This window comes from Vulpes lagopus, chromosome 2 (assembly GCF_018345385.1).
Source record: "Vulpes lagopus strain Blue_001 chromosome 2, ASM1834538v1, whole genome shotgun sequence".
Lineage (NCBI taxonomy): Eukaryota > Metazoa > Chordata > Mammalia > Carnivora > Canidae > Vulpes > Vulpes lagopus.
The window spans coordinates 98,959,814-99,083,153 of NC_054825.1; the positions used below are offsets into that span (position 1 = coordinate 98,959,814).

Consider the following 123,340-nt stretch of genomic DNA (forward strand, 5'->3'; position numbering starts at 1 on the left):
TATTTTACGGAGGGGCTTGTCTTAGCAACAAGGACTCCAAGGATAATACTTAGAGGATATTATCCTAAATGAAATGAGTCAGACTGAGAAAGACAAACACCATAGAGATCACTCATATGTGGAAGCTAAAAGACAAAACAGGGCAGCCCGGGTGGCTTGGCAGTTTAGCGCCGCCTTCAGTCCAGGGCGTGATCCTGGAGTCCCGGGATCGAGTCCCATGTCAGGCTCCCTGCATGGAGCCTGCTTCTCCCTCTGCCTGTGTCTCTGCCTCTCTCTCTCTCTCTCTCTCTCTCTCTCTCTCTCTCTCTCTTTCTCTTTGTGTCTCTCATGAATAAATAAAATATTTAAAAAAGTAAAAGACAAAACAAATGAGTAAACAAACAACAAAAAGCAGAATCAGACTTATAAATGCAGAGAACAGACTGACGATGCCAGAAGGAAGAGTGGAGGTGGGATGGGCAAAGTGGGTGAAGGGGAGTAGAAGGTACAGGCTTCCAGTTCTGCAATGAATAAGCCATAGGAATAGAAGGCATAGTATAGGGGGAAAGTAAGGTTGAAGAAGAGACTAAGACAGAATAGAATGGTCAGTGAAAGCCCTGTGAGCAGATCAGATCTGACCAGAGACCTGAATGAAATACATCAGTGAACCACGCAGCCATCCGGGGAGTTAGAGTTGCAGGCATAGGGAAAGTCAAGTGTAAGGTCCCTAGGCTGGGACCACCCTTGCCATGTTTGAGCAAAAATAAAGAGGTGTAGATGGTACCAGGGGAGTGGAGATGAGGCCAGGTCATGTAGAGTCTTGAGGGCTATTAAAAAGCATTTGGATTTTTATTCTTCGAAGTGTGATGGGCAGCCAGTGGAAGGTTTCAAGCAAGAGTGAGCTGCTCAGATTTATATTCCATAAAGTCTACTCCTGTTGCTGGACAGAGAATAGACTCTCAAGAGAATGTGTGCAGGGGTTCCTGGATGGTATAGTGTTGGACTCTTGGTTTTGGTTCAGGTTGTGATCTTAGGGTCCTGAGATTGAGTCCTGAAATGGGTTCTGTGCTCAATGCAGAATCTGCTTAAGTTTCCCTCTCACTCTTCCTGCTCTATGCTCCCTAAAATAAAAAAATAAAGCTTTAAAAAGAGAGAGAGAGAGAGAATTGTGCAGGATGGATTGGAAGATTTGGAAGAAACTGAGACAAAGCAGTTCAGGGCCTGAGCTAGGCTGATGCTAGCAAAAACTGGAAGAAAGATGAATGTAAAAAAATTATTTTAAAGGAAAATAGAGTTTATTGTGTAAGATGTTACACAGGTTGGAAATTTAAATGATTTCCAAAAGTGCAGATAAGCTGGTAGATGACAAGGCAATCATTATAAGAGAAACTAAGGATGTTTAGCATGATGTTTAGCATGACTGTACCTGTTATTGGTGATTGAATTAATATAAATTGTGGCTTTTAAATTATGCTCTTAAGTGCCCCCTGGGGTTTTGTAAAGTTGTTTCCAGGGATGCCTGGAACAGTTTGGGGATGGAGCCACATTTTCAACCCCACTTCAACCAGAGCAGTGCCAGGATGATCTGTTTTATATGTTTGCTTTCCTATAAAATTTCACTGGAATAAAGTGTTACACAGAAAAAAAAAAAAAAAGGAGGAAGGGTTACTCTGTGGGAAACCATACACTGAAAACCTCCTTATTCAATGAACGAAGAGCCCCCCCACCACCCGGCCCTCCAAACACTCTTCTGGCGCACAGCATAGGGGGCAGGTGGGCAGAGTGGATTGAGTGGGAAGGGCACAGCTACTTATATTGCAGATCTGTTTTAAAAAAATTCCCCTTCAATAATTTTATCTCTCCATGTTGTTTTCTAATGGTATCTATACTTACAGATTTGGTTTTACTCACTATTCAAATGCTTTACATTTTACTTTAAAAATTCTAAACATTCTCCAACAAAAATTCTCCAAAAATTCTAACATTCTCCAACGAAATTCAGCAGGATCACATGTCTTTTTGCTTTAGTTTTCAGTGTTTTAAAAATGACACGTCATATGTGCTAGTTGTTATACTAGGTAAACACCCAAAGCTCAGCAGTTTAACAGAATAGAATGTACTCTTGGAAGTCCAGTTGCTTGGTATGGGTGTGTGGGAAGTAATGGCATTATTTGCTCTATGCAGACATTCAGGGGTTCAGGCTGTTCAATCTGTGGAGGTCATCCTGGAATCAGAATCCTGCCAGAAGATAGGAGAAGAGAGAGCATACCAAATCACACAAGAGGTTTTTAGGGGCCACACCTGGAAGCCACGGACCTTACTACCAAAGGCCAGAATTCAAGGTCACATCTAACCAGGCTTAGTGAACAGCTAACCAGTCTCTGCCACATTACAAGATTGTGATGTCAAAATCGGAAAACAAGCCTGGGTCCTGGATTTGGTTTTGCTGTGGGGCAAGTCAAGCTGCATCGCTGTTTGAGGTTTTTGTGACTATGTGTGAGCACTGCACCATATAACAATGGATTCAGTGCGTTTTGTTCACATACGTGTTATAAAATGGTGGCTCCTGAAGCATGTTGTGCTGAGTTAGGGAAGTTCTTACTTTTTTCATTGTCTCTTTGCAGTATGGTAAGAGTCAGCTCCTCAGTGAAGTCTTTCCCTGGGTATTATCAGGTGCTTTTACTCCAGCTATAACTTACCATGTTTGCAGTATTGCTCAGTGACTGATTTTGTGTGTGATTGTGTTCTATGGTTTTCCTCTTTTCCAGGCCTCATGGTTCCTCATTAATCTGAAAGTCCTTGAGGTTAGACTAAAATACATTTTCCTCTCTTTTTAACTCACCGTACATTCTGATCACAGCTCTGTATGGGGCAGGTATTAAGTAATTGTGGCTAATTTATCCAATGAAATAAAGGCAGTTTACCCTCATAAATCAGTGTTTTATATCAAGGATGAAACTTTGAGAAACAACCTCAAGAGACATCTGTCTTTGGGAAGGCTAAGGCATTCATAAAAAAAAAAAAAAAAGATTATCTGAGGCTCAGCTTTCTGTATTTTGCATTCTTCTCTTTCTCTTTTATTAGAGGAAGCTTTGTTGATCAAGGACATTTATAACTAGTAATGTAAGTTTATAAAGAGGTTATTTTAATTCAGGCCAAATCTCTGAATCAGGAGAAGATAAAAATCTCTTTCAAAAATTAGGCTAATTTACTTTTATGATATTGTTGAGAAGAGTAGAGGAGGATCGCTTTATTTATATATATCAGTTTTAATATATATTATATGTAATATAGTTGTTTAAACCTCAGTTGGTAGTAAAATCTAGCCTGGTCTGAATCAGAAAAATCATCAAAATGTTTTTGATTACTTTTGTGAAAACCTCAGCAGGAAGCCAGGACCAATCCTGAGAAGCCAGAGCAGTGCATATGAGAAACTCTTCACTCTCAACTTTTATAAACGTTTTATTAACAAGAATTATTTGTTGCTTTTTGAAAGAAAGTTGGCGTTATTTTAAAAGAAATTTAAAGCATGTCTAAAATGAGGTCAGGAAAATCCCACACTCCCCCACCCAAAGCTGTAAGATTTTCCAAAATAATAAAGACATTTTAAAGATCCAGAAGAGGCTGGGATTTTGCTTAATTTAGAAACCATATTTGCTCTTGAAAGTTGATTTAATGGAATGCTTGGCAAATTATCATATTTTTTGGTGGAATTTTTAACATTGGGCCTGCAAGCCCAATTGTTCCAACTTGTGGGAGCAAAAAGAACCTGAAAAACTGCATTCATTTTCTTTCATTGCTGTTTTAGAGTATGCTGTGACATTAGGGTCCTGTTCTTGGAACATTCCTGACACATCCTATGAATGAATGGGGAGACTAGCCACAGGTTTGCAGGCTTTGAGGGTGGAATCTGGATCTTCTAAAATCTCCAAAGCCTATTTATTAATTTTGATGAGAAATAAAGTAACACGTGGACAAAACATTAACATTTGAGTTCCAGGGTCTTTCCCGTGAGTTCCTATTATAGAATAATCTCTATTGTGATTATCACATTCCCTTTTTATGTGTGGTAAGGTACTCAAGTTACAGTCCTATCTCGGCTGGAGAAATGGCTCTTTATAAAGTATCTTGCATCTCTCTGTTTTGGTTTAATCAAAAGAGCCCAATTGGTTGCTAAATTTTTGGAGATAAGACACTTCTGTTGCTTCCAGGTGCCACCTACAAACCCTTTCTAATATCCTTATTTTTCAAAGTAAAGAAAGTACTTTAAGAATTTGTTCATATATACTGAGTAGTTAAAAAAAAATTTTTAAGACTATGATTTTCTTTTTTTTTTTTAAACTTTTTTTTTTTAATTCTTATTTATTTATTTATGATAGTCACAGAGAGAGCTCAGAGAGAGAGAGAGAGGCAGAGACACAGGCAGAGGGAGAAGCAGGCTCCATGCACCGGGAGCCCGATGTGGGATTCGATCCCGGGTCTCCAGGATCACACCCTGGGCCAAAGGCAGGCGCCAAACCGCTGCACCACCCAGGGATCCCAAGACTATGATTTTCTAAGATGCCTGGGTGTCTCAGGGGGTTAAGCATCCAACTCTGGATTTTGGCTCAGGTCAGATCTCAGGGTTATGAGATTGAGCCCCGCAAAAGGTTCTGCTTTGGGCTGGGTGTGGAATCTGCTTGAACTTCTCTTTCTCCTCCACTTAAAAAAAAAAAAGACTATGATATTCCAGAGTTCTAGGTAATTTAGAATAAGAATTGGAGTAAACAGGGGATCCCTGGGTGGCTCAGCAGTTTAGTGCTTGCCTTTGGTCCGGGGCGTGATCCTAGGGCCCCAAAATCCAGTCCTACAACGGGCTCCCTGCATGGAGCCTGCTTCTCCTTCTGCCTGTGTCTCTGCCCCCTGCCCCATCATGAATAAATAAATAAAATCTTAAAAAAAAAAGAATTAGAGTAAACAATTTTGCCTTTCTAGTCCTTTTTGCAGTGTTTTGTGAAGGAGCTTTCTGTGTTTTAAAATTACAGTGCTAACAGCTAACACTTACTCTGTACTTTGTTCCAGGTTCTGTACTAGGTACCTGAGATGCATTTACTCATGTAATCCTTACAACAACCCCATGGGTTAAGTACCATTATTATCTTGATAGTACAGACCAGGAAATAGGCCCAAGGAGGCAGAGAAATATACCTAAGATCTAAGGCTAGGCAATGGCAAAGCCAGGATTTCATCCCACACAGCCTGACTCCAGGGTCCATCCACTTGACCTCTATTTGAGGGCCTTAAAGTCCAGGGATAAACCCAAGGAATTTTACTATCTTTAAAAAACAAAAAGATCTCTCACACAATCTTATACTTTACTGGTACTTTTTCTTCCCATATATATATGAAAAGAACTAGATCTCATTTATAATCTGATTTCAATTAAGAGTGAATCTACTGATTGCCAATTTTGTTACAGCAGGGGAAATGCTTGACCCTACAACATTTTCACTTGGTAGTCTATTTTTCCAGCTCCCAAGGAGGGCTGGCTTTTGTCTTGGAAAAATCTGCCAACTACATGGATCAAGTTTTAATTTTTCAGTAATATATCTACTGAAATAATATGGCAGCAATAGTCTTTCAATACTGTAAACCTCTCTTTTAAAGAGTATATCATTGTACAACAGACAAAATATTTTTCTAAGCATTATTGCTTCATTTTTCTTCAGAGACTTTCACAATTTCATAATACGATGCTTTCAACTACACAGTTGTTTGCAGCCTTTGGCCAACGTTTCATTCCATTGTTTAGAGAAATATTTAAATCAAATATAGTCTTTTAAAACAATCTTTAGACAACTAAAATGTCATAGGGGTGGTTTCAGCGACAGGTTTCTAAATATAAGTCAAAAGCCCCCAAAGTTATTATTGTATTACAAATTTTCCTATGAGAAATATATTTGCAAGACAAGCAAACTAACAAAAGGAGAAACCAGAGCAATAAATTTGAGACTTTATAAGAAAGCCTGTTTATTTAACATATACCTCAGTAATGCCAGGTTTATAAACACAATTCAGGATAAAAATTTAACATTATAGTAGAATGAGCTGGAAATTCTGGTTTAAGCTGGATGTGCCCAGGACTTCCTGTTCCCAAATTGCAGAACATTTGCCTTTTTCCTATCAGCACCTCAGACTAAATTTGTCCCAAGCTGAACTCTTTTCTCTCCTCCTTCCTCTGCTTTATCTCCTTGCTGCTTCTCAGGCCTTCCTACTGGGGCTGGAAGCTCGGAGTCCACATCCTCCCCCCTCCTCCTCATCTCCATCCCCAGGACACAAGTGCCAGCTCTCAGGGGCTCCAGGACAGCTCCTCTGGAAGACCTCCTCGCTCCACCTCCAGCTCCTCCGACATCTTCTGCCTCCTGTTGCTCTGTTGACTTTCTTTGCAGCTTCCCAATGCTGCTCTTCCAAAACTTGAGCAGCAGAAGAGTGCCTAGACACCATGGCCCAAACTCAGCCTGGCATCTTATGCTGAAGGAGCAGTTATATGAGGTGTACTCAGCTGGTAGCTTTCTTTCTCATTACAAAGAAGTCTGTATGGAGGTATGATGGATCCTAATATATTGTCCATGCGTGCAGTTTTGTGAGAAATCTGGACCTGGAACTTGCTTTGTGCATTTTTGCCTCCCTCCCTTGCTTAAACTGTCATCATGTCCAGCACTCCCCACCGCACCCACTGCCAGCCTGCATATTCTATCATCATGCCAACTAGTCCCTTCCAGGGTCCAGCTCAGACCTAAATCCAGACTCTGTCCTCCTTCTCAACCCTCAAAGACACATCATCAGATGCTGTCTTGAAGACTCACTTGGCTCATGCTTTGACATCCCAGAAAGTTCAAAGGCAGCTGGGCAGAGGCCAGCCAAGCACTTTGCTCCCACTTAGACACAAGTGCATTGCTATCACTTAGAGAAAAGTTTGTTTTAACACTGATTAAATTTTTTTATTGTGCATATTTGTTTTTCTTCAGCTTTACTGAGTTACAATTGATAAGTAAAGTTGTAAGATATGTAAAGTGTGCACAGTAGGGATCTATGTATGCATTGTGAAAGGATTCCTCCCATCCAGTTAATTAATGCATCCATCACCAACACTGATTTTTCTTTTTTTAAAGTTGGCTCCATGCCCAGTGTGGAGTTCAATCCAGGGCTTGAACTCATAACTGTGAGATCAAGATTTGAGCTGAAATCAAGAGTTGGATGCCTAACTGACTGAGCCAACCAGGTGCCCCTGACTTTTATTTTTTCTTAAAGATCTTTATTTTTGAGTAACCTCTACACCCAGCATGGGGCTCAAACCCACAACCCTGAAAGATCAAGAGTTGCATGCTCTACCAAGTGAGCCAGCCAGGCACCCCAACCAATGCTGACTTTTAAAAAGACTGTGGGAATTCATATCTTGTGTTGTCAGGAGGAAGAATTACAAGGTTGACCACAGTGACCAGAATTAGACTTCATAAAATCGAGTTCTGAAATAACTAGATGCAGAGTTAATAGAGAAGGGACTTTCTCAGCTTGGTTCTCTGCCAGATGTCTTGGGGTTTCATCAATTTATGTTTCCCCCCTGTGGTGTCTTTTCCCTGAAAATTTAAAAAGTGTGTAGTAATTCCACTGCAAGGAAAAACTGCAACTCGAAAACATGGGTTACTAAAAACTATACTATGCTAAAAATTTTTTTTAATAAAAATTATACCATTAACAGGAGAATTCTGAATGCCTTAGTTTCCCTCAAGGATTCTTTTTTTTTTTTTTAATGGTGCTCCAAGTGAAAATCTTTGAGATGATTATGGATTGGATATGTGGCAATATTGACTGTAAAAATAGAAGCCATTGTCAAGGCCAAGATATCCTCAGCCAACAGTGGATGCATGTAGGATACCTGGATGGAATCCAAGGAGAGCTGCTATCTCTCTGATTTTGTTTAATTTCGGTATAGCACACAGGCCCACCATGCCTACAAGTGAGGTGAGTGGGGCTCCACTTTTACGTTCTGCTACAAAGAGTGGAACCTTGGCAGGATACTTACCTTCTCTGTGCTTTAGTCTTGTGGTCTGGGGTATGATCCTCATTCTGCCCCTGACCAGCTGTATACTCATCAATTTATTTCATTTCCTTGTGATTGTTTTCTCACCTTAAAAATGGATTATTCTAGGGATATCTGGGTGGCTCAGTGGTTGAGCATCTCCCTTTGGCTCAGGTCATGATCCAGAGGTCCTGGGATCCAGTCCTGCATCAGACTCCCCCATGGGGAGCCTGCTTCTCCCTCTGCCTAGGTCTCTGCCTCTCTCTCTCTGTGTCTCTTATGAATAAATAAGTAAAAAATTTAAAAGCATGGATTATTCTAATGTCCACTTCATAATCTTGTTTTATTCAATAAGATCACACCTGAAAGCACTTAGAATAGCTCTTGTAAGAACACAGAAGTATTTCATAACGAGAAGCTATGGCTGTTGCTAACACTAGTATTACTATTACTTATATTTTCCTGCAGGTTGTTGAGAAGCTTAAAAGCAAGAACGCTCACCAGGACAGGCTACTTAATTTGCAGAGCCCAGTACGAAATGAAAACGTAGGGTCCCGTGTTCACACATCATTAAGCATGTCAAGGCTGGTACAGCCGAACATTAAACCAAGCGCGGGACTCCCCGGAGCACAGAGCCTGTGCCGTGGCTCGGCGCGCGCGCCCTGGAAGCCCGCCCCCCGCCCCAGAGCTAGAAGGACTGCAACATTTGCACACAGTAGGTGCTAAATAAATGCTCTTGACCTTTGTGTCAGCACGCTCCTACCGCTCAAGCGCGCCAGCACGGCAACGTTGACCTTAGCACTGGCCACTCGCTGTCCCCTGTGCCTGCCTGGCAGGACACGACCTGGAGCCGTGCTCGCGGGGGGGTCCCACGGCGAAGACCGGCCTCTCACACCGGGGACCAGCCTCGGCCTGGCCGGACCGGGCCGCCTGCGCCGCCCAGGACCCCGTCGGGAGGACCCGGGTCTGTCCGCCGCGCGCGGCGCATCTCAGACGCTCAAGGGTGCGGGGCTCCGCGGGTCCTGCGAGCGTCGCCAGCGTCCGGGGTGAGCCGCCGGGCCCTGTTTACTGGCTGCCCGAGGAGACGCGCCCCGCGCCCCGCCCCGCCCGCCCCGGCCCCCGCGCTCCGCCCCGCCCCGCCCCGCGTCCCGAGCCCCGCCCCCAGCCGAGCCCCGCCCCCAGCCCCGCCCCAGCCTAGCCCCGCCCTGAGCCCCGCCTCCAGCCGAGCCCCGCCCCCAGCCGAGCCCCGCCCCACCCCGCCCCGAGCCCCGCCCCCAGCCGAGCCCCGTCCCGCCTCGCCCCGCGCCCCGAGGCTCGAGCCCCGCCCCGCCCCGAGCGCGCCGTCGGGTCCGCCGCGGCCGCTCCTCCCGCTGCAGGCGTCGCGACCCGGCCAGCGAGGCCGCCCGCAGCACCTGCCGCCCGCAGCGCCTGCCGCCCGCGCCCGAGGTACGTCCCAGCCGGCCCGCCCGCCCGGGCCCCGAGGCCTCCCGGAACGCCGCGGAGCACCCGCGGAGGGACCGCCGCCGAGCGCCTGGGCGCCGGGTCCTTGCAGACTTCTCCTTCCCAGGGCGTGGGTGCCTCGTGGGCATGGCTCCGCCTTGGAAGCGGCCTGAGGCTGCCGGCGGCCGGTTCCCGCGAGCACGTTACGGGCCGGCTGTGAGTCTGTGAAGTGCCGCTCAGTTGTGGTTGGTACCAGTTTGCTTCTCTGAGCATTTAAACGGGTGGAATTCGAGAGACAGCGCCTGTAGCCCCTCCGCGACCCCCGCCCCCCCCCCTTTCATTGCACTTACACTACCTGCCTGCTGAGAAGTGATTCAGAGCAATGTCTTCAAAATCTGGTGTGGCTGGGTTAATGACGCTCCAGCCAAGTCGCTGGCCTTCGTTGCTGGTGACCCTAGAGACGTTCGGTTGTCCTTGGATCCGTTTACTCAGTTACTCTCAGGAGGTGCTTAGGCATTGAGGACTTTGGGCCTCAGGCTCTAAGACAAACACATGAACTTAGGGCTGGCTTGTACCCCCTTTTGGACCTGGCATCAGGGTCCCACCACGCATAGTTTGTTAGGGGTGTTGCCAGAGCCAGGGGAGGAATTGGGTTGGGCAAAGCTGCTAACCTAGGAGTTGTCCTCAGCCTAACCATACTGACCTCAGAAATCTCTGGGGGACACTCTCAGAGTCAAGCATAGGGTGGATTCTCCAACATGTTAGAGGAATTCTAGTATTTAGAAACTTTGATTGGTGCCTTATATGGGACCTATGTTTAGATTTCTCTGTTTCCTGGCTTATTGTGGAAAATTAGTAATATATTGTACAAATAAAAGTGATTTTGTTTCCATTTGACATCTGCAAATTTTATCCCAATATGGTATCCTCTGTGAATTAAGAATGTTAGCTCAGCGGTGCCTCAGTGGCTCAGTCCACTGAGTGGCCCACTCTTGATTTCCCCAGGGAATGATCTCAGGGTCCTAGGATGGAGCCACCACAGCTCCCTGCTCAGCTAGAGTCTGCTTGAGGATTCTCTTCTCCCTCTGCCCCTCCACTGCTTGTGCTCTCTCTCTTTGAAATAAATAAATAAATAAATAAATAAATAAATAAATAAATAAATAAATAAATCTGGGAAAAAGATGTTAGTCTGTGCATAAGTATATAGTGTTTTTTTTTAATTTTTATTTATTTATGATAGGAGCACAGTGAGAGAGAGAGGCAGAGACACAGGCAGAGGGAGAAGCAGGCTCCATGCACCGGGAGCCCGACGTGGGACTCGATCCCGGATCTCCAGGATCGCGCCCTGGGCCAAAGGCAGGCGCCAAACCGCTGCGCCACCCAGGGATCCCAGTATATAGTGTTTTTATATTATTTATATTTGTTTGGAAGAACAATTAAAAGTGAACTGTAGACATCATGGGTCTTCATTCCCAAATATTCTACTAGGTATCTCCTAAGAGTAAGGGCATTCTCCAACCAAAATGCAATGATCACATCCAGGGTGTTTGACATTGTTGCAGTAACTTTATCTAATGTACACTATCCACAAAAATTTTGCCAGTTGTCCCAATAATACTACTTGCTGCAGAATATTTTTCATTTCAGGATCATGCATTGTATTTAGTTATGTATCTTTAGTCTATAAATGTGGAAGAGTTCCTCAGTCTTTCTTTGTCTTTGGTGATACTGATAGTTTTAGAGCCTAGGTCATTTGTCTTGCAGAGTAAGTTTGTCTTATTGGTTTTCATTAGATTTTTGGTAGAGGGATCCCTGGGTGGCTCAGTGGTTTAGCACCGCCTTTGGCCCAGGGCGCGATCCTGGAGTCCCGGGATCGAGTCCTGCCTTGGGCTCCTGGCATGGAGTCTGCTTCTCCCTCTGTCTCTCTCTGTCTCTGTCTCTGTCTCTCTCTATCATGAATAAATAAATAAAATCTTAAAAAAAAAGATTTTTGGTAGAAATACTAAAAAGTGATGTGCCTTAGTGTATCACACCAGGAGGTGCATGATGTCACTTGGTCCCACTTTTGGTGATCCTGATGGGGGTGGTATTTGCCAGAGTTTTCCACTGTAAAAGAGGGGAAAATAAGCTTTAGCAATAAATAAGTGATCATATTGATTAATCTTATTGATTCATGTTGAGATTTTTAGGATAAATTTTACTACCCACATAAAGGAAATTATTCAGGGTGCCTGAGTGGCTCAGTTAAGTGTCCAACTCTTGATTTTTGGCTCAGGTCATGATCTCAGCATCATGGGATTGAGCCCCGTCTGGGGCTCTATGCTCAGGATGAGTCAGTTTGAGATAACTCACACCCTCTCCTTCTGTCCTTCCCTCTACCTGTACTCACACACATGCACTCTCTCTAAATAAATAAATAAATAAAATCTTAAAAAAAAAAAAGGAAAATACTCATCAAGCCCAAGATTTTAATTGACCCAAAAGACCTAAATTTTACTGAGACAAAAAGTAGAAGCTGAAAGAGCAGCATTTATCATAGTTCATTTTTCAGTTTGCTAAATACTTATATCTGAGATAATCTTATAACTCAGGTAGGCAAGGCAAGAATTTCCCATTATATAGATGTTAAAATGGCTTACCCAATTAGCAGCTGATGTAGCTGGGACTTAAACATCTTTCTTTCTTTCTTTCTTTCTTTCTTTCTTTCTTTCTTTCTTTCTTTCTTTCTTTCTTTCTTTCTTTCTTTCTTTTTAAAGATTTACTTATTTATTTATTCATGATAGACATAGAGAGAGAGAGGCAGAGACACAGGCAGAGGCAGAAGCAGGCTCCACGCCAGGAGCCTGATGCGGGACTCGATCCCGGGACTCCAGGATCGCGCCCTGGGCCAAAGGCAGATGCCAAACCGCTGAGCCACCCAGGGATCCCTCTTAAACATCTTGTCAAAGTTTAGTACTTTTCTGACCACAGTATCATGCACTGAAAAGCAGACTAAAATATAATAGCATGCAGCTATACGAGGAAGTAAAATACTGCAGAGACCAAAGGTGCTAGTTTGGGGTTCAAGCAGTCCTGATTATATCCCTTATCTGTGATGACATGGGCAAAGAAATTACGTATATCTCTGAGTTTTAGTTTCTTCATCTGAATCTTGGGATCAGAGCACTTACCACAGAGCGTAGTTTTGGGACTTCACGGTTAATATAGATAATGCATCCAAGAAAGAGAGTAAGTGCTTATTAATATTAGCTATCTCTCTGTAACTTTTGGAATATGCCTCAGCATTTACTCCACAACTGCCAACTCAACAATCAGTAATTGAGGATTTGTACAAGGTACTGCAGGTAAAAAATGAATTTGACATAGTTTCTGCTCTCAGTGAAGAATCAAGAGTTCATAATCAAGAGAAACAGACACATAAACAGATGGCTTTTGTTGGTATCATCCATGAACCAAATTTAATGCTGCATTTTTCTCAAGGTGGGTTTACCTCTAATCAAGTCATCAGCAGAGTTGTACTAGACTAGAAAATGTTGTGAATACTGTGAGTGGTATTATGTGACTTGAAGTCTAACAGCTCAAGCATGGAGGGCAGAAACACCCTTTGGGGAAATTTACAAATATAGCTTTGAGCGGAACAGGTTAACTTTGTTGTGGTGTTTGAAATAAGGTATTGTGTGTGTGGGGGGGAGAAATAAGGAATGGAAGCTGAAAAATGTTACCAAATTATTAAAATAATACCAGTTAGCAAAAAGGTTTATCAGCCATTTGGTAAAAAGTGATTGGATTTGGTATCATAGGTCACAAATATATGGTGGCTCTGCTCTGTTAGTGTTTTCACATACCTAAAAGACCTGAACCAAGTTGAGGCTCTCGTATGTAGCACCTTTGAGACTTTGAACAACTTTCTTCTCTGTAAAACAGGTTTGCTAACTGTCTTATGTGGTTGTTATGAGAAGAAGATGTAAATAGCAACACAGATTATCAACAGCTATAGCTCCTCAAAGCAAAGGCCCTGGAGCTGGTCAGGTATAATTATGAAGGAAGTACAGTCAGTTTTCCCTTTATTTCCCCACTGTTTCCAACTTTAAAAAATTATGAAAAAATACACCTAACATAAACTTTACCATCTTAACCATATTTACGTGTACAGTGCAGTGGCAGTCAGTACATTTATATTATCCTGCAACCATTGCCACCATCCATTTCTAGAACTCTTTTTTTTTTAGAACCGTTTTCATCTTACAAAACAGACTCTGTACCCACTAAACAATAACTTCCCATTCTCCTCTTTTCCTTGGCCCTGGAAACCCGCATTCTATTTTCTGTTTCTGAATTTGACTATACAAGGTACCTCATATAAGTGGAATCATTCAGTGTGTCATTTTGTGACTGCTTTATTAAAATAATGTCCTCAAGACTCATCCATATTGTAGCATGCAGAATTTCCTTTCTTTTTGAGGCCAAGTAATATTCTATTGTATGTATATATCACATTTTCTTTATCCTTTCATCTGTCCGTGGACACTTGGGTTGTTTCCACCTTTTGGCTCTAGTGAGTAATTCTGCTTGATCATGGGTGCACAAATATCTCTTCAAGACTTTGCTTTCAATTCTTTTGGGATTGCTGGATGATATGATGTTTCTATTTTGAATTTTTTGAGGAACCACCATACTGCTTTCCATAGTAGCTTAAACCATTTTACATTGCCATCAACAGTGTGCAAAGACTCCATTTCTCTATATCCTCATCCACGCTTATATTTTTCTTTCCTGCCTCCTTTTTTCTTTTCATAGTATCCATCCTAATAGGTGTAAGGCAGTATCCATTTGTACTTTTTTAAAATAGTATTTTTATTTGAGAGAGAGCAAGAGAGAGGGAGCATGAGCAGGGGGAGGGGCAGAGGGAGATAGAGAAGCAGGCTCCAGGCTGAGCAGGGAGCCTGACATGGGGCTTAATCCCAGGATCCTGGGCCCAAGACAGCTGCTTAACTGACTAAGCCACCAGGCGCTCCTCCATTTCTACTTTTTAAAGAATCATTTCTTCCCTCTCTGGTTTGCTTTTTTTGTTTCCTCTCTTTTTAATCAAACTCAAGTTTAAGAAAAGACATGACTCTAATCACCTGTCTTTGTGATTAGAAGACATCTAATCTTCTTCGTGATTAGAATATTAATTAGAAACATCCCTATTGAAAAAAGCTTATATCCCCCAAAAAAGGCAAGAAAGAAAAAAGAAACAGAAAAAGCAGAGAAAAAAAAAAAACCCAGAATGATGGTGGAAATAAATATATTAGTAATTACAATGAAGGTGAAAGGACGAAATGCTCAGTCAACTGACAAAATTGTCAGATTGAATTTTTTTGATCTAGGCATGTGATATTTGTGAAAGACATGTAAACAAAAGTACATGGAGAAGTTGAAAGCAAAGTGTATAAAAAGATTCATCAGGCATGAGGTGCCTGGGTGGCACAGTTTGTTAAGTCTCTGACTCTTGGTTTCCCTTCAGGTTTTCAGGGTTGTGAGATGGAGCCCTATGTGGGCTTCTGGTTCAGCTCAGAGTCTGCTTATGTCTTTCTCTCCCTCTGCCTGCCCCTGCCACGTCTTTCTTTCTAAAATAAATAAATAAATTTTAAAAATTCATCAGGTAAAAAAATAAAAGAAAACTGATTAGAAATACTTTTAAGGAAAAATGCATTACTGATGTAAAAAGTCACTATACAGATTATATCACTACCGCATAATAATAAAAATTTTCATTCAGCAGGAAGGTGTAAGAATTCTAAATATATATATATATATATATGCAATAACATGGCATCTAAACTTGGTATTCAAATATGCAAAATAAAAATTGTCAGAAGCAAAAATCTGTAAGGACATATAGACAATCAAACTAGAGTAGAACTTTTTCAGTATTCCTCTGTTATTATCTGAAATAGCAACCAGGGAAAAATTTGGTAAGAGAGCTACTTACTAAAGATACAAACTTGGTTAAGTAGAACTAAAATGTATAAGATTTTGGGATGTGGCTGTGAAAGTTAACAGGATTACTTTTTCTTTTTGTCCAAGGGAGAAAAACACCATTAAACTAGGAATCAACTGGACAAAATCCTAGAAAATATACTCTATTGGTAGGGAGAGGGAGAAGCAGGTTCCCTGCTAAGGAGGGATCCTGATCCAGAACTCTATCCCAGGACCCCAGGATCATGACCTGAGCCAAAGGCAGATGCTGAACTGACTGAGCCACCAAAGTGCCCCCCAGTGTTGATATCTTATGAATGTTTGATGTAAGCAAAAAATGAGATGTTGAGAGGAAATCTGAATCAGAAATATTTTGCTTAGTGAATTATACATCGAGTTAGTCACCTATTTGGCAATCTCCCATTGAATCCTTGGCTTTCTGTTAGGCACAGAAGATAAATTCTTTACTTGAGCAGCTATAAAGTGGAGCTGTATTCTGAAACTGTCACTGGAAATGACGGCCATGTGCTTAAAAAGAGCCCAGCTTGTAGAATGTTCCTCAGTTGGGGTATGTCCAGTGTTCCTGCATAGATTCAGCTCAATCCTTTTTGGCATTTATGGTAATTTTCTATGAGAGATGTGTTCTCAGTATAGTATGCGAGGAGCCCTATGTCAGTTTATCTCATTGCTGATGTTATGAAAGTCAAAGAAAGGCTGAGGACCTATTGCACATCAGACAGGCTGAAGGTACTTGACAATACATGCCATGCAGATAATAGTTGCTCCAAGGAACATTATTGAGATAATTGGTAAATAATATGATGTCATTGTCAAATTTTGCAGATTTGACTGTTTTATGCAAAGGGATGTTCTTGTTCTTAGGAGATACATGCTGAAGTATTTGGTAGTGAGGTCCATGATGTTGGCAAATTAGCCATGATTCAGTGATCATAGTTGTAATAAACACTATTCCTATGGAGAAAGGAATCATCAAATGTGGCAAAATGTTCTCACAGTTGGTGAATCTAAGTGAAGCATATACTTGGGTTTATTGGATTATTCTTGCAACTCTTCTGTAAGACTGAAACAAAACTTAAAAGACATATGCCTGTAACAAATGGAGTGACAAAGTAGAAGACACTTTCTAACTACTGAGCTTGCAGTGTAGTTAAGTAAACAAGAATGGTAATACATAAAAGTTTTAAAAAGACTGGAGGAATGCATGCCCGGGGTCAAGGCATGGTCTCAGAAAAGGATCTAGCAGGAAATACAAAATTACACAGTCTTCTCTAGTAGACCAGGGGCAAGGATGGAGGTGGGCAAGTTTTGCTTCTGGTGATGGCGGGAAGATGATGTTGACTTTGAAGTACCAGCAGGACATGTAGGTGATGTTCAGTAGACAGTGGAAATAGGAATCTCTAGCCAGAGGTGCAGGTTTGGGAGCCATCAGACACTGGGAATGGTTGAAATCTCAGCAGTTCAAGAAGTTGGCCAGAAAGAGTATCTTCAGTAACAGAGGGTTGAGGACAGAACCCCATCAGGTTGAAGAGTGGTGAAGGATGATGAGCTACAGGAGGGACAGAGGATGAGGGCCAGGAAGTCAGAGGAGGAAGCAATGCAGGGAGGCATGGGAGACAAAGAGGGGTTCAAGGAGAGTGTGCTTTGTGTGGCACATGCCAGAGGGAGGTCAAGTCAGATGAGGAGCAAGAGTGTTCCCTGGAAACACTCTTACACTCTTGGTGGGAATGCAAACTGGGGCAGCCACTCTGGAGAACAGTATGGAGATTCCTCAAAAAGTTAAAAATAGAGCTACCCAGTGATCCAGCAATTGCACTACTTGGTGTTTATCTAAAGCATGCATAGCAAACATAGTAATCCAAAGGGGCACATGCACCCCAATGTTTACAGCCTAACTGTGCAAAGCTGTCCATCAACAGATGAATGGATAAAGAAGATGTGGTACATATACACAATGAAATATTACCCAGCCATCAAAAATAATGAAATCTTGGCAATTGCAGTACACAGAGGGTATTATGCTAAGTGAAATAAGTCAGAGAAAGATACTCATGTGGAATTTAAAAAACAAAACAAATAATCATAGGGGAACAGAAGGTAAAAGAAGATTAAAATTGAGAGGGAGGCAAACCATAAGAGACCCCAAACTCTAGGAAACAAACTGAAGGTTGCTGGAGAGAAGGTGGGTGGGGAAATGTGGCAATTTGGTGATTGGCACTAAGGAGGGTACTAGATGTGATGAGGACTGGGTGTTATATGCAACTGATGAATCACAAAATTCTACCCCTGAAACTAATTAAAAAAAATGTTCCCTGGTTTTGGTGGTGAGGGCAGTCTTCTCCCAGGAAGTGAATTTTAAGCTGAGCTTTGCAAGGTAAGAGTTGGTGAGGCAAAGGATCAGGGATGGTTGTGTTGGATGTCTTCTCGATAGCACAAAGCGTGGCTGATGGCTATGGGAGAGGAGGAAGCAAAGTCCCCTCAGGCAACTGCAAGAGGCTGGTGTGGCTGGAGTGTGCTTGGAGAGCATAGTGAGGTGAGAACAGTCATGGGTGAAGAAGCTGGTGAAGTAGGCAAGGGTCAGATCATATAGGACTTTATAGGAGTTTGGATTTTGCCCTAAGGGCGAGGGATGCCACTGGAGAATTTTAAGTCTTGGGATATATTGAACAGTTCTGCATTTAAAAAAGATCCCTTTAGGGAGCACCTGGCTGGGTCTGTCAGTAGAGGATGTGACTGTTGATCTTGGGGTCCAGAGTTCAAGCCCCTACTTAAAAAAATAAAAATAAAAAGATGCCTTTGGCTATAAATGGACTAGCATCTTGTTGTGGGGTAGGGTGGGGATAAGTCTGAGGTTGGGGAGACTCTGGAGGCTAGTGTGGTAATCTAGAGTAGCATGGTAGGCACAGATGTTGAAAGTCAACAGTTACTTAGGTGTGAGAATCAAGATAGAGGCCTTGGAACTGGGAGGAGAGAGAGAGAGAGAGAGAGAGAGAGAGAGATTGTAAAGTATGGGCTTCTGGCCCAAGGAACTGGGTGGGTGTTTGCTATCTTTTGCTGAGATGGAGAAAGAACAGGTTAGGGGAAAGTAGCATGAGTTCAGTGTTGGACATGTTGGATGGGAGGTGTCTGCGTTATCTGGGTGATATCCACTGGGCAGTTAGATCTAGATCTTGAACCTAATAGAGAGGTTTTGGGTAGTGATCATCATATACTTGAGCTCCTCAGCACATAGGTGGGTCTTGAAGTCAGGAATACAGGAAGGTCAGAGAAATAAGAGGTTTTCCCAGGAGATAGTGAGGAGGAATTTTTAAACCATTGAATTTGACCATGTCATGGTTGAGGGGGAGCTGACAGGAAAACTGAAAAGGTCTGAAGGGAATAAATACTTCCTGTCATAGGCACCTATTAAGAAAATTGTTTACTGCGCACCTGGGTATCTTCAGGTGCTCAGGTCATCCTGGGGTCCTGGGATCTAGCCCCATGTTGGGCTCCCTGCTCACCGGGGCGTCTGCCTTTCCCTCCACACCTGCCCCTCCCCCAGCTCATGCTGTCTCTAGCTCTCTCCCTCTCTCTCCAATAAATAAATAAAATTTAAAAAATTATAAAAAGGAAAATTGTTTACTCATCAGCTTATTCATTTATTGAGCAAATATTTGCTGGCCTAAAAAGAATATTAACCTTGGAGTGAAGAGACCCGGATATTATTGACTCTGAAACAAGCTGACTTAATCTCTCCAGGTCTGGTTTCTTTATGTTGTCAGATTCACTTCCACTTCAAATTTTCTAAGAAATACTAAAAACTAATCATAGCTTCCAAAATATTTTATACCAGAAACCTATATAAAATAGTAAGTTAGGACACACGGTATAAGTCAGCCCCACTGATTGCTAAAGGTGAGACCTTATGAACGTCCCTTAACCCTTCCAGGCCTCACTGTCCTCTTTGGAGCATGAACACTTGATATGGGCTTTTCACTCAAGATAGACTGAGCACATGTGTTTATGTCCACTGTTTCACTGAACCGAATTAAAAGAGGAAAGATTAAAAACAGCATAATTTCCCAAGACTGCTGGGAATAAGACCAGATTGTGTGTGTGTGTGTTTGTGTGCTCATTCTGGAAAATATAAAAGCAGTAGCATCATCAGGTATATCAGTGACAGAGGAGAAGGCAGCAGTGGAGGTAGAACTTTTCTTCCCAGAGACTTCTGGAAGCTTCCATGCTTGGAATTGGCAAATGTGGATATAGATTATTAGGAAGTAGGCAGAAATTGGGCAGAAATAATTGATGATTGGAGATGTGGATCAACTACTTAAATCCCCAGCGCCCCACAACTGCTTATAATTTGGATTTATCTGTTCCCACTCTGTGCAAACTCAGCTTGCAATCCGTTGTGCATTGGGTGCTTGTGTCCCTCCCAAATTCATAGGTTGAAGCCCTTACCCCCAGTGTGATGGTATTTGGAGATGAGGCCATCAGGAGGTATTTGGACTTAGATGAGGTCATGAGGCTGGGCCGCCATGATGGGATTAGTGTCCTTGTAAGAAGAGGAAAAGACTAGAGCTCTCTCTCTGCCTGTTGAGGACACTATGAGAAGATGGCTATCTGCTAGCTAGGAAGGGACTTCTCACCAGGAACCAAGTCAACTGGCACCTTGATCATGGACTTCCCAGCCTCCAGAAACTGAGGAATGAAATCTGTATCTGAAGCCACCCAGTCCACCTGTATTTCGTTACAGCAGTCCACCTGATGAATAGGCAGTCTTTGCAGAAGTTAGCCTAACCACTCATATCCTCAGAACTCACCCCCAGCCCTCCACACTTCGGGCCACAACCTTCCAAACAGATACGAAGTGTTCTGATGACACACAACGGAGGGTGTCTTCAGTGCAGAACCTTTCTCCGTGGGAAGCTTTCTCATCACATTTATCCGTAAAGCTGAAGCACATTCACCTGTGCCTTAAGAAGTTACTTCTCTGGTGAAATACTTACTGCCACTCTAATGTAGAGAACCTGAGCAATATCTAGTTAACCTGTTTCTATTACTTTCTTGCTCACATGAGGATATTTTTTAAAATTTATATTTAAATTTTTAAGTTTTTGGTACTTAGCAGAGGATCGATGGCTCTCTCAGGTGAGTGCCTAAAGTACAGATACTACATAGGTGGTGAGCATAAAGTAGTGTGTTGTCACCTAGGCTGGTAAAAATGAAACTTTTTGTAACAACTTGGCTTAACTCAGGAGACACTGTTTCCTCCCTTTAGAAGAAAAATACCATCTTGTCACTTCAGAGGAACTTACTCCAATTGTTTTCCTCACTCTCTCTCTGAGGTGAACAAAGTTTCTGCAGGTGGGAGTGGGTGTGGTTTTGAGGATCTTGGCACTTTGGGCTGAAGACCACCCTCCCCACCATCCCTTGACTTGGATCTCAGTCTCTGCTGAAGTCCTTTGCTTCTCTCTGGCTTCTGAAGGTCCATCAGTGTGGCATATTTCTTATTCCCACCTCAACCCCCTCTATGTCTAGAGTCTTCTCTACGTCTACCTTTTTGCTTTCCTTGGGACAAATGGGGAACCAGGCTATGGTTTCTCTTCCCTGCTTGAGAAGTGAATTCTGGGGGCACCTGGGTGGTTTCAGCTCAAGTAGTGATCCTGGGGTCCCGGGATGGAGCCCCGTGTTGGACTCCCTACTCAGTGGGGAGTCTGCATCTCCCTCCCTCTCTCTCTGTCCCTACCCCTGCTGGTACTCTCTCAAATAAATAAAATCACACACACACACACACACACACACAAAAAGAGAATATAGGAGGCAGAGCTGCCTGCAGGCCCCATGGGCATGTCATTCAAACATTGTTACTCATTTCCCAGAAGCTGTGCTCCTGCCTGTAGGGCTCTCCAGCAGCCATCCATCTCCAGGGGCAACAGCGTGGGAAGCTAGGGAGTTAGCTGGAGTTTTTATTATTCTCCTTGCTTATTTCAGGTGTTAGGTCCCAAGAGGGCAGGTAATACCTAGGCACTGGTCATGTCTCCTTTTTCCAGGTACTGGAGCCACACATCCTCTTTTGGGTGGGAAAATGATTCTCCAGCATGGACTGTTCTCTACAATTTAAAGGAATAATTTTTGTGCTGTGAATCCCAAGGATTTGTTATTTATATGCAAAGCTGTGCTTTTGAAATTTTAAATATTTTAAATAATTCTCTTTCAGAAAGCCCAGTTCTGAAAACACAGAACATGATAGCTCTTTTTTTTTTTAAGATTATTTATTTATTCATGAGAGACACAGAGACATAGAGAGAGAGGCAGAGACATAGGCAGAAGGAGAAGCAGGCTCCATGCAGGAAGCCCAATGTGGGACTCGATCTTAGGACTCCAGGATCACACCCTGAGCCGATGGCAGATGCTTAACTGCTGAGCCACCCAGGCATCCCCATGATAGCTCTTGAAAGCTTCCCTGGATCCTCTAAATATGGGCCTGAGCTACATGCCCATGGACCCACTGGCAGTATCTACTCGCATGATGTACTCCCAAGTAATGGAATGAGTTGACTTACTGGATAGAATAACCTAGAATTGACAATTAGAATTTTAGGGAATAGCTGCCCAAAACAATGATTATGGTTTTGGCCATATTGGCTCTTAAATTTTTTTGATAGTAATTAACCAAGTTTTCAGATTTTATTTTAAGGATTTTTATTTATTTGAGGGAGAGAACACAAGTGGAGGAAGAGGCAGAGGGAGAAAGGCAAGTAGGCTCCTTGCTGAGTGCTGAGCCTGATACAACACAGGGCTCATCCCAGGACCCTGAGGTCATGACCTGAGCTGAAACCAAGAGTTGGATGCTTAATCAACTGAGCCACCCAGGTGCCCCAATAATTAGCTAAGTACTTTATTTATTTTTTATTTTTTAAGATTTTATTTATTTATCATGAGAGCCAGAGAGAGGGTCAGAAACATAGGCAGAAGGAGAAGCAGGCTCCCTGTGGGGAGCTTGATGTGGGACTCAATCGCAGGACCCTGGGATCACGCCTTGAGCCAAAGGCAGATGCTCAACTACTGAGCCACCCAGGTGCCCCTAGCCAAGTATTTTACATCCATTTTTGGTTCATGATTTTAAAATCATGCTATCTGGGTAGAGAAGACTTAGACTTTTTCTTAGACTCCTGTTCGTGAAGGCAAATGGGTAGGCTGGCATTTCCTTAAAAGCAATAGTAAAATATTTCTATGTATTTAAGTTTATGACATTAGGGAGATGAAACTGTGTATGGAAGCACTGTCTAGAAAGCATTGATAAGTAATAGAAGAGGTAATACTAAGAGATAGGTAATGGAAAAATTATCTTAACATTGCTTGCTCCTTCAGTAGGCTGATGTAGAACTGTTGAGTACTGAAATGAGGTCCCAGAGGAATTAAGTCTCTTCATGGCAGTTCTCTGGTGCTAAAGAATTGATTTTTTGGAAGATGGGATAAACTATGTCTCAAGTCTCTTGCAAGGGAAATATTTCCGAGAAGCCTGTTTGAGTAAACAGCTTTTTAAAGTTTGAAGCACACTTCTCTGCATAGCAGCTAAAATATTACATCTTGAAATCTTTTTCGCTTTACAATAGTTTATTTACCAAGTGTTTTATAATAGGTAGAGTGAAGAAATCTCATTTGGGAAGAGTTCTAAATCTTTAACATGTGAAAAGATATATATATATATCATACACATATATTTTTCATACATATATATATCATACATACATATATATATATGATAATCACAAATAAAGTATCCCACCTGGTTGTCAATGGAGATTTCTGTTTCCACCATTTCTCTCACAAAAACTAATCCATATGTGGCATGTTTTCAAATCTGCATTCATTATCAGTCTTAAATTTTTTTTTTAATTTATGATAGTCACAGAGAGAGAGAGAGAGAGGCAGAGACACAGGCAGAGGGAGAAGCAGGCTCCATGCACCGGGAGCCCGATGTGGGACTCGATCCCGGGTCTCCAGGATCACGCCCAGGGCCAAAGGCAGGCGCCAAACCGCTGCGCCACCCAGGGATCCCCCTCATTATCAGTCTTGACAGTCAAACCCAGTACCTCCCATGAGGCTGTATTCAATATGAATGCTGAGAAACTGCTAGCACTTAAAATACCGCCTGAAGTTAATTAATTTGCCTGTGATTTTCCTTGCATTCAGTCTGAGAAGTTATCTGGCTAATGTAAATAGATTTAAAACAACTTCATAGAACTTTATATTGAACTAAACTATTAGCTTATAAATTGGCTGGATTGGTTGGACTTGACCTGTACAATATTTATGAACTTGTAGAAAGCAGAATGCACCTTCCAAAATGTAGTTGGAAAGTTTAATTACGAATTTATTAAAGTTATATTCTTTGAACTTGACATAACTTATGGAAATGCAACTCATTATTATGACTGCTGGATAGCAGACAGCAATATTGAGAGTGAGAAAATAATTCAGTTTAGAGAAAAATGATCGTTTCAACATTTAACGAGATATATATGCGACAACAGAGGTGTGACTAGAAGCATGGGCTTTGGAGTCAGACAGCCTTGGTTTTGATTTTGGCTGTGCCATTTCATTCAGTCCTTCATTCCTTTTTTTTAGTATTTAACCGAAACCCAGTCACACAGTGGTGAAAAAAACAAGCATTTTCCTGCCTCCTATGGATCTCATAGTCTAGCAGGGGAAGTGGGTATGAAATAAATAATCATATAAATAATGGTTAAGGATAAGTACTGCGTGTCATGAAATCAAATAACACAAGAACTAATTTAGATTGAGGCTCCTGAAGGCCAATGTAAGGAATGAAAGCAGACCATAAGGTGGCTGGGTAGAGGGAGCCAGAATAAAGAGACTGAGAGAGGAGGGGATGAGTCAAAAATACAGCTGTAAGATTTAATCAGTGTTTTCCTTTTTTTTTTTTTAAAGATTTTATTTATTCATTCATGAGAGACAGAGAGAGAGAGTAACAGCTGCACATAGTTCTCGGGATCAAATAACATTGTATTTGAATCATGCTTAATACAGACCTAGCATGATAAGTATTTACTACCCGGTGGCTATAAATAATAATAATAATAATAATAATAATAATAATGCCCTCATGGAGTTTACATTCTGGTGAGGTGATAATCTCCACTGTAGGAATGGAAATAAGCAAAGAGGGACTGACAGTTGCTTAAAGAGCTTCAGAGAAAAGTTCTACATTTTTAAGTAATTATAGAAATGAGTTAATCATTACAGTCACAACTGAAGGAAAAAGGCAAGACAAAACATCTTAATGCTTTCTGAGTGAACTTAAGTGACATATCAGCAAGGTCACAGAATAAAGATACTGAAATTATAGTTGATTGATGTAATTTCCCATGTATAAAACTTTATCTATCTAATCTGTAAAACCTCAAGATCAAGACTGCCTGTTGCTTGGGCCCTGGCAAGCTTGTAAAGGCAGGATGAGTTAAGAAATAATTGCAAACTTGTTAGCTAAGATATTTGCCTAAAAAAATCCAGAAAAATTATAAATTAAATAGTAATGGACCTTCATTGTAACAAGGATTAAGATTCATTATTTTGGTTCCTTAAGGGAAGCATTTTATAAATGTTTTGTACTTTTATCCTTATCTGACAAGATGTGGATGAACAATTCATGGCCTCTCCTCCCCACTATACCTTGGTTAACTATCTCCTGTCCTCTCCAACTTCTTCTAAAGCTCATCTCTCTGTTCTAGGTTGACCTCTAGCCAGGGTTAATTTTAAAAATATGAGGTCTATTATTTTCTATTTTTATAAGAGGTGAGTGAAATTCCATTTATACTTCTTCTGAGGGGCCATGGTTTAGTGCTAGTAAGATGTTATTAGAAATAAGTAAATAAGTTCAATGAGATATTTTTATGTGTGATATGTTAACCTTAGAGATGTGAACAAAGGGGAAGAAGCCTTTCCATTCTGTTGTTTTATTTATTCCATCCATTCATTTATTCCACAAATATTGAATAGATATCTACTCAGAGGACATTTATGGAGGTGTTCATCATGTCCTAGGAAAGGTACCTCATTCTAGGGATACAAATATAATTGATTTCTAGGTTTTGCCTTCAAACGTACAACTTTGTAGCCAAATTGTTCATTCATTTATTAGTATTCTACATATATTTCATGAATGCCTTCTTTGTGCCCAACATTGTTGTAGACACTGGACACAGGATGTGCCCTGTAGTAGACACTGGACACAGACACAGGGTGTGCCCTGGTGCAGCTTATATTCAAGTCGTAGACCTGAAAACAAGTGTAGAAGGTTAGGGTGGTGCTTCCTAAAGTGCTCTGATGACTACAGGGAGTGTACAAAATTATTTATGAGAGGTTCAGGAAGAAAATATTTTGATTTTTATTCATCTTAATCTCATCTTGCTTTATTTATATTTTTGTATATATTTGGTAATATACCTAATCTGAATAGTAGTACTTGTACACCATTTATACGTAAATAAATATTTAAATTCATTAATTTCATACTTGATAAACATTTGCAGACCCCAGGATGAAAGCTGGATTTATTTACTTATTTATTATTTAAAGATTTTATTTATTTATTCATGAGACACAGAGAGGCAGAGACACAGCCAGAGGGAGAAGCAGGCTCCATGAAGGGAGCCCGACGTGGGACTCGATCCTGGGTCTCCAGGATCACGCCCTGGGCTGAAGGCAGCGCTAAACCGTTTTTTTTTTTTTTTTTTTAAGATTTTATTTATTTATTCATGAGAGAGAGAGAGAGAGAGAGAGATAGGAAAGCATGGATTTAGAATAAGATGGACTTATGAGTTTGAAGTCAGTTTATCACTTACTACACGTGGGTCCTTGGGCTAGCCAGAGCTCTGCATCCTTACAGAGATGTTGTAAGGGTAGGCTGTAATAATGTTAGTAAAGTGCTTATATTGTGTCTGTTTATATCAAATCCTCAAAAAAATGATAGCTAATGTTACTATTGTTATTATTTATGTGATCAATATTAAAATACAGGCATCTTCAAAGTGATAAAGAGAATTTTGAGAAGGGACTGGTTAAGCTGTGACCCTAGTGCCATGAAACTGTTATAATAAATTATTGCTGGGAATGTAAATCGGTGCTACTTTTTATGCACTTATATACCAGAATCCTTAAAATTTTTATTTGCCTTAACCCGGTTTGTTTCCCTTCCAGAAATTTATCTTAAGGAAACAATCAGAATTCTAATAGATTTATAATAGTGACTGATAGGAAAAAAGTAACTAAATGTCCAAATATAGGAGAATAGCAGGTTAAATTACAACTTTATGATGGAATATTGTACAGCTTTTTAATATTTTTAAAGAATACTTGGGGAAATAGTAATATTTAGTGAAGAAGATAGGATATAAAATTATAGTGTAATCCCAATTATGCTTTTTTTAAACATATAATTTAAAAAACCCCACACAACTTAATTAAATGGTATTGGGAAAACTGGACAGCTACATGGAAAGGAATGAAGCTGGACTACTTTCTTACAGTATACACAAAAATCCCAAATGTAATAAAATACCTAACTATGAGGCTTGAACCCATGAAACTCCTAAAAGAAAACATAGGTAGTAATCTCTTGGACATTCGCGTTAGCTACATATTTATGAATGTCTCTGCAGGCAAGAGAAACAAAAGCAAAAATAAACTTTTGGAGCTACACCAAATAAACTCCTGCACAGTGAAGGAAGCTATTAAAACAAAAAAGCAAGCTACTGAATGGGGGAAGATATTTGCAAATGCCATATTCAATGAAATGTCAGTATCCTAAATATATAAAGAACTTATGCAACTCAACACACAAAAAAGAATAATCTAGAAAATGGAGAGAAGACATAACAGACATTTCTCCAAAGAAGAGATCCAGATGGCTAACAGACATGTGAAAAGATACTCAACGTCACTCATCATCAGGGAAATGCAAATCAAAACTACAATAAGATGTCCTCACACTGTCAGAATGGTTTAAATAAAAAATATAAGAAACAACTAGTGTTGGCAAGGATGTGGAGAAAAGGAAATTCTCTTGCACTGTTGGTGGAAATGTAAATTGGTACAGCCACTGTGGGAGCAGTACAGATGTTCCTCAAAAAAGTAAAAATAGAACTATCCTGTGATCCAGTAATTGTATTACTGGGTATTTATAAAAACACTAATTGAAAGGATATATGTACTCCTATGTCTATTGCAGCATTATTTACATAGCTAAATTGTAGAAGCAGCCCAAGTGTCCACTGAAAGAAATTGAGTCTTTTCATTGGGTGGGGAGGAGCTACAGTTAGAAAAACTGAGATGCCAAACCTTTGGGAGATTTGCTAATCCTAGTGTAATTCATATATATATATCATTCTGATGTAATTCTGAAAAATCCCCATATATTTGTGTGTGTGTGTGTGTGTGTGTGTGTGTGTATAAAACACATTATATATATAGGATATGTATTTAAGATGTATATATGTAGAAGATATATATATACACACACACATATATATACATACACATAAGTAATATTCAGTGAGCCATAAACTAATTCCATTCACTCCTTTTTTTTTTTTTTAAAGATTTTATTTATTTATTTGAGAGAGAGAGTGCACAAGTCAAGGGGAGGGGCAGAAGGAGAGGGAGAAGCAGACTCCCAGCTAAGCCTGGAGCCCAACACAAGGCTTTATTCCAGGTCTCTGGGATCATGACCTGAGCCAAAAGCAGATGCTCAACCATTGAGCCACCCAGATGCCCCGGAAAAAATATTTTTAAAGACTTATTTATTTATTTGAGGGGAGGGGGAATGGGGTTTGGTAAGGGCAGAGAGAGAGGGAAAAGCAGACTCCCCGCTGAGCGCAGAGCCCCACATGACCCTGAGATCATGACCTGAGCCAAAATCAGGAGTTGGACATTTAACTGACTGAGTGACCCAGGCACTCACCCAAAATACTTTTTTTTTAATGGTCTGAAGGATACTCAATGAACTTATCAAATAATTACCTCTGGACTGGAAGAAGAGGGTCAAGATTACAGATCATAGGGGATCCCTGGGTGGCGCAGCGGTTTAGCACCTGCCTTTGGCCCAGGATGTGATCCTGGAGATCAGGGATCAAGTCCCACGTTGGGCTCCCTGCATGGAGCCTGCTTCTCCCTCTGCCTGTGTCTCTGCCTCTCTCTCCTTCTCTCTCTCTCTGTGTCTATCATGAATAAATAAAATATTAAAAAAAAAGATTAGAGATCATGGAGAAAAGAAATTATAGCTCCATTTGTGATATTCCAATTCTTAAAAGAAAAGTGACTCTAATTTTAATATTAAAATTAATTTCTTAATTAAGTCAAAGACAACTGAAAGTATGCTTAAAGAGTCTAGTTTACTGGGTTCTCAATTTTCACATCCCAATCTCCAGCCTTAAGAAACCGAATATTATGTTTGTGCATTCCTTCCTGGCTGCAGAGGCAACAGGAAACCCCAAACTTGAACCTCAGTGTGCACAAAGAAGGCAGAGGCAGGAAGCAGAATCACTGAGTTCCCAGCAATACTTGGAATGTGTTTGTTATGCAAGTACATCGTTTTGACTACATTTGGGACAGGAAGTTCACCATGAAAATAAGTGGAATATAAAAAATGGTATAGCCTAAATAGTAAGTGTCTTTAAGGATTAAAACAAGAATTCAGTGATTTCTAATATTTTCATTAACTGTAAAAAGATCTCCAACTAACAAAGGACAAGCTGGAGAGAGAATGTGACCTACATAGCTTGTGTGTTGCCGCTAGATCCCTGCTTTCTCTTCCAAGGTGACTGGCCCTTACCTCGGCCCAAAGAAAACTCAATAAAAATTCTGCTGCTTAAAAAAAAAAAAAATGCTGCTGCTTCATTACTTCTAGTGGCATTGTTCTGTGAGAAGGAAGCCATGATGTCCAGTTTACACATTCCTGATAGCAACAAAGTCTCCACAGAGGCCTGCTTTGTTAAAAAAAAAAAAAAAAAAAAAAAAAAAAAGATGGCAGGGAAATGTTAGCAATATATATAATCCCCACAGGTTTCACTTTAGAAAGAAATCAAATCATGTTTCACCTTCCTGTAAGCATCTCTGCAGGGAAACAAAGCCAGATCCACAATTAAGTTTTTAGAATTAATTTTTCTCTCTTTTCTGTCCAGGAAAGATTGGATTAATGGCTGATTTCAAATCCTAAACCTCCATGCTGAGCAACTTTCGTGGCTTGTCAAGAAGAGGCTAAGGATGTCCTCGGCACGCTGTGTAGCACAGACTAAAGTGAGTAGACTCCCATTTGGGAAGCCCTTTCTTCTGAAACATAGAGCCCTTGATCTCCTTTTAACTGGAGCTCCTCCTGGGAGTGTTTCTCCCCAGGACCTGTATCACACCCTCAGTGCAGGCCTGACCTGAGCACAGCAGGAGGTTGCTGGGCAAGGCAGAAGAAGGAGGGATCAGAGCCAAGGAAAAAAGTCCCCTAGTGGGCAGTGTATTCACCTAACTAGCAATCCTGTCCCTCCTTTCATATTTGCAATTTAAAATTAGTCTCCCTAACCCATTTTCCCTCTAATTTTCCACAGAACCTGACCAATCTGACCACACTGCTGTCTTTCAGTTATTCTCCATAGCAACCAAGGCTTCTCCTTCACAGCACTTAACAGAATGGCAAATAATAAATTATATGTGTAATTAAGTATTTAATGACTCCCTCCCTCAGAAGATTTGCGAAGTTCACAGAGTCGTCCCTAGCGCTATTTGGGACCTCACAATGAAAATGCTCAACAATTATTTGTAGAATAAGTGAATGAATGGATGGATAGATGACCACTCCTTTTTACCAGTACCCCAGTCCTCCCATTTGATTCATCCTACAACCTCATCTCATTCTCCTCCGCTGTACCAAATTCCATCAGCCTGTGCAGTTGATTGACCTCTTTGGAGCCCCTTGCCCCAGCAGTGGGCTGGTTTTAGGAAGCCCGCAGATTCTAACACTGTGCCCCATTTCACCCTGTCTCTCTCCAGTGGCTTTAACAAACCAAAGTTGCCTTCCTTTTAACTCTGCACGTGTTCTGAAACATCCTCCCCAGTAACTGAATAGCTTCTATACCATGGCAGGATTATAAACTAAAAGCAAGTCCCCACCCTGCTAGCCTTTCCCATAATCTTTGCAGATTACCGAAGGTCTCGATCTCAGAGAGTAACTTCTGACTTCCATCCAAAGTTTCAGATTTATTTCTCATCCAATGTTAAAAAAAAGAGAAGACAGTAAATGGCAATAAAGAAATATTTAAAAAAAAAGAAATATTAAAAGAGGGAAGGCATGAGAGGATGTGAAAGAGTATCACGCATATGCCACTGGTGCTGTGCACTTATGCAAGGTACACCACCGTTTGACTTGGCTCTTCCAAGCAGATCAGCAGGAGTCACACAATCCACTAAGACCACAAGGTGGAGCAGACAAGTTGCTCAGTAACAGCATACCTGTTCACTACAGGAAATCTTGACAAATTTCAAAACCCATGAAACAGTTCAGTGGCCTAATGTAAACCATTGTTCACTTTTATAGCACTTTTATAAAAGCACTTTTATAGCAGAGTCAAAGCAATGGGGTCCAAATAGACATCCCTCTGAGGTTCTGGCTTTTCAAGGATAATTCTGAAGTAGAGCCTAGGATGCATGAATGCACATTCTTCAGCCAATTCTCTAAATACCACTTGACAACATTAATTTGGTTAATATCAGAAACATATTTCTGAACCTCTTTTCTGAGTATGAAGGCTGCATTCCTCATCATTTGGATCTGGCTTCCTGCTGACAACAGGGAAGTATAATATCTTGTCACTTGAGGGTAGAGGGCTCATCTGTCTAAATTCAACTTATGGCATATATTCTAAACTGATGTAATGATTGTAAGGCATTTCAACATTAGGCTTGAAAATGTCCTTGCCAAAGCTTCATCCAAAAATAAATGTAGGCTGATGCAATCACCTCCTGGCTGTTCTCCCTTTCTTCCATCTCCCTTTGCACTGATCTAATCTTTTCAACACCACAGAGGAGATACAGTGACATGCAGACTTGATTAGGTCCCTCCTCTGGTGGACAAGTGCTGTCCACTTTAGACAAGGTGAAGAATACAAAGGCTCCTTGGATCAGCCAAATCACGTTACCAGCGTCTAATATCTAGCCAAACCTTCAGTCACTTGGGAGATTAGATTTGTCTAAGCTTGCCATGTATCTTTAAGTATAACTGTTTCTTGTCCATGGTGCCTTCTGCCCTCCTTCCCAGGCTCCTTTTCTACTTGACCAGAGTTGGAATTAGCTTTCCTGCAGAGTTTTCATGGGACACCCAGGAAGAAATTTTTATTCCAATTGCCACTTCAGCCTTCATCCTCATCTCATTTTATCTATTTTGGTTAATAATTCTCTGTGCAATTAAAAAGTCACCTCCATTACTACCAATCAAAAAACGTTACCAATATATTTTGGTACATTTCTTTATAGTACTGTTCCTATACATATATATATTGTGTGCTTTTAAAAAATTATTATTGAAGTGTAGTTGACACACAATGTTAGAATAGTTTCAAATATACAGCACAATTATTTGACAATTCTATAATTACTCAAATGTTCACCACAGTAAGTGTGGTTACCATCTATCACATGCAATGTTGTTACAAAATTATTGACTATATTTGCTGTGCTGTACTTCTCATCTTCATTTATTTTATAACTGGAGATTTGTACTTCTTAATCTCTTTTACCTATTTCATCTATCCCTCCACCCACTGCCCCTCTGGCAACAATCAGTTTGTTCTCTGTATTTAACAGTCTGGTTTTTGATTGTTTGCTTGTTTGTTTTGTTTTTTAGATTCCACATATAAGTGAAATCATATGGTATTTGTCTATCTCTGTCTGACTTCTTTTTTTAAATTTTTATTTATTTATGACAGTTACACACACAGAGAGAGAGAGAGGCAGAGACATAGGCAGAGGGAGAAGCAGGCTCCATGCACCGGGAGCCTGATGTGGGATTCGATCCAGGGTCTCCAGGATCGCGCCCTGGGCCAAAGGCAGGCGCCAAACCGCTGCGCCACCCAGGGATCCCTCTCTGTCTGACTTCTATCACTGAGCATCACACCCTCTAAGTCCATGCATGTGGTTGCAAATGACAAAAATCTCATTCTTTTTTGTGGCTGAATAGTATTCCTTTACACACTCCACATCTTTATCCATTCATCTGTTGATGGATGTTTGAGTTGCTTCCTTATCTTAGCTGTTGTAAATAATGCTGTAATAAACATAGGTGGTGTGTATATCTTTTCAAATTAGTGTTTTCATTTTCTTTGCAAATATTGAACCACCCTTGCTTCCCAGAAATAAATCCCACTTGATCATAATGAATGATTTTTTAAATGTATTGTTGGATTTGGTTTGCTAATATTTTTTTAATAAAAGATTTTATTTATCCATTCGAGAGAGAGAGGGAGCATGGGCAGGGGTAGAGGCAGAGGGAGAGGGAAGAGCAGACTCCTCACTGAGCAGGGAGCCTGATGGGGCTTGATCCCAGGACCCTGGGATTGTGACCTGAGCTGAAGGCAGATGCTCAACTGACTAAGCCACCCAGGTACCCCTGGTTGCTAATTTTTGTTGAGGATTTTTACATTTATGTCCATCAGAGATATTGACCTGTAGTTCTCTCTCTCTCTCTGTCTCTAGTCTATTTATTTGGTTTTGGTATCAGGATAATGCTGGCCTGAAGAATGAATTTGGAAGTTTTCCTTGTTCTTCTATTTTTTGGAATAGTTTAAGAACAGGTATTAGCTCTTCTTTAAATGTTAAGTAGAGTTCACCTGTGAAGCCATCTGGTTCTGGACTTTTGTTTGCTGGGAGTTTTTTGATTAATGATTCAATTTCACCGCTGGTAATTGGTCTGTTCAAAATTTTCATTTCTTCCTGATTCAGTTTTGGGAGGTTATATGTTTTTAAGAATTTATCCATTTTTTCTAGGTTGTCCAATTTATCGGCACTTCATTTTCCTAATATTCTCTTATAATCCTCTGTATTTCTGTGGTGTTGGTTGTTATTTCTCCTTTCATTTCTGATTTTGTTTGAGTCCTCTCTCTCTCTCTCTCTTTTTGATGACTCTGGCTAAAGTTTTATCAATTGTTAGTCTTTTCAAAGAACCAGTACCCAGTTTCATTGATCTATTCTTCTTCTTTTTTTAAAATTTCTATTTCATTTATTGTGCTTTAACCTTATCATTTCCTTCCTTCTACTGGTTTTGTTTGTTCTTTTTCTAGCTCCTTTAGGTATAAGGTTAGATTGTTCATTTGTGATTTTTTTGCTTCTTGAGGATAGCCTGTATTGCTATCAACTTCCCACCTGGAACAGCTTTTACTGCATCCCAAAGGTTTTGGACTGTTGTGTTTTCATTTTCATTTGTCTTGATGTATTTTTTTAATTTACTTTTTTGATATCTTGGGTGACCCATTCATTGTTTAGAAGCATGTTCTTTAACCTCCATGTATTTATATTCTTTCCAGATTTTTTTCTTGTGGTTGATTTCTATTTTCATAGCATTGTGGTCAGAAAAGATAACTTTTCTATGACATAACTTCAGTCTTTCTGAATTTGTTGAGACTTGTTCTGTGGCCTAATATATGATCTATTCTGAAGAATGTTCCATGTGCACTTGAAAAGAATATGTTTCCTGCTATTTTAGGATGGAATGTTCTGAATGTATCTGGTAGATCCATCTGCTCCAATGTGTCATTCAAATCCATTGCTTCCTTGTTGATTTTCTGTTTCGATGATCTATCCGTTGATGGAAGTGGGGTGTTAGAGTCCCCTACTATTATTGTATTACTATAGATTACTTCTGTTATATTTATTAACTGCTTTGTATATTTGGGTGCTCCCATGTTGGGTACATAAATATTTACAATTGATATATCTTCTTGTTGGATTATTCTCCTTATGATTATATAATGTCCTTCTTTATCTCTTGTTACAGTCTTTTTTGTTTGTTTGTTTGTTTATTTGACAGGGAGAGAGAGTGTACCCAAGTGGGGGAAGGGACAGAGGGAGAGGGAGAAGCAGGCTCCCAGCAGAGCAGGGAGCCTGCTGTGGGACTTGATCCCAGATCCTGAGATCATGACCTGAGCTGAATGCAGATGCTTAACCGACTGAGTCACCAGGTACCCACAGCCTTTGTTTTAAAGTCTATTTTGTCTGATATAATTATTGCTACCCATATTTCTTTTTGCTTCCATTTGCATGATAAGTGATCTTCCATCTGTTTGCTTTCAGGTCTGAGATGAGTCTCTTGTAGACAAGATACAGTCGGGTCCTGTTTTTTAAATCCCTTTCATCACCCTATGTCTTTTGATTGGAGTGTTCAGTCCATTTACATTCAAAGTAATTATTGATAAGTATGTACATATTGACATTTTGTTACTTGTTTTATGGTTGTTTTGTTGTTCTTCTCTGTTCCTTTTCTTCTCTTGATCTCTTCTCCCAGCCAGGTTTGCTGGCATTCTTTGGTGACATAGTTGGATTCCTTTCTCTTTACTTTTGCATATCTATTACTGGTCTTTGGTCTGTGGTTACTATTAAGTTTTTATTTGATATCTTATGTATATAGCAGTCAAGTTATGCTCACTTAAGTTTGAACCCATTCTTCACTCCTCTCACCCACTCAACCCTCTCACCTCTTCACCTACATTTTAGGTATAGTATGCCATAGTTTACATCTTTTTATTTTGTGAATTCCTTGACTGATTTTTATAGATATGCTTATTTTTACTACTTTTGTGTTTCCTGTTTTTCTTACTTGTACTTATGGTTTTTCCTTTCCACTAAAGGAGTCCCCTTTAACATTTTTAGATCATGAGCTCTGTTAGCTTTTGTTTATCTGGGAAACTCTTCATTTCTCCTATTCTGAATGATCCAGCCTTTACTGGATAGAATATTCTTGGATGCAGGTTTTTGTCATTTAATACTTTGAATATATCATGTCACTTCCTTCTGGCTTGCAAGTGCCTGCTGAAAAATCAGCTCATAGCCTTATGGGATTTCTCTTATATGTAACTGTTTTCTCTTGCTGCTTTTAAAAGTCTCTCCTATTGCTACACTTTGCTGTTTTAATTACTATGTGTCTTGATGGGAACCTCCTTTGGTTGATTTTTTTTTGGGAGATTCTCTGTGCCTCCTAGATCTGGATTTTTGTTTCCTCCCCTACATTTTGGAAGTTTTCAGCTATTCTTTAAATATTTTTTTTTGGCCCTGTTTGTCTCTCTTCTCCTTGTAAGATCCCTATAATGTAAATGTTATTACACTTGATGGTGTTACTGAGTTCCCTAAGTTGGTTTTCATTTTTTTGTTATTATTTTTTCTCTCTCTTCTTCAGCTTGATTGCTTTCCATTAAGCAATTACTCCAGGTCACTGATTCATTCTTCTACTTCCTCTAGTCTACTACTATTTCATCCAGTGTTTTTAAATTTTAGTTATTGAGTTCTTCATCTCTGGTTCTTTTCTATGTTTTTTATATCTTCGTTAAGGGTCTCTCTGAGGTCCTCCACTCTTCTCTCAAGTTCAGTGAGTATCTTTATGACTATTACTTTCATTTCTTTATCAGACATCACTTATCTCTGTTTTGTTTAGATCTCTTGCTATGGTTTTTGTCCAGTTCTTTCATTTGGGACATATTCCTATGTCTCCTCATTTTGTCTAACTCTCTGTGTGTGTTTCTATGTGTCAGGAAAGTCAGCTATGTCTTCTGCTAGTGAAAATAGTGGCCTTATGAAGAAGATGTCCTGTAGTGTCCTGCAGTTCAATGTCACCAGCACCTGGAGCTTCAGGGGTATCTCCTATGTGTGCTGTATGCACCCTGCTGTTGTGGCTGAGCTCTGTTTACCATTAGTCTGGTCATCTGCAATGGCTCCCTTTGCCTGTTGTGGGTAGTGTTTGGTTCCTGTGGTGTTAGTGGGCCAATCTGAGGCCACCTCAGGCTTAAGTCAGACTAGGTGTTTAACAGAGATTTAACACCTTCAGGAGAGTGTGGGGGTGGGGTGCACAGAGCTAGCAACATCTGTAGTAGTGGGAGAGGAGCTGCATCTGGGTTGGCTCTGCAGGATGTGTGGTGGCAGGATGTGTGGTGTTAGCAATGCTCTCTACAGTGGTGTGGCTCCACAGGACAACATGCGAGCAGGGCACATAGCAAGTTAGACAGCAAATGTTGGCTCAGGGCTTATTCCCACAGGTGTTTGTGTGGTTATTGGGAGGAAGGGGGGGTAGGAAATGATGTGTGCCACCAGCTCCTGTGTTCCTGGAGAAGTCTCCCAATGGTCCTTGCCCCATTAGCCCATGCTCTGAGATAAGTAAAGAAATCTCTGTTCCATATACCCCAGCCAGATATTCTTAAATTCCTGCTTCCATGCTCTATCTCTGTGGGGTTATGTGTTGCACTGTTGCTTAAAGTGCAGGGGCTCAGTTTCCTCTTGTGCTCCTGGTTCTCCCACAAACCTACTATTTTTAAAGTTCTAGGTTTTAAGCCCCACTGATTGTTTTTTATTTTTATTAAAGATTTTATTTATATATTCATGAGAGACACAGAGACATGCAGAGATGTAGGCAGAGGGAGAAGCAGGCTCCCTACAGGGAGCCTGATGCAGGACTTGATCCCAGGATCCCAGGATCACACCATGAACCAAAGGAAGATGCTCAATCACTGAGCCACTCAGGTGCCCCTAAGTCCCACTGATTGTAAGAAATTGTAGAATTTGATCCCTGTGGTTTTGAAAGCCAGATGTTATGGGGATTAATCTTCCCTGTGTAGGCTTCCTCTTGTGAGAGTCTGTTTTCCTGCCCTTTCGGCACCTGTGGTGACTCTCACTACTGGGGTCAATTCTGTAGGTCTGTTTTCTGCCAACTTTGTCTCAGCCCTCCCTACCCTCTTCCATGTGGCCTCCTCTCTACATTTAACTGTGTTTGGTTAGTCTTTGGGTCATTTTCTGGGTCATTTACACTGATGGAGCTGTTATCTAGTTGTATCAATAGGATGAGGTGAATGTAGGGCCCTCCTACTCTGCCATCCTCCTCAGAAGGGTTTTTAAATGAACAAGAGTGACATCCAAGTGGCAAGAAATTGGAAAATAATGTAAAAGCAATAGATAAGCTTTTTCACAAAACTTGATTTTGTGTAGATATGTCTTCTGAACCTTTTCCCATAGCTGCTCAGATTTATTTCCTGGATGCCGCACCCATCACACTAAGCCCTACAGGCACTTGTGAGCCCCAGGAACCGAATCCACGTATACAAAGAAAGAAGATTAGCAGGACCAGAAAAGTCCCTCAAATTAGGGATAAGAACTAATGAGTGGTCAAAAATCAACCAGAGCAGTGGTTCTGTTAGAGAAATACAACTTGCAAGACTTAATTTATACACTGTAAATTAGGGAAGAAACTTTATTTTGTGGGAAGAAGTTGGAGAGCAGAGGAGAGGGTCTTAGAGAAGGGATTGCTCATTGACACAGCATTGGAAGCTTGACGAAGGGGGAGGGAGAGAGAGAACAGCTACTGGAAGCAGTCCATACTGGGGGAGCCTTGGTCACACACTTGTGCACTGCGGTATGGGATAATGCTGGAACAAAGGGAACATTAGGTATGGCCTAGGGAGATAGGAATGGATTAGGAGCTTTTGTGTGTCACAGGTTGGCAGTGATTTTCTTGTCATTTTTTTTGTCCATGGGGTAATAAGACAACTAAGTATCATAGTAGTAAGACTGCCCAAGGTGCTGTCCTCAGGTCAGATAATTGGGCACATTATGTACTAAATTATGAATAAATTTATATCTCTTCTATGCCATTGAGGTTTGGAACCATCCTTTATTCTGAAAAGATTATGAGCCACCCTGTGAGTCAATTTCAGTCATTATCATAATAATATCAGTAGCAGACTCAAATAATATGTAGTTGGTTTTCTAAAATTAATATGAAATTGCTTCATGGCTTAGCTGAGAGATGCTTAATAACTCTATTATCCTCACGTGAGGCTAAATGGGTGAATTTTTAATCTTGCCATTTTGAATAGGGTAAAATTAGTTTTTTTAGAAGTGGAGATTAGAAAAAGTTGAAGAATTTAAAAAAACTATTGCCAACTACAAAGAAACTTAATTAAGAGAGTAAATCCTCTGAAATGTCTGCTGTCACATGTGTTGAGCCTTCTATGCTGCCTAGTGGCTTCATTGTGTTCATATTCCCTATAAAGACACTTCATAGTAGGGTTTGTGATTTTTATCTATTCTTGGCCTTGCTCTTTTTCTTCATTCTTTTTTTTAAAAAAAGATTTTATTTATTTATTTGACACTTTCTTATTTTTGTTTAATGATATATTTGGAGATATTATTATGTTCAAACATACAGATCTAGTTCACATTTTGTGTTGCATGGTATTCCATAGTATGGAGATGCCTTGTTTTAGTAATTTCCCTGTCAATGGGAATTTATATGGTTTTAGCCCTTCTTACTTCCTTCTTTCGCTGTTATAACTAATGGTGTGATGACTATCCTTATACATATTTTATGCACATGTATGAATACTTTTCATGGGGAGATAATTGGAGAGTAGAGCTGTTTAGTCCAATGGTGTTTACATTTAATAGATAAAATACATAGATTTTATTTTATTTTACTTTAAACTCCTGTTTCTTCTATTTATTTGTTTAATTAATTTTTGAGAGAGAGAGTGCAAGGGAGTGTGCATGAACAGGAGGAGGTGCAGAGGGAGAAGGAGGGAGAGAATCCCAAGCAGGCTCCCTGTTCAGTGTGGAGACTGACATAGGTATTGATCCCATGACCCCAGAGATCACAACCTGAACCAAAATCAAGAGTCTGATGCTTAACCAACTGAGACAACCAGACACCTCAATACATTGATTTTAATACAGCCAAACCAGTAGAACATCCAAGGGTTTAGCCATTTCATATTCCTAGCAGCTACATGTGAAGATAACCTTTCCTTATACTGCTAACACTTACTATAAACCTTTTATTTTTTCCAAACTGATGTACCAAAAATGGTGTGTCTTTGTTTTAAATCTTATTCACCTGATTATTAAGGAGATTAGAGGGATCCCTGGGTGGCGCAACGGTTTGGCGCCTGTCTTTGGCCCAGGGCGCGATCCTGGAGACCCGGGATCGAATCCCACATCGGGCTCCCGGTGCATGGAGCCTGCTTCTCCCTCTGCCTGTGTCTCTGCCTCTCTCTCTCTCTCTCTCTCTGTGACTATCATAAATAAAAAAAAAAAATTAAAAAAAAAAGGAGATTAGATGATCTATTTATATATTTTTCAGCCATTTGTATTTGTCTTAATGAGAATTCTCTATTTATATGTATACTTATTTTTTTGGGTTGTGACTTTCTTATTAATTTGTAGGTGTTCAGAGTATTCTAGATTTTAGTTTTGTGCTCAACAGAGAGTCACTTGAGATTCTTGCTCTCCCTCTCCCCTACTCCCTCACTCTTTTTCTCTAAAATAATAAATAAATCTTTTAAAAATATTCTATGTTTTAATCCTTCATCTGGTACATATAAAACAATTTCTTTCAGTCTGTTTAGTGATTTGTATAAATTTTTGAACATGATTGGGATGAAACTGTATGTTCAATTTTATATTTTGTCTTTTTCCACTAAAATTATATTGCATTTTCCCCTATCACTATAGAGTCTCCAACAGAATGATTTTTAATGACAATATAATTTTATTGTGTGAATATAACATTTTATTTTTCTTCTTTTTTCCTTCATGTTAACATGCTTCTGTTGTTAAGCTCTTAATTGTGTTGTTAAGCTCAAAACCAGCTCTATAATTTGCTATTGAATATTTTTGGAAAATTTTGCCAATGATTACTTTTCTGAATATCTTTTTATTTAATCTTTGGGTGTATTTCCATTTCTTTAGATAAGATTATAAGAGGGAAACTCATTAGAGCAAATAATATTAATTTAAATTTCATTGATACATCCTATGAAATTTTTTATGGAAATTTTGTATCAGCTTATCTTTCTATGAGTAGTATGTCAGCATGTCTTTCTCACAGAACTCTCTTTTTTTAGAACTATCTCTTAATATAGCTGATTATTAAGTATATTTAAAATGTCAGTTTTAAAGATCAGGAATAATACTTCACTGATAGAATAATTTGTACTTAATTGATGACCAAGGAAGAAGGATACTTCTCAATTATTAGCCATTTATAGTTCTTCGGATAACTGTTAGTTCTTTTATATAATTTTTCTCTAGGTTATTTGTTTTCTTACTGGTTTGAGTAGGTTCTTTGCATATTATAGTTTTTGTGTTTTTTATCTTTTAAATTCATGAGAGACACACAGAGAGAGGCAGAGACACAGGCAGAGGGAGAAGTAGGCTCACAAGGAGCCTGATGTGGACTCGATCCCAGGACCCTGGGATCATGACCTGAGCCGAAGGCAGATGTTCAACCACTGAGCCACCCAGGCGCCCCTGCATATTACAGTTTTGACTCTTTATATTACTTTTGCAAATATTTTTACAGTTTGCTCTTCACTTTAAATTCTGTTTCTATATTTTTAAATAAAGTGTTTATCTTTTTAGTATCTAGAAGCTTAAGAATTTTGTTGTCATATGTTTTTTTCTTGATGTTCTTTCATTGCTTTTATGCTTAGAAAATTCTTCTCAAGATAAGATACATATAAATTTATAGTACTTTTTATGATTGTATTTTTATTTTTATTTTTTTTTTATTTTTTTTTTTTTAAATAAATGTTTATTCTTTTTTTTTAATTTATGATAGGCACACAGTGAGAGAGAGAGAGGCAGAGACACAGGCAGAGGGAGAAGCAGGCTCCATGCACCGGGAGCCCGACGTGGGATTCGATCCCGGGTCTCCAGGATCGCGCCCTGGGCCAAAGGCAGGCGCCAAACCGCTGCGCCACCCAGGGATCCCCTGATTGTATTTTTAATATTCAGTACTTCAAGTCTATCTTAAATTTATTTTGGCTTATAATGTGTAATACAGCTCTAAAATTTTTTTCTTTAGTAATCAGCTTTGTTATTCCTTGACCGGTATTTTCCCCCTATTATTTATTTATTTATTTATTTATTTATTTATTTATTTATTTATTTATTTTTATTTATTTATGATAGTCACAGAGAGATAGAGAGAGAGGCAGAGACACAGGCAGAGGGAGAAGCAGGCTCCATGCACCGGGAGCCCGACGTGGGATTCGATCCCGGGTCTCCAGGATCGCGCCCTGGGCCAAAGGCAGGCGCCAAACCGCTGCGCCACCCAGGGATCCCTTCCCCTATTATTTAAAGCATCACCTCTTTTGTCATACACTAAATTCTTCTGAGCACTAGAGACTAAAGACTGTTCCTGGGGTTTCTATTGGTCTTTCTGTTATTTCCTGCTGAGTATGATTGTTTTTGATTTTTTTTTTTCAAAGTGAAAATTTTTAAAAGGGTATTTTTTTCGAATCCAGCAAAGGGCTGTTTAGTTAAAAAAATCTATCTGTGTAGGTATTTCTAGTTTAGAAGTGATGATACGCAGGTATCATTTCTCTATTCTATTCCTGGAAACTAGCCACAAGCGACAAAGAAAATGAGAAATAACTTCCATTGTTGGCACATCCAGGAGGAGATGGCTGAAATCTTGCAACACAAAGTAGGTGGCAGGCCTTTCTAAAGCAGCAGATATTGAGGGGAGGTGTGTGTGGGACACACCACGGCTGCAGACCATGGGAATTGTTGGGAAAGCTTATTTTGCAAAGATGAATGGCAAACTCGGAGGAATCAAGCCAAAATCTCTTGTTTGCAGGAGAGGGTGGAGGTGTGTGGACTGGCAATGGGAGCTTCTCTGCAGTTTCCTGGCTTCCAAAAAGTAGGAGAGCGAAAGCCAAATAAAAACCATGCCACAAACCAGATTTATAGGAAGGTATGGAGCAGGGGACTTGTGGAAAGTCTGCATTGTGATAAGCTCTCTGGTTGCCTCTCTCCATGGGCAGAATGACAGACAGGTCAGATGAAGTTATGCACAAATCCTGTGTTTTAGGGAAACTCCTGCTTGGCTGGAACATGAGTGACTCCACTTTCCCATCCCTGTATGCACATTAACCTCTTCCACAGCTGGCCCAGCAAGCACTCACCTTCTGAGCAATCAAAAAGGAAACAACACAGGAATTACTTAAAGATACAACAAACCCTCCTTAACTGCCCAGGAAGAAAAGGAGGTAGAATAGGAAAGATGTGACAGATGAAGAATATCCATCAGAAAACTATTGCTGTGATTGAAGGAAAAACGACCTAACATTCATCATGAATAAAACAATTGAATAAAATCAAAACAACAATTGAATAAAGCCAACATGTACCTGAGGTGTGTTCAGAAAGCAAGAGCTATAGGACTTCAAGAAAGATACAGCAAGGTGAGGAGAGAAAATAAAACATACCTGGCGGGGCTCAGGAAAGAAAAGACAAAAAAAGTGAAGCCATCACAGAAATAACAGCAAGACTGAAAGGTACAAGGGAGGCAGGCAAGTATAGAAAAAAAGTGGGAAGAATAGAGAATTGGAATGGAAATAAAGAATAGAAAGGAACAGAGAGGAAGTGAGTGAAATGGAATACATACAAAAGAGATTAATAAGCCTGTGCATAATTCTTCTGAAAAGGAGATACCACCATAAGAGAAGAAGAAAGGGGGAGAGGTAGTGTAAGCATTTTGGTTTCTTCCATCTAATAACTTGCTGCTACACTAGCAAGTATTTAGAATGAGAATATAGAGATCAAAAATTAGAAGTCGTAAGGGAAGAACGAGAAGAACAAGGAAGAGAAGATACACTTGTAATGAATTAACAGATGTTGTCTAAAAGGTATTATTTAAAGTGACAGGTTTTAAAAAAAACATTTTGTTTATTTATCTATCTGTGTGAAAGAGAAAGCATGCACACAATAGTAGGGGGAGGGGCAAAGGGAGAAGCAGATTCCTCGATGAGCAGGGAGACCAACGCGGGGCTTAATTCTAGGACCCTGGGTTCATGACCTGAGCCAAAGGCAGCTGCTTAACCAGCTGAGCCACTCAGGCATCCCAAAGGTTATAGTTTTAAATTTAAATCTAGAACAAAAATACAAACCTTCCCAATGATCAGACCAAACAAAGTAAAGCAAACAGATTCGTGGTGAAAGATTTTTGGAAGAGCGATAAAAACAAGAAGCGTAACATAAAATATTGCAACAGAGCTAACACCAAAACGTATCTGTCATGTGAACGGGTGTAAAGGTGGAGTCATCCTGTGTGGGAAAAAGAATTTTAGGATTGATGACAAAGCCAAACCCAACTGTGTTACATATGAGACATCAAAAACAAAGTGATCCAGGAGAGTTGAAGATAAAAATGTGGATCAAAGATATATGTCATCAGATGCAAACAAAAAGAAGTCAAGGATCATGGTCTTAATATGAGAAAAGGCTGGGTTCAGAACAGAAAGGAATAAGTGAGCATGTTATGATGCTACATCATAAGATAAAGCTCTGCACCCCTAAAGCAAGAAGACAGCGGTACAAGGTGATAGAGATTTACAGTAGTGCTGGGCGGTTAAACTCACCTCTCAGCTCATGAGAGAGTAAAGCATAGAAATGAGGTTGGGCTAGAAGTGCCCAATTAAAATAATAAGTAAGGTAGAATTGACAGATGTTGAACTCCATGCCCTGAAGACAGAGAATACACCTTCTTTTCAAGTGCCCCTAAAACATTTAGAAAATTGAGCATTCACAGAAACCTCAAGAAATTCCCCAAAGTAGAAATAACATAGACAAGGATGATGGGGAAAATAGGTCCTGGCTGGTAGAGCAAAGGTACCTTCCAGTCCGAATAGACCTAGTTCTGAGTGGAACATGGCCCACCTCACTGAAGTACACCAGTGAGCATCAGCCCCGAATGTGGACCAGGTGCTCCGAGTGCAGTAGAAGTAGCATAGTCTACTTCTATGGAAGTAGAAATCCATAACAAACCCGGCAAGTAAAGAGCCGTAACAATAGCAAAGCTCTTAACTCAGGTGAAAGAAGAATTCCAAACCAAACTGGAGACTTCTAGGAGATAGTATGAATGCTACAGAAGGATCCATCGGGGGTGCTGAAGAGCTTTGTCATAAAGAGATACATCCAGGTATTATTCTTTGCCGCTCTTGTATTGTCTTTTCTTGTCTCTGTAACCCTCTCCTGCTACCGAGATTCATTTCTTCTCTCTCAGGCTACCTCGAGTGTCTTGAAGGAATGGATTTCCGTGGCACACTCCAGAGCCCTCTCAGCACAGAGGCATCTCTAACGCACAGGGTTTTCTAGATTATATATAAATATTCTTCCAATATATATATATATATATATATAGAAAGAAATTTATGAAAGGGATTTGGTTTGTGCCTAACGGAAGCTAAGAAATCCCATGATCTGCAACCAGCAAGTGGGAGACCCAGGAGAGCTGATGGTATGACTTTTAGTCTGAGTCTGAGTCCAAAGGCAGGGCTAGACTGATGTTCCAGCTGGAAGCCAGTCTGACACAGAGAGCAAATTCTTCCTTACTCCGCCTTTTTGTTCTATTCAGACCTTCAGCGGATTGAAGGAGACCCACCCACACCTGGGAAGGGCAGTCTGCTTTTCTCAAGCTACCAATTCAGTTACTCATCTCACCAGGAACACTCTCACAGACACACCCACGATAGTGTTTAACCAAATATCTGAACACCCTGTGGTCCAGTCAAGTTGACGCATAAAACGAATCATCCCGACTACTAAGAGACCAATGAGAATTCCTGAACAAAAGGGAAAAAGAGTGATTTTTGTTGGAAGCCTTAGTATTTAAAAATGTCCGTTCTCAAGTTTATTTGTAAAATGAACACGATCCCAATACAAATACCAACGGGATTTTGGGGAATTTGATAAGCGGATTCTAAATTTCATATAACAGAATGCACAAGTTAGAATAGCCAGGAATATTCTGAAAAAGCAACCCTACCTGGCAGTAATGTGTGTGATTGAGCTCCTAGCTGTCTTTCAAGCCATTGTTCCCACTTGCTCTTGTCCTTCAGCCTCATTTTCTTTGCTCAGATCTCTGACCATGCATGTTCCTGCCACAGGACCCTTGCTCAGACTTTGACTACTTGCATGATGTATGTTTTGGCCTGCTTCATTACCTCTTGCCTGTTTAATACCTGCTCAGTCATCACTCCTTTAGAGAAATCTTTCCTTCCCATTTCTCTGATCATAAGTCACTTTCCTTTGTTCTCTTCTTTCTTTCTTGTGCGCATTTCAGTTTGTAGTTATGCAACGATTAGTGTTGTTGTCTGATAAATGCTCTTTTTCTAAGTAGGGTGTAAGCTCAGTGCCTGACTGTAAGTTTTCAGTAAATATTTGTTGGCAAATAATCTCCTCTCTGCTGGACTTTGAAGGGTGATTTAGACCCACCAACTCTCCTCCGAACTCAGTACTCAGGAGTCTGCACAATGTGGACCCTGTTCTGGTGTCCATGGTACTGAGATCTTAATGTGTTATTTCTTTCACCCGTGCCCATCTGAAGATGTAAGTGATTTTTGGTAGTGTTTTGCATTAGACTGTAACCTCCTACAATGAAGAGGCATATCTGAGCTGTCCTGTATGGCTTTTAATATCATGTCCAAGGATACTATTTTTTCATAAGAAGGCAATATAAGATTATGGAATGATTATATCATTTCCTGAAAAAGGATGTTAGTCATTGAAAGAAATAATCATAGCTATTGAAGAACTTAACTCTCCTGATGAATTTTATAAAATAATGTGCATACAAAGATTCCAGGGAGGCTCAGTTGGTTGAGCATCCAACTCTTGTTTTCAGCTCAGGTCATGATCTCAGGATCGTGAGAGTGAACCCTGCATCAGACTCCCCACTCAGTGTTTAGTCTGCTTGAGATTCCCTCTCTTCCTCTGCCCCTCCTCCTCCTGCCCCCCCCAATAGATAAATACATAAAATCTTTAAAAATATAAAACGAAATGATGTGCCATGCATACTCTACTTCAAACATCTCAGAGGTCCTTATGTGGCCTGTTGTAGGAAATCTTGCTGTGGTGGTTAGGGTGGAGAAATCACTTCTGAATATAAAGCTAGGCTGAACTGGATGTGGTTCTCTTATGATGTAGTTAAACTTTTTATGTGTTCTCCCCAGGAGTACATACCTACCATTTTCTGGGATATGTTGTGATTGGCAAACACGGGCTGTTACTAGGTGCACTGAAGGTTTTGTTTGGCATTTTGTGCATTGAAACACACTAGTCATGACAACGCTTGTTGTAAAGTTAAGGGCTTTGAGATGACTTTTGCATTCATGAGTATTTCCAAACAGTAGTCTTTGGCAGTTCAGTAGCTGAGCAGTCATAAACCAGTTTTACTAGTGTGTCCCCTGTGGCCTTGTGGATAATTCCAGGAAACTCTCCTTTATGTGACCTCTTTCATATTCCTTCAAAAAGGAATGGCTTTCCTGTGTGTCTTTCGCAAAGACCACGGGCCCTAAAAACTTCACAGAGGTAGACACATAGGTATCTGTCCAAGCTCAGGAATAATTCTTGAAGGAAGCAGGCTTCATGGCCTGAGTAAGATGGAAAAAGAACTAGAGGTTGCAGACTACAACCCACAGGCCAAACCCATCAAATCTGCTCTGCAGATGTGTTTATTTGGATCATATGGTGTTTCTTTTTTAAACATTGAAATTCATTGCCAAGCTGCAAAAACTGTGAATTTTTACTTCAAAAATTCTGAATATATAACTTGTCTTGAAAAATTGGAAAAAATTGGCCATGCTGGGATCCCTGTTCCTGCATTTGGCAGCCATAAATGGAGCGGAGAGCTGTTTCCTTGTGGCCAGGGCAAGGACTCCTCAAGCACTGCCCCACTATTGCTGGTCTCCTGTATCTGTGTCACCTTCATGATCCAAAGATGGGCTATGGGGTTGAGAATAAGTGGTATAATGAAATATTAGGAAGGAGAGAGCCTTTTGCATTTAACTCAGATGATCTCTTTGATAAATGACACATTTCATTTGAAAGATGAGAGGAGTTGATAATTTTTGTAGTCTGGAAACAGAAGGACAATGAAAACTGCCTTGCTGTGGACCTTGTCACATTGTGTCTCTTCTGACAGTTCTTTGGGTACTCTGTTGGTTCTGGTCAGAGGTCAAATGGCATTTGAGTTGGGTAGAAGGAGGCTCTCTAAAGTGGCAAAGGCCAACTCTATTTATTTATTTAGAGAGAGAGAGGGAGAGGGAGAGAGAGCATGAACGGGGGTGAGGGGCAAATGGAGAGGAAGAAGCAAGCTCTCCTCCGAGCAGGGCACCCAATGCAGGTCTTGATCCTAGGACCCTAAGATGGTGACCTAAGCTGAAGGCCGATGTGTAACCGACTGAGCTACCCAGGTGCCCCTCAAAGGACAATACTTAAATGCCATCCTGGGAGAGCACATCATTCATTCCTGGGCTGCCTCCTGCCTCCTTCAGAATTTTGAGAATGAAATGTTCTGGATGAGACACTTCCCTGGGCAGCATGTTTGAGACATTTGCACTACAAAGAATGCTCTGTTTATCTTACTTTGCACAGCTGCACAGAAAAGATTGTTTAAAACTCTTTTTTGCATTCTGTCTTTTGGGGGAACCCTGTCAGGAAATTTATGACCATCTCCTGGAAGTCCCAGTCTCTCGGGACCAATTAAACCACTATCGGAATGTGGCTGAAGACGCTCGAAGTGAACTGGCGGCAACTTTGGTCAAATTTGAATGTGCTCAGTCTGAGGTAAGACTATGCATCTTCATGACTTAGAAATGGGCCATTTTAGCATCTTACAGAGTGAAGCAGAATGTAGAAGTGAGTAGAAATAGGATGGGAGGACACAGCTTTATATCTTTTGGCAAAGGTGATAATTACTCCTATGGTGTGCCTGCTCCCCTCACTGTAGAGAATTCCTGAAAGGTTATGCATTTGCCATGGTGCAAAGCATGGTGACATGGGCTGGATCCTAGAGGTCAGAGATGCTTCACAACCTTGAGAGACCTGGGGACACCTGATGACTTTGGTTGAAGCTTGGCATTGGGGCACTTTTAGCATCACCCTGAATATGTACATTTAATATAGTTTGCTTGGCAATCTGGATCTCTTAGGATAGAATTCTGGGTCCCTTTCTAGTGCTGGTTCTGACTGGCTGGGGGAGATTCTAGGACGATGATTGGGATCCGTCTATCCTCTGGGCTGGATCAGGTCTGTTGTGGAGTTTCTGAGAGAGTCTCTCTAGATCCATTCTGCTCACAGCCTGGTGGCCCTGAGACATCCTAAGCTTGCCTGTGAGGTAACGAGTGCTGCCAGGAATCCACTGAGAGATGATTTTATACCTTGTGTGTGTGTGTGTGTGTGTGTGTGTGTGTGTGTGTGAACAGTTGTATGCATGTATACTCACAGTTGCAAAGAAGTACATGCATTCATGAAGTCTTCACATAGGGTGGACCTGACATCTTAATAGGGGGTACATACATTGTTAAGTATTTTGATGCCATAGAATTCATGAAAGTTAAAGTGCTTGTTTTATATAAATTCTATAAGGATTTTCCTTTTCTTCCATATTTTTCTCAGAAATCTGAATATTATTTTTTTATTATTAATATATATATATATATATTTACCATCCACAATAAGGATCCATCCAGAAGGCAAGTGGGAGAAATACAGTGATATATCAAACAGTCTGTATCTTCTTAGGAACCAGTTGTGGCCATGAAATAGCAAAGGTTTCTTTTTTTTTTTTTTTTTTAAAGATTTTATTTATTTATTCATGAGAAAGAGAGAGAGAGAGAGAGAGAGAGAGAGGTGGAGACACAGAAAGAGGGAGAAGCAGGCTTCTGCAGGGAGCCTGACGTGGGACTCAATCCTGGGACTCCAGGATCACGTCCTGGGCCAAAGGCAGGCACCAAACCGCTGAGCCACATGGGGATCCCAGCTTGTAGGTTTCTTGTTTTGTTGTCTGTCAGCAGCAATACAGATTTATTTATTTTTTAAAGATTTTATTAACTTATTTGAGAGAGAGAGAGAGAGAGAATGAGCAGGGGGAGGGGCAGAGGGAGAGGGAGAAGCAGATTCCCCACTGAGCAGGGAACTCGACTTGGGCTCGATCCCAGGATCCTGGGATCATCACCTGAACTGAAGGTAGAAGCTTAACCGAATGAGCCACCCAGGTGCCCCAGCAATAGATTTAGAAAACGAGTTACCATTGCAAAATATTCCATTGCTTTTTGCAAAATATACCATAAATGTCTCTGAGTGACACTAAATCATCCCAAGACATTGCTCAATCGATGTCGAAAGAGACAGGATACGAAGTCCATTATTTGGGCAAAAGTTCCCATCTGGTGGTGCAAATACACATATGAAAAAAAAAGAAAGTTGGATTAAGTCACGAACGAAAGAGTGAGATTTGAAATTACAGTTTTGGGTTCCTTAAAAGTACATCATACTTAGGCCATCGAAATCGTTTTCCTCCTTTTTATGTTTTTTCTGTGTTAGCTTCGAGACCTCCGCTCCAAGCTGCTTTCTAAAGAAGCCTTCTGTCAAGAGTTGAAAGCTGAAATGGAGAATTACAAAGAAAATAATGCTAGAAAATCATCTCTCCTCACCTCTCTGAGAGACAGAGTTCAGGAGCTGGAAGAAGAATCAGCAGCACTTACCGCTTCTAAAATTAGAACGGAAATCACAGCTCACACTGCAATCAAGGAGAACCAGGAGTTAAAGAAGAAAGTTGCAGAACTAGACGAGAGCTTCCAGTAAGGGTATTTCAATATATTTCTTAGTTGTTAGCATTAAAATACTAGCTCCTGTAGCTGGATATGCCTTGGAAGGTACTGGTGTGTTGTTGTTGTATTTGGCCCTGAAACTCAATTTGAAAAAAAAAAAAATTTGAACCTCAAATATCTTTGGAGTCTTGAAAATTTTTCTCAAGCTCTTTTCCAAATGTTACGAGGGATCTTAACAAACAAGGCATTGTCCTAAGCATGTTTATGTACGATTGATTAGGGCTGCAAATGTTCATATATAGAATTTGGAAGATTTTCTGTAAGTAGAGGTTTAACCAGAGGTGGTGGAGTAGCACACAGAGGGAGGTGTTTATTCAGAAGCTAGCTGTAAAAACTACCCTGGAAGCCCAGACCACTCCAGACCACCCCGAACGCTCCTCATTAGGTTTTATTGCAGGTTATATGCAGAAAACTCACGAGACCTGGGTTTTCCACACTTAGTTCTGGCAAAAGGTAATTTTGAGACAAAACTGGGAACTGGTTGTTCCTAAAGTATACTTTTAAAAATTTTACATGTAATAACTTAAATAACTTTAATAATATGATACTTGATATTTATTTTACTTATTTATATTTTTATTCCATCTTATTTTTATTTTACTTATTCCATCTTAAAAAAAAAACCCAATACCTCCCACTCTTGTCTTCTTTTTCTTTTTCTCCCTCCACTGACAGCAAAACTCCTTAAAATGTTTGCATAGACTCACAGTCTCCAGTTCTTCTCCTTTCTTCTCTCTTGGGTCTCCTCTCCCGAAACCACTCACCGCAGTGACCAGTGACCACACACTGCAGATGATATGGTTAGCCTTTATCTCACGTGATCCACCAGTATATCAGGCACAGTTGGTCTCTCTCTTTGAACCACCTTCTTCTTCTGGCTGCCAGGGTATGACACATGCCTGCTTTGTATCTTTCCTTTCTAGATGCCGTGCTGTAGTCTCTTGTTTTTCCCCCTCTCATCTTATTGACTTCCAAAGACTGGAGTGCTCTGGCACTCAATCTTTGAATCTCTTCTGGTTTCTATCTAAATTCACTCTCTTGATGATCTCATCTAGTCCCATGACTTTAAATATGATTTAAATGCTACTGACACCCACGTTTCTCTATCTTTCCTGGATGTCTTCTTAGAGCTCAAGAAAGACCCACATGGTTTACTGCCTGGTGGGAATTGTCACGCAGATGTCCAATGGGCATCTCAAACGTAACATGGGCAAGACGGAGCTCCTGCTGTTTCTACAGAACCCTCCTGCTCCTTTCCTTGTCTCTAATGATAATCCCATGCCTCTAGACATCAGGTCAACAATCTTGGTCATCATCCTTGGTCCTCTTGCTTTCACACTCTGTGTCTGTTCCTTCAAGTCCCCTCGTCTCTACCTTCAAAATAAATTTACATTTTAACTACTTCTCATTGCTGCCCTCATTGCCACTAACTTGATTCAAGGGACTGCCATCTCTCTCCTGGATTTTTGCAGTAGCCTCTGAAGTGATTTTCCTGCTGCTGCCTGTGCCCCTCACAGCCAGAGTGATCCTGTAAAAATACAAATTAGATCTTGTCAGTCCTGTGCTCAAAGGCCTGTAGTGACTTCTCTTCTTACTCAGGGAAAAGACAAAGGATATTCTATGACCTAGAAGACTCATCCTGACCTGGTTTTGCTTCCATTCTCTCTTATTCTTTCCATTTCAGCTCACTGGCTTCTTTGCTGTCCTTTGAATGTAAGAGGTGTATTCCTACCTCAGGACTTTTTCACTCACTAATCACTTGGCCTGGAAAGCTCTTCCTCTAAATATTGCATGGCTGTCCCTCTGCTCCCTTTAGGTCTTCACTCAGAAGTCACCTTCTCAGTGAGGTCTTCTATGAGTGACAACATCTAAAATTTTACTCTGCTCCTCTCCCCCCACCGCAAATAATTCTTACTCCCTTTCCTGCTTAATTTTTTCTTTCCAGCTGTTTTTTGGTAGCAGTATACATTTCATATACATTGATTTTGATTACTATCCCTCTTCCCAACTAGAACGTAAGCTCCATGAAGGCAAGGATGTCCATCTGTTCTTTAACTATTGTATTTTTAGTACCTTTAATAGGGCTTGATGCATAGTGAGTACCCAAAAAATATTTATCAAATAAATGAGTAACACAAATGATACGTACTAATTGTAAAAAATATTTTTAGGATATATAAAATTGCCAAAAATATTAAAATTACTCAAGACCTTATGATTCCTGAGAAGCCATACTTCAGATTTTAGTAAACGGGTTTTCAGATAGTTGTACATCTATGACGACATGTAATGAATTCTTTTTTTTTTTTTTTTACTGAATAATATGTTGTAGATACATACTTTTAAAGATTTTATTTATTTATTTATTTATAGATCTGGAGCAGGGGGAGGGACAGAGGGAGAAGGAAAGATAGAATCTCAAGCAGGTTCTGCAGTGAGTATGGAGCCCGATGTGGGGCTTGATCTCACGACCCTGAGACCATAACCTGAGCTAAAATCAAGAGTCAGACACTTAACCAACTGAGCCACCCAATTGCCCTTATGTTGTAGATATTTTAAAAAGTCATTCATTATATCATCTTCAATGGCCCATGGTACCCAATGCCTGAAATATCATAATTTACTTATCAATTCTTTTTGTTATTTCCTATAGAATTAGTTTCACTCAAAAAATTATTATAAACCAAGATGCATGGGACGCCTGGGTGGCTCAGTGGTTTAGCACCTGCCTTCGGTCCAGGGCGTGATCCTAGAGTCCCAGGATCAATTCCTGCATTGGGCATCCTGCGTGGAGCCTGCTTCTCCCTCTGCCTGTGTCTCTGCTTGTCTCTCTGTGTCTCTCATGAATAAATAATAAAAATCTTAAAAAAATAAAAAAATAAACCAAGATGCAATGAATATTCATGTATAGTTATATTTTCATATTTATGTGATTATGTCCTTAGGGTAGATTCCTAGAACTTTGTTGGGTCCAAGTGAAATGCAAATAGAAGTGAGAATAGTTCGGCCACCCTTAAGATGAAGAAAGCAAGATTGAAGTTTTGGAGTGAATGGGTGGAATCATACACATAAATCAACCCATGTCATAGCATTAGCTGTGCCTTTCATGAGTCAGAGAGACTGAATAAATATTGCCTTTTAAATGCTGCAAATAAGAACTTAGAGATATATTGATGTTGGTCTTTTATTGTTATACATTTTTCTAACTAGAAATATACGCTTTTGAATGTATGCAATTATATGCTTTGTTAATCTTTGAATAGAGTGAAAGAATTTGCAGTAAACACTTAACATGGTAAAAAGGGAAAGCAATAATCATGTTTATTATCTTGGATACTGAAAAAATGATACCAGATTACCAAAATGATTCTAATTTGCTTTTAAAGTATGTCCATTTTTTTTATGATCTTTTAGTCTCTGACATTTCATTAGAAATAGACCTGTGCTATTTCAGCAAACTTATCTGAGATTTGAAATGAAATATTCAGAGCAGAGATAATCAACGGATTTTCCTTGACTGGCCCATATCAATACTCTAAAAACTCTGGATGTGTGAAAACTAATAATGATCTTTGCTGATGATTGAACATCTCTTTTCTATAGGGAGAGTATCCCCTGCTCCTGTTATACTTTTTATTATAGTTATGCTTGGCCATTACCTAGGGTATGCCCTAAGCAACCCATATAGATCACTGTATAACATCTGAAAATAAAACAAACGGATAGAAGAAATACAGCAGCACTGTCCTTCATGAGGACCCAACAGAGACTCATGACTAGATACATCCATTGTGACCTAGAGATTTACTGCCACTTTTACAGATTCTAAACAGTAGGAGATAAGAGGCAGAGTCTATCTCCTCTGCTGTTACTAGATCTAAGATGCCATGAAGATTTCTCTACATTTCTGCAAAGTGTAGGTGCCTGTTTTTCACTTTTCTCCTTCCCTCACAGAGCTTGTGTGACAATGATGTGCTCTGTGTCCAGGAAACTGGGGTTATGATAAAAATGATGATTGGATCAGAGAGCTTAAGTGCTGAACTTTGTTTGAAGAATGATCTCTTCTGTTGTGTTACAACTTGACTTATGTGTTATTTGCCTTCTAGAAAGTGTTTAAAGGAAAATGAGGAGAATAAGAATCAAGTCTCAAAGAATTGCAGGCAACATGAAGAATTTCTAGCTCAACTTGGTGACTGCTTAGATCCAGACAAGAAGAATGAAAAGGCATCATATGAAGATTTAATTCTAAAGGTGTATGCACATGAACAAGATGATAAATGTAGTGGTCATTCTGACATGTGTCATGAAAGGAAGTGCTGTGGTTGAGTCTGTGTGTGGCAGGAGAGTGGGATAGTAGCCCAAGTATAGCATTACTTGACTGTGCGACCTGGGATAAATCTTATTACGTCTCTGAGCTGAGTTCCAAAATACTTTCTAACATTATTTGGGATTAATACTCTCTGGAAAGGATTGTTTTGTCCAAAATACATTTACGCTGCCAAATACAATTAATTATTCATCATAGCAATGAGTTTTAGGTCGTTTTTTAAAATTTTAGTTACAAACAGAAGGACATATACATACAACTCAAAGCAAAACCAACTGTGTCAGTTTCGGGATACTTACTGAGTATAAGGTTAAGCTTAGTTCTAAAGTACTTTTTAATTTTCCATTGAAACCAAATAATAGAAATCCTACTTTAATGGTAGGTTGCCAGTAAGAAGGAAATTAGTTAAATCAAGGGAATAATTCACTTGGCACATAGTGATTCATTAGGGAACCTGACAGTGTTGGAGCTCTCACTATGTCTTTGCTCATTTCACACCTTTCATACCTTTGCTTCCTGACAGATCTTCTTGCAGCCAATTTTTTTTTAAATTAAAATTCGGGTGTAATTGACATGCGACATTATATTCATTTCAGGGGTACAGGGTAATGATTCAACACTTGTGTACACTGTGAAATGATCACCATAATAAGTCTGGTCACCATCTGTCACCATGAAAAGTTAGAAAAAATTTATTATTTTTTTTCTTGGGATGAGAACTTTCAAGAGATACTTTCCTGGCAACTTTCAGATATGTACTATGATACCTTTGACTGTAATCACCATGCTACATACCACATCTCTATCACCTATTCATTTCACAGCTGGAAGTCTGTACCTCCCAACCATCTTCACCCATTTCACCCACTCCACAATCCTCCCCCCACTGGCAACAACTGCTCTGTTCTCCATATTCTTGAGCTTTTGTTTTGTTTGCTCATTTGTTTTTTAGATTCCACATATAAGTGAAATCATAGAGTAATTATTTTTCTCTGACTTATTTCACTTAGCATAATACTCTCAAAGTCCACCCATGTTGTCACAAATGGCAAAATGTTATTCTCTCTCTGGTGGGGTGGGAAGAGAGAGAGGGAGAGAGTGAATCTTTTTTTTTTTTTGAAGAGTTTATTTATTTATTCATGAGAGACACACAGAGAGAGGCAGAGACATAGGCAGAGGGAGAAGCGGGTGCTCCGCAGGGAGCCTAATGCAGGGCTTGATCCAAGGACCCCAGGATCATGCCTTGAGCCAAAGGCAGATGCTCAACCACTGAGCCACCCAGGCATCCCAGAAGAGAGAGAATCTTAAGCAGGTTCCATGCCCAGCACATAGCCCAGCTTAGGGTTCCATCTCATGAACCTGAGCCAAAATCAAAGTTGGATGCTTAACTGACTGAGCCACCCAGGCACTCCATTTCATTCTCTTTAATGGCTGAGTAGTATTCCAGATTTTATATGTATACTTTTTATATGTATATAATTTTACATATATATGTAATTTTTATACATGTATCTTTATTCATGTATTGATAGACACTTAGGTTGTTTCCATAGCTCAGTTATTGTAAATAATGCTGTAATGAACATATGAGTGCATATATATTTTCTTTATTAATTTTAGAAAGATAGAGAGAGCGTGTGAGCATGAGCAGGGTGAGGAGCAGAGGAAGGGGGATAGGCTGAGTCCATGCTGAGCATGGACTCTCATGTGGGGCTTGATCCTAGGACCCTGAGATCATGACCTAAGCAGAAATCAAGAGTCAGATGCTTTTTAAAAAAAATTTTTTTTTTTATTATTTATTCATGATAGAGAGAGAGGGAGAGAGAGAGAGAGAGGCAGAGACACAGGCAGAGGGAGAAGCAGGCTTCATGCACCGGGAGCCCGACGTGGGACTCGATCCCGGGTCTCTAGGATCGCGCCCTGGGCCAAAGGCAGGCGCCAAACTGCTGCGCCACCCAGGGATCCCAAGAGTCAGATGCTTAACCTACAGAGCCACCCAGGCAATCCACATAAATCTTTTCTAAATAGTGTTATTATTTTCTTGGGATAAATACTCAGAAGTGGAATTTCTGGATTGTATGGTAATTCTATTTTTAATTTTCTGAGGAATCTCCATTCTGTTTCCCATAGTGGTTGCACCAATTTGCATTCCTAGCCATAGCGCACAACATTTCCCCTTTCTCCACATCTTCTCCCACAGTTATTTTTTATCTTTTTGATATTAGCCATTCTGACAAATGTAAACTGAAACCTCACGTGGTTTGGATTTGTATTTTCTGGATGGTGAATGATGTTGAACATCTTTTCCTGGGTCTCTTTTCCATCTGTATGTCATCTTTGGAGAAATGGCTATTCAAGTCCTCTGCCTGTTTTTTTCCTCTATGAGTTCTTTATATATTATCAATATTAACCCCTTATGAGGTATATGATTTTCAGATATTTTCTTCCCATTCAGTAGGTTGCCTTTTCATCTTATTGATGGTTTTCTTTGCCATGATGTAATCTTGCTTGTTCACTTTTGCTTTTATTGCCTTTGCTTTTGGAGTCAGATCAAAAAAAAAAAAAAATACATTGCCAAGACTGATGTCAAGGAGCTTACTGCTTGTGTTTTCTTCCAGGAATTTTATGGTTTCATGTCTTATATTCAAATCTGTAATCCATTTTGAGTTCATTTTTGTATGAACTATAAGATGGTAGTCTAGTTTTTTCTTTTGCATGTGTCTGTCCAGTTTTCTCAACACCACTTATTGAAGAGACTGTGAATCTATAGATTGCTTTGAGTAATAGGGACATTTTAACAATATTAACTCTTCCAGTCCATGAGCACAGAATAGCTTTCCATTTATTTGTGTCTTCTTCAATTTCTTTCTTCTATGCAGCCATTCTTAAAGGTCACTTCTCAGACTTTTATTAGTAAGCTTCCCCACTGTATTTCCTGAAAGCTGTAAAATCATTTCAGTTAACTTCAAGAAGTGTTCCACTTCACTGATGGGTTTTGAAAGCTCAGGCCTGATAACCTCGAGAGTTCTGGATGCATCTCCTCTTCCTTGTTGCTCAATAGTGACCAGGAGCCTGGCTATAAAAGTCCACAGGGCAGTGTAGCTTGGGAGATTGTTTGTAAAGCCACATGATGGGGAAAAGAGAATGAAGAACCTCTCCTTTTATGACACACTTTCCCCACATCAGAGCCTAGCTCCACATGCTAGTCTGGGAGTTGATACTGTATGAATTATGCCTCATTGTTTTCTGTATTTCAAATGCTTTGACATTCTCCTTGCTGACCCAGGAGAGACTGACTCAGAGGGTTAGCCAGTTCCTTATAAATGACTCTCCCTGGAGCAGGGCTTCAATATGCAAACGAACTGCTCCCACATTGTAGCCATTTTCTGTCTCAGGCTCTGGGCCACTGTCCAGCTCCCCTAATCACCACAGGGCTAGGTACCAGACAACTAGGAACAGTCCCTGCACCCCTCAGATTTCTCAAACTCGCCAGGCCCAAACCTGCTTCCTTCACCTCACTCCTTCCCGGAGAAACTGCAATAGGGACTCTTGCCCCTGGTTTTCTCTTGCTGTCCAAATCTCCTGACTGACCCGGTGCCTCCTTGTGTGGCTATGGCATGGTGTGCCCCCTCTTCTTACTACACTTGATCTTAGCCAAAAGGCCCAGAAGCGATTGTGCCCCCTCCTCTTGAGAACTGTGAGTAACACATGGTTTTTCAATGGCGGCTCTCTCTAGATCTGTTCACCTCATTGTACCTGAATAACAGAAGAAACTATATTTTAAAACAGATTCTGGGATTCTAGGGCTTCAGCATCTCAAATTAAAAAAAAAAAGTCACTGGCCAAGAGCAGAAAGGCTGTTGTCTTGATCAATATTTACTAGGAGTTCCCCTGAGAAGGGGAACAAAACCACTCCTTCAGTTTTTAAACCATTTCCTAATGGTTTCCTAACCACATGTGCACACATACTCCCAAGAAACCGAGAAGACATTCCTAAGGACTTATTTGACATTGATCTATTTCACAGGTATTTATTTGTCTTTATTTTTAAGAAAGATTTTATTTATTTATTTGAGAGAGAGAGAGCGCACACAAGTAGGTGGAGAAGCAGAGGGAGAGGGAGAAGCAGGCTCCCTGCTGAGCAGAGAGCCGGATGTGGGGCTTGATCCCAGGACCCTGAGATCATGACCTGAGCTGAAGGCAGATGCTTAACTAACTGAGCCACCCAGGTGCCCCCATTTTCCAGATATTTAGTGAGTGACTACTCTCTGCTAGATGAGGTCCCAGGTGCTGGTGGTGCCACAGTGAATGAGATAAGACTAAATCTGTGCTCTTCTAGAAGTTTGTTACTGTGAGATAATGAAGAAATAAATAACTAATATCCCACATAGTAAAGGTTAAGAAAAACAAATGGGGGTGTGGGGATAGAGAATGAAGCATATTTAGAGGCATGGCAGGCTAGTTTAGGGAGACAGGCTGAGGAGTGCCCCTTGAGGTAGGGACATTTATTAAAATTATTTTTTAAATTCAATTAATTAACAATAGTGTATTATTAGTTTCAGAGATAGAGTTCAGCGATTCATTAGTCTTATATAACACCCAATGCTCATTACATCACATGCCTTCCTTAATGCCCATCACACAGTTACCCCATCCTCCACCCTATCCCCTCCAGCAACCTCAGTTTGTTTCCTATGATTAAGAGTCTCTTATGGTTTTTCTCCCTCTCTGATTTCGTCTTATTTTTCCTTTTCTTCCCCTATGAACCTTTGTTTTGTGTCTAAATTCTACATATGAGTGATCATATGGTATTTGTCTTTTTCTCATTAACTTATTTCACTTAGCATGATACCCTCTAGTTCCATCCATATCGTTATAAATGGCAAGATTTCATCTTTTGATGGTTGAGTAATATTCCATTGTACATATATCACATCTTCTTTATCCATTCACCTGTCGATGGACATCTTGGCTCTTTCCACAGCTTGGCTATTGTGATATTGCTGCTATAAACATTGGGGTACAAGTGCCCCTTTGGATCATCACATTTGTATCTTTGGGGTAAATACCTAGTAGTGCAATTGCTGGGTCTTAGAGTAGCTCTGTTTTCTACTTCCTGAGGCAAGTCCACAGTTTTCCAGAGTGGCTGCACCAGCTTGCCTTCTGAAGTTGAGACTTTGGAAGATGTTGGGGACTGAGCATACACATATGTGGAAATGTATTTAAGAGAGTGGAAACAGCCCTGAGTTGGGAGCAGGGCACTATGTTGGCCAGGTGCTGAGGCTGAAAGCTGTATTCCTTCCCCCAGAGTGCCATAACACAGATACTGACTCTGTAATGTGGGGTCCTAGCTCTTCCTGTAGGCGTCCTCATGGCTTTAACAGACTAAGCTGTCTACAGGGCTGGTTCCCTGGGCCAACGAGCGTGTCTGATTTCATTTTCTCTACTTGTAAATCTTAACAAATCTTATTAATGCTTTCAGCTGACAATCCAAATGCACAACATAGAAAGTGAAAAGCTCTGCTAATCCCAATGGTAGCCATTGTATGAGCATGTTATTCAGGATTTTTCTGTGCTTGTATTAATTAGAAAGATTTTCTTTTTAAAAAGAGTCTGGCTTTCTTCTCCGTATTTCCTCCCTGTGCCAGGTAGTGCCTTGCATGCAGTTGGTGCCAGTGGACGTGGGCAAAATAGAACTCCTTTGCTTCCTCGCCCACTGTAATCTCTGTAGACCATCACCTTTCCTTGATTATTTAAACTGGGGGCTTGCTGACGCTGGCTCTGTTGGGAAGCATTTGGCAAGACTCTCAGCAATGTTGCCCTGGAGCTATCTTTTGATTAATTTTAATTTGATCACTGGGTCTGTGCATAAAAACAGAGTTTAGAAGCTGCATTTGAAAATGTGTTCTTTTGAGTGGAGGGAGGAATAGTGCTTTCAGTGGTTTCATGTGATAATGCAGTCAGCAGGGTATGTAGATCAGAGTTGCTTGGAGGAAGCTGTATGAAATTGTTAATTTTTATAGGATAGCTGTAATTGCTTTCTCTTCAGCTTAGAGAGCTGTGCGAAGAAAATGCATTCGTCAAAGGACAGATTGTTACTCTTGAAGAGACTATAAATGTCCATGAGATGGAAGCAAAAGCTAGCAGAGAAACCATCATGAGGCTGGTTTCAGAAGTAAACAGAGCGCAGGAAAAAGCTGCCTCCTGCACTAAAGAGAAAGGCAAGCTGAACCAGGTACAGTATGTGAAGTGTGAGTGTGCATCTCTGATCATGTTTATGAAGCAGAAATTGAAAACCAGATGTGGGTGAGCACACTGGCATTACTGACCACAGTTTCCAAAGGCTGCTGTCAGCAGGAGGGCTGTGGGGGGAACTCAGTGACCTGAGCAGGCCATTTGATACAGTTTTTCCCTAATTAGAAAAAAAAGAAATACAACACACTTAAAAGTAGAGTTTGTTGAGACTATGTCCGACTTCAGTTAGACTTGAAGGATTTTTAAAACTCACACATTAATTTTTTTTGGACTAATAGGTAACGCATCCAGCAGATACAAAGTTCCAAATAGACATAAGGGTATATGGTGAAAATCTTCCCCTACCCTCTCCCGCCACCCACCCAGTTCTCTGTCAACAATTATTTTATATATACCTTTCTAGATATGTTCTATGATATATATACTTATTCTTTTTTATTTAATTTTAATACAAATGGCAACAGGTTCTGCATTATATATTTTTCTTTTTTGCATTATATTTATCTTTAATACAAAATGGTAATATACCATGCACTATTATGAGCAAGGCTGCTATGCATAATCATTTATTTTTTGTCATGCATGAGAATGTATCAATAATTAGACAAAACCCTTGACGTATACTTGCGAGGACGAAGGATATAGGTATTATTTAGAAGATACTGTCAAAAGGAAGTGCCTCAATGCTAACTAGACCTTCATTTGCACAATGAATTGTTTGTTATTTTCAAATTACCTAAAACCCTGTTTGAGCATGCAAATTGTATGATTTTTGAACACTCTATAATCTTTCAGTTATAGTTTTATATTTTTGCAACAAATAAACTAATAATGGGATTAATAATAATGATGAATTTTCAAAAGTGAAAGTGAGCCAGGGCAATCAGTTAAGAAAATACATAAGAGACAATTAAGAGGTAAAGAAGATGTAGTATATATATATATTTTTAAGATTTTATTTAGTTTTTCATGAGAGATACAGAGAGAGGGGCAGAGACATAGGCAGAGGGAGAAGCAGGCTCCCTCTGGGGAGCCTGATGTGGGAGTGGATCCCGGGATCATGCCCTGAGCTGAAGGCAGATGCTCAACTGTAGAGCTACGCAGGTGTCCCAAGGAGATGTAGTTTAAAATTAGGTAATGACTAGACTGGATTCAGGTTAAATGTTTCTGGCAAGGATATTTCAAAGGTTAAGTTGTATACTTCATGTTGTAGGCAAGTAATGCTAGTTATTACTCATTGGCTGACACTAAATTTGATTGCCCATCTCTTTAGCATAAAGGGACATTATTTCTGATAATTGGCAGGTTATTTCTGTTCCTCATTAACTTTACTAAGTGGTGTTATCATCATTGATTCTTGCCTGGATTAATTTACATCATGGATTGCAAAAAGGTAGTATTATAATTTTACTATTCCTTTTCCTTATTAGCTCTATTCTCCTGTAAAGAATAGCTTTTTATTTCTTTTCAGTTCTATGGACACATGGATTTTTATTTATTTAGTATGTTACAACCACTTTTTTTTTGTACTCCAGATTCACTAAATTGGCCCAGCAGCAGCCCCTTCTGGATGGTCTCTGTGGTCTTGTAACCTGACTCTAGTCCTTTAACACTTCTTGCTTTTTCTGACAGAAGACAGCATTTTAGGCTCACTTTTCAGACCACAAAACTAAAATCAGCTTGTTCTGTAGGGAGCATTAGTTCCTTTTACTAGAGAATGGTGCTTAAAACCAAGATTTAGGCTGTAGGTGTGCTCATTGCTGTTGGGGTATCATTTCTTTTGGTGGAAAAAGCTAGAAATACATTTTTAGTAGTAAACTAATATTGGTATTTTTATTTTTTTACCTTTTTATTTTAAAAAGATTTTATTTATTCATGAGAGACACACAGAGAGAAGCAGAGGCATAGGCAGAGGGAAAGCAGGCTCCCTGTAGGGAGCCTGATGTGGGACTCTATCTTAGGACCCTGGGATCACACCCTGAGCTGAAGGCAGATGCTCAACCACTGAGCCACCCAGGTACCCCAATACTGGTATTTTTAATTAAAAGCAATATTTAGAGTTTTAAAATATCTTTTTGTTTTATATCTTTTGAATCTTAATCATAATATATACTCGTTTGCTTTGCCTTACAGTATATATAAAGTTATTTCAAAATTAAACTTTTAATATTTTACATACAAGTAAGCCTTCTGAGTGAAGTTTAAGGCTCTCAGAATTTTTGCATAATGTTATCAGCAGTCATTACTAACATGGTCACCATTTATCGATCATTTACCATTAGCACAGTCATTATGCTAAGTGTACTTTGCCCATGTTCACGTAGCAGCAAAGAGGCAAGGCTGGGATTTTAACCTTGGTCATTACATGATTATGTTATCATCAGTAACCCCTTGCCATGTACATTGACAGCTATCTCTTACATACCAGTCTGATGCCAAAAATTACTTGTTGGTGGAACAACAGCAATAAGTAGCTATGCAGATTTCCTTAGTGAATGAATGACTTTAATTCAATTACAAATAGTAATTATTAAATTAGCAAGCTTTGAAAATTAGGAAGAACTTAATATTTATCTATAAAAATACATTTCTGAAGATTAGCAGTAGGAAATGAAAATGTGTTAAGAGTACCTTAACAAAAACCAGAACTATTTCTTTTCATATATGTGTCTTTACTTGTAAATGATGCCATGTTGTTCAGACTTGGAAACATACTCATTTTGGAATGAAGTTCCTGCCAAAATAATAAAAATTGTAAAAAAATATATGGGCAATAAAAAACTTGAGGTCTTTAATAAAGTGCTCATTCATAGGATTATGACTCCAGAGATTTACTACTGAAAAATACTGTCATGTGGTTTTAGTGACACATTAATGACTTTACGAAGGGTCTTCATAATGCTTTCTAAAGCTCTGTTTTTGAGCTAGGAAACTTGCTTTATTAGTGAAGCCCAGAATGACTTCAGAAGTAGTAGGATTTGCAGGCTGGGGTGCCATTTTTACGAAACTCAACTTTTGTCATTTTTCTTAATTACTCTGTTCACTTAATGACTTTTACTTTATGAAAATTTCCCAAGTAAAAATCAAGATGATTTATTATATATATGGAAAATATATTACTTGAAAATCTTGAGTTAATATTGAAGTATGTTTTAACAACTATCAAAGATTGGCACTTTTTCTTTCAGTTATTTTGAAATAATCTAGTGTTGAAAAACGTAGGCACTTTCCTTACACAAGCCACATGCACTTTCTATAGACTGCACAAGTTCAGATCAGCAGATCAGAAACTAAACTTACTTATGGGATTTCAGACAGCTTCATTTCTTTCTTACTGTTCACATTTCCTTTAATTCTGCTAGCTAGCATTGAAGCTAAGAAAGAATATTGGTTTTGGAGTCAGGCAGGTCTGGTTTGGAAGGATGTCCCTTTTGCTTTTTTTGGTTTGTTACTCTAAAGTAGTGAATGAAAGAGAACAGAATGAAACAGTTAACAGGGAGAAGAGGGGTTAAGAGTCTAGGCTGTCAGGTTTTTATCCAGGCTCCAGAATCATTTGGCTGTGTGATCTGAGGCACATGACCTTACCTCTTGGAACCTCAGTTTCTTGTCTGTAAAATAGAAAAATAATTTAAGGATCTATCTCTTACAATTATTCTTAGCATTGCATGACATAACATACATGAAGTAGTCAGGACATGCCCATCACATAATTGATGCTTAGTGTTTTTATTTCCTTTTCTTTTTTTTTATTAAAGATTTTATTTATTCATTCATGAGAGACTCAGAGAGAGTGGGGGCAGAGACACAGGCAGAGGGAGAAGCAGGCTCCATGCAGGGAACCTGACGTGGGACCCGATCCCGGGTCTCCAGGATCAGGCCCTTGGCTGAAGGCAGCGCTAAACCTCTGAGCCACCTGGGCTGCCCTATTTCCTTTTCCTAGTTATGTACTTTTACTTAGGGATCCAAAGAAAAAATTATTTTAAGGGTACGGGCATATGGAAATAAGTTCCTGGAACTGAGGACTTACTAGGATAAATTACGAAAGGAATAGAAGATCTCTTTACTATCCTAGATTCAGGACATTGGAAGTGACCTTAAGGCCTTTTAGAATCTAGATCACATAACCCTGTATGTGAAATCAGAATCTTTAAAATGTTACTGTCTAGCTAATTTCCAGCCTTCCCTTGAACTCTTCCAGAGACAGGGAACTCACTACTGGACAAGGAGGTCTATATTCTCTCTATAGTTCTTCTTCTTTTTTAAATATTTATTTGAGAGAGAGAGAGAATGTGTGGGAGGGGCAAGAGGGAGAAGGAGAGAGAATCCCAGGCAGACTCTGCATGGAGCTAGGAGCCCAGATGCAGGGCTCGATCCCATGACTATAGATCATGACACGAGCCAAAATCAAGAACGGGCTGCTCAACCCACTGCAGCCCCCAGGTGCCTTGCCCCTCTCTGTGTAGTTCTAATTGTTTGACAGTTCTTCATTATAGCAAGTCAGGATCAGCATCCCTATAATTTACATCCTCATCCTGGTTCTTCCTTAATGAAACTTCATAGAATAAAATAAAATTTCTTTCTTATGGCTAACTTTAAAGCATTTGAAGACATTTATCATGGATTTCTAAGTCTTTTCTTTCGGTTAAACAGCCTGTATTTTTCAAACTTTGAACCTTCTTTCTTATCATCTGTGTGAGGTTGGGAAAATTCTAGCCTCTGGGTGAGGAATTAAAATGAAAATAAACACTAAAATAATATCTGCTCATATTATAAAACATTAAACTGTTATAAGACTCTGAAGTAAAATTTAAAACCCTCTCTGCTTCCACTTCTAGCCTTACTGGGGCATTCATGTCTTAGCTTCTGATAGTTACCACTGAGGCTTTTAAAGGAATACATTTCTATTACTGATTCACCGACATGAGATAGTAGTTTTAGACTTTTTGCTACAGTGTCAGAGGAATTTAATGCCTCTTAGTTTTTTACTTTCCTCTCTCTACTTCCCTTTATTTTATTATTGTATTTACATTGTCAAGGTTTGTAATATTTACATTTTGTTCTATAATTATAATTGAGTCTTCCAAGATTTGCCTTAGGTTCATTCTATGCATTTAAAATAAATAAAAATAGTATTTTAGATAACACAATTACAATAAATATTTTTACTACAGCTTTAATGCTAGCATGTGATGCTGAATCCATTCCATTTTGACAATGTCCCTCTTAAAATTTCCAGCTGGGAACTGTCCATGGTCCTCCAGGCACACTCTGACCAGTTCAGGGCAGACTGTTTTCAGTATGGTAGTGAAGCCCAGGAACTCGTTGGCCTCATGTGCAGCCAAATTCGTTGTCAACTTGTGTTGTGTTTGTCAATAACAGGAATTTCAAATTTAAGTTGAATTCTTAGTATTTTCAAAGGTTGATGATGCTAGTGGGACAGCCTAAGGGGTGTATGTGTATGTGTGTATTCCTATCACATTTGACTCAGCACTTCATTTATTTTTATTTTTTTATTTTTATTTTTTCACTTCATTTATTTTTAAAGATTTTGTTTATTTATTCATGAGAGACACATACAGAGAGAGGCAGAGACATAGGTAGAGGGTTATGCTCCCTGCGGGGAGCCCAATGTAGGACTTGATCACAGGACCCCGGGATCACGACCTGAGCCAAAGGCAAATGTTTAACCACTGAGCCACCCACGTGTCCCACATATCAGTGAATATTTGTGTAGTATCTAATTTTTGGCTGTATTTTAATGGAAGAGCTTTGCAAATATGTCATTTTCTACATTTAGTAATCCATCCTACAGATCTATTCTTGGACCACAGGGTATGTGCATATTCTATTTTGGTAGATGTTTATACCAGAATAACACCTATTCACACTCCCACTAACAATGTATTGAGCACCTATTTGGGGAGAATTTCTAAGTTTGTTTGTTAATTTTAACTGCAGTAGGTAAAAGTAATCAACTGGTTTTTAATTTTATAAAATTTGTCTAGGGTTGGATGAATTAAACTCAAGCTGGAGGTTTTCCACTGGATGATAATTAATCATGTATTTTTGAGAGGCAGTTTGATCTCAGGCATATCCAAATCCACATAATAGTTAGCACCATTAAAATAGGAAACGATTGCATTAAAAAACAAAACAAAACCTTTGAATGGTTTCATCACTTAATGGATTTTCGTTGGGAATTGATAAAGACATGCATTTAATTGGGAAGGTAAATTGAATGCCTTAATCATATTATTTACAACCGTTTTTGTTAAAAGTAATTGTGAAGGGGTCATTATTCATTTCTTGTATTTGGTAGGTCTAAAGCTAAAGACAAATGAAAAGTTAAAAAATTTTGTTTACCAGGTGATCCTTATCACTATCTCTATAAGGGCTGTCCTTTTTTGCAAATGTGATTTCCTATGTGGAGGTCAGCCCTGATTTTTGCTCCGAGGGAGCTACTTGTTTCTTATTCTGTGTGTCAGTGTGGTCTGACAACAGTCTTCAGGACCTGGCCAGTGATACTGATGTCACATTACTTGAGTGTATCCTTGAGGTAGCCATGCAACCAGATTCCACTCCAGCACTGTCTCTGCTAGCTCTGTGGGTAATTGCATTTGTAGTCTGAGGACATCTGTTTCCAGCAGATCGGCTTAGTGCTTCTAAATCCTGAATCACTTAATCAGAGCACTGAGGAAACAGCCATCCCTAAGGCCTTGTCAGTGGCTTCCAAGGCCTGTACTGCATGTGAGAAGCACCATACAGTTCATTGGGCTGAAACGTGCCCAGAAAAGAAGTCTGGCCTGCTGCCATGTGCCTTTGTATTTTATGCCCACACATGCATTTTCTGATTTTTAGCAGTCGTAAGGGTTTCTGCTTTGGATTTGTTAGGGAGTGTTATGTTTATTGGTCTTTGGGCGGAGCTGCCAGTTGATTAGTACACTCCAAACTGACAGTCTAGAGTACTCAAATGAATGATATATTTTTTTGTGTGTGTATTTTGAGGATCTTTTGTACTTAGTCAAAAATGTCACTCTCTGGGTCATGGAAACTTGTCTTTTGCATTAGGGGTCTTCTCTCCATAAAAGTAATAATATTCTAGAGCTTTCAGGGGATTAGTATTAATTTTCATCTTTATATCATTGAATTTGGAGTTTTCTAACCGCATGTTAGATGGTCGTTTTTAAGTGAAACACGAGCCTAATTTATTATCATTAGTACAGATCCTGGTTACTTGAATTGAGTAGCTATTGTATTACTCTCCGAAAAGAAATCTAAAGTGTTAAAATATTGTATTTGGAATAAAGTGTCCTTGACTCTACTTTGAGGGCTGTGATTTAATTAGCAGCAGTGGGGCTTCTCTGCAAAGAGGACTGATATCGAAAGGGAATGGGGAAACTGGTTGCCGTTGCCAGGACTTGAGCAAAGCATTTCACAAAATAGGTTCCACAATTAGTTTAGCCATTACTTTTCTGAAGGCCAGGCTTCTCTAACTTACCTATCCACACTCGATGACTTTTATTTCGAATTGATGCCAGGGACTCCTTGATTTTAAAAAAGAAATCACCAGAAAAAAAGTAAGATATTCTCTTTTTATAAAATAAAAAGTAGAGAAGTAGCATTTTAAGGAACGTCTTTCTTGTCTCCAAGCTGTTAGTGGAGATAAATTCCTTTTAAAGTCCAGTTCTGGTGCAAAAGGGATGAGTGTATTTTAACTGGCAGCCTGAAATGTTACTGGCCTGTTTAGAGGTAGAATCTGTTATTCAAAGATATTTGACCCTAACATGCTCTTTTAAATAAAAAAAAAAAAAATCTTTTTTTTTTTTTTTTTGCCAGTTAACTAGGCTACAATACTGTAGCAATGCTGGTTAACAAGTTACTTATTCTTACTTAATGTGAACTCATGTATTTTAAAAGTTGATATCAACAAGTTTTTAAAAATTATTTTTAAATATTTTATTTACTTATTTGAGAGAGAGACAGAGAGAGCATTGAGAGAGAGAACAGGAGCAGAGGGAGGGGCAGAGGGAGAAGCAGATCCCCTGCTGAGCTGAGAGCCCAATGCAGGGCTTGATCCCGGGACCCTGGGAATCATGACCTGAGCCTAAGACAGATGCTTAACCGACTGAGCCACCCAGGTGCCCCTTTAAAATTACTTTTAAAGATGTCCCTTTTATGCCTCTTTTGACCATTCTAGATTATAGTAAATAGAAGTAGGTGCACAGGTAGCCTCCTTTATGCCTTTCATTTATTTTTGTGAACCTAACAATACACATTATATTCTTTCAATGTAATAATTCAATAATAATTCTTTCAAATTATTATTTTTGGTGTGGTACTTTATTTCCCTCTACTTTTAATTCTCCCACCCACCAAATGGCTGGATATTTCTATATCTTTTCTTTAGGTTCTATCAGTTTTATGAGACAAGGAGATACACAGTAAGTGAGTATTGAAAGAAAGATCTGATTCTCCTTTATGCACTGATGTTTTTATGAAAATGCCACCCTATTACTTAGAATAGTGTTAAGGAGGCATCTTTCTTTAAACAATTTTTAGTGTGTAGGACTTTTAGTAGGTAGGACTCTAAGGGTTTATGGTTTATTCAGAATCAATTTCCATGTATATCAAGCTTTAGAGAAGATAATTCTTTTTTTTTTAAAGATTTTATTTATTTATTCACAAGAGACACACAGAGAGAGGCAGAGACATAGGCAGAGGGAAAAGCAGGCTCCCTGCAGGGAGCCCGATGCTGGACTTGATTCCTGGACCCCATGATCAGGATCTGAGCTGAAGGCAGACGCTCAACCACTGAGCCACCCAGGTGCCCTAGAACAGATAATTCTGTAAACATTTCTATCTGTGGATTGCCTCTACCAGCATGCTAGTCAGCAATTTGTTTTTATTAACTCTTTCTCAAGGTCCACACAGAAAAGGGTTATATGTCAGTTTCCTTCTTTTCCTAGCCGTGATTTTATATCCCTTCTCTTTCCTAGGCACCTAAGTTTACCTGGCATAGCCTTTACAATTCAATAACTTTATGATGAGATGGTGGGGAACTTACAGTTAAACTGGGAATGTAGGGGTGCCTGAGGGGCTCAGTTAAGCATCTGCCTTTGGCTCAGTCATGATCTCAGGGATCTGGGCTTGAACCCCAGTAAAGAAGAATAATGCTTCTTTACTGTATAGCTTTGCTTAGGTTCTCTCCTCACTGGGGAGCCTACTTCTCCCTCTCCTCTGCCTGACACTCTGCCTACTTGTGCTCTCTTTCTCTCTGGCAAATAAATAAATAAAATTTAAAAAAGTAAACAATGTAATGACGTTAATCCTTACTCCATGAAGTCTGTAAGCAAGGTAAATGAGAAGCAAATGCAGGTGTCCCTCAATGGTCGCTAACATTCCTGTCTTCACTATCTGTAACTGTTTCAGGACTTGCTCAGTGCTGTAGAGACAAAGGAAGCTCTTGAAATGGAAGTTAGGATCCTCCAAGAGAGGCTGCTTGCTGGCCAGCAGGTCTGGGATGCTTCAAAGCAGGAGCTGAACCTCTTGAAGAAAAGGTTTTGTGAGTTGGAGAAGAGTCTGGAGGCCAGCGTGGATGCGGCTGCGGCCTCGCGAAGCCAGTACTTCTCATTTAGGGAGAAAGTCGCAGCCCTGCTTAGAGGCAGCTGGGGCACGACTGGGCCAAAGGAGGATGCCATTTTGGAAAGGATCCGAGAAATAACCAGCCAAGAGGAAAGCAGGAAAAAGGCGAGTGGGAAAGGGCCACTTGTAAGATTCTTAAGGACAGTAATTTGCTGTAGCATTTAAATGTGGTTTTCATTATTTTTTTTTAAGATTTTATTTATTCATGAGAGAGAGAGAGAGAGAGAGGCAGAGACATAGGCAGTGGGAGAAGCAGGCTCCCTGTGGGGTGCCTGTTGCGGGACTTGATCCCAGGACTCTGGGATCAGGACTTGAGCCAAAGGCAGACGCTCAACCACTGAGCCACCCAGTGGTCTTTATTACTTTTAATTATATATCATATTTAGGGAGCCTAGAGAGTCACTTAAGTGACAGCTGACTACGGAGGAGGGTTCTGGAGTCAGAGCTACCTGTGCTGAATCCTGTCTCTACTGTACACTTGCTCATGCCAGGTGTGACATGGACAGGTTCCTAAGACGACTGCCCCTGAGATTCTGTATTCTAATCTACTGGACAGAGAAGGCTTTGGGGCCACACTCCTCATCTGAACCCCCTGGGGTGCAATGTGTTTTTGAATTTAGAATTTTTCAGGACCCAGAAAGGTAAAATAGTAACACAGAACACAAAACGCTCTTGCACGTTGCCCCTCGGTGGGGTCTGGGGCAGCACTCCATACTCAGCCACATCCATCGTTCTGCAGCCAAACCCGCGGCAACTCCATCACACGAATGTAGCGGGACTGAAGAGGTTCCTGTCATTTCGGGTCAGGCTTTGCTGCCAAATCCTTTATCAGAGAGTTATGAAAGAGCCATCAGTTTTCAGATGCATTTGAATTTTGGAATTGCAGATAAGATACTCATAGACCTGGAGGAGTACCTGTTTTGCTAGGTTATTGTTTATTGAAAATATTAAATTAAAAAAATTGTTAGGAAGTCCTTAACACACTGCCTGGCCAATAATGATGATAAATTTAACTCTTGCTGCCACTGCTTGTCCTCCTCTCTCTTCTCCTCTTTGTAATGGTGCCTGAACAGCCTTTTCAGGAAATTATTTAACATGTGGAGAAAGATGTTTTAATTCACGTATATGACTGAAGATTGTAGAATTTTGTTATCTCGTTTATACTATTAATAATGCTTCTTTACTGTATAGCTTTGCTTAGCAGAGTCAACTTCAGCCTGACTCTGCTTAAATGACCATCAAATCCAAATTATTGAAGTCCTAATTAATGAGTTTTTAAAGTAAATAATACCCAATTCAATAATACCCAAGTAAATTATACCCAATGGTATAATTCCATTGTGATCAATTTCTTCTGTGAGTTCATGCTGGTTTGAAGGAGAAATTGTTTTTTTTTTTCTCTCTCTCTCTCTCTTTTGATGTTTCTAATATACCCAGAGCAACCACTCAGAGTTTGGGATTGCATTTGACAATTTTCTTTAATGATCAAATATTTTAAATTCTCTTTTAAAATTCTCTGAAATTTGGGGTGCCTAGGTGGCACAGTTGGTTAAATGTCCAGCTTTTGGTTTCGGCTCAGGTCGTGATCTCTGGATCATGAGATTTAGCCCTGCATGGGGCTCCCCACTCAGCGCAGAGTCTGCTTAAGTCTCACTTTCTCTCTCTCTCTCTCTCTCTCTCTCCCACCCCCCCGCCCCTCCCCTCATGTGTGCGCACATGCACATGCTCTCAAATAAATAAATCTTTAAAAATTTTTTTCCGAAATTCATGTATATTCTTAGGAGCAACCCAAGTGACCCCTTGACTAGCAGTTGATGTACTTCAATCGCTAACGGTTCTTTACCATTTCGTTTTATTGCTTCCCTCTTCTGTTCTCCCAAAATTATTTTAATTTAGCATGTGAAACATGGCATAAAATTGTCAGCATGATGTATGTGTTTATTTTCTAAAGCAAAATGATGTAAATTGGTTAAGCTGGCTATGCCTCCCCCAGCCCCCCATAAAAATCAGAATGATTCAGAGTCTTTTTAGTGTCTTTGTGTGCCTTTTCTACCATGTAATTTTTTTCAATAGCTCTTCTCACTATTTAAAAGCCTGAAATCAAGCATATAGCTGAGGTCTTGTGTGACTCATCTTCAAGTGAAATCAGGAGAAAATGGATTTCGTATATTGTCTGAGAAATGTTTCTGCAGAATGGAAGCTCTACAGATGGATGAACCTGTTTGTTGAGGAGGCTGTGCACCCCTGCCAGCTGTCATGGTTAATCGCACACCCAGTGGTTGAGTAATGCCCATGGGAATGCCCAAGGCTGAGTTTAAGCTGGGCCTGGCAAATTCGTGGCTTCAGGTCAACTCCTACTTTCTGAACCTTGCTATTCTTGTTTACCTAGTTGCTACTCATTCTGATTCCCCTATGTTTGCAATTCTCAGAATTCGGACACCACCCAGACTTTTTCAGTTGTTTTTTTCTGGTTAGAGCAAAACCACATTCTCTTTTTAAAAGCTTTACTAGATCCTAGCACTATTGACATTTCAGGTTGGATGATCCTTTGTCAGGGTCCCATTCTGTACATTGTAGGCTATTTAGCAGCATCTCTGGCATCTACCCACTAGGTATCAGTAGCACCACTTTTCCCCTCAATTTATGACAACCAAAGATATCTCCAGATAAATGTCCTCAGACAGTAGAATTGCCCCCACTTGGAAACCACTTTTCTCGAGGAATGCCCTACTGTTAGGTTCCTAGCAATTTTAAATGAGCATAGATGTTATTTAGCCTTGAAATTTCAGTACATTTTGTAACAGGTGTTTTTGAAATGATGATGTCTTGCACAATGACAGAAAGCTGCGACATTTTAGTGTGCAATTGAGGCAAACATTTTTGTCTTCCTTTTAGATATTTCCTAATTGGCTAATTCTCTGGATGAGAAATGATTATGTACAGAAAGTACATGGCCATGATTGATTTCTATGTCGTTCCCTACGTTAAAGAATTCATACAAGCTCGCAAATGTTTACATGGCTCTTTTGTTCTTCTTTAGGCACACATAGGGCTTTATTTCCCCCACTGGAGTGTTTCTTGGTCCAGTGGCTCTGTGGGAGCTCTAGGGACCCAGCCTGATGCCCTAAAGGACCAGAGATGTGTTCCACCTCCTCCCCCTGCTTCCCTCGTTTGTTCTGATCATTCTGCTATGTTCTTAATCCTTCAATACCAGCTTTGGTGGACTCCCACTGACATTTCATTGCTCCAATTTATTTTACGTGGTCACACCTGGCTACAGGAGCATCTGGGAGAGTGAAAAGGTAGAGATTTTGGCTCTCCTAGCATCTACAGTGTAGTAATTTCCTAGGATTGCCATAACAAAGTCCCACTTACTTGGTGGCTTACACAATAGAAGTGTATTGTCTCCCAGTTCTGGAGGCTACAATTCTAAAATCATGGTGTCAGCTGGATTGGTTCCTTCTGAGCCTGTGAGAGAGAATTTGTTCCAGGCCCCTTGCCTAGCTTCTGGTAGCCTCAGGTATCCTTGGCTTATGGGTGGCATTCTCTATCTTCACATTATTTCCCTTCTATTTGTGTGTGTCTCTGTGTCCAAATTTTTCCTTTTGTATAAGGACCCCAGTTGTATTGCATTAGGGCCCAGCCCTGTAAAGACTCTATTTCCAAATAAGGTCACATTCTGAGGTACTGGGGGATTTGAACATACCTTTTTTTTGGAGGACCCCATTTAATCTGTAATAAAAGTTGACATGCACAAAGATGAAGGGAGTAGGGATAGCATGTCAGTAGGGTTGGCCATATAAACTGATATGAAGGAAGGAGAATTTGATTGATGTTTTATTCCTGGGTTCTGACAACATATTTTATATATTTCCTAAGTAAAAATTATAGCTTGAATAATAAAAGAGTTTTATGTCTAAAAGGCACTGGTTCTTAAGTGACCCAAGTGGCTCTTCCCTCCATTTAGAATTCTTATGCTTCCATTTGGCTTAATTTTAGGACAAAAGTACCTTTCTCGTGAAATTGACAACTACTTGTCCTTGGGAAGTGAATTCTTTTAGGGCATTATGACTTGACTTCCAAAAACCAGTCTACTTGTTGTTTTTTTCTTTTAAGATTTTATTTTTTCATGAGACAGAGAGAGTGGCAGAGACAGGCAGAAGGAGAAGCAGGCTTCTCGCAGGGAGCCTGATACGGGACTTGATCCCCAGACGAGGATCACGCCCTTAGCTGAAGGCAAACACTCAACCCATGAGCCACCCAGGCGTCCCAAGTCAGCTTGTTTTAGAAATGTGTTTTACTTCAGTGTCTTTTTTGTTTTTTAAAAAATGAAGTATGTTTTCTTTATTATAATTCCCCTCCCTGCCTTACATCGCTAGTATTGAAATCCTTTACATATTTTGTCCCATGGAATATCAGGGATGTATTAACAGATGATACTGAGAAAAAGAAGAAAAATAAAAGGAAAGAAAGAAAAGGTTACTGTCCTTTGGAGTTCTTGGTGTGAAAAACACAACACAAAAACAATGCAACGTGTTTTGGCAAGACTTGTATGTTCACCCAGGCACTGATATTTGATGTTCCCAAGGACGAAGTCAGATTGGAATGTTAATTTATTTGAATAAATTTATGTAAATTTATCTCTGAAAAAAGATGCTGTGATATTACATGTACTGAGACCTAAATAAGCTTAGTGCTGGGATGCATAGCAAATGAAGAGCTTCTCAGCTGTTTGCTCTTCTCTGGACACCAGAATCTTGGCAGGGCAGTTTGTAGATTCTGCACTGTTCAGCCATCCCCATACTGGTGGTTTTAAAAGTTATACTCTGCTGAGTCTTCAGGTTTTGTGGAACACTCTTGGGTCCACACAGAGTGGGGATACAGGAGGAACCCTTTCATCTTTGATTTAGCACATTGTCCCTTATTTGTCACTGCTCATTTGTTTTTACTTGAAAAACAGGCTCTCTAGGCTGTAAATGGTTTGAGAAACCTGACATAGGACAATTCCTGAAGGGCCCCTTTAACTCCCTATGACAAAAGCATAGGATTGACTGAACCAGCATACTGGCATAGTAATGCTGATGATAAAAAGGGATGCAGTGTGTTGAACTTCAATTGGGTGTAAAATACTGTGCTACTCAAATGATCTAAATTATCATCTGATCAAAAAAAATTATAATCTGATCATCATGGCAAAGACACAGTTTCAGAGAGGTGATTTACTTGCTTCAGTTAACATGCTGGTGAGTAGTAGAGTGGGAAGGAACTCTAGACTGGGACTATCTGACTCCAGAGACACCATGCTGCAGTCTGGTCTCCATCGAGACATCTTTTTTCTTCAGGGTCATTACCACTTTCTTAGCCTAACTTCCTGCAGGTGCCTAACGGGTCATCTTCTTAATGGAGTTTTTACTGATCAGTTTCTATGATAGGCACTGCTTTCCTTAGGGAAGGTCCTTTGCGTGTGGATGGTGGTGCAGTGGTCACACGGTCCTCTGTCTCTCTAGCTGAGGCTCCCTGTGTCTCTTTTTTCTTTGGTTTCATTCTCTTTGTTAGGTTGGCTGTGAGATACGAGAAGTATTGAAGGACCTTCAGGTGGAAAGGCTCACTTCCTCCTCGTGGAACATGAAACCACATTTCCTACTGTGCAGAATCACGGGCCATACCTTGTGTAACATAACATCATTAAACAGTCCCCTGTACCCCAAGACAGTATCTTGGGAGTGTTTTTTGATGGCTGTTGTTTTGTAGGTTACTTTGTATATTGTACCAAGACAAGCACACCTTTCTCTTGCATTAAGATCATATCTGTTATTAGGAAGTGCGAACAGTAGGAAATACGACATGAGGGTTCTCTGAGGCTCATATTCTGTAATTAAATTTGAAATTTCCTTGGAGAATATAATTCCTTGGATGTGATGCTAACAGCTTGCCATCAAATATTTTATTTCAAGCCCCAACAGAAGTGTAGAATTAATTGAATTATAGGCCTGGGACCTTGACAGCCATAGAAGCACAGGATTAGAGCATTTAGAGATCCAGTAGTATACCATTCCTGATTGGAGCACTTCAGTTCACTCCATAACACTGTTAACACATGGTTGGCCAGTTCCTACCATCTCTGGTGACTGGGAGTCCACTCGCTGACATGGGAAGATGCTTAAAATAATGAGGTAAACACAGACATAAAATTGCAAATATAGTATCTTAACTCTGTCTTAACAGTGCATAAACAAATTTAAATACTTTTTTTTTTTTAGGGTGGGAGGGAAAGAGGAAAGGGAGACAGAGAATCTTTTTTTTTTTTTTGAGACAGAGAATCTTAAGCATAGATCCTGTTTAAGATGTGGTATTGGATCTCACAACCCTGAGATCATGACCTGAGCTGAAATCAAGTCAGATACTTAACCAACTGAACCACCCAGGCACCCTATTTGAAAACATTAATAGTTGTTGCTTCTGGGTGGAGATTATTACTTTTTTATTTATAGTTTTTTTTATCCTTAATGATAGTGGGCATGTATTACTTTGTAATTATGGGGACCAGGAGATATTATTCCTTTTATTGAAGTGGAATCATTTCTCTGATTTCTGTCTGTTGGTCCTTAACTTAAGCTCTGAGGGCAACTCAGAACAAACCTTATTGTTCTTCCATATAATAGCCTTTCAAAATATTTGAGGATGGCTTGAGTGTTTTCTTGCTTTTAAAAATGGTTACTGATAGGGTGCCTGGCTGACTTAGTTGGGAGAGTGTGCAGGTCTTGATATCAGGGTCATGAGTTTAAGCCCCACATTGGACATGGAGCTTACTTAAAAAAGAAAAATGGTTACTGATAGGTAATCAGAATTTTTTTGAAACTGAAATTGTAAACCTGAAACCATCAAGATATTTCAATTTTTGTAAGAATGGTCCTGAGTATTATGTAAATATCTACTTTTTTTCTTTTCCTCTTTTGAAACAAACCATCAAAACAAAACAAATTTTATCACCCCAAACTGGTGTTTTTATTGAATTCAGTGTTTCATAAAAACTGGATTTGGTAGAATCAATTCTCATGAGTATTCTCAGAGTGTACCTGAGATCTTTGGTAAACTAATGTTCTTCATTAAGGGAAGATGAGTACAAAAGAGAAACTTCAGGAAAAGGTGGAAGCATTGGGCAAGTTAGGGGTGTGTGAAGAGGATTGGGAATTTTAATGGAGAAACTGTGATTTCATTTTGTAGGAAAGGAGGTAGTAATAAGATTCTCCTGCCTTCTTGTATGTAGAGTCGCTGTATTAAATTTGACCTTTCAAGTGCTAAAATGATAATATCACTACATAAATACGCAGCTCAGAGGTAGCACCACTGAAGTTTGGTGCATGAATAACCAATATTTAATGGAAATTGAAAAGGCTTGAAAAATATCTTTATGCATTTGAATTCCTGATAAGTTTACTATCAGAATGAACTCACTGTATAACCTTTAATACAGTATATATGGTGGAAGATTTTTTTCTGGAGAATGACACTTACATGGGTTTAAAAGCACTTTCTGTCTGAACTTCTTATTCTAGCTAAGCTTTGAAACTCTTAAATTAATGGCAGTTTAGGAGTAAGTAAATATTATCCATAAATATTTATCGAGTAACCTATTTAAGAATTATATAAAAATAAAAAATACCAATAAAATATTTTGTTAGGTAATGAATGCAGATTTCTTTTAAGGAGAGGCAAATACAGCTATCACATTACCTGTTTTTTATTAAAATTTTACAAAGAATCTGGAAGTTGGTGTTATAAATAGTTATGTTGCTTGGTCTGAGCACTAGATTTTAACACTTTGTTGCATCTAAAACAAGGCTTATCCTTGTCTGTTTCTTTGTTTCCAGATGGTCTCCCAGCTTGAAGCCCGAATATCTGAGCTTGTTGAACAGTTGGGAAAGGAGTCTGGGTTTCACCAGAAAGCTCTACAGAGAGCGCAGAAAGCAGAAAACAAGTTGGAGGTTCTTCAGGGTCAGCTGACACACCTGGAGGGAGAGCTGGTTTCTGGAGATGTTTTGCGAGATAACTTGAATTTTGAGAAACAAAAAGTAATAACCTGAGGGTACATCCATGGGTAGAAAACATCTGTTGCATTGTAAAATTTTACCTGAAAATATTCTAAATTTATAGTACTTTAGTAGAATGGTTACATCTGAGTAATGAGTAAATGTCAAGGAACAACAGATATTGTCTTGGGGTGTCTTCCTATTATTGGGGTCTTTCTTGAGTCAAAATAATCCAGTTAAAACTCAGCAGATATTTGTTGCTTATTCTATATGAGACCCTGAAGGTCTGAGGGCTGATGTATGAATAACACAGAGTTCTTGATCATGAAAGGCTCATAATTCAATAGAGACAGACCTATAGTAGTTTGCTGTGGCTATAAAGCTGTATGTGTTATAAGATGTATTGATTGATGAAATGCTATAGGAACTCAGTGAAGGGATTGAATACTTCTGGATAAGAGGAAGATTTTTACAGGAGAGAGAATAATGAAGTTCATCTTTGAAGAAGTAGGATTTTAGTGGGGGGAGGGAGCAGATTCTGAAGGGCAAATTGTTTGAGCAAAGGAATGAAAGCCTGTAGGTGCATAGTACAGTCAGTCCAGAGCGATTGTTCTAGTTTGGCTGCAGCACAGCACTCTTCATGGGGCTGTGGCAGGAGAGAAGGCAAGAGTAGTTTGGATTATGAAGATTCTTTATTCTCTGCTTTGTAAGTGACTTTGAGCATTGTGATGTTTTAGAAAGTTGGCGTGATGTCACTGTGAGGCTGAAAGTGCAAACTTTCAGACTCAGAAATGCTAATGGTGCAAACCCAGTGGGTGAGAAGGAGGGGAGAATGAGAAGAGGAGGGATCCCCATGTATTTGACCATGGGAAGATATTCTGTGGCCTTCAAGAGGCAGTTCTAGGGATAGAAGGAGAGGGAGGAACAGACAGCTTGCTGAGCAGGGAGCCCTACTGGACTCAGGGCTCAAGACCTGAGCTGAAGGCAGACATGTAACCAACTGAGCCACCCAGGCCCACCTGTAGAAGTAGATTCTTATGAAGTCTGGTGACCAGAGAAAAAGAGGCATTAGCAGGAGGACCAAAGAAAGATTTTATTGGATGGAACAGGAAGGTACATATTTGTGGGTCACAGGAGTCTGCAGGGGAAGAAAAAGACAAATGAGATTTCATTTGGCATGAAAAGTGCTCTTAGGTTAAAAAATTTGTACTCTGGAAACTCTTTCATTCTCATTTTTGTGTACTTAAAAAAGTTGAGGAAGCATCATGCCTGCATTGAGGGTTGGGCAAAGACGCAACACATATACCTTATACGAGGCAAAGATGTGTAAGGAGTCTGTAGAAAATCCTAGTCTCAGTGGATGAGACAGGTAATTTAGGACATAATAATTAATTGATGGAGATAGGCATACAATTCAACAGGAGCTTGGATAAAGTTTCCTATTTGTGTGTGTGATGAAGTAAGCCCTCTTCACACAGGAGGCAGCATTCACGAGAGGCTATATTTTTTATTTTATTTTTTAAAAATATTTTATTTATTTATTCATGAGAAACACAGAGCGAGAGGCAGAGACATAGGCAGAGGGAGAAGCAGGCTTCCCATAGGGAGCCTGATGCAGGACTTGATTCTGGATCCCGGGATCATGACCTGAGCCGAAGACAGCCACCCAATTGCTGAGCCACCCAGGCATCCCTCACGAGAGGCTTTAAAGAAGGAGTAGGACTTTGTCAGGCAGAAGACGTAGGGAAGAGGTTCAAGGTACAGGGAACAGTAGGAGGGATAAAGGAACAGAGGGGTGACAGGGTGCTTGGGAGATTGAACACGATACATGGTGAGGCCAGAGGCATGAGGTAGCTCTAGAGGCCTGAGGTATGGAGGGATAACGGATATGGAAGGCTAATTAATTACCCAAGGCTTTATCCTATGAGTGATGAGATGCCATAGAAAGTTTTTGAGTAAAAGAAAGGTTTCTCTGAAGGCAGACAGGCTCTGAGGGTCTAGAGACTAAAGGTAGGGAGCCCAGCTGGGGGATTCTTAGAACTGCAGAATAGAAGATAATAACTATTTGGACCAAATAGTGGTTTTATGAATGAAGGAGTAGATTTGAGAACTTTGGGAGGATGAAGGCTACCTGAAAAAGGTGTGTTGGTTAAAATACTGAGTTTGAAAGGACACGTTGCATCTGAATACAATATGTTAAACTGGAAGAAGTCTGACTGATAGACTGTCCACCTAGATGTTCCATGAACACCTTGCACTAAACATTTTCCAAATGGAAGTGATCACTTCTCCACAAATTTGTCCCCTCCTGCCTCAGTGATGATGAGGTAATCTGCCTCCAGGTGCTGGAGCTGACAGCCATGACAGCCACAGTCATCCTTAGTGCTTTCCTCTTTTTAACCAATTCCTAAACACTATAAATTTCTTCTTAATGTATCTCACATACTCCCTCACCCCCCACTGTATATTTATACACTGTGTATTTGCAGTGCTTTGATTCCAAACATTATGATCACTTCCACGGGCTGCAGAAACAACCTTCTAACAGCTCCCCACTCCTGCTGGGGAGGGCTCAATAAGATGTATGTCTCGTCTTAAATTTCTTCATCTTAAAACTGGCCAGGGGCTCTCTGTGGTTCTCAGGTTCAGCTACAGATTCCTTCTTTCCATGGCTGAGCATTCTGTGACCTGACCAGTTTGCCTCTTCAGGCTGCCCATCACCTGCCATCTCTCCAGCCCACGATGGCAAACTCAAGGCCTCTGAGAATCATCGGGGCCCCACAAGGGTGTGTGGTGATTGAGTCCAAAGTTATCCACATTCAAATTTGTAAAAATACTTTCCTGGCCAAAAAAAAAAAAAAAAGAGAGAAAGAGCCCTTGTAGAATTACATATTGCATGTTGCTATTCTTTCTGAGAAAATGTCCTTCTTATCTTCTTCAACTGTGGCTGTCCCTTGATGATGTGGCTCCAGTATCACTTCCTCTGGGAGTCCTGTAGAGACTTGGTTCTCCTTTGGGACGCCTGGGTGGCTCAGTGGTTGAGCGTCTGCCTTCAGCCCAGAGTGTGATCCTAGAGTCCCTGGATCGAGTCCTGCATCTGGCTCCCTGCATGGAGCCTACTCTGTCTGCCTATGTCTCTGTGTCTCTCATGAATAAATAAATAAATCTTTTAAAAAAAAGATTTTATTTATTTATTCATGAAACACACACACACACACACACAGAGAGAGAGAGAGAGAGAGAGAGAGAGAGAGAGGCAGAGACACAGGCAGAGGGAGAAGCAGGCTCCATGCCGGGAGCTGGATGGTGGACTCGATCCCATGGCTCCAAAGGCAGGTGCCAAACCACTGAGCCACCTAGGGATCCCCAATAAATAAAATCTTAAAAAAAAAAGAGAGTCTTGGTTCTCCTTCAGGCAACAAACACCTATGTCTATCACAGCACTTTGCCAACTTAAGTCTTCAGTTTCCTTTATAAGATTTATTTATTTATTTATGAAGGGGGGAGATCGTGAGCATGTGTGTTCGGGGGGAGACGCAGAAGAAGAGGGAGAGAGGGGGTATTGAGCAGACTCTGTGCTCAGCGTGGAGCCTGTGGTGGGACACAGTTTCACAACCCTGAGATCACCATGGAGTGGAAGCCAAGAGTCAGACACTTAACTGACTGAGCCACTCAGGCCCTCCCCCACATCTTGTATTCAGTTTTTAATTGTTTTTCTCTAGTCAACTCCAAGATTCTTGAGGCCAGGAGAAATATTTGTTTTCTAAGTTTCTCCAGCACTAAGGGGGAAGGGTCAATAAATAGTATTTAAATTATGAAGAAACAGGGCAGCCCTGGTGGCCCAGCGGTTTAGCACCACCTTTGGCCCGGGGTGTGATCCTGGAGACCTGGGATCGAGTCCCGTGTCGGGCTCCCTGCATGGAGCCTGCTTCTCCCTCTGCCTGTGCCTCTGTATCTCTCTGTGCTGTCATGAATAAATAAATAAAAATAAATAAATTATGAAGAAACATAATAAAAGGCAGGAATTTTAGGTAGATTGATGTCTCTTTCCTGTTTTTTTTCATAGAAATGACTCATTAATTTTAATTGAGATTGTGTCAAAAGAACTCTCAGTTATGAAAGCAAATTATGTAAACAGATTCCATCCTGGTGAGTAGTCTGTAGATAACTGTAAACTGAAAAAGCTAAGTTGTACAGAGTTTAGATTTAGATACAGGTGATTGAAGTTCACACTGAATAGAATATATTTATCCAAATCGGTGACTCAAAGAAACAAGATGTACAGTAAATCCTTCTAGTAACCCTAGCTTTCTAGGCACAGCCAAGATCCTTGAAATAGGATCTTGTTCTGTGGGGTGTTGGCTTGGACCTTTCTTTATCCTTTTTTGCCTCTTATAGATCCTTGGATGCTAAGTGGATGGGTCACATATAGACATAGCAAAAAAGGCTTTATACCTCCACGTGAAAGGTACTGATTCTATTTTATTTATAAAACAAACAATAGTAGTTATTTTCCTTTCATTCATACATATTAGAAATGAGTAATTCCAAGGGCACCTGGGTGGCTCAGTCTGATAAGCATCTGATTCTTGCTTTCAGTTCAGGTCATGATCTCAGGGTCATGAGTTGGAGCCCTGCATTGGGCTCTGCACTGGATATGGAGCCTACTTAGGTTTCTGTCTCTCCCCCTCTCTCTGCCCCCACCTCAACTTATATATGGGCTCTCTCCCTCTCTTAAGGAAAAAAAAAGAAAATAAATGAGTAATTCCAAGGGGAGAGCTAAGAGCATTAAGAAGTAATAAACTGATAACGTGGAAACAAAAGCAACCTGTGGTCTTGTAGCACAACACATGAGCCCATGGTCTTATAACACAACACAGTAACCTGCATCTGGTAGCATAGAAAATAAACAATATTTGCCATGGCTGTGCCTCTCGAAGAAGAGATTAAATTTTAAATATGCCATTCAGCAAAATTTGAAAATACAATTTCATCTTGATGCCTAAAAGTATAGATAGTTCTGGGCTTCACACTGGCATGCTTTAGTCATCAAGAAATTATACTTATTTAAACCTATAAATGCCTCAAAAATGCCAGATAGATGAGGATTTACTGCAATGAGAAGAAAGCTCAAAGAACCCAAATCATGAAGTGATGATACAGAAAACTCATTGATTGGTTCACTCATCCAGTAAGCACTTAAGAAGCATTACTCTGTCTGATGTGGCCAGATAAACCACAGAAATCAAATGGAGGACCCAAAAAATACTGGTTTGAAGGGATACATGCACTCTGGTGTTTATAGCAGCGCTATCAACAATACCCAAAATATGGAAAGAGCCCAAATGTCCAATGACTAGTGAGTGGGTAAAGAAGATGTGGGGAGGGGAGTGTGTGTGTGTGTGTGTGTGTGTGTGTGTGTGTGTAGATAATTAAACATGGATGGAACTAGAGAGTATTATGCAAAGAAGTCAGAAAAGACAAATACCAAATGATTTCACTCATATGTGGAATTTAAGAAACAAATGAACATGGGGGGGGGGAAGAGAGGCAAACCATCAAACAGGCTCTTAATTATAGAAAACAAACTGAGGACTGCTGGAAGGGAAATGGTTGAGGGTGGGCTAGATGGGTGATGGGCATTACAGAGGGCACTTGTGATGAGCACTGGGTGCTGTACGTAAGTGATGAATCACTAAATCTTACCCATGAAACTAATATTACACTATATGTTAACTAACGATTTAAAGAAAAACTTAGAAGGAGAAAAAAGGAAATCAAGTGGATAAAGATCCTAGAACAGTTTTGTAATGCTAACCTATTAAAATATGAATCTAGACTTCCTCAATACAGCTCTATTTTATGGTGGTGTTCCTTAAAGTGTGATACATTAAAGATTCTTACAGACATTTTCTTTGGGATAGGATTTTAACTTAAAAAAGCAAAAATGTTGTCCACGTGTGTTTTTATGGAGAGCTTTGATTTTGGAGTGATCTGTAGAACCCGAGGAAAGTACAGTGGTGACTGTTGTCATTTTTTTTTTCACATTTGAGGCCAGAGTCCACTTAGGTGAGAAAAATTGCCTTGGAAGATTTGTGGGTGAGTAGATCCCAGGGGCTGGATTAACCTGGAAGAGGCATAGTGACAGCAGCAAGTAGCCTAAACAGAGATGTGTAGATGTAGTCAGGGCAGTGCCAGAAGAGTGTGTAATATTAGCTTGAACATCAAGATTGCCGAGTAGGAGAGTCAAGCGAATTTGGACAAGAAGCAGGACATGGAAGTGGCAGGATGTTGAGGCTTTCATTACCCCCAAACACTGGGGTCAGAAGCTAAGCTACGTGCTGGGTTTAATGAGACCAGTCTGTAAGCTTCAGATGAAGAGAAGGATGCTGTGAGATCACCAGTTAACTTTGTTTTTGTGTCTCATTTTAATTTTTGTTCTTGGGTTTAGTATCTTAAGTTTCTGGATCAGCTCTCAGAGAAAATGAAACTGGACCAGATGGCTGCTGAACTTGGCTTTGACATGCGTCTGGATGTAGTTTTAGCTCGCACGGAGCAGCTGGTCCGTCTTGAGAGCAATGCAGTCATTGAAAACAAGACACTTGCCTACAATTTACAGAGAAAGGTAGGGGATATTGAAACTTGCTAGTGTTGATAGAAGGAATTGCTGAGAGACTTAAATATTGAGAAATAATTTACTCCTTCATATTTGCCACTGTAGTTCGGAAACATGCAAGTATGTATTTAGAATTAGAGTCTCTGTTCAAGTGTGAGGGATGGTAAGTATATCACCTAAGGTTATTTTGACTATGAGTAATAGAGACCCCAAATAAAAGTGACTTAAATGACTAGAAGTGGTCCCTTCCCCCCACTTCACATAAATTTCTGGAGGTAGGCCTCAGGGTGAGTGCGGTAGGTCTGCTCTGTAAAGTCGTCAAGGGGTTAGGTTGATGCCAGCTCCTTAACCTCTCATCCCTAGGGTGGTCCCCATCCTTATGGTTCAGAATGGTACCTAGAACCATCATGTCTGTGTTCCAGACAGAAGTTTGGAGAAGGGATGAAGAACAGGATGCAAAAGCATGTGTGAGCTGTCTTTTGACGGAGCCTTCCAAAGTTTGCTATGTGAACTTGTATTTATATTCCGCAGTTCCGAAGGCTGAAACTAACTGCAAGGGAAGCTGGAAACTGTCGTCTTTACTCTGGGTAGCCATCTGCCTAGCTAAGAAACTCACTGTTTCTGTTGTTAAGAGGGATGAGGAGAACTGGGGAACATGTAGCAGTTTCCATTTGGATAAACCCTCTTGCTTTGGATAGTAAAGCAAGAAGAGCTTATTTTCCACTCACCCAAAAGAAGAGTTAGAAACAGTTTAGATGAAAGAAATGAATGAGTAGATGAAAAGGATAAAAATATAATTATTGGTTATATAATTATTGGCATTGGTGAAAGAAAGAGCAAAACACAGATGTGTTCTTATAATAGTTCTTAGGAGAAAATTCTATGGTGGAATTATAGTGTACAGGCTGTGTAATGAGTCACATCTGGGACCCCAGTTTGGTTCCACCAAGCTGTGTGACCTTGGGCAAATTATATACCTCTCTGTCTCCTCATATTTAAGATAGTGATAATGTCTTCCTTGTGAGGTTGTTCGTTTTTAATAAAATACATTTTTAAACTCTTGGCTTATAGGTTGTACTCTATTCACATTTGACCTACTCTCCATTTATTAGATTTTTAGGAATATTTTATAAAAGAAAGTAGATTACCCCATTACCACCAGAGACATTGAATTGAGCTACAGTTCTTTCAGTTCTCAGATCATTGATTTCTTCCTTGATATCCAACACTGTTCTTTAAGTATTATATAATTATTAAAATTACCAGTGTACAGAACTTACCAGTACAATTTTTCAGGCGAGTGGAATTTGACGCGAAGAAGCTCAAGGAAGGGCACTTGGTTAGAGAAACATGAAAAGGGCTTTGTTGAAGATGGATCTGGGTATAGACCATGCTGTCGTGGTTAGACAAGATCTATAAGCCTGTGTTTCAGTCTGCCCTGCACATCTCTGAACACTTTACAAGTGTGCAGAGTATATAATTAGGGAAAATGCAACAGTCTTATGCTCTAACATTCTAGATTCCAAAGCTTGATGTTTGCAACAGATGAAAGAGCTTTCTGCATTTAATATTCTACTCACTAATTGTGATATTTGAAGCCTAAGAGGGTTTTTTCCACCCTTAGAGTCCATAATCTTTTTCTAAAAACCACTATAATTTCCTTCATCAAGTTTGAGTGTGAATGATAAGTGCTGTTTGAAAAACTTGTTCTCTGCTTGGTTTGTGGATGATACAGGCCAGGCATATAATAAACACCAATGAACTAAAACCTTATTGAAGTCCCTTCTATTTCAGAGTTTTTAAACATGAAACAAAGCTTTCTTTAAATTCTCCCTGGTATTATTTACTTTACAGATATATCAACTCTCATTTTGGTGTCACTCGGTCTGGACCTAAGGGATTGAAATTAGTCTAGGTTTTTGGTATTAACCTGCACTCTCTCTTCTTTTAAAAAGACTAGTGTGAGTGTAGTTGCCATGGGGTGGTGGAGAGGATTTTGTCTCTCTACCCTATTCTGATCTTTAGTAGTTTTAAAAGTAATTTTACATGTCTGTTATGATGTACGTAGTGTTGGAAGGAATCACATGTTGAAAGCTTACTTTTTTGTGCATTCTGTGGCTCTTTTGTCTCATCCTTTCCAGCTACAAAATTAATTCTTGGAAAAATAATTAAAAATGCAACCAGGAAAAGGAATCTAATTGCCTTTTTTGATGGTTTACCAATTAGTCTGATTAAAATGTAGATAAAGATCAGCATTATCTGAGTGATTCATTTATATTTACTGTTCAGTTATTATTTTTTTAAAAAAAGATTTTATTTATTTCAGTGAGAGAGAGGGAGAGCGCATGAGCAGGGGGATGGGCAGAGGGAGAGGGAGAAACACACTCCCCACTGAGCAGGGCTTAATCCCAGGACCCCAGGATCATGACCTGAGTTGAAGATAGATGCTTAACTGACTGAGCCACCCAAGTTCCCCTGTTCAATGATTATTTTTTTTAAAAACGCTGTTTATATCAAATCAGCTTAGGACTCAGAAAGAAAGACTGGAGAGCAAAGAACTGCATATGAGCCTCCTGCGGCAGAAAATCGCCCAGCTGGAGGGGGAAAAGCAGGTGCGTTCGGCCCTAGCAGTGGAGAGAGATGAAGCCAGTCTCACCCTAAGAAAGTTGCAGAAGAAGGTGGAGAGGCTGCAGAAGGAACTGAGTGTGTGTCGAGAAGCGAACACGGAGCTCAAAGCCAAGCTGGCTGACACCAGTGAGCTTAAGGCAAGTGCTCAGCTTCCTTCCCTTATTGCTTTTTGCAAGTTACTCTTTTAGTTTATGTGAAAGAGCAGCAGTCTTACAACAACCAGAAGAGAAAAAGGGACAAAATCTTCCTCTGATTTTCTAGAGTTGTGGGGGAAATGCAAAAGCTACACAAATCAGCAAATTATTATTATTATTAAGATTTTATTTATTTGAGAGAGAGACAGCACTAGTGGAGGAGAGAGGAGAGGGAGAAGCAGGCTCCCTCCTGAGCAGGAAGTCCGATGTGGGGCTTGATCCCAGGACCCTGAGATCGTGACCTGAGCTGAAGGCAGACGCTCAAAAGACTGAGCCACCCAGGTGCCCACAAATCAGCATATGAGATCAACTGAGTGTCTCTTCCATATTTGAAATGAAGCCATAGTTGCTACGTGAAAAAAAGGGTGATGCAGGTGGAGGGAATGAAGACACTTACTGTGATGAGCACTGAGTAAGCTATGAGAGTGTGGAGTCACTGTCTTATCACCTGAAAGGAATATAACACTGCATATTTGCTGTACTGGAATTAAAAGAAAAAGAAAATGTTAAAAGGGGGTGATATTAAGTACAGAAAATAGAAACGTTTCTTCCTAATGTGGGTAACTGATATTTGGGATCATGTAGGGAGTTATGTAGGAATTTGCTCAGGAAGAAATGAGCAAATGAGCATACCTCTTCACTGAGAAGTCAGCCAGATAACAGTGTTTCATGAGCTCCATGCGATGACTTGCACCATGAAGTGAAGCTGGTACCCAGGTCAGGACAGTGTGCTTCCTGGATTTGAAGTGTTCAACTCTTTTTTTTATTTTTATTTTTAATTTTTTTTAAGTGTTCAACTCTTAATCACTATGGATAAGAAAGGCATTAAAACTTAAAAGAATTTTTAGGGGATCCCTGGGTGGCTCAGCGGTTTAGCGCCTGCCTTCGGCCCAGGTCATGATCCTGGAGACCCGGGATCAAGTCCTATGTGAGGCTCCCTGCGTGGAGCCTGCTTCTCCCTCTGCCTGTGTCTCTGCCTCACTCTCTCTCTCTATCTCCATCTCTCATGAATAAATAAATAAAATCTTTAAAAAAAACTTAAAAGAATCTTTAAAAAAGATTTTATTTATTAATTCATGAGAGACACACAGAGAAAGACAGAGACATAGGCAGAGAGAGAAGCAGGCTCCCTGTAGGGAGCCTGATGTGGGACTCAATCCCAGAACCCTGGGATCACGCCGTGAGCCAAAGGCAGATGCTCAACCACTGAACCATCCAGGTGTCCCAAAAACTTAAAAGAATTTAACCAAAATCTTGAAATGTCCTGTATGCATGCCACTGGAAAGAATGTGTTACTTCTTATGCACATATCCTTTCTGGCTGATGTGCGTGTTGTGAGTACAGATGCGAAAAATGTCCTGGTTCTTTGCAGATGAGTGCTGTACTGGACTTTTGGAATGTTTCTGAATCAGGAAACAGACTAGTAGGGAAAGGGAATCTGTTTTTTTTTTTTTAAGATTTTATTTATTTATTCACAAGAGACACAGAGGCAGAGACATAGGCAGAGGGAGAAGCAGGCTCCACGCAGGGAGCCTGACGTGGGACTTGATCCTGGGTCTCCAGGATCACACCCTGGGCTGAAGGAGGCGCTAAACCACTGAGCCACCAGGGCTGCCCGGGAATCTGGTATTAAGTTAGCACTTAAATATGTGTGGTGGGGACATTATTTTAGGGAATATTTCCTTTTGTATTTTTTTCTCCTGAATCATTAGCTCTTTTCCTCTGAAACCGTTCTAAGTTGAGGCTTATTTCCCTAGAGAAAAAAGGGCAGACATAGGCCAGGGGAGGGAACAGAATTAAAAATAAGGAAAGCAAGAAGCAAGGAAAAGCAAGCATCTGATGGGGTGCAAAAGCTGGCGAGCAAATATCAGGGTAAATGTCTTCCACACCCTCTCACCCCTTGAGACTGATCTTTGCAGTGGGGGTGGGGAAGGGTGGTGGTGTGCTGGGGAGTCAGCAAGGTCTAGAAGGGGCTGCAGGAGGTGTTGAGGCAGCATCTGTGTTGTAAAGCCAGGTTTTCAAATGTCCTACGGTGGATACAGAGTGTTTCTAGGTGGTGCATGATGGGGCATAATATAATGTTCCGTCCTTAATTGATAAATGGGTTTCCTTTAATTTTTTTCTTCTAATTCTTCCATTGTCAAGGAGAAAATCTTAATTAGAAGTTATTGTGTCTTTACTATTACTATTGCTATACCACTGGCCTTGGGCCTAGGAAGAATCTGTTATGCTTCCTCATGGTGAAGGAAAGATAAGAACAGTTCCCATAATTGGTGTTAAATATGCAGGTAGCAAAACACAGACTGGAAGCATAAACAAAGTGAACTTAGATTTGAAAACAGGGAAGTAAATTCAGCCATAAAGGAAGGGACATGTTTCACTGTAACCATATGTCTGTGGAATAGTTCAAATTCTTCAAAGAAATCTGTGACAGGAAGAAAGGGCAAATAGCACTGGGGATTTTCATACACTGAGCTGCAGAACTCCACAAAGCCCAAGGAGAAGGGAGTGACATGGAACAGTCTGAGTGATTGCTAAGGATAACTAAGCAGTGGTGGTGGGGGGCACTAGCACTTCCCAGAGGAAGGGCCTGAGTGAGGATTTCCTAATAAGACTACACTGTGGGGCACCTGGGTGGCTCAGTGGTTGAGCATCTTTTGGCTCAGGTCCTAATCCCGGGGTCATGGGATTGAGTCCCCCATCAGGCTCTTCTGCAGGGAGCCTGCTTCTCTCTCTGCCTATGTCTCTACCTCTCTCTGTGTGTCTCATGAATAAATAAATAAAATCTTAAAAAAAAAAAAATGACCACACTGTGTTTCTGAAACAAGGTGCAGTGGTTCTGGAAGGTACAGTATGAGCTGCCTGGTTTCTTATCCCAAGCTCCCTCCACCCTATAGCTAGGGACATCTGGCCCTACCAACAAATTTTTCCCTTCTTATGTACTGTGGTTTTCTGTCCTCAGGAGAAATTAAGAAGCTTAATTGAAAAAGTCAGGGTTGACTCAACCTCGCTGTGTATTTTACTGCTAACCTAGGTTGTGAAATCTGCATCGCTTCCGTGGCTGAGCATCTATTCTCCATAATTGGGTGGCTGTTGTGTTCTTTCTACTCCGCCCATCCCCTTATAATCACAGAGAACCTTGCTTCCCTTGATACGAGAGGCCTGCCTTGCTTTTGCCAGTTGCTAAGAATGGAGATTCCGTCTCTGGATGAAGTGGGTTGGGCCCAAGAAGGGCTGTCAGGACTCCGTGACATTACCTTGCAGTTCCAGCTCACTTTCTGCATGTTTCTAGATACTGGAAAGCTAAAATAGAATCATATGGTGAATGAAGATACTATAAAAGCTGGTACAAACATTAGTTGCCATTATAGCTAATTTTACAACTGCCGAGGGTGGCAGTTGTACTGTGGGGTTGGAGGAGCCCTTAGAATTGCCACAGTTGAGGAGCCTGAGTAAGATTGGCCTGCGTGGAGTGTAGTAGCCCACAGTTCAGCCACTAAGGAGGTAATGACAGAACAAAAGATTCCCCCCAGGTGACACCCAGGAACCAGGCCCAGCATCTGCTGGGGGAGAGTGGATAGAGTGGTTTTAGAAGTGGGGCAGCTCTTGGTGAATGGCAGTGTGGGGGGTCCATCGGGGGGGGGGGGTGGGTCTGAGGAGGGGGTCTTCTAGGCTAAGTGTATTGAGAGTAGTGCTGGGAACCCTTAGTCAAGACAGCCCCATAAACTGGAAGTGGTGTTGGGGGAGAGTAGCCCACACTTTCTTCTGTAACAGAAGAAGGGAAACAGCTAGTGGGAATTGAGCCCTGTATCTCTCGAATATGTTCCTGTTTGGTCCCAACAACATCTGCTGCACATCTGTATCATATTTTGCCTGGATTACTGTAATTATGTACAAGTGGTCTTTCCACTTAACCTTTCACAAGCAAACTTGATTCTTGTAATTAAATTTTGCTCTTTGGGTGATGTGATTACACAACATGTAGTTCTATTGACAGTGTCAGGCTTAACAATTTCTTATGCCAGTGTCAGTGGTGTAAAGCAACGTTTTCAAGTGTGGGGCACATAGCTCTTGTGGCATATAAAATGCTTCTAGGTGGTGCATTATAGAGTTCAGTCATGAGGTGAAAAATGGATTCCCTTTCATTTTTCTTCCAATTCTTTCACAATGAAGGAGAAAAATCGTAGAGGTTACTATGTTTTTATGTCCCTTGAACATTTACTAGTCTATTTTTTAAATAAAGAATAAGCCTTTAAGCTCAGTGCTGGGAACAAGCAATAGTACCTGGTAATACTGTTTTATTTTTATTATACAGTGGTTTCTTCTTCTCTCTCTTTTTTAAAGATTTTATTTATTTAGAGAGACACAGAGAGAGAGGCAGAGACATAGGCAGAGGGAGAAGCAGGCCCCTGTGGGGCGCCTGATGTGGGACTCGATCCCAGGACCCTGGACCTGAGCCAAAGGCAGATGCTCAACCACGGAGCCACCCAGGAACCCATTTTTCTTTGTATTAAAACATTTTAATCCCAGAATAATTAACATATAGTTACATTAGTTTCAGGTGTACAATATAGTGATCAGCTATTCCATACATTACTCAGTGCTCCCCATGGTATGTTGTATAGTATTTGCTTTTTTGTTATCTTCCAGTTGTGGAAAATTCTATGGAAATCATACAGAATTCCTTTTAATAGAAATAAATTTGGGTAAGTTCAAAAGGTGGTTGAGTTAAAAAATTATCATCATATGTGGTATGTGGATATGGGAAGAATTGTGGGTGTGGAATGGGAGTAACAGAACTACAGACAAATAGATGGGAGAAGGGAATGATACCAGTGATAACCAGATTCAGTAAGCAGGTGAACAGAAGCTCTGGCCAGTTGCTCCTGACACCAGGATGATTTCCAGAGTCAGGGAGTGGTGGAAGAAGCAGCTGGGCAGCACATAGGGGCCAGATCACCCAGGACCTCATGTGTTTCCTAAGATGCTTGGACTTGTCCTCTGGTTCCTGAAAGCCATTGCAGACTTTCAGGCATGAGAGTTAAATCATCAGGGAAGAGAGTAGGAAAAAGGAAACAAAGACATGGGAGAGCAAGGGGTCTCCAGAATGAGGCTGTGACCAACAGCATCATGTGCAGCAGTAAGGTAGAGGTTGAACAACTATCCACTGTACTTGGTGCTGGGGCACCTATGGCTCAAGCACCTGTAGTGTAGATAGTTGGCATTGTGGGTGAGGGCATTGAGAATAGACCAAATTCCAGTATGCCGAAGGATGAAGGAGAAATAGAAACAAAAGTCAGTGGCCTGCTCTTCTGGGATACTTGGATGAAAAGGGGAAGAGTCGGGAAAATAAAGTTGGCTTGTTTATTTGCTTTATGTTGCATAAAGAGATCCACACCTTTTTATAGCTAAGATTATGGGAATGGTGTAGGAGAGGTGTGATTTGACTGAGTCAGGAATTATTCAGGCCTTTGCCAAATAGGATGCTAAGTCTGCCTTCCACTAGAGAATAGAGATCTCTCTAACTTACTAACATGGTGAATGCTGACTTCATGAATTTGTCAGAGATCTTAGCTACAAATGACTTTTTATTTTTTTGTTTGAGACATATATTAGTGGCCAGGACAGACTAATAATATCAATATCTTTGTGTGTTGTCTGTGCTTGTCCTTGTATTGACTTTATTATTCATAAGGTAACATTTCTGAATGTTAGCAAAGATGGCTTTTCTGTATAATTTTCTACGGGTGCCATAACCAGTGATCACAAATCGGGTGGCTTAATACAATAGAAACTTTTTCTTCCATAATTTTGGAGGCCAGGAATATGACATCAAGGTGTTGGCAGGGTTGATTCCCTCTGGGGAGGCTGAGGGCCCATCTGCTCCATCCTCTCTCTGGACTTCTGCTTGCTGCTTTCAGTCCTCAGATTGCATCTGCAGGATTCCTCTCTGCTGCCACCCATAGATGACCATCCACTTGTGTGTCCCTCCTTCTCTGTCTCTTATAAGGACATCCATCATTGGTTTTATGGGCCACCCTATTCCAACATAATCTCATCGTGAGATCCTTGCCTTAATGATACCCCCAAAGGCCCTTATTCAAAATAAGATCACATTCTGAGGTTCTGGATGGATATATATTTATTATTTGGGAGAAAGGAGACACACACTTCAGCTCACTACACTTATTAAGTTAAGAATTAATTTCACCAAAGTCAATTGGAGAAAGACAATTACATGGTTTCACTCATATGTGGAATATAAGAAATAGTGAAAGGGACTATAAGGGAAGGAGGGGAAACTGAATGGGGAAAAATCAGGAAAACAAACCATGAGAGACTCTTAACTCTGGGAAACAAACTGAAGGCTGCTGGAAGGGAAGTGGTGAGGGGATGGAGTAACTGGGTAGTGGGCATTAAGGAGGGCATGTGATGTGATGAGCACTGAGTGTTACACTATATGTTGGCAAATTGAATTTAAATTAAAAAATTTCATATTCCAAAAAAGAATGAATTTCACCACTTATGGAGGTTGATATAAAAAATAATAATTTGAACTATATTTCTGTGCCTTTAAAAAAAGTCAAGATATAATTTACTTGCCATAGAATTTGCCATTTTAAAGTGTATAGTTCACTTTTAAAAATATTCTATTTATTTGAGAAAGAGCGTGGGAGGGAGGAGCAGAGGGAGAGGGAGAGAAGCAAGAAGTAGGATCCCCTCTGAGCAGAGAGCAGGATGCAGGACTCTATCCCGAGACCCCGGGGTCATTATCTGAGCTGAAGGCAGACACTTAACTGACTGAGCCACTCAGGTGCCCCACAATTCACTGGTTTTTAATACATTGATGGGGTTGTACAGACATCACCACTTCCTAACACTAGAACATTTCTACTCCGCCCCCAACTCCCCCTCAAAATCTCATACCTGTAGCAGTTCCTATTTTCCCCTTCCCCAACCTCTGAAAACCACTAATTTATTTTCTGTCTCTATAGATTTACGTATTCTGGGCATTTCCTATAAATGTTTTGTACAACATGTGGCCTTTTGCCTCTGGCCTCATTCACTTAGTTTGCTTTCAGTGAGCATCCACATTGGGCACGTGTCAGGACTTCATTCCTATATTAGAGCTCTCCAGAGATACAGAACTAATAGGAGATGTCTGTCTCTCCCCACCCTGTCTGTTACATACAAACAGAATTAATAGGATATGTAGGAACTAATAGGGTTTTTCTCTATATGTTTATTTATATCTTCTATCTATCTCTGATATATATATGAAACGTATTTCATCCAAGCATTCCAGAGGAGCAAGGCTTAATATATATATATATATACATATATATATATAATATATATTTCATATATATTATATCAGAGAGAAAGGGAGGGAAGAAGTGGAGGAGGGTGATAGTGAAGGCGACAGGGATTAGTTGATTTTCAGAAACTGGCTCACATTATAATGGAATTTGTTAAGTTCAAAGTCTATAGAATAGATGGGCAGGAAGAGCTGATGTTGCCATTCAAGTCTAAAGATTGGATTCTTGTAGAATTCATTCTTGCTCTGGGCGAGTCACTTTTGTTCTATTCAGGCTTTCAATTGACTGGATGAAGCCCACCCACACGATGGAAGGGAAATCTGCTTTACTGAAAGTCCACTAATTTAAATGTTGATCTCTCTCCTGAATACCCTCACAGAAATATCCAAGTTTCACCAAATATCTGGGCTCTGTGGCCCAGCCCAGGTGACATGTAATGTTAGCCATCACAGTTCCTTTTTATGCTGAATAATATTCCATTGTTTGGATATACCATACATCATTTATGCTTTCAGCATCTAATGGACATGATTGTTTCCATTTTTTGGCTATTATGAGCAAGGCTGTTAGGAACATTTGTATGGAGTTTTTGTGTGCATTTCTCTGTTGCAAAACTATGCTTGAAGACCTTGACTTCTAGGTCATCCCAGTCTTCCTTTTTAAGACTCATGCAGTACATTTCTCCCTGAATTCTCAACCAGGAAAATGTGGACCTTTCCAGATAAACTATTAAATTTTAAGTTGGCAGGCAAACATGATGATTGTAGAAAATCTCTTTTGGAAAGAAAAATATTCTTTCATGGATTGCCCTTTCTGTGTTGAGTCAAAATAATTTTATTATAATATTGCTTTCATATATACACATTTAATAGCATATAAAAATTTCTTAAGCTTGGGCAGTCCGGGTGGCTCAGCGGTTTAATGCCACCTTCAGCCCAGAGCCTGATCCTGGAGACCTGGGATTGAGTCCCACGTTGGGCTCCCTGCATGGAGCCTGCTTCTCCCTCTGTCTGTCTGTCTGTCTCTCTCTCTCTGTGTCTCTCATGAATAAATAAATAAATCTTTAAAAAAATTTCTTAATCTTGCTACATTTTTTAAAAGTGGTCAGCAGATTTTCCCCCCCACCATTTTAGAGATTTTATTTATTTTAGAAAGAGAGAGAGCACGCAAGTTGGGCAGGGGGAAGAAAGGGGAAAGAATCTCAAGCAGACTTCCTGCTGAGCATGGAGTGTGATATGGGGATCCATCCCATGATCCCGAGACCACGACCCAAGCCCAAACCCAGAGCTATAGGCCCAACTGACTGAGCCACATAAATGCTCCAATCTTGCTAATTTTTTACCATTATAAAATTCAAACCAATTTGGAAAACAAAATGAAGTGTAAAAATCAAATTAAAAATATTAATGCTATTGATTCAATATGCTAGATTATGTTATTTCACTACAGTCACCATTAAGAATGTGTGGTATCAATTGCTTGTGGTACAGGTTCTTTTGAGTTTGGCATGCCTGTGGTTTGTATCGTCTAAGGACAGAGCATTTATTCTACTCTGTGCTTTAATAGAATGCTGCAGATACTTTGTTTGTATATGTACTGTGACATAGTTTGGCCTTCACTTGGCATGAATACATTATTTATGTATTAACTCCACCTTTGCTCTTTTCTCGTTAATCTAGAATAATTAAAGTAGTACTACTAATTGGCACAAACAGATTTTTGCACAAATGCAAATACAGACACTGAAATCATAGGATAGAACTCCAGAGGATCCAGAAAATGCTTTGTGTAACTCATATAACACTAGTTGCCTCTTAGCCTGCATTGGTTATGATTTGTTTCCACTAAAATTATTTAAACATCTCATAATAACAGTGGCTTAGGCAAAGGAAATATTTATTACTTTCTCACAGAAAAGAAGACCTGCCATGCTTAGTAGGATGGCTCTATGGTCATCAGCAACCCTGGCTTGTTCTTTCTCCTTCACTGTCCTAGTGATAGCTTTCATCCTCAATACTGCTTCTTCTTCTTCTTCTTCTTCTTTTGAAAGATTTTATTTATTCATGAGAGACAGAGAGAGAGAAGGAGGCAGAGGCAGGGAGAGGTAGGCTCCCTGTGGAGCTGGGAGCCTAATGAAGGACCCTGGGATCAGGACCTGAGTCGAAGGCAGATGCTTAACAGACTGAGTCCCCAGGTGCCTGCTCAGTGCTGCGTCTTAACACAAGCTTGCTGCTGGGGCTCTGGCCTCATCCCAGCCACCAGCACGGAGGAGAGGTGGGAGGACATGCTGTAGGCCACTTTCCAGGAACTGTACAATGCTTTGTATCCCACTGGCCAGACCTTTGTCTCTGGGCCTCACTGAGATGAAATCAGCCTGAGAAATGGATCTATCCTGGGCAGTAAGAACAAAAGAAAGAATAGATACTTGGTGGCGAGGTGTCAGCTTCAGTCTGTATCACATGGCCCGATTTTAGTAGGGAGCTGTGCCCCCAAATCAGTAGCCAGACAACCAGAAACTAGTGGAAAGTCATTGTTATCTTCCCTGTAGTCTCCCAAGGAAACACTGAAAGGGAATAACATCCTTTAGCCAACAGCAAAGGTCTCTTCCCCTTGCTACCTCTCTTGATAATCTCCCACGCAAGACAGCTGCTCCCCATGCTCCTTCTCTGCTCTAGAACTTCTCCAGCTCAGTCAGTGCAGCCTTTCTTTATATGCATTTTTTGTAATCTACCATCTTGGACCTGGACTTGCTTTGAGCTCTCCCTACCAAGCAGAACCCTACAGTAAGAACTCGTTGGGCTGTAGAATGGTATGGGAGTGTGCTTAGGCTGCAAAGTCAAACACCTTCCTTTGTGGTCTGCCTCAGTTTCCTTCTGGTAAAATCTTCGTGGTTCTCTTTAGTAGGGACACCACATGTATTTGGGCCTAGGGGAGAGTCTCCTACTTGGTGGTCCCACTGTCTTCAGGGAGCCTGTGGACATTGCCTCACTCCTGCAGGGTTGCATTTTCAAACCCTCCAGCTAGAGGCTTCAGATCCACTGGGGGATTCAGCACACTACATTTTAAATTCAATCACCATCTCTTTCAGGGCCTTGGGCCCTTTTAACTGAGAGAAAATTATTCACCAGATTTTGGAATGTTTTTCACTCCAGGAGGCTGACGCCACATATGGTGTTTACCGGAAGTTAAGCACACTTGGAGCCTTCTCCATCTCTGCTGGGGGGTCTGGGTGGCACATTGGTCTTCTTTATGACCAGTGGTGGCCCCCTTAGAAGAACATTAGGGGCATAGGCTCTTGTTGAACTCTGGGCTGGATCTGGGAAGCTCCTTAGCCACGCCCCACTTCCAGGAATCTTGTTTGTTGGGTTTGATTTAGGAATCCGAGGTCTCTATCATCCCCGGGCTTTCAGTTCTGTTCTGGTGGCTTGGCTCAGAGCTCTATTACTTGCCTTTGCTCACTGAAGACAAGTATTGAGGCAGCCCTTAAGATTGTGATAAAGTCTCATATTTTTCAGACATTCTTGGCTATGGATTCTTCTCATTAGGACCTGATTTATGGACTTCTAGCTCTCCAAGCTGTGTTCCATCACTTTTGGTAGATAGCCCACTGTAAATGTTTTTCCAATCTGAGCAGAAAGGCTGAACATATCTGTTCATACAAGGTTTTGAATTCAATATTCCATTCCCAGCAACTTCCCACTTGGCCACATATTTTCTCTGCAACAGTGTGATAGTTTGCACACGAAGGGAAGCTCCATATTTTAAAGTGAGATAACTTTGTTTTAAAATTGATAAAGATTTCATTCATGTAATGTCCCTCAATTTGTAAAATGTTTGATAATCCACAGACTATATTATTTAGAACAGTTGCTTATGTAATTTATAAACAAACATACATGTATATTCAAAATCTTTACTGGCAGGATTCACGTTGTATTGGTCATGCATGGGACAGTTCCGTTTCTTGACTTTTTATTTTGAAAAATTTCACATCTATAGAACAGTGGCACGAAGGAGAGAATTCTCCGATGTGACCCCTGTACATCGTCATACCCAGGAAGCAACGCTGGGGCAATTGTTTATTATACTGTGTCCATCGTGCTGTTCATTTTCCAGTATGGGTTTTGATAGCTTGGAATCCATGAATGATCTTCAAGGTCAGCTTCATAGACCTGTGCTTAGTGGGTGGCATTAACTTGGCTCAGGTGCTGGGTCTTCTAGTGTCATATCATTGGCTCAAAAACTGAGTCCGTGTTCCTTCCCCCAACTATTGTTGGGATAGTATTGCTGGCAGATTTCTCAAGCTGCAGTGGTGCTTTCCACCTTTCTTGCCGCTGTCAGTTTCCCAAGGATTTCCTCTCTCCTGGATGAAATCAGTTCAGAGCTTTGAACTTGTTCAAAGTATGGTTGCCATTGGCCTCCTGTCTGCTGTAAAAGGAGCTAAATATCTTAAGTTGTGTGTATGATAGTAGATGAAAGCACATTTCCATTATCCAATTTCAAAACATTTTCATCATCCCTGAAAACAACCCAAGTTCCTTCCCATCTCCCCTCCCTCCAGTCCCTGGCTTTTTCTAGATCTTTCATTTGAATGGAATAATACAAGGAGCAGTCTTTCGTGACTGGCTTTTGCCCCTTAGCAGAAGGTTTTCAAGGTTCATCCATAGTTTGTATCAGTACTTCACTCCTTCTTATTGTTGAGTAATATCCTGTTGCATGGATATTCAACATTTTATTTATCTACTCATTGGTTGATGGATATTGGGTTATTGTTACTTTTTGATGATTGTGAATAGTGCTGCTGTGAACATTTGTGTACAGATTGTGTGTGACAGACATTTTCGATTATCTTGAATATATAAACCTTGAAATAGAATTGCTGGCTCATGTGTTAACTCTGTGTTTATTTTGAAAACTGGTAAATGGTTTCTCACAGCTGTACCATTTTGCCTTCCTATAAGCAGAACGTGAAGGTTCTGATTTCTCCACACCCTCGCCAACACTTGTCACTGTCTCTCTTTTTTGACTGTGGCCATAGTGGATGTTAAATGGTAGCCCATTCATTTTTATTTTTAATGGTCAGTGTTAAAAATTTTGTGTTAGATATATAAAACTACTTCCAATTCTTTTTTTTAAAATTGTGGTAAAATATCTGTAACATAAAAATTACCATTTAAACCATTTTAAGTGTACAATTTGGTGGCAATAAGTATATTCACAGTGTTTGCAACCATCACCACCATCCGTTTTCAGAACTTTTTAATAATCCTAAACTGAAACTCAGTTTCCATTAAATAACTCCTCCTTCCTCCCACGGGGATGGAATTCTATTCCACGTTTTATCTCTATGAATTAGTCTATCCTAGGTACCTCATATAAATGGAATTATACAATATCTGTCCTTTTGTGTCTGGCTTATTTTACTAATTGTAATGTCCAAGGTTCATCCATGTTGTAGTATTTGTCAGAATTTTGAATTTTGTCAGAATTTCAACTTTTTAATTCAAATTCTTTTTAATTCAAATTCAAATTCTTTTTGTAAGCAGATGTGGCAAAAATTTAAATACTAAGCTAATAAAGAAAATGTACCTCATGCTCCAGGATGCTCTTTGTTTTGGCTTTAAGATCCTGGGACAGTTTCCTAGAGAGAGACCCCTCCCCCCTTGTTTGCAGTGGAATGCTATGGCTGCCTCAAGCCTTCCATACTCATTGGTAAACTCAGAAGACCTTCTGAAATATCACTGTTCTAAGTTTTCCTTACATCAGTAATGAAGACTTACTGAGGGGATTTTAGATGAGCTTCCTTGTCATAGACTACTTGGAGGGGAGATACTTTACTGTTGTAGTGTTTCTATGCCAGGGATGACCCTTTGGTAGGGCCAAAAGTACAAGTTGCTTTTGCCTATGGAGCTCATGAGAGTCTGTATAAGTACCAGCAGACGTTATTTTAATATTTAACCCCAGAATCATGCTACCATTTGTCTCATTGATTTTCCAAATAATGGTCCTCTGACATGTTGATAAACTGTAACTGCCTTAAGACATGTTTGTCCAGTGTGTATGCTTAACAAAGTCTGTTTAACTGGGATGGATTCCATTCTTAATTCATAAAAAGTTATTAAATGAATCTCATTGACTTCTAGTTTATCCTGTTGATACAATTGTCATAAACAAATATGAAAAAAATTATTAGCATTCCCTTGATTTCTTAGATTAAAACTTTGGAACAGACCAAAGCCATTGAAGATCTAAATAAATCGAGAGACAAACTTGAGAAGATGAAGGAGAAAGCTGAGAAAAAGCTAACGTCTGTCAAGTCAGAACTGGATACCACAGAGCGCGAGGCTCAGGAGGATAAAGAGAGAGCCAAGAACATGATAGAAGTGGTAACCAGCGAAATGAAGACACTAAAAAAATCTCTGGAAGAAGTAGAAAGGAGAGAAAAGCAGGTGGGTAGAAATCTGGGGGTGAAATCTTGTTTAGGAAAGAGGACAATTCGAAAGCTAGATAATTATTCATAGGTTTCTTCAAAAACAATTTACAAAGCTTGCTTTATCATTCCAATGTATCTGCTTGCCCTCTAGCATCTTTTTAGAATTAAAATAACCATTATGATTTATTCTGCTAAGAAAAGCAATTCACATTTTCATGACACAAATCTTAGGAAACAAAAAGACGTTCTCATCAAAGCAGTGGAAAGCTTATGGAGAGCCAGGTTCTGGTAGTGGAGAGGTTTTGATTATGTTCACTGATGGCCTCTGAAGTTTGCATCATCCCAGGCTTCAACCTTAGGATGGAAAGCTTATCTCCAGGAGAGATCAGTGGCAGGAAACAGTCCCAACTCTGAAACAGTGGCACTCAGACTCGATGGCCAATCTAGCCCAGATGTAAGCCATAAAACAGTACTCGCTGGCTGGTTGCAAGGAGGAGAGTTTTATCTGGTGAGCACATCGGGAGGTCAGTCATAAAGAGACTGTACTGGGCAGCCTGACCCCCATTGCTTTTGGCTTTTATCTCCCTCTCTTTCTGAAGCTGAAAAGGGCAGGGAGTGGACTCTGATCCTAGGATATTTTTTTCTCTTTGACTGCCTCTGCTTTGGCTCATGTGTCAGGCAAAGTTGAGGAAGGCTAAACTATAAAGTGCGTATTCTCAGAGGGAAACCTCCCAGGAATTAAGAGCTTTGACTGTATTTGAAAGTGGAGAAAAGTTTGAGGGGAACTTTTTCATCAGGGACATTAGGCTGGAGAGAGTATTATGTTCCCTAAATTGGACTCAGCATAGGAAGGAGGTTGGGAAGTGAATGAACACATGGTGAAAATGTTTGGAAGGCAGTTTTCCTGGAGGGAACATCTGTTGGATTGCATCTTTTCTAAAATGGAAGGTACCTCTAGCAAGAGGTTACCCAGATAGCCCTGACTTACCTGCTTCCACTTTTGCACAGAATCACAGCAACCAGTCTACGAGAATTTGAAGGGGTATGAGGTACATCTTCATCCACTGTCTCCAACCCCTTACCTCTTCATTTTTCCTCTCGTGATGGATGGTTGTTATGGGTTGTGAAGGAGGCTGTTTATGTGATGTGATCTGGTCATTATCAGCTAAGACTTTCTTGCCCTTTGTTCTTTTAGTTTAAGAGATTCCATGCATAGGGGTGGCTCAAGTCAGGTAAGTGTCTGACTCTTGCTTATGGCTCTTGCATAATCTCACAGTTGTGAGATTGAGCCCCACATCAGGCTTCACGCTCAGCATGGAGTCTGCTTGAGATTCTCTCTCCATCTGTCCCTCTCCTCTCCCTCATGCATGTGCTCTCTTTTTCTAAAATCAATCAGTCAATCAATAAGTCTTAAAAAAAAAAAAAGTTCCATGCTTAGTTAAAATTCCAGTGCAGGGTAGCCCAAGTGGCTCAGTGGTTCAGTGCCTGCCTTCAACCCAGGGCGTGATCCTGGAGACCCAGGATCGAGTCCCACGTTGGGCTCCCTGCATGGAGCCTGCTTCTCCCTCTGCCGTGTCTCAGCCTCTCTCTCTCTGTCTCTCTGTCTTTCATGAGTAAATAAATAAAATCTTAAAAAAAAAAAATTCCAGGGCAGCCTGGGTGGCTCAGTCGTTTAGCGCTGCCTTCAGCCCAGGATGTGGTCCTGGGGATTTGGGATCGAGTCCCAAGTCAGGCTCCCTGCATGGAATGAAGACTGCTTCTCCCTCTGCCCGTCTCACTCTCTGTGTCTCTCATGAATGAATAAATTAAGTCTTTAAAAAAATAAATAAAATTCCAGTGGGTAGGTACTTATCACCCATGGACACAACCACACCCTTCGTAAAGCACTTCTTAGTATGCAGAACACATACATAGTCATTGTTTCAGTTGATCCAAATTTTAGAACATCCCTGGGAAGTAGATATATGGTTATTCCCACCTGAAAGTGAGAATATGGAGCATCTCATTCATGGTTGCTTACCTGAGATTCTTGACTTGGTAGCCAATGCTACACTAATTGGCTCATCAGAAAAGAAGTTATGAAATCACTGAAAGCATTTTAGAGGTAATTTAGTAGATGTGCCTTCTTATTTTAAGGTTAAAGATGGTGAGTAATTTACCTACCTCATGCACACCTGGGTTTTCCACAGGGTTTTTTTTTTAATTGTTTGTTTGTTTGGACTAGCAGTAGTCCTCACCCTTAATGTGTGTGTTTGATACTGCAGCTGGTGGACTTCAGAGAGGTGATTTCCAAGATGCTGGGCTTGAACATGACCAGTCTTGCACTTCCTGACTATGAAATCATCAGATGTCTTGAAAGACTGATCCATTCACATCAGCATTATTTTGTCACCTGTGCCTGCCTCCAAGATGTGCCGCCTAGAGGAGAGAGGCACACACAGAGCCACTTAAAACTTCTTCATTAAATACCATCTCTCTTGGGGGAAGTGGAGCTAAGAGATGGGATGCAACTGTTGATTTCACAAATTCCCCAAACCTTTGAAATGTGATCAGTGTGTGAATAGCATATACTTTGATGATGGAGTGAGAATCCATCATTTGCAAAAGAAGATCTCAGAGGTTCCAGCTGTAGGTAAATGTTTCACACTAAAAACACCTATTATTTTATTTGCTAGCACTATGGGACCCAGAAGGATTCCAGTAGATTGAATATCTAGATGGGCAGTGGCAATTGGGAATTAACATTTATGGGATTCCTTTTATAAGTTAGGGGCTTTACTACCCAATTTAATTCTCATAATAGCCACATGGAGAAGCTTTAATGCTTCATTTTACAACCTCCCTGGGGCTCAGAAGGTGTTACCTACTCTGAGATCGCAATTGGTGGTGATTGAACCAACAGTCTTACCACATTGGCTCTGAATCAAAGGCTGTGCCTTCTCTGTTATTCCACGCTCCTCTTGCTTCTTCTGAGATCCTGTGATCCTGGTGAAAATTGCCCCCATAAGGGACTGAGGATGTCCGAAAAGTGACTGAGATTCATGATTGCTACCCATATGATTTCTTTAAAAAGCAGTATACCTAATTATTTGGATAAAACATACATAGGTCTGAGGTCCTATAGGAAACTTACGTGCTTTAAATGTTGCTGCCAGATTGCCTTTGGTGGTAATTTTTCATGTTTGAATAGGGTTGGTCTCTGTCCTTTAAGAATGAAACCTTTAATGTGAAACCTTATAAAATGAAGGAATCCTGCACAGGTTTATTCCCCAATATGTCACATGTACTGACGGCAAGAGTACTTTTTAAGGATCGGGGTTTTATTATGAATTTCCATCGCTTTCTGCCTTCTTTTTAAATTTCTATTCCACAAGTATTTTTTCAGGAAACTGTATTCTTAACTTTATTGACAGAAATTTTTACGTTTTGGGGGTGATTATCTTATTTTTGCCATGTGGAATTTTTTTAAGAGTCTCTAAAGAAAGCACTAGGGTCTGATTAAGGGAAAGGGAAAATAGATTAGAGCCAAAATTAAGAGGAAAAACAAATTCTAGAGGAAAGGAAATGTATTTGACACTTAGAGTTCGAATGACAGATCACACAGAGGGAGAGTGATCAAGAATGTGTTCCCTGGGGGATGGATCATGGTCACCCAGCCTCTTCCTCTTGTGCAAGGACAGTATGAGATAGTATTTATGATAGAATACACATACCTGCACAGCCCTGATTGAGGACATGAGCTAGATTTGCAACAGGCAGGAGAGGTGGCCTTGTATTTTCCCAGCAGAAGGCCTGCAGTCTCTGGAGACCCCTCACATGATCCAGAGATACAGTGGCTGCTGCTCGAAGCCACATTCACCCAGAGTGGAGGAAGCGATTTTTCCATGTGGGTCTCTGGAGGCCTGAATTGCTGAATAGCTCTGCTTCATCCACACCATGGAAAGGTGGAGGTGTTTATAGATGCAGGGATTGTTTTTATACCTTCCCTCTGTTTTCATTTTCCAAATACAATCTTTAATGAACTTCATTTCTTTTCTCCGTAAATTCATCTTCTACACTCTTCAAAGACACTTTTGACAACATCACTTTAAAAACATCAACTGTCAGGATGCCTGGGTGGCTCAACGGTTGAGCATCTGCCTTTGGCTCAGGATGTGATCCCTGAGTCCTGGGATTGAGTCCCACATCGGGCTTCCTGCATGGAACCTGATTCTCCGTCTGCCTGTGTCTCTGCCTTTTTCTCTTTATGTCTCTCATGAATAAATAAATAAAATCTTTAAGAAAAAAACATCAACTGTCATAATTTTTTTTCCATTTCTGGCAGAAAGACTACATGGCATAAGAAAGGTAAGTTCTGCCTATGTATATAGGCCATATGCACATTAACTATTTGTCATTTGGACAAATTGAAATCCCTAATAAAGCCATCTCCCTTCTTGTTGAAATGCCAGTTGATTATTGGCTTTCTCTCTGTGGCATTCACTCTGGAGTTGGCAGCCCAGCCTCACATTTTTGTGTTAGATTTTGTTCTTCCATAATATCCATGTATATTTTATGTTGGCCAATAAAATGTGTTAGGCTGATGAGATTTTTCTAAATAGAGCTTTAAAATATTTAACACTAACTCTCCTACCGAATACACTTGAGTGATAATTGCCTTTGAGATTATTATTCTGGTCATTGTCTGAGACATTTAAATGTATGCATAAAAACCTCAATTTGGAAGAAAAAAAGAATTAAGCCTGAGCTATCTAAATTTTCTGTTCTACCTTCTAGTCTTACAGATGATCAGTGAGTGTTTCAAGGTCAAGGTGTGGTGGGCTGAAAAGTGGTTAAAGGGTGTCTGTTATTTATATTGTTATAATACTTAGTACTTAGAAGTGGACTTTATTTTTCACTGGGAAGCATTTCGTGGCTATATAACCTTGGATGAGGAAGGCTCTGCCCACTGTATGCACAGCTCCATTTAGCTTCTCGTCAGTAAGTGGGGTTTGGACACTTCTCTCTCCCCTATGCAGCCTCCATACTGTTATGCCCGCACTTTTGTATGAAAACCATTGCTCATTTGAGGCTCCTGCTGACTGATATATAACTTTCTTCTTGCCCTCATTGTAGTTACCTACTAACATCCTGTCTCTTATTCCTACTTAAGACCGTTGCAGGTGGTTCAGAGGTGTCTTCTTCACCCCCACTAAATACTGCCTTCATCTTGGATGACTTTAGTGTCCATAAGGAAAACTCATACAACACTCTGTCTTTAGTTCCTTGGCTTTCTTGACCTTGACCCTCAGACCTTTACCTCCTTTTGTTTCAGTTACTTAAACCTTAGATTGCAGTTTTATAGTAATCCAATTTAGACTACCTAAAGCCAGAGAATTGGTGGTGGTGGCGGGGGCGGGGGTGGTGCTCATTGGAAAGATTCAGAGGGTAGACTAGCTTCAGCATGGCTAGATCTAGCACTTTCAAATTGCTATTTGGATTTTTCTTGATTCTACCCATCTTTCATTTCTCCTTGATTGCTTATCTTTGCATGTTGGTCTCACTTTCTCCTTCTGGAGGTGGTTCCTCCATGCTGCCAAGAAAGTTGGTCACAAGTAGCTACATGGTCTTTACAACTCATGAGCTTAGAAAATGGGAGACTGTCCACCTCCAACATTCAGGGAAGGGATGTCAGAAAAGAATAGTGTGATCATCTTTTCTTAGTCATGTACTCATCCCTGAACTAAGCACTTTAGCCAGGGGATGAACTCACTGGCCTGCATCCCATGCCAACCCTTCTGCAGCAGAGGTGAAGTGAGGTGAGGTTCTGGGGTGATCTGTTCAGCAATGACGGAAGGAAAGCTCCCCAAAGGAAGAGAAGCTGGACAGGCACACAGCACCCATCTATGAAACATGGTCAAATTTAGGATTTTCTAATCACTTACAACTTCTCCACCTCTGGAATCTTCAAATTTCCGTAAAGTCTTATTGCAGACTTCTATCTCTTACTCCTACACAGCTATTCTTTGAGTCTCCTTGGTTCTCATATTTTCTCTTTAGTAGCCTTGCCATCTGGGGTCTGTCTAGAAACTCTGGTTCCTTTCTTCAATTATTTCTTTTCCCAACACCTTGAACTCCTTGTGCCCTAGCCCCTTTCCCCTCAGATTTCAATTAATCCCAACTAACAATGTTTCTGCTGCTTTTCCCTCCATGCCAGATGAAGTTGGACGAAATCACAGGTGGGCATGCCAAACTCAAGCCTGTGGTCTCACCTGAGCCCTCTGTACTAACTGGTAATCTTTCACACTTTTCCAGTTAGAGCTCACTGCCATTTTCCAAAATGACTGTTGCAAATCTTCTTCACTTCCTCAAGGCTCTTAACCTGTCTCTTTCTTCACTGTCAGCACATAATCTCGTCTCCTATTTCATCCACAAAATAGAAGTCATTACAGGAAATATCTTCAATATCAGATCCTAAAATAGCCTGCTGTGTGTGCACACCCATCACTGTCTCCTTCCCCATTCCTGTCTCTGACTCTTCCTTCCACCCAGCTGCTCAAATCCTCAGCAACTTCACCCGTCAGTTGTCCTCTCTCCAAAGTGTTTTCAACCTCATGTTTGTTTATGCCTCCTTGCCCTCTGCATTTAAATGTATTCATTTAAATCAGTCCCTCTACTCTGCAACAATATCTGTGTAGGGCCATACCTCCCTCTTTTTCTTCAGAGTCAAGGTACTTGAAAGTGGTTTCTGTGGCTGTCTTTCTGGTCAACTGGTTCCTGCCACCATCCATGGCTTTGGTCTCCACTCACCCAGCTCTCACATTTTTTTGTTAGCAAACCTCTGTTAGTTTTAATATGCTTATCTTGGTCTTTCTGTAACATTTGATACAATTGACCATTTCCTTCTTCAACCATTCTTTCCCATTAGCTTCTATGATGCGGCATTTCACTCATTTCTATCCCCCTGCCTCTCTGGGTGCTTAAGTCAAATTATTTTAAGGTTATAAGAAGCAGAAGTGAAATGAAAGTTTAAAGTAAGGAGAAGTATGGATATAAGTGTGGGTGGGAATCTTGACCTCATAGTCAGAACTCAGTGAGGATCAGTTAACATCTCAAAAACCAGAATGTAGTTGACGGTCCAACAACTGCCAAATGCAGGATACAGTGAGGCTCTCATGGCTGGATGCTCTTGCTTGTCCTATACATCCTGGTTTCCTTTGATGTCATGAAGACTCAACTTCCCTCTGTTTCTGCTTCTATTGTTTCAGCTGGTATCTCAGATATCTGGCCTCCAAACCTCTGTGACAACACGTTTATGTTGTTTAAACCACACAGTTTTTGGGATTTTGTTATTGTAGTCCTAAGAACCTATGCCCTTACAAGATTGCTCTAAGGATTAAATAATGTAGCATTTAAAAGATATCCTGGCACGTGGAGAGTACTCACTGCATGTTAGCAAATACATTATTGTCAATACCACTAACTAGTTCCACCTATTCTTGTGGCTTTGATGACCATCTATACAGTGATGATGCCAGCTGTTATCTGTCTAGATCAGATTCCTGTCCTTCTCTTATCATCTGTAGGATGGTGTGGAGAGGACACCTGTAAGAATTGAGCAAGATAGACTTGGGTTCAAATATAAAGTCTGCTGAGTAATTCAGGCCAGGTAATTAACCACTTGAAAACCCATGTGCTTCAAGACTAAAATAGGAATAGCAAGACTAGTTTTGTCTATGAGTCAATGAGGAATCCATATATATATATTTTTTTTAAATTTTATTTATTTATTCATGATAGACACAGAGAGAGAGAAGCAGAGACACAGGTAGAGGGAGAAGCAAGCTCCATGCAGGGAACCCAACGTGGGATTCGATCCTGGGTCTCCAGGACCCGGCCCTAGGCTGAAGGTGGCACTAAACCACTGAGCCAACTGGGGCTGCCCAAGGAATCCTTATATAAGGATTGAATGAGTCGATGTATGATGAGTAGCTTAGAACGTGGATGTTGCAAGTGCTCAGTGAATGTTGTTATATCCTACAGATATCTCAAACTCTACATAGGCAATAGTGAATTTATAATTTCTGCCTCCATCCTCTTCTCACTGATAACTTATTACTCTCCTGGGCTCCCTGCCTCAGCCAACAGCCTGGCATCTGCTCAAATGTCCAAGGCAGGGTCAAGGGAGGGAACTCTGACTTGTCCCTCTCCCTCCTCCCATAGCTGATAAATCACAATGCCCTTTCTACTCTACCTCCTATCTTTTCTCTTATCTGTCTACTCTTTCCTTCCACATTAATACCACAATAGTTTATGCCTCATTTTCTCTCCCTCACTTACACCTCTCTGGGCTCTGAGAAGATGCTGTGATTCACCACGCAGGTCCCCCCTTTAGGACCAAAGTGCTCCTTCTTCAGCTTCCCAGAGCTGTTGGCTCTTGACAAACCATGGCTGAGTTCCTTGCAAGGACTTGCTCTTACTGAAGGGAGCTACCTCATCCTGGGTTACAGACTTTTCCCAAAGGCAATTTATATCTAGTGACTGGTCAATGTGGGGCTACAAAGACCTGGCCTTGCCTGAATTCAGGACCACCCTGAAGGGTCATGTCAGATTCAGAACTACACCTCCCTGCCCCTGTCTCCCTGCCCATGAGATCAGCCAAGGCCTTCGTGGCACCTGCATCACACTTCAACTGCTTCCTCTGCTTAGTCCTGCTTTCTGACTTTCTTACAGGTTTCATCCTGAGCATGCAATTCAACAAACCCCCTGCCTCCATATCCCCATCTCAGGATCTTTCCAGGACCCCTTTTTACGGTCTTAGTTCAGACAGATTCATTCATTCTCCTTGCAACTAGTTACGAAAGTATGAAGCCATTTGGTATTTTTCCATTGTGTGTGTGTTTTTTTAAATCCATGAACAATTGTTTATTGATCACTTGATGGTGGTATAGGACCCACAAAAACCAGAACGACAACAAAAACTCCCCAAATATCTATGACTTTAAATTATTTGGGTTTTTCCTTCTTTTCAGAATTCTCTGTTAAGATTCATAACTAGGTTCCAGTATAGTGTTGAGTACCAAAAGAAGATTTTATTCTATTTTTCCATTTCCTGTTAGTTTTAACAGTGTAGAGCACAGAATAGACACTACTCCAAGTAGCTTAACCAAGAAAGGATTTATTATAGGGTATTAAGTGGCTTGCAGAATCATGTGAGGGCTGAAGAATAGACTTGAGGTTGAGTTTTCCACAGCAATTCCCAAAGGCACATCATAGAATGAAACCACCAAGATTGCTGCTACTTCTGTAGTCAGAACACCAGAGGATCCAGAATCTCATTGATACTACCAAGATCTGGAAGCTACCACTTTTATGGTGCCTCCTCTCCTGCTAAATCCATTTCCTGCTGCCATCTGGACCAACAGGAAATGGATGCCTTGTGCCTTGCCTCTCAGAATCCACGCGTCTTGTGACTGTATGCTGCATCCTCTGCCAAGGATGCCACAGAAATCCACAAGTGCCCACCACGTGCTTGCCAACAGAAATAGCTGTGGAGTAGAGGCATTACCACTGTCATTTTCCAGATCTCATACATGGGCATCTAACTGGCAAAACCCAAATTACACCTGGAGTCTTTTCTGGAGGGATTCTGGGAAATATTGTATCTAGTGTCTCAATGTCAGAGGTACAGAAAGGTGTGCCAGAACAGTGTTTTCCAAGCTGTTTGATAAACTCTACTCTAAAATTCAATTCACACGTACACACAGTTGCATTCATATCTACCTGAGATAAAAGATTCACAAGACAATGGGATGCCCTGATAGATTCTATTTTAGTATTTGCTGTGCAATTCATTGCTACTCTAGGATATGCCACTCCATTAAGAAATGCCAATCTTGACTCCCTAAGTTGATTTCAAGGCAGACTAATGGATGGCAACTAGCAGTTTGGAAAAAAAAAAATACTGCTAATCCACAATATTCATTACACTATACTATTCCCTCTTCTGCGCCTAAGTTAACAAAAAGGATTGAAGGCTGCTTATAGAGGGACTTAGTGCATATCGTGCAGTGGACTGAGAATCAGGAGAATGGGTTCCAGGCCTTCTAGCAACTGTCTCTCCTTCTGTAAATGGGGGCATTGAAAAGCTCTGTGTGCTAATGACCCAACTGATCCATACCTGGAAAAACTGAGAGAAAGGGTGATTGGTATCTTGTGATTTTTTTTTTTTTTTTTTTTGTAGAGGATGGATGAAGCTCACGAGGCCTTCTTGGCAGCAAATGCACTTTTGCATCAACTGTTGTACTCCTAAAAAGTATTAGTTGGCTTTTATTATGTTCCTGGTTATGCACATAATGTAAAATCTAATGATTCATTCTAGAAGCATGATGGTAGGTACTGGTGAACTGTATGATTAGTTCATGTGCTCCATGTTTGGAAGGCAACTGTTAATTTCTCTGTTAAGGTTTGCAAAGAATTTAATCCCTTAATGTAGAGCTTTTAGGTAAAAGCTTATATTTTGCCAATGACTAAGGCTTTTAACAAGGACTTTTTTTCTAATGTGCAGATTTGAAGGTAATTGGTGTTAAGAAAGAAAAGCCTATTAAGAAGGCAGAACAAAATAAACATTTAATAAATGCCTGTTCTGTGCCAAATGGTGTACCAAGCATTTTCATCCACAATGACTCATATAATTCTCACGTCAATTCTCAAAGGAGGAATTATGATTCTCATTTTTACAGATAAAGGGACTCACTCTTGGTCACTAAACTAGCAAGTGGATGAATGTGGAGTTTGCAGTTAGTTCCAGCAGATTCAGCTCTCGCTTTTCCTTCTATACCAGGATGTCTCAATTGCTTTCATTATTTGTTCAAGGTGCGTGAAAGTGAAAAAAAATTCAAAACAGACCTTATTGAGAAGACTGAAATTTTCATGTTTTAGAAAAAGAGACATTTGAATGGATACTTACATTTCCCACTTTATATAAAAGTTTCCTAAACCATCCTTCAACTCTTTAGAGGACCTTGATTTCCGTAAGCAACAGGGAATTGTGAAGATTATTTGTGGGCATTATTCTGCTTTCATATCTTTCATGACTTCCTTTTGCTTGTGATAGTGTTTAAAGGGACCAGAAGAGTTTGTACGTGACACAAAATACTTCCCTAGGCACCTTCATTTTGTAAACTTCACACAATGCTCATCATACATGTGGAACTCTAGTTGTGCACAATTGTAGCAATGTGAGGAATGCTAGTCTTGTAAAATACATGAGAAAATCTACAAAGTGTTTATGTGTCTTTAAACATTAGACTCAGTACTTGTTTTTGAATTTTTCTTCTTTTAGCAATAATACATAAAATTAAGTAAAATATTAGATTTAAAAGAATGCATTTCCATGTGATTCTTCACCCATGTGATTTGTTTTTATTACCCTTAGTACAGAGGTTGAGCTGACATACAAACAGACAGGATATATAATATATGACTTTGGAAACATGGTTTGCATACTTCTGAGAATCACGTTGCCTGTTTTTTTCTTTTTTTCTTTTTCCTGGCCAAGTCAATCAAGTAGCTTCCTTAAAACTTTTCTTTGATTATTTCTTATAAATAAGCTAATATAGAATCTACATGTTTCTGCTGATTATCCTTAGAAGGATCGCCACAGGAATGATAAAGCCCCAGAAATGCTTCTCTCAAAGTATATGACTAGCAAGGAAAAGGTGACTTCCAAAGAAGTTCTGAAAAGCACTTAATCTTAATAACAATAGTTACCATCTATTTATGTACTAGAGATTGCAGTTGAGTTCCTTGTAAGCTTTATCTAATTTAATCTTGCCCTAAACTCCCTGAAGCAGACACTGTTATTAGCCTCTTTTTTAAGCTGAAGAAACAGTCCAAGGGAGGTTAAGTGACTGGTGTCAGATCATGCTGCTGGGTGGTCTAACTGGTGTTTTTCCTACTGTGCTGTTCTGCTTCCTCCACAGAGGAGCCTAGTGCCAGGCTCTGAAGCGGCGGTGGCTGGCCAGGTTGTGTTCTACCCTAAATGAGAGGGAACTGTATCTAGGTATGTGTCACCCGAAGTCAGGTGAATTGGACAAGGAGAATAGAAGTCTGCTCAGCAGAGGGCTTTGTTGACAGGAAGCCATTCTGACTCACTAGTTTGGGACTTGGGGTGATTGACTTCAATTTAAAGTTAAAGAGTAATTTTTAAAAGACATGCCACTGTCACTACACTGGGGACCTCTATACCATCCATTTCAAAGTATGATAATATGGGGATTAAGAGCATGAACTTTGGAATTGTACTTACTGGATTCTCACCCTGAACCCTACCTTTTACTGCTGGCTTCCATATCTGAGCATTGGTTCTGTGGTCCATAAAATAAGGATTTGTAAAGGTACTAATCTTGTAAAGTTGGAATGAGGGTAAAGTGGAATAGTAAACATGAAATATTTGTATATTAGTTATTATTGATATTAGGCCCTTATATGTCCAACCATTGTTTTTATATTTAATGTCTTTGTTCCTAAACTAAATCCATTCAATCAGATAATTATTTTTTCCTCCCTCTGGGTAGACTGTTACATGGACAGCCACCACAGAATCACACCTCCTGCTATTGATGCCCTTGTATAATCCTTGGGCTTGGCCATGTGACTTGCTTTGGACCATGGAACATTAGCAGATGTGATGTAAGCAGAAGTTTGATGAAGTGCTTACACACTGAAGCTTGCCCTCTTGGGACCCACAAGTCAGATCTGGAAAGAGATCCTAAGACCACATGGAGAGTAATTTTTTTCAGCTGAATGCAACTACATGGGGGACCTAACTAATGAACAGGAGTGCCCAGACAACCCATAGAATCATGAGACAGGAAAAATCAGTATTGTCTCAAGCCACTGATTTTTGGGGAGTGGTTTGCTGTGCAGCAGTACATGATTGAAACATCCTCTGTGATGCATGCATAATACTGTGAAACATGACTATTTGTCAAACCTGTAGTAACAAAAATACAGCATGAATACTATAATCCCTATGGCATATGGACAGCTGTGGAGAAAGAGAAGAGTTTTCAAAGACCTTAAAGTAGCACATCTGCATCATGAGCCTGGGTCCTGTTGCCAAGAAGTCTATCAGAAGGTCCCTGGAGAGTTGCTAGGACTCCTGCTTGATGAGAAAGCCATCACTGTGGCCACTAGCCTATGGAAATATGAAAAAAAAAAAAAAAGAAAAAGAAAAAGAAAAAGAAAAAGAAAAAGAAAACCGCAGGCACTCCAACTGCCTTGCCACAATAATTGTAACTCATATTTCCATTTGCCAACAAAACCAGTGCTTACAACAGAAAAATAAGACAATTTATACTTTCAGAAATAAATGTTTTATTTGGAAAATATCAATGCCAGTTGCACCCTAATGGTGTTTTTCCAAAACATGTGGTTAGTAAGAAGAGTAGAGTAAGGACTCGGTCATTTCCAGAGAGCTCCAAGAAGTTCACTACATAATATTGGACATTCTTGTATTTTGAAGGGATGAGAGCGTTTGTACTGTGGCTGTTGAATAGATGTGACATGCAACTTAGTCTTCCTACATGGGCCAACTCAGGTACATGCACTGAACCATACTGATCTCAATGATTCATATTCCCTTTCTGGAACTTCTTTTATTCATTGCATTTAGCTGAAATGAATTGAGTAGTTTGGCCATTGGAGAGGATTATAAATCCTTAGGGGAAAAATCCTTAGGGATTAAATAATCCATGACTAGGATAGAGTAAATAAAATAAATTTTGAATGAATAGTTTTTTAAAAAATAGACCTTACTTTTTGGAGGAGTTTTATGTTCACAGCAAAACTGAGTGAAAGGTATAGAGATTTCTCACATACTTCCTCCTCCCCTTCCTTCTCCCTCCCCCCAGCCTCCCTGACTGTCAAAATCTCCCTCCAGAGTGGTACATTTGTTACAATGAACCAATATTGGCACATCATTATTACCCAAAGTCCATAGCTTACACTAAGGTTCTCTCTTGCTTTTCTCCATTCTATGAAGTCTTGACAAATTCATAATGACACATATCCATCATTATAGTAGCAGACAGAGTAGTTTCACTGCCCTACAAATCTTCTGTGCTCTATTAATCCCTTCCTCCTCTCAACCACTGAAAATCATTAATCTTTTTTTTTTAGTGGTCTGCATAGTTTTGTTTTTTTCCAGAATGTCGTTTATAGTTGGAATCATATGATATAGCCTTTCATATCATATCATATGATATGTAGCCTTTTCAGTTTGGCTTCTTCCACTTAGAAATACGCATTTAAGATTTATCCATGTCTTTTGATGGTTTGGTAGGCTTATTTCTTTTTAGCATTGAATAATATTCCCTTGTCTGGATTACCACAGTTTATTTATCCTTTCACCTACTCCTAGAACATCTTGGTTGCTCCAATCTTTGGCAGTTATGAATAATAGTGCTATAAACATCTGTGTGCAAGTTTTCATGTAGACATGTTTTCAACTCCTTTGGGTAAATACTAAGAATCATGGTTTCTGGTTTATATGGTAAGAGCATATTTAGTGTTGTAAGAAACTGCCAATCTGTCTAACAAAGGAGCTGTACCATTTTGCATCACCATCAGCAATGAATGAATGGTGGAAAGTGCCTGGCCTATGGTAGAAGCTCAACAGATGGTGACCATTATTATGTTATAAATAAAATAGACTAATCTGATGCATAAACAATCATAAAATTGTGTTTACACAAGCTGAAGGAGGAATGCCAACTCTTACTGGTTGGGGCAGGCCTACTCCTGGTAGGGACAGGAATCGAAAGGTAAAATTAGAATAACACAAAATTCTAGGAAGCAAGAGTGAACCTTGCCTTGGTACAGGGTGCATTGGGTGAGCATATTTTTCTGCTGAGATTCTTTCTCTATTATCGTAGTTAAATTTAGGCAAGGACACTGCTCTTATGGATTCCTGTGACACAGGCATATCCTAACTGTAGGCAGGGCAGGAGTGGGTAAAGGGGCAAGGTTATGAGCCAACTTCAATCCGAGAAGTCACTGCCATCCTACAGTGACCCACTAGTCTTTAGAGACCCTACAAGGCTCCTACAGAACCCCAAGTCCCCAGGTCCTGGGATTCGGATTGGTTAATGATAACCGGTGATTTCTTAGTTTGCTATCGACAGTCATAAAACCCCAAAAACTAAGAAAACATTGTTGATTACGTGATTTTCAGTCCTGCTCCACAGTTTTCTCTGTGGCCTAATATGGAAGAGAGTACTAAGGGTGACAAGAAGTTAACTATTAGAGTTATTGATGTTTTTACAGAGGAAGCCAAGATATGTGCTTTTGCTACTATTAGGAATTGATGTGCGGCTCATGTAGTATTAAAAGGTTTCACTGAAGAGATAATAGGGGCAGATGGATAACTGCAGGCAGATAAATAATTATTCCTCTTCAATAAAGAGTCCCATGAATGTGAGGCCACTTAAGTAGAGACAGAACTGGATCCATTCTGGGTAAGATTCTGTGGTTCCAGGCTTGTTCTTCACTAAATTCTTTATCTACTTCTGAGTCTCAATGACAGAAGCATTAACCACATTAAAAGAATGACAGCCAATGGTTCTCACAGCCCCTGACCTGTCAGGTTTTTCTACCTGATGCCTAAGCCGGATCACAAGAAATATAAATTACAAACAATTTGTAATGTTTATGTGTAATGTATATTTTAATGTATCTAGATAGCTATTGAATATATGTGTTTCTTCTTGTTTATCAGCAATGTCTATCTATCCACCTACTTAATCTTGAATGAATCCTCTCTTAGCTATTTTAAAGTTTTCTAGAATTAAATGTTCTATGGATTCTTCTCCAATAACCATGCAGTGTTTTTCTCTCAAATTAGTAGACACAGAACTCCTATATAATGTGATTTCTTTGCAGCCTTGATCTTTGAAGGAGTTTCTAGATCCCATATGTGTAATATATACCAATACATGCATTGTTCATGAAGCCTCAGATATTGCCCAGAGCCCCAAGGAGAGAAGGAAGAGAAGAATTGCTATCACTTGATTAAAAAAATATGTATATTTTCCCCATGAAAATAAAATATGAAAATTAACAAAATACCAGGTAAAGTAAAATTTCTCTCACCATGCCTAGTTCCATTCCTCTATCTAAATACAGTCACTGAGTTTACCTACGGAAAAGCAAGCATCATGGCGGCTTACGAGCAGGTTCAGAAGGGGCCCCAGAAACTAAAAGGCATCGCAGAGCTCGGTGTAACCAAGCGGAAGAAGAAAAAGAAGGACAAAGACAAGGCGAAACTCCTGGAAGCGATGGGAACGAGCAAAAAGAACGAGGAGGAGAAGCGGCGAGGCCTGGACAAGCAACCCCGGCCCAGGCGGCCTTCGAGAAGATGCAGGAGAAGCGGCAAATGGAAAGGATCCTAAAGAAATCATCTAAAACCCACAAGCAGAGAGTGGAGGACTTCAACAGACACTTGGACACCCTTATGGAGCATTATGACATTCCCAAAGTCAGCTGGACGAAGTAGCCTCCCCACCCAGGGTATGCAGTGGCATCGAGGGGAATTGGAAGGCAAAGTTAAGGTTCTGTTTGGTGCCTTTGGTATTTTCTAGAAACATTCTTTTACACACACCCTTGTGTTTTCTGCTGAGACAGATGCTTTCCAAAGCAGTGTGCCCTCTTGCTGGAACTTGATTAAAGTAAGACTGTTCTTTTACTCCATTTCAGTTTGTTGGTAGCATAGAAGGTAAACTTTTTTAGTTTGGACTGGAAATTTTGTACAGGTTTATTTAGACATTAAGGTTATTTCTGTGTCACATACAGAAAAGCGTCTTTACCCCCAAGTTGCATCTCATTCTGACAGTCATCCAGGAGCTGTCTTTACCGGGATGAAACGGACTCCAGAGGATAAGGAGCTAATGCCAGCACAGTCTGAGCTTACAGACCCCCACGGGGCCTGCAGGGCCTGCGTGAGCTGTCCTCCCAAGCACCCTTTAGCTTGGGGCTTATTCTCTTCCTTCCAGAGCCTAGGAAAGCCACTTAAACCTTCATGGCCTTCAGAATGCCTCCTCAGCCACCTGGTGTGTGAGACAATGCAGCCTGGGAAGCAGAAGAATCGCCAAATGCAAGGATATAGTACATACCTTGTCCCTGTCTGAGCAGCCTGTGGCCGGCACGCAGTCTCTCCCCCTAGAGTCCCCATTCCAGACATGTCTAGAGGGTATCGCCGTGGCAGACTTCATTAATCAAGCACAGCATCCCTTTGTAATGGACCCAGACAGCCTGCCTCACTACCCTCAACCCTAGGCTCTAAGCAGTCCCCACGTTTATTCAGAGTTGGCAGAGAACATGTAGCCTGCTTGGTGTTTCTGGCCTAAGGACACCTCAGGGGTGACAGGACCTGGGCAGAGCCCCAGCACCAAGAGTACAGTCAAAGGGGATGACGGAGGTCCTGGTGCTGGAGAGCCCTGATCTCTGAGGACCTGTGTTATACCCGCGTGATGAGGATCAAGCCATATATACTACTGGGAGGAAGACTGTTGACCTAGGTAGTGGCAGAGCAGTAAAGTCAAAAGAGAAAAACCAAGTGTTGGGTTTGGGGCTGTCATGTATGAACAGAATAAAGCAAAAAATAATTATTAAAAAAAAAAAAATAAATACAGTCACTGATACCAGTTTGTAAATGTGTGTGTGTGTGTGTGTGTGTGTGTGTGAGAGAGAGAGAGAGAGAGAGAGAGAGAGAAGAGGGAAGGAGAGAGAGGTATAGATTTTTGAATGTATTGTAAACATAAATGGTATTACATAGTATGTATTACTCTACATCTTACTTTCATCACTTAATAGGATGTCTTGGATCTTTCAGTACATATAGATCTATCTTCCTTCCTATGATGTCCTGCATGGAATTTCATAACATAGATATTTCATAACCTGTATAATGATACGGTTGGATATTCCCAGTTTTACATTATTACCAAAAATGTTGCAGTGAAACACCTTATGTATCCTCATTGCACATATTTCTCTAGGATGGTTATGAAGATGCAGAATGGCTAGGTTAACGTGTGTACTCACTTCTCAAGTTGCTTTTTTGTGTGGCTAAACCAATTTACTTCCAGTAGTATGAGAAAATCTGTTTCTCCACAGTCACCGATAATTGATATGGTCCAATTTAGAAATTTTGCTGATCTCAGTGAGTGAAAAATGGAGTGTGGTTGTTTTATTTTGCATTTCCCTAATGCAAAAACAGTCAGGGGTAGCAATTTTTACATGTGATGCTAGTTCAGGTCATCTGAGAAGCAGAAACCAAGACAAGGTTCAATGTGCAAGAGGTTTATTAGGGATAATTCTTGTGAGGAGAAAAGGGGAGAGAGCAAAGGATGTGGTGGTCAGATCACCATGCAGGTCTAGGCTCACAAAAGAGGGAGGGGGAGGGGAAGGAGGAGGACAAGGGAGAAGGCAAGTAGGGTAGGCTGACTGACTCTTATGGTACCGTGTGGTTATAAGAACCCTTCACCCCTGAGCCAAAGTCACCTGTCAGAGGAATCCTGTGCTTGTGCCTTGCAGGAAATCTGTGCCTAGCAGCCTTGCCTTTCTTAGTCACTGACTTGAAGCAATGTAAGGGAATCATGGCCTCAGTGTGAACACAGCAGTGGATTTGGCCACAGTAGCCAGGATGTCTGTCAGTTGTGCTGCCCACAGCAGAAGATCTGAGTGGTGCATTTTCATGGTCACCATGTATGTTTGTTGAACATTTGATTTCCTTCCTCTAGATAAGGTTTTTCTGTAGAGGATCAGATGGTAAATATTTTAGGCCTCTGCCTTTGTAGCAGTGAAGCAGCCCTAGCCTGTGTGCAAAACGACTGGGTGTGGCTGTGTTCCGATAAAACTTTATTTACAAAAGCAGGTGAGGGGCCAACCTATTATGTAGTTCCCTGAGTGTTGGTTAGTTTATATTACCCATTACTTGAGAATTTTGTAGAGTTTGTCTGTAAAACTATTCAGACTTAGTGTGTTTCTTAGGAGATAGACTTTGACTAATTTTCTACTTTACTCTGTAATTACTGGAATGTTTAGCTTTATTTATTTATGTACCAATATTGATAATTCATATTTTTTTGAGTTAACCATAATCCATAGATTTCACTTTTCTTGCTACCAGTTTTTACCTTGACTGCCCTTACTTTTCAAAGTTTCTATATTTACCATCTTTTTGATTCTACTTTTAAAAAAATTGATGTTTTAGTTTTGGATAACCAACATTAACTCTTTTTAAAAGCCTTAATTACAAATAGATATAAATCAAAATTAATGTATAGAGCTCAAGGTGATACCAATTCATTTGTCTAAATCTTGTTGTTCTGTGGATGAGGAAAAGTAATAGCCAGTTATGTTGACATTTTATCAGCCAAATTTGTTAATATTTTTCTTTTTAAAAATATTTTTATTTATTTATTCATGAGGGACACACAGAGAGAGGCATAGGCAGAGGCAGAGGCAGGGGGAGAAGCAGGCTCCCCGCCGGGAGCCCAATGGGAAACTTGATCCCAGCTCCCTGGGATCACGACCTGAGGTGAAGGTAGATGTTCAACCACTGAACCACCCAGGCATCCCAATATTTTTCTTTTTAAAAAATCTTCATAAATAAAATCATTTACTGAGTCAAGGTGTTCTACTGCTCTTTTGATTCATGTCTGTTGTAGCTTTTTAAAGTACTGGGATTATTTAAAGTGGCTAAGAGCATTGATTCAGGAGGCAGAGGCTTGTATTCAAATCCTGGCTCTACCATTTACTAGCGTTGTGAACTAGTGCAAATGAACTAACTGCTCTGTCCAAGCTCTTACTTGTCAAATGGAACCAACCATAGCATTTATATAGCCATATTTTGACAATCAAAGGGGTTAATACACATAAAGGACTTATGCCCCGCATGCCTAAGTACTACCTATTGATGGCATATTATTAATTCCACAGCTCTGCTTGTAAAGGTTGCACTCCATATGGTTTTGTTTCCTTGGGTTTGACTTTGATTCATTTTACATAATCATAAATGTGCTTTTGGTAAAGTTCTTTTGTGAAATTAAGCAAATGTGGGTTCATGACTGTGTCAATACCAGAGATTGCTGAGGGGTCTGTTGTTGCGCCCTCAGAACCTCAGAGGAGGTCTCAGAGTGAGGCCCATCAGTGGTCCCCGCCATCCCACTGACGGTCTTTTACTCCCCACTCTGGGTATTCTCACCACCTTCAGGATATTGTAATGTGGGAGAACTTTCACATTGGCTGAGGTGGTTTCCATGAGCATCAGAGGAGATGATGGTGAAAGCACATGGATGCTGATTTTGCAGGGTTGGGGGAAAGGTACGTTGTGGGAGGAGAGTGCTTTGGAGAGTGTTGCAGTGAGAGATAGAAAAAAAGCAAGTCATACAGAGAGCACCTCCTCATATTATTATCCTACTTTACTGTTCTTTTTGAAGAAAAGAAAGAAAAATAAAAGCAGTAAGTCTGATTGGTTAGTAATTTAAAAATTAACTATTTAGTTTATTTGTAGATTTATTTTTTCTGCCTTTCTCTTTATTCATTCCTTTCTTGTATTTTTTTAAGGGGGGAATGTTTTGTTATTTAATTTCTTGAGTTGAGGCTTACCTCATTTTTTAGTCTTTGTGGTTTTCTTTCTTTTTTTTAGTCTTTTTGATTTTCTAGTGAATACATTTAAGGCACTGACTTTTTATCTGAATACTGCTTTAGTGGCACACCCTTGGCTTTCCTCTCTTCATAGTTTATTGTAATCCTTTTCATTATACACCAATGCTCATAATACTATCTATGGAACTATCTAGTTATTTTAAAAACAGCTATATTGAGTTATAATTCATATGATATACAATTTACCCATTTAAAATTTAGAATTCAATTTTTTTTGTAGAATTCAATTTTTTAGCATATTCGCAGCATGTACAACCATTACCACAATCTAATTTTATAATTTTTTTCTCCCCTAAAAGAAACCCCATTCCATTACCTCACTCCTGAGCCACCACTGATCTACTCTTTGTCTTTATAAATTTGCCTATTTTGGATGTTTCATATAAATGGAATCCTATAACAAGTGGCCTTTTGTAACTAGCTTCTTTCACTTAGCATAACGTTTTTAAGTTTCATCCATGTTGTAGAATATATCAGGGCTTCATTTTTTAAAAGATTTTTATTTATTCATGAGAGACACAGAGGAAGCCGAGACATAGGTAGAGGGATGAGCAGATTCCCTGCTGAGGAGGGAGCCAGATGCAGGACTCCATCATGCGTGTGGGATCACGACCTGAGACAAAAGCAGACGCTCAACCACTGAGCCACCCAAGTACTACAGTGTGCTTCATTTTTAAATGGCCAAATATTATTCCATTGTATGGATGACACAATAAATACATTTTAAATCTGGTTATCTGTTGATGAACATATGGATTGTTTTACCTTTTTTGGTTATTGTGAGTTATGTTGCTATAACATTTTGTACAAG

The 123,340-nt window shown here is 40.2% G+C and overlaps 1 protein-coding gene, 1 long non-coding RNA gene and 1 pseudogene across 14 annotated transcripts; 2 read left to right on the forward strand and 1 right to left on the reverse strand.

Moving 5' to 3' along the window:
• The first annotated feature begins 9,363 nt into the window (after nucleotides 1-9,363).
• On the forward strand, nucleotides 9,364-112,390 carry CCDC170 (coiled-coil domain containing 170). 10 transcript variants are annotated; one of them, XM_041743520.1, is made up of 13 exons: nucleotides 9,422-9,723; nucleotides 29,647-29,761; nucleotides 48,200-48,328; nucleotides 50,087-50,343; nucleotides 54,480-54,624; nucleotides 60,750-60,935; nucleotides 70,385-70,723; nucleotides 78,469-78,669; nucleotides 85,079-85,252; nucleotides 87,766-88,008; nucleotides 101,597-101,833; nucleotides 103,013-103,049; nucleotides 104,082-104,207. In XM_041743520.1, the coding sequence occupies exons 2-12, from the start codon at nucleotides 29,729-29,731 to the stop codon at nucleotides 103,031-103,033; spliced, it is 1,965 nt and encodes a 654-aa protein (XP_041599454.1). In that variant the 5' UTR covers nucleotides 9,422-9,723; nucleotides 29,647-29,728; the 3' UTR covers nucleotides 103,034-103,049; nucleotides 104,082-104,207. The 10 variants fall into 10 exon arrangements, with proteins under 10 accessions (XP_041599450.1, XP_041599454.1, XP_041599453.1 ...); XM_041743516.1 differs by lacking the exon at nucleotides 103,013-103,049 and having other exon boundaries at nucleotides 9,364-9,484; nucleotides 104,082-104,291; XM_041743519.1 differs by lacking the exons at nucleotides 103,013-103,049; nucleotides 104,082-104,207 and adding an exon at nucleotides 112,040-112,390.
• LOC121484357 lies at nucleotides 49,649-51,225 on the reverse strand. Of its 4 annotated transcripts, none has more exons than XR_005986005.1 (4): nucleotides 51,081-51,225; nucleotides 50,248-50,453; nucleotides 50,038-50,144; nucleotides 49,649-49,929 (listed from the first exon to the last, which is right to left on the reverse strand). It is a non-coding gene; the product is annotated as an uncharacterized LOC121484357 (long non-coding RNA). The 4 variants fall into 4 exon arrangements; XR_005986007.1 differs by having other exon boundaries at nucleotides 50,248-50,447; nucleotides 51,005-51,225; XR_005986006.1 differs by having other exon boundaries at nucleotides 51,005-51,225.
• LOC121484356 lies at nucleotides 104,317-118,543 on the forward strand (annotated as a pseudogene).
• Nucleotides 118,544-123,340: the final 4,797 nt, after the last annotated feature.

What these genes read in the sequence shown, in the direction of transcription:
- CCDC170 (XM_041743516.1), top strand. Translation starts at nt 29,729, where the DNA reads ATGTCCTCGGCACGCTGTGTAGCACAGACTAAA. An exon ending in GAACTAGACGAGAGCTTCCA is followed by an intron (nt 50,344 to 54,479) that starts GTAAGGGTATTT and finishes TTTGCCTTCTAG; the next exon opens with AAAGTGTTTAAAGGAAAATG. An exon ending in CGAGTGGGAAAGGGCCACTT is followed by an intron (nt 70,724 to 78,468) that starts GTAAGATTCTTA and finishes CTTTGTTTCCAG; the next exon opens with ATGGTCTCCCAGCTTGAAGC.